Source organism: Salvia miltiorrhiza, chromosome 4 (assembly GCF_028751815.1).
Source record: "Salvia miltiorrhiza cultivar Shanhuang (shh) chromosome 4, IMPLAD_Smil_shh, whole genome shotgun sequence".
NCBI lineage: Eukaryota > Viridiplantae > Streptophyta > Magnoliopsida > Lamiales > Lamiaceae > Salvia > Salvia miltiorrhiza.
The window spans coordinates 38347635-38491813 of record NC_080390.1 but is presented as its reverse complement, the minus strand read 5'-3'; the positions used below and the strand labels follow the sequence as shown (position 1 = coordinate 38491813).

Here is a 144179-nt window from a genome sequence, read left to right as displayed (position 1 = left end):
TTTTTAGATTTTTATTTAATTTTACAAGGGGAAATATGAGAGATAGTGAAATATTTACAGTACAAGAAGTACACATGGATGAGAAATATGAGAGATAGTGAATCTGCCAAAATTTGGATTATAGTGGGGGTAATAACACTCACTTTATGCATGATTTGACTACACATAAAATAATAGACTTGCACATAAAATAATAAGAAATTATATACCAATTATTTTGAAATTCATATATTCGGAAATGAAATAATATTCTATAGCCAAAAAGTAAAGTATCCGCCATTAAATTATTTTCTTTATCAGTAGCCGCTAATAAAACATATATGGCGGCTACTGGGTCTTTTGTACGATTTTCTGGCGGATACTGGGTCTGTGAGGCAGAAAATATTATTTTATGTCAAAATATGTATAATTGTTAATTTTTCAGCTTGTTATGAATGTTTAAATATAACATACGCATTACTCTTTTGTATTTGTTGCTTTTTTTTTTGTTAATTTTATAGTAAAAAATTAAAAGTACATACTGAGAAGGTGACTCTGCAAAAATTTTGGTTGTAGTGGGACATTAATGCTAATTTTATGCATGTGTGAGGTGACATGCAATAATAGATTGAAGCCGTATTGAATGAACACTACACTTCACGTGAACTTTTTGTAAGGAATCAAGTTTAGTCCTTATAAGGCTGCATTTGTGAATGACCAAAACACAAATTGAAATACTCACCTTGAATTTCAGAAATTCCGGCATACCCTAAAGATTTGAGTGGTTTTGTGCGAGAGCAGGCAATTTGTGTTGAATTTCAGCCCGAAAAGGTGATTCTCCTGTATTGTTTGTATAAATTATAGTTTGCATGTTTAATCGTATGTTGTTTTTAACGTTGAGAGCATGTTTTACGTTATTTTAATGAATTTCTTTATTATCTGAACTTTAAAAGCATTTTAGGGAAATATTAAACCTGTTTCTAATATAATTGAATGTTTTGAACAAAAAAAATAAAGTATCCGCCAACAATAGCCGCCGACCCCACAAGGTCAGCGGCTACTGGTGACGGATAACGATATTCTGGCGGATACTTCATTTTTCGAGCTTATTGTGATGTTTTAAACTTTTTAAGCGTATTTTAATACTATACTTTATGTGGTTTTATAGATGGAATTCGTGAGATACATATATGTGAGATACAACGGAGTCGTCGATGGTATACACTATGTTGGCGGGACTACGGAGGTCCTTCCCCTCTTAAATGAAACAGTTGCGAGCCTGATATACAGCATCAACAATGTGCTGACAACGCATTCGTTGAGCCCGAACTATCAATTGTATTATTTGGCGACCAATCGATTTGGAAGGGAGACGAAATGCGTAATAAGTGACGACGATGATGTGCAAGGCTTGTTGGAAACTGCAGAATATCCCATGGTGTACGTTGAGCACAACAACGACCCGGTCGAAGAAGCGTACATCCCTACTTTTGATTTTGGCCAGGCTTCGGGATACGGAGATGATGAAGCACAATCTAGTCAGTATGAGACGTCGTATCATGCTCGCGAGAGCGCGCCTCCAACACAGTACTTTTCATGGGATGGGCAACCGTTGGACGAATCCGCATGGAATCTGAATGAAATGTGCGGGAGATTCAACCAGGTGCGGACGGATGAAGCCGTACAACCTGAAGACGAAGCCGAAGAACCTGATGACGATTCTGATGAAGAAGACGAAGAATACGATCCAACGAATGAGTCGGGCACAGATTCTGCCGCCTCTGAGGATTTATTAGACGATGATCTGATAGAGTTCACGGCGACCGAGCGAGCAGGTTGGATCCGACAAAGTAGAACCCGTCACGGAAATTCGACGGACTCGACCGGTGATCTATCTAATTGGATAGTTCCGTTGATTCCAGTGGACGCCATGACTTCGCTCGTTGCTCGCGAGAGTGAGCTGTCCAGAGTTGCTGATTTGGGGAAGAACTCTTTTTACAACAGTAAAGAAGAATTGGTCCTTGCTGTTGGCTTCTGGAATATGAAGCAAGGGGCTGAGGCAAAAGTTGTACGCTCAGATCAGGGACGCCTCTATTACAAGTGCAAGCACTCTGATAAGTGCAAGTTCGATGTGCGTGCATCTTGTCACGGCGGAGGGATGTGGGGAGTGCATAAGTTTAAAGAGCACTCTTGCGAAGGGGAGTTGGGCATTTTGAAACGAATAAAGGCACATTCGAATGTGGTTGCAGCTTATGTGGAAAAAAGAATACGCGATGACGGAGAGGTCATTAAGCCGAAATCTATTATGTCGGAGTTGTTACGTGAATTTGGCGTCAGAATCAAATATGATGTCGCGCTGCGTGCAAGAAATCTCAGCTTAGAGAAGATATACGGTCGAATTGATGATTCGTTCCTTCTTCTGCCCAAATATTTGTATGCCCTAAGTCAAGCGAATCCAGGCACCGTGATGGATTTGGAAGTAGACGAAAACAACCGGTTCAAACATCTGTTTCTTGCTCTTGCGGCTTCCATCACACCTTTCTTCTTTTCGCTTCGGCCAGTGATTGTGGTCGACGGCACACACTTGAAGGGGAAGAACAATGGCATTTTGTTCGTCGCCGTGACAAAAGACGCAAACGAGCAAGTTTTTCCGTTGGCATTTGGTGTCGGGCCGATCGAGAATGATGAGTCATGGAAGTGGTTCCTCTCAAATGTGATGGGGCCTCTGAGGATGTAGGCTGCGCCGGATCGGAGTCGGGCTCGGGCTGGGGCTCGCGTCTCTTGTCAGAGTGAGATCGTGGAGCAGGTCTGGGCACGTGAACATCAGTGCTATGCGAGCATCGGCAACGCATAGCATCGAACTTGTCCTCGAACCAATTCTTAATCCTCCTGAACAGGCTGTCCTCCACGGTCCTCGCTACCCGTTCCTCACTCTCGCGCATCATGTGCTGCATGCGCTGCCAATCCTCCTCGCTCCACTGTGATGGTGCAGGAGCATCCTCGTGCCTAGGCCTCGGGGCTCTGTGACTGTGAGACCTTCGACCAGAATCAACGGGGTGATCGCCCCCAATGCTCTGATCGTGATGGCTGCTGCTCGAAGAGGTGTCCACTATTTGTCCCCTCGGGCGCTTGCCAGTATCCTGTCTCATACTGCGACGCCGAGGTTGATGCTCAGGAGCATCCTCGTTGTGGTCCCCACCAGTGTAGCGCTGCCGAGGCTGCCTATGACCAAAGACTGCCGGCTCTGGTACTCGAACCCCTATCCCGGCATTGACGCCTGCCACCGATAGCCAGTAAGATGTCTTGGCCTCGTACTCATCGGGGATCATCTCCCATATCCCGTTCTCCTAGAAACAAAAAAAATGTAGTTAAACATTAATATTCATAAAATCAAATAATATTAACAAATAAACAACTAAATTATTACCGGAGACTCAAAAAAACTCTGTAACCCATCGAACTTGGTCTTCACGAACGTCCACCTCCGAAATCTAGGGTAAACCCCCGCATTACATAAGGCTATGGCTGGGCCCAATTCGGGAATTTTCTCAAGACCCCAAATGAATAGGGCCCAAGAAGGACCGTAGAAGTGATACTTTTTACAATCCTTTTTGATTGTGCTGTGCTTCAACCTGTAGTTCAAGCTCCTATACGCGCACGATCCCCAAGGAAATCTGGAAAAGGCCGGCAAATCATCCACCAGCTTCCAAGTCCAGGACTGCACGGGTCGTCGCACGTCCACTCCTAATACAAATGCGTGTAGCACCAACAAGTGGGCCACACGGAGGTACAACCCGCCGTCGGGGTCTTTTACTGGATTGTCGGTGTCGAAATATATATCCGCCAGGTCCCGCACTGCCACCGGCTTAGAGCGGCAAAATTTTCTAAATGTCCGAGCCTCGCTCAGATCGTGCTCAGCCTCGGGGTCAAAAGGATCATCCCCAAAGGACAATCCTGTCACGAGAGCGAAATCTCTCGGAGTAAACTCAACCTTCCTCCCGTTGATGTAGAAGGAGATCTCATCATCCTCATTATCTCTCGTGGTCTGAAGATGACGAGAGACAATATGGTGCAATGCAGCATTGCACTTCTGGCCCGGCTGCCAATCCAACATATCCCCAAAGCACCCCTGCCTGAACGTATTCTCCAGTGCAAAACCGCCAATTTCTCTTAGTCTCTGGACTACTGTCGATAGGTAACTAATATTGTTGTACGAACTGATCTCAACTGTTGGACGATTGATTTGCTCGGGCCTCGAATAACGGACCTATTCAATACAAAAAATAACTCAATTTACAAAACATATTGAATTAACAAACATCAACTAATAATAACGCATAATTAACTATTAAATTACTAGAAACATAAATAAAATAATATAAAACCACAATAAACAAGTATCCGCCAGTAATTAATTTTTTAAGAAGTAGCCGCTGGGTGTTTTCAAACCCGGCGGCTACTTCTTAAAAAAATTAATTACTGGCGGATATTAGGTAATTATGGTTCTATATGTTTTTATTAGTATGTTATCAATTTTTAAATTCTGAATAACCCAAAAAACGTTATTATTTTATGCGTAATACAGTAAAATTACCCTAATGATCTAAATAGACGATTATATATATCTAAATATGCTTCAACTAAATAAAAATTCTAACAACACTGAAACTATACTCAAACTTGTAACAACACTCAACTACACTATATAAATACTATATATCTAAATCAAAATTCAATACTATACAAATACAAAACAAATAAATTCAACAAGTGTATCTAACACATACAAAACATATATAACTAACATATATATCTAACATTTTCTTACAAGTACAAAACAAAATTCAATACTATAAACATAATGAATAACTCAATTTACAAAACATAATGAATTAACAAACATCAACTAATAATAATGAATAATTAACTATTAAATTACTACAAACATAAATAAAAAAATATAGAACCACTATTAAGTAATATCCGCCAGTAAATAATATTTTTAAGAAGTAGCCGCTGGGTTTGAAAAAACCCGGCGGCTACTTCTTAAAAAACTTAATTACTGGCGGATATTACTTAATTATGGTTCTATAGTTTTTAATTAATATGTTATAAATTTTTAAATTCTGAATAACCTAAAAAACGTTATTATTTTATGCATAATACAGTAAACCGTGAATTTTAAAAACGTGATTATTTTAAAAATGTAGTATACTTACTTGGTTTGAAGAAGAAGCCATGGCGTGAATGGATTTGAAGAAAGACCGAATGAACTCGTTTGAAAAAATGAAACAGCGGCTGCTTCTCACTCTCCGAAGAAAAAATTCAGTATCCGCTAGAATGTGGTGATGGTGCGGCTGCTTCTCAAAAATTCTACCCTAATTTAACATAAAAAGTTACCCTAATGGGCCCTACCCAAGATTTCGACCTTATCAAATCTTCAATGTGGTCAAAGAAACCCACAAAAGCCGTGCCCAAAGTATTCCAATACCCGTGAATTACACTTTTCTACAAAGCCTATAGATTCCCATACTAGAGTTGCCGGTTGAATTGTCCAATCACAATTGAATTAGCTTTAGCTCTTCAAAATTGAAAAAAATACAACAACCATTAATATGAACTCTAATAAATAAAATTTATATATATTGTGATATCAAAACTAGTTGTAAATGACATGGTACTATTATCCGCCAGTAAAACGTATCCACTAGAAGTAGCCGCTTAGGGTTTCTTTCACGCGGCTAATTCTAGCGGATACGAATTACTGGCGGATACATATGTGGTAGGCTCTCTAATATTTTACCGTTTCATAATATATGATTATATATTTTTTTATCCAACATTTTCTATTATTTTATGTGTTAGGCTATATTAATTCATGTTAAATAAAATAAAATAAAAAATTCGAGACTTATTGCACCACTATGATCCAAATTTGTCTAAATACAAGCCTATTATGTATTTCTACTTCATAGAATATATTTTAAAAAAAGAATACAAAATTAAGGTAAGTTTGTGTATAATAAAACAGTAATACGAGGATGCAAAAAATTGTACTTTAAGTATATTTGGAAACAAAAAAAAATTCTGAACCTAATGTATACATTATCCGCCAGTAAACAATAGCCGCTAGCAATAGCCGCCAGGATAAAAAAACCCGGTGGCTATTGCGAGCGGCTATTGTTTACTGGCGGATAATGTATACATTAGGTTTAGAATTTTTTTTTGTTTCCAAATATACTTAAAGTACAATTTTTTGCATCCTCGTATTACTGTTTTATTATACACAAACTTACCTTCATTATTTTCAAACTTAGGGCGTTATACGTCAATCATCTTACAATAATTGCACATTTATCTGGTTTTGTGCATTTTTAACTACCTATCTTACACATTTTCTTACACAATTGTACTTGTGTAAGAAAAGTGTAAGAACTTTTACAAAAAACCAAGCAACCCATCACCATCAAATGTACTTTTCGGCTTTGACTTTCAAAGTGGGTAGTTTTGCAAGACATTTTATTGATGTGGGTAGATTTAATTCCACCCCTATGTTTAATATGGTTACAATCAACATGTTATAATTAAAAGGTTACTATCCCCAAAGGGGACATCTAAATAATGTAGACTTCAGTTTTAAATAGCAAGGTATTGATCTCACACTCCATCACTCTCCCTCCCTGGACTTAAAAAAAAGGTTACAATTTACGACTCGTACAAAAATTTGCGTCAGTGATTTCATATTCTTTATTAAGATTACGAAAATCAAAACTGTCTTCACTTTTGTTTGTATGAATCAAATAAATACATTTGCATCCAGAAATCAGATATTAGAAACATTTTCTTTTGTGTGTAAAACAAATAGTACGTTCTTCATCCACGAAATATTGTCCTAATTTATCATTTTAATTCATCCACAAAAAGTTATCATAATTTATTTTTAGTAAATTTGTAGGTCCCTTTCTTCACTCACTAACATATGAGCCTTATTCTCCACTCACAAACTTAATTTTTTTTTTTCTACTTTTATGCATTTGTGAGCCCCTTTCCCCACTATTTAAATAAAGATAGCGCTTTTGAAATAACCATTTTGATGAAGGAAACACAATATTTGACCACTAATTGAAAAAACACAAAATTTGACCATTTATTACGTGTTAAAGTGTTTTGTCTTTAACTAGTGCGGACCGGATTCGGGTTTGCGTGCAGGTTAGGCACATATGGCACTAATAGTGCCACATGTGTCAACCGAAAAAAGAAATAAAAAAATCTAAATATATGACTCTAATGGCAGTAATATGTCCATAAGTATCATTCGTGCAACACTACATAAGAGAATATATGACATTCATGAGACTAATATGACCATAAGTACCATCGTGCAGCACCCTAAATAGATAATCTAATTCCTAAATGAGGAATCTAAACTCTAAATGAATAATCTAAACCCTACGAGAAGTGTTCAAAATAGTCATATTACTGTAGCCATCTAAATAATATCAACACACATGTATATGACACTAATGGCACTAATATGACATTAAGTACCATTCATGTAGCACTGAGTATATGATACTAATGGCACTAATAGTGCCATGTGTGATTAACCCGCGCGCAAACCTACCCACCCTAAATAAGGACAAAACAATCCTAAAACGTAAAAAATGGTCAGATTTTGTGTTTTTTCAATTAGCGGTCAAATATTGTGTTTCCTTCTTTAAAATGGTCATGTAAGTATATTGTTTCTTAAATAAACAACACAAATTTTTTTAAAACTCGTGTCTCCCTTCCTCAGGACAACATTTCGTGGACAGAGAGAGTAATATAAACCAAACAAAACATAATGCAACATACTAGGGCATATCCTCAGAGAAGAGAGTTCAAAGAGCAGGGGAGGGATATCGAAGGGAATTTAAGACAGGGCTCACCCCTAAACCCTAAAGTAGTTGGCTTCCTTATCCAAGTCCAAGTGGATAGGAGAGTAGTTTTGATCACCCAACTAAAACAATCAAAAGGAACTCATTTATCTAAATTAGATATACAAATAAAGTAAACACTGGAGAAAATGTAATCCTACAAAATAACCGAGGCCTAAGAGTTCCAAAATGCAAAATGTTAGCTGTGCAGTCTTTTCTGTTAGTTATTAGAGTTAGTTCTTCCACTTATACTTGTGCATTCTTTAGGTACATCAAACTTTTTACTCTCTGATCCACAAAACCAAGGGCAAAAAAAGTAAAAATAAAAAATAAAACTGGACTAGAAACAAATGGCAGCTGGAAAAAACTCCCAACAAATCAAAGGGTGATTATGATACCGAAAAGCATAAGTAGTACGTTACTCATGACGGCTAGTTACAAAACAACTTCTAAGTAACTGACAAATGAGAAAATCATAAGATCATGAGGTATCAACGGCTGCATTGGTTACATTACCACAAAAATCGGCAAAGTGTTTTGCGGGCAAGGAGGGTGAGCTATTGAGTTCGACTCCTGCTATTTTCTGCGGCCCTTACTTGCGAGAAGTACGGATGAGCCTGGAATAAGATTAGTAGAGCACAAGGTTAGAGTTTGAAAAAGAATGTACCAAAGAAAGGACATAAGATAAGATAATCAAGTAGTAGTATTAGTTAGCAAAGCAGTAAAGACTACCATGGCTTCTCTTGCTGTGAGTCTATCCTGATGATCATATCGCAGGAGTTTGTCAAGGAAATCGATGGCCTGTCGGAGTAAGACAAAAATTCTAAATTTGGAAAAAGAACAAACTGATTTATGAATTTTACTTGTATAAATAATACTATTGCTTATCATTTTAAAGGGTTGAAGAAAGGGATGAAAGAACAAAGCATGACCTCTGGTGACACAAGATGCTGATTATCTGCATTGACAAACTTCGACCATGGTTTCCTGCTATGCCTGAGAAATGGAAAGTAGTTAAATTCTATTCTCTATGCAACATGCAAAGTTACATTAGTCACCTATTTCTAAAGCATCTAGTTAAGTTGCATCCATAGACCAGTTTTCACCTAACAAAATATTTTATTATAGACAAGGTTAAATTTGGATTCATTTTGTAATTCTCAGTACATAGCATACCTTCCAACAAGAGCTTCTAGTTGAGGATCAAGCTCCAACCGGTATTTGTGTAGATATGCATTTAACTCATCGGTCCCAAGAACCTGGAGGAGAAAAACTCAAATCAGATTTGTATAGGACAACCTTTTAGGAGAAAGTCAGCAGCATCACTATATTATATTGCGACTCTCCAATATCAGTACAACCTATGCGTATTAAATATCTGAGAATTGATTCATGTACAAAGTCTCAGTGTGCAAGCCAAACTATTTACCTTAGCAATTTTCACAAGTTGATCCTGGTTGTCATGTCCATAGAAAAAAGGTTCTTTACGAAAAATCTGCATTAGAAACATGAAACAAGATAAGGACAAAAAAGGGACTAACATCTAGGGGACTGATAAATCAACCCAGTTAATTATCTCACCATCCCAGCAAACATGCAACCCAGGCTCCACATATCCAAGGAGTAGTCATAGTCTTGCAAGTCAACGAGAAGTTCTGGACCCTTGAAGTATCTGAAGCAATAGAAGACATTTCACATAATCACATTAACCAGCTAACAGTTTCTGAGTTTCATTCCGGAAACACACACAAACTCAGAAATCTACTATTCTCAAGAGAAATTGAAGTGAAGAACTTCATTCTTCCAGTCATCTGTACTCTCATATCTAATAGAGAAACAGGTAATACCTAATTCGACATTGGACCCAGCAAAGTCCAATAAAATAGATTACAAATGCTTAGACTGTACACATGCATGCACGGCTCTATGCTAACAACATCCAAAATATTGATTTAAGCCGGTATAAAATACAGAGATTAAGTCATTTGTAATGGATTCTTAAGAATATTACAGATCAAAGTAAAGGCCAGAATGTTAAAGATAGGATACGACTGAAAGTGAACCAGAATGTTATATCATTCATTATCAGCCGTAGTTATCTTTTATTTCTTTAATATATTTAGTTATTTAGAGTTGAGTTAATTTTTTTTTTTTTTGGTAATTACAAAATCAAATTTAAAGACCATGCTACGATGGACTCGAACCTCTACTGCTAGGCCAACACACACACACACACACACACAAGCATTAAGTAATTTAGGGCTGAAATAAAGTAATCAATCGGGCTTTTGTGTGGGCCTCAAGTTTCTTTCCGTCTTTAAATAGTTATGAGTTAGGGTTAGCATCATTGTGTTGACTATTATTCTAGTACAACATCTGCTGTAGGCCTCGCAAGAGGAGTTTAGGACAGCATCTCGCTGTAGGGCCTCACAGGAGGAGGCTTCTGTCAATTTTCCTTGTTCATTATATATTTCAATTAATTTCTATTCTGCTCATCGATCTTTATTTATATCAACTCCCTCACTCTATCAGAATTAAAATAAGCATGTGATGGTATCCAATAAATAGAAATATAAAAAAATTGCCTATATGATATACAAAATATGAAATTACATAACTTAGAAAAGTATGCAAATTATCAATTTATCATTAAACAAACATATGTAGAACTAAACAGTTATACATATGTTCCGTCATTCCTATTTTTTATTTTATTTTTTCTTCTCACATCCCAAGTCTAAGAGGATCAACCTTTAGGGCAAAAGATTAAGGAAAGATACTTTACTCATACCCACATTTATCCTAATGACACAGGTATATGTATCCTAATGAGATGGGTATGTCTCTGAAAATGAAATGTCCAAGCATCAGAGATAAAGTCATATTACTAAAGAAAATCAAAAGGAATCATGAAAACAGAAACTCCACAAACCTAGTTAGGAAACATGACTGACAAAGAAGAAAATATATGAAGTTAAAAATTCACCAGCATACCCCTGAGCAAATAGCTGCAATTTACCTTGAAGCAACACGGACATTATACTCCTTGCCAGGGTGGTAAAATTCTGCAAGACCCCAATCAATCAAGCGAAGCTTTCGCAACTCATGGTCTATCATTACATTATGAGGCTTAACATCTCTGTGCATTATTCCCTGTGAATGACAGTAATCGAGTGCCTACAAAAGCACCAATGACAATAGGTTTGAAATACTATTAAACAAGAAAATAATAACACCTTACATGTAAAATCACATTGAACTTCATGAAAAAATATATAACAGACCTGTCACCCAAAACACATCTTAATGATCACATTTCTCCCAATACAAATCATGAAAAGGGAAAAAAAAGTTGGGCACAAACTGTTACAGGCAGAGTTAGTTTATTAATATCAGGCATTTAGTTTATTTATTCTTGCTTTGGTCTATTTAATTAGTATTGGATCGTTTATGTCAGTTAGTATTGGGTTATGGGAACTTGCATGGCTTACATGGCTAGTGAATAAAAGAGATCCTTGCCGTGAAGAAGGACCTAATAGGATTTCTGGAACATACTGGCACATCAGAGCGCTTGAACAAACTGCGCATCGGCGCTTGGGCAGGAGAAGATTTCTCCTGATTTGTTCCTCTTTCTGTATTTTTATTCAATCGGTTATTGGTTTGGTTCTTGTTGGTTCCCTTGAACTCTAACACAAACTGTATCATTGTTCTGTTTTATCATTACCAACTCTCTCCGTTCTTACCATCACAATGTTAAAATTCTTCAGAAGGAAAGTAAACATGGACATAAATCAGAAGGAACTCAACAAAGTAAAAAAAAAAAAAAAAAAATTAGAAGGAACCGAACACAGTACATTTGTGAATTTTCCCCTGAATTAGATCTGTAAGACTTTTCAAGAATAGTACTGCAATCTTTTATGGTATTAAAATCATCAGACATGCCTCCACAGAAAAATTGGCAGAGGAACACAAGTACATATCTAAGAAACAAAAAGTCCCTGAACTTAGTCAAACACATCAGGGATTTTGAAAGAACCTAAAATCCTAAATGAATTATATATGCTACTCCATATCTTATCCGGGCATTACAAGGTCAGGTGGAAGCACATCACAAAGTTATCAATTCCCAAAAGGACACACATCATAGGCATGATAATTTACTTGATCAATGCAGAAGAGATTTGACAGATTATAAGAGACCAGTGCTTAGTTCCTCCAATCAGGACTACAGAACAGTTTATTATTTATAAATTAAAAAAAGTTCAATTGACATGCTAATTCTGGCTTTAAAATTAAGGACTGATACAAAATACAGTAGCCTGAAGTAGACAATCTTAGAACTATAGTAACGGTTTTGCATTTTGAAACATTAGATTGCACTAGACCTGTTCCAGGCAGGTTCAAATTTCTCAGATATCCTCAAATATCACATACTACAACATAAATTCCACATATAAAAATTTCTCCTGCTCCAACAATCCATTTGACAAATTAAGTCAATAAGAAGCTAGCACATGCACAAGCACCCTGCATATCTGATAAATAAAACCAACCTACGACAGGGTTTCTAAGGTACATCCTTAATAATATAAGCTTTCTTAGCATCAGAAGTTTAGGATAACTATATTTTCATGAAAAATATTTAGCCACTTATTGAAAGGACAAAAGTACATGAAATATAAGAATTTGGAGGAAGTTGAATTTGCATGAATATGACATGGAATGGCATATCCTCTCACCTTGAGAAGCTCATATATGTAGTAGCGTATGTCATAATCTGTTAATGTAGGGTACAGAACTTTGAAATCTGTACTATTAACAAATTCGAATATCAAGCTAGGAGTTTTAGAGTGCTGATCTCTAACGATGTCAAGGAGTTTGACAACATTGGGTCCCCCACATAGGTTCTGCAGAATTTTGATCTCTCTCTTTATCTGTACACAAGAATACAAGAAAAGATTAGAGACAGACACAACATTAAATCATGGGCCATGAATATGTACGTGGTCCTATTACATCAATGTTTTTTACATTTTTCGTTCAATAAGGACACTTCGACAAATAACCTAGAACATCTGAAGCAACAATGAAGAACAAATGGTGATGAGATTGTAGAAGATAAAAGTTAAATAAGAAATATCGCTAACGTCCTGCAGTTTCCACCAGCTATAAATGGATACTTTCAACTATGTCAGAGATCCAAACTTTTCCCTTTCAGTTCAAACTTCAAACAAACACTTAATGAGTATGTAAACCAAAACCTTGAAACTGCACATAAGTCTATCCAAGTGCAACAAATACACAAAGTATTTTACATGTTCATTCAGTCTAAAGTTCATTTGGATTGAAGGATTAGAAATCCACCATAAAAAGTCCCATATCAGGATAGGTCAAATCTCCACAAGAACTTCAGCTCACTGAGAATCTTTGAACATTTTTTCTGGTCACCAGTAAGAGGATAAAAACAAACCTTTTTCTTCTTAACAGGCTTCAGAATCTTGATTATGCACCTTTCATTGCTATTCACATTTATGCCTTCAAAAACTTCACTGTATTTTCCCCTACCGACTTTGCGAACAACCTCATAATCATCCTGGTCTCTGGAAACACATAGGAAACAAGTTTAAACATAAGATTAATATGTGATAAACGTCCCAGTGTTCAATAAGATATTGCTTTCCATAATAAAGAATAAATAGAAACTAATTTAGAGCGACGCGGCACTGGCCATAAATTCTTCATGCATAGATAAGAACAGACTATTGGTTTTTTCTAGCCCAAATGGATTAAGCATTCGTTCTGACATTGGCATATCGTAAACAAAGTATCTATGCGGTATTATAACACCTTCTTATGATAAAAAGAATTGGGAAATTACAAGATGAAGAGTAAGAGATGAATGCCCATACAATCTCCATATTGCAGTACACCATTTTCGTTTTCAAGAATGACCTTGAAACTCTGATATTCAAGGTTTCATACAATACATATATTACGTTTACAGCTGAATTGTATTTTGGTTATCCTATAGTCGGGAGATTTTAAGCATACGGGCTCTTACTCGATAGGTGCCAGGAAATCAGAGTTCTGTCACGTGTTCAACTTAGAATTTATTAGGCAAAGAATTCACCCCGGATCAAACACACATACATTCAATTTGAATGAAAATAAAGAAACTGAAGAAAAATATGATCTTGAAATGCATTTGCCAGCCATACTAGTTTGCTCAAAATCTTCCCATAACCAAAACTCTAGCTCAGAATCCTTATAATTGAAAATTTATCACAAATCATTCCCATTGAGCAAACATTACGGTGGTGTAACTAAGAAATCAGCTGCAAATAGTTTCCGTTAGCTACTTACCCCCACTGGACAGCGAGATTCTCGTAATCCCAGTATTCTCTGGGACGCAGCACGTTAATGTCCGCGTACACCCGCGCTTTCGACATCACGGCGGCGTAGATCTCCGACGAGACGGCGTCGTCGGCCTTACTTATAGGAGCAAAGGAAGAAGCCGAAGCGGACGGCTGATTATGGAGCTGCGCGACGAGAGCGCAAACTAGCGAGATTGGGAGCAATAGTGCGGATAGGTGCGCCAGCGGCGGTAATCAATTGGGATTGCTCGTTTTTCTATGAGTGATGATCGGGAACGATGATTACTAGCTGCTAATGAAATTACACAAGTTAAATTCGATTAGATTCGATCTGAGGGGAAGGAAGAAATTGCAGTATGGTTTGTGTTTGGAGGTGTGGAATGGGGGAAGAAATATTGAAATTATGAGTTCGATTCGATTCGTCCAAAAAAAAAATCAAATTAAAGGATAAGAAACGACAGATTAATTCTGATTTGGGGATGATCCAATTCAGTTTTGGTCGGACAGTTTTTTTTTTTTTTTTTTTTTTATCATTTGACACGACAATAGTCGAGTTCTTTTTTTATATTTTTTAAGTGTAGACAATTATTTGAGTTTTTTTTTGTGAAGAATTACTTGTAAACGTAGTTCACTAAAGTAATACTATATCGGCACATATTTTTAATGAGATTGAATTAAAATTTTATCAAAATAAAATAAAGATATGAACCCTAAAAGCAGAATGAGACGTACATTAAGGTCAATGCCCGTTAAAATACTCTCTCCGAACACAAAAATATAATAATAATAATAATAATAATAATAATAATCTATTTTTACCATTTTGAGATATTTACAAAAAATAAGCTCATTTTTTTTTTGGGGAAATTTACTATTATATGGTGGGCGATGAGGAGTAAAATATGTAGAAGCCAGATCCACCTAGCACCGAGAATTCCAGCCTGACACCGAAAGAGCAGAAAATACTCCGGACACTATCCCTTGTGGAGAGCCCGCATAATGAAAGCCTCCGAGCCAGAATAGAAGAGCTTCACTAAGGAAAAGGCCAGAGCTGGAATAATGAGATGAACTCAGCACGGATCGGGCGGCAGAGCTGGAGTGGGACCGGGAAAAGCTATCTTGCTTCGCCAGACTGGCACTTCTATTGGGTAAAATCCAGAGCTGGAAAACCTCTAAGCTGGGCCACGAGCGAGGGCGTACGAACTACTGACAACTTTTGCGAGATAATCTTCCTAGCTAACCCGGAGTTCGTACAGGATATAGAATGGCTGATTTACCCTCCTTGTAAATCTCTATAAATAGGAGCTCACTTGTCATTGTAAGGTTACAAAAAAAAGGTCTCTTTCTCCACTCACAAATATAACTAAATATTACTCCCTCCGTCCACGAAATGAATACCCATTTGTGGACGGCACGGGTTTTAAGAAATGTATGGAGTGTAGTGTGAATAGTTTAAGGGTCCCACTTTTTTAGTGTATTAATTAAAGAGATGTGTGGGGTACACTTGCCAAAAAGGGAAATAGGTACTCATTTCGTGGACGGAGGGAGTATTATTAACGCTAATTTTTAAGTGGGATCCCACTCACTATTAGAAAGAAAACTCTCGTCGTGGTAGGCCCCATTCCGTGAGGATTGCTGGACGGAGAATGTGATGTGGGCAGCCACTACTTGGAGCTAAACTGGGGGAATCTCCGCTTGAAGGATTGGTAAATGGTGACCGACATCGTCAACGCGCGCCACAGCCACACCAAGAAGACGCATCGCACCGACGTCTAGTGTAAGAACCAGATTGATACTCTGATGAGAAGTACAAGACAGAGAGGGTGAAGATCCATCGTGGCCGTTTTTCTAGAGGTTGTAGCTTTTAATAGGATCTAATAAAGGAAGAGGGAACGACGACGTCGCTAGAAAATGAGGAGATAACTTGAATTTTGGGGATCTTTTGTGATTAGAGAGAGAGAATGTAGGGGGAATTTTGTAAAGATGAGAGTTCGAGCTATGGAGATAAGGCGGCGGCGGTGGCCGCTGACAAAGGTTGCCAAATCTGATAAGGAAGCGGCGTGAGAAAGATGAGGGAGGCGAGACAAGAGAGAGAGATTCAGAGTCTTTAAACGATAGAAGGATGTTCAGGAATAAATAAGGCAAAAAGATTTTTTATATATATGACAGGTTGAATGGATTCGAATCCAAGTCAGGTCCGGGCATAGAGGATCCAAGTCTACCATGCACTCAGAGCTTATATGGAGCGTATAGAAGTTTTTGTGAAAAACAATTGGTGGAAAAATAGAGATAAAAAGGGAAAAAATGGAGGGATAAACTTCCATTATATATACTCCCACTGTCCCATTATTTAATATACACTTTTTTTTGTCTCATATAATAAGACACATTTTTATTTTAGGTTAAAATTAACATTAAATTAGTGAATTAGTTAAGGGTCATATACAAACCTAAACCCTAACTCATTTCTTTCCTACCTACCAATTGTCTATCTTCAGCCATGACTTCTCCAGCCATCTCTAAATCATAACATCCATGACTTCTCCGGCCATCTCCAGATCTCCACCACTTTATCCAAACCACCATCTCTGCCACTCTTATTTCTGATGGTGTTGGACTGGTCGAGGGGTGAGTGGGGCTGGTGGAGGAGGAGGCGATGCGACGGTGGCAGAGAAGATCTATGTCTGACTTTCTTCACTGCCCGAATCTCATTTCCTGCTGTCGTCGGTCGAGAGAGAGAGCACGCAGACGGATATTAAAGAGGGCAGAGATGCTGATCTTCCTCGGATGAAGAGGGACGGTCCTCGCCGGTTGTTTGCCAGCGGAAAATCAAGAAGAGAATGGGCGATTTTCTAGGTTATCTTTTGGGTACGATTTTGGGAGATGAATAATAATAGGTTTGTGAGAGAGAGAGAGAGAGAGAGAGATGGGAAGGACGTTGGTGGTGGTGGCTGGCGACAATTCAGTCGAGGAAGGGAGGCAACGGCGTAGCATAGGGAAGAGAAAAAAAGGAAGACGGTGAGACTTGAGAGAGAGAGATAAGTGTATGTATTACAGATGAGAAAAATGGTTAAGATCCAAAATGAAGTCAACTTTGTATTAAATAGGATTTAAATATATTTAAAATTTACACTAAACTCTCTAATTTAACTCTCGTAAATATATGTGCCCAAAAGTTTTGTGTCTTCATTATTAGGACGGGGGAGTATTATACAGATACACTCAACTATTTTTATTAAAATTTGTATCTTTCACTACTAGAACTTTTTTTCTTTGTAGACGAAGGGAGTAAGATAGAACAAGAAAGACAAATACTTGCGTGAGACTGGTCACATATGCGTTAAACGTCACATTATTACTTGTTAATAACTAGTGATTAAATATGTCATTAATCACACATATATAATCATTAACTAAGTGTGGCTAATAATATTTATTAATTTACCACTTAAGCACATAAAGTATTAAGAGTTCAATAGAAAATAATTATTAAAAAATAAGTGTGACAATTTTTTTACCCACACATAATTAAATGTCATTAATTATTTAAAATTGTCTAATGAATTTACATATACATATTTAATTATGTGTGGGTATACTACCATACATAATTATGTGTCACATATTATGTGTGGCTAAAACTTCAAATTCTTATAGTAACCTTTTAGCGGTGAACTTGAACAACGAACCTGAAGGCAAAGACAAAGGCGCAGTGAAGCCACAACCACAGACACATTGAAAGAAGGTGAAGGCCTTTAAGGAGAGGACGTCGGCGGCTAGTGTAGGCGACAAGAGGAGTCGCCACACTTACACTCTCGATGAGACTGATCTCATCGCCCGTGTGTGGATTGAGGAGACCAACGATACCATACGTGGTGTCAAACAAAAAGGCGAAGCTCTATTGGGGGCCAGTCATGGATCGAGTAAATGCCAAGGTGGGCGAGAAATTTACCATCCGTCAAATTAAATCGCACTGAGCCGGTGTTAGTTCCGAGGTAAATCTTTGGGAGGCTACGTGGGTCGAAGCCAACGCCAAGTGGCCATCGGGTCACTCCAACGACATTGATCGGGAAAAAGGTGCAAATGCTATAGACATTGCGTAGCAAGGGCATTCCCCATTCAAGTGGTGGAACGCGGGAGGATTCTTCGAATGAATTGGAAGTTCAAGTCGTTGTACCTTAAAGGAGATTTCATTCCTCCAAAATGACAAAGACATTAGAGAGCAACGATTTCACTACTTCGACCTTGGGCGAATAAATTTCATCTTCCCAGCCAATAGGTAACAAGGTGGCGAAGGTGAAGGCGTTGGAAGGCTCAATCCCTCCTCTCGAGTATATGGAGTTCATGGACAAGACGCGTAAGGATCCCAAAAAAATTAAAGATTTAATATATTAAAGTTGAATTAAAATCACCAACTTATAGAAATGGAAGAAAATAAATAAATGAAGAATAATTTAAAAATTGATAATAGAAGACGAAACGGAACATCGAAATTAGAATATATGTACAGCTGGCTAGCTGTAAAAAACAGGGTGACAATATTATTGAGAATCTGCATACAAGTTGCCACAATTTCCAACAAGGACAAACATTAGCAAGAATTAGATATGCGATGTATGAGAAAAAGTTGTGGGCGGCGGCGGCGGCGGTGGCGGCGCGAATCTCAATCATGAAGAATATCATGGTGTATATGGCGCAGCAGCACGGGGGTGGTGAGGTCCGGCGCGCTGAGCTGAGGCAGGTGGCCCTCGGTGGGGATGACCTCGACGATGGACTTCCCTCCGAGATTCTGGTGGAGATACTCGGCGACGGCGACGGGTACGGCGAGGTCCTTGGAGCTCTGGATGATGTGGCAGGGCACCGTCACGCGCTCCAGGAAGTGCCTCAGGTCGAACGTGAATATCGTCCTGAACATGCTCAGCGCTATGTCCGGCCGCATGTTGAACAGCGTCCGGCTGAACTCCTGCACCGCCACCGACTCCATGTCGCCGCCCACCACCAGCGGCGCGAACCCCGACGCCCACGACTTGTAGTTCGTCTCCATCGCGCCGCACAGCTGGTCGATGTCCTCCTGCTCGAAACCTCCCAAGTAATCCGCTGTGTTCAAGAACCTAATCCCGGCCCACTCAAATATATATGTTAAATTCAATCATCCCCTCTCCAATCAAATTTATTTCAATATCCGATCAAATAAGTCTTCGATCTCTCCAAACATAGACATAGTCCACTTTTTAAAAATTTGAATGGGAGAAAAGAAATAGTCGATTAATGATATTACCTTGGGGAGGCGGAGAGCATGATGAGCTTGTGGAAGCGATCAGGGCGGAAAATGGAGGCAATGGCGCCGGCCATGGAGGAGAGGGAGTGGCCGACGTAGATGCATTTGTGGACGTTGAACTCGTCGAGGATGGCGAGGAGGTCGTAGGCGAAGCCCTCGAGAGTGGAGTAGCGGTCGAAGTCGAAGTAGTCGGGGTTGGTGGTGCCGGCGCCCATCTGGTCGTAGACGATGACCTTGTAGCAGTCAACCAGGTGGGGAAGCAGGTGCTTCCACACGGACTGGTCTGTGCCGAAGCCGTGCCCGAGGACCACGATGGTGTCGCCGCCGCCGAGGACGCGGACGTTGTGGGCTTCCGCGACGGAGGCGCCCATTGGAAAGTGGAGTGGTGGAAAAGTTGAGTTGGGAATTTGTGGACTACAAGTTTTGACTCTAGCTCTCGCTAGTGGGAAGGCGGTGCCTATCCATTCACATTAAAGTCATAAATAAATGGTCTCGTGAGAATTTTGTTTGTGTTTGTGCGTGCCACTGCCACAACACTTGAATATTCACTATCTTAATACTTTACAAAAAGATCCGGAATTACGGAAGATAAATTCATAATGGCTCACGCTTGTATCGGATGGAATTGTGCGTCCCCCAATTTAACGTGTATCTCACTCTCAATTTTTTTATTTTATAATAAATTTTAATTATAAATCCTAAGAATCCTTATTAATTATCTTTTTATTATATTAAAATATAATAAATTAAAATTAAAAAAATAATTGAAAATTATAACAAATTAAGAATAAGAGACGTTAAATTGTAGGACATAAGATTTCATACGGACTTGTTTTACTATATTCTAACAAATAAAATTGGACAATTATAAAATAATTTGGTTTGGATTTGGATAATAAAATTAGAGGTACGTCAAATGATACTAGTACATACTCCATCCGTCCCAATAAAAATGGCGACTTTTATATTTTGATTTGTCCCACTAAAAATGGCCACTTTCTTAAAATGGAAATGTTTATTATTTAATTAAGTTCAATTAGTTAATTTAATTAAAATTTCTAACTAAACTTAAACCCTCTTTAAATAAACACACACACACGCTCAACCCCTCCCCCTTCTTTCTTCTTCTCTGGCGGACGACGGCAGCGCCGGCCGCCGCCTCGCCCTCTGACTTCCCTCTCACTCGCCTCTGCTCTCTCCCTCCCTTTCTCTCGTTGCGCACACACAAACACGAACGTCGTTGCCTTCCCTATCTCCCTTTTCTCCGGCCCCCGATTTACCCCCGACCTCTGGACTCTCATAGACACAGGCATAGAGCAACGTAAAATAGCAATGGAGCGACCTCTGGACTCTTGACTCTCTGAGGGTGGTCGGCGGTGGTTTGAGGGCTAGGGCTTTCAGGCGGCAATTTGGGGCTTATGTCTTTCAGGCGGCGATTTGGGGAAGGTAAAGTCTGGCGGCGATTTAGGAGCTAGGGTTTTCAAGCGGCGATTTGGGGGAAGGTGAAGTCTGGCGGCGATTTGAGAAAGGTGAAGTCTGGTTTGGGTGAGGAAGGTTGGCTTGCGAGAGAAAGTGAGAGATCGAGGAAGGTGAAGTCTGGTTTGGGTGAGGGGCGATGGCGACTGCTGGCGCCGGCGTCGCTAGCGCCGTCACCCAAATGCAGCGAAAAGTTAGGTTGAAGAATAAGAAGTTAGGTTGAAGGAAGTATTAATTAACTCATTAATTTTTATGTACCACAATTAATTAAAACATAACAATCCATTTCTTAATCTCCGTTCTCAAAAGAAAGTGGCCGCTTTTAACGGGACAGCGGGAGTAGTACTTATTTTTTAAAGTAAAAAATAAGGGTAAATATCATAAAAACCCCTAAAGTATACATGCTTTATCAAAAATACCCTGAAACTTTCAAAATATTCTCTAAACCCTCAAACTATCAGGTTTTTGTCAAATATATCCCGCATCTATTTTTCAGTCACAAAAAACGTGATGTGGCTCGTCGGATGCCACAATGTAATTTACATTCTATTTTTTTAAATGCAATGGCAAAAACGACGTCGTTTCGTACCATATCATTTAAAAAAATTCATTCTGAAATTTAAAATTCACTCCTATCGTGTTTGAAATTCACGCTAATAACCTAGAATTAGGGATATGTACGATAGAATAAGGTACGAAACGAAGTCGTTTTTTCCATGTCATTTTAAAAAAATAGAATATAAGTTACATTGTGGCATCCGGCGAGCCACATCACATTTCTGGTAACCAAAAAATAGATGCGGGATATATTTGATAAAAACCTGATAGTGTGATGAAGGTTTAGAGAACATTTCGAAAGTTTCAGGGCAGTTTTGATAAAGTGGGTATAGTTCAGAGGTTTTCATGATATTTACCCAAAAAATAAAGGATTATTTACCAATATACCCAAATGTTTTCAAGAATTTGGAAATTACACTCGAACTTTTTTTCTTTTTTAGGATACATAATCTTTTTTTATTTTTTGAATTTCGGTGCGGCCATCGAAAAATGACAAGCTGGACATGTCGGACACTCCGGACGACCAAGTGAAGTGGTTAATTTCTTGTAAATTCAAAACCTTTTTAGGAATTTGAGAATTGCACATTGGCTTTTTTTTAAATGGATACATAACCTTTCAAAAAAAATTCTTCTAATTTTGGTTCGGTCGTCAGTTTTTCCCGATTCTACTTTGATGTGGCCATTAGAGATGATATGCTGGATACACCAGATGACCAAATAAAATGTTGTTGCCCACTTAAAAGAAAATAACGTCGTTTTGTGTGAAATTAACGCGGTGAATCGCCATAGTATTCGAAAGAAACAAGATAATTATACCTTTTTTTTCATTTTTTGAAAAATCAAATTCACAAGTCTATATGTGAAGACTTATACGTATGGTAATAATGGAATTAATGATTTTTTTTTTCGGTATTATCTTGTTCTTTCTAGTATTGTAGCGATCTACCAAGTTAATTTCACATAAAATAATAATGTTTTCTTTTAAATTGGACGATGTTATTTTATTTGACCGTCAGGTCTATCCAAAGAATAATCCCCGATGGTCACGTCAAATTAAAATTGCGAAAAATCGACGATCGAACTAAAGTTAGAAGAAAAATAAAGTTATATATTTCGAGGGAAAAACATTAAGTACAATTTTCAAATTCCTGAAAATATTTTGAATTTGCAAGTAATTAACTTGTTTATTTAGTTGTCTGGCGTGTTATTTTCAAGATTCGATCAAAATTAAAATAAAAAAAGGTTATATATCTGGAAGAAGAAGAAGAAAAAGAGTTGGTAGAATTCCAAATTATTTAAAACATTTTAGATTATTAGGGGGAGGCTAAAATAAAAACAGTTGTTAAACTATAAAATAAGAACTAATATGGACCTTTAGATCTAAAAAATCGGATGGCCAGATTTAATCCCTTTTTTCATCTGTAAACTACACGTCAATTTAGTTTAGGGTCATTAAGTAATTTTATATTTCAAGATTCAATTACTCCATGATTTAAGGGATCACAATATTTAATACTAATATTATTTCCATTATTAAATCCAACACATTAACATTCATTTAAACAAATTAAATCCAATATATTAACATTCATTTACGTGCATGTCATAATAAAATAATTTTATTGATTCATTAACATTTATATTATTAATTACGAATTCGTAAATTGCAACTTTCAATTCACATATCATTATATCATTATTGTTAATTAGTTCACCACATATTTATTATTCATCCATTATTTTAACGTGGGTTTTTCCATGTTTGAATCTAAATTGTGATGATACTGTGTATGAATTACACATTAATATGCATTAATTGTTCATTAAACATGATTTAATGTGTATGAATCATTAAGTCCAAAATAAATAAATAAATAAAAAGTCAGTTCTTCAGCTTACGTACGAATTTTGCATTAACAATGAATGAATTATTAGATTATGAATTAATTAAAATGCAACTTTGTACGAATTTTGCATTATCTAATAATGTTAATTCATACTCATCCATTACTACATGAAGTTAGTATAAACATGTGAATTATTTATAACTAATGCTAATTCATACAGTATAATCACATAATTCATATATTAAAAAAAAAAAAAAAAGCTAACAAGCATAAGCTATTTAAATCAACCACGGCGCACCGAAAATTCACATACATTTATAGTACCACAAATAGTTTTACATAACGCAATCAATATATGTTAACAAATTAAATTCAACCACGCGTAACCAAAATTAAAAAAATTATGTAACATATAAGATGACACACAGGGACGAAGCCAGGAATTAAGTTCGGGGGGGGGCTAAACTTGTACGGGGGTTCGGGGGCGGTAGCCCCTGAGAATTTTTTTTGGGCATTATGTATATTTAAGGTATTTTTTTTATTAAAAAACGAGCATAATACTAATAATAAAGAACAATATTTTCATAGATTATATAGTTTCAATATATCACAAAACTTTTTTTGGATATTCCGTATATTTAAGACATTTTTTATTAAAAGGAAGAATAATAATAATAATAACAAACAACATCTTCATAGATTATATATTTTCTATATATTACGAATTAGTTTCAATACATTATAATTTTTTTTAGCATTTCATACATATTAGGCATTTTTTTATTAAAGGACAAGTATAATAGTAATAATAACAAACAATATTTCATAGATTATATAGTTTTAAATAACAAAATTATCCTTAAATTAAGTGTATATGAGAGAATTTAATAACCAAATACTCTTTTATAAAACAAAATTACTTTATAATAGGTATAAACATATATCTATATATATTTATTAAAAAAAAAAAAAACCTCAAAATTTGGGAGGGGGCTCTAGCCCCCCCTAGCTCCCCCTGGCTCCGTCCTTGATGACACATGTTACATCCGGTGAGTTATATTTTAATGCATACTGTTATACATAATAATTCATACCTATTCATAATTTGCTTGGATATATTTATTTAAAAATCTTAATAATAGGAGCAGATAATAATTCACATATTCATTCTTCTGTGACAGACACTCGAGTGTCAATCAAATTTGATCTTAATTCTGTGACAGACACTCGAGTTTCGGGGAAGGGGTGGATTAGGTTTTCGGCGAGCTTGGTGAAGAAGGTGGTGTGGGTCCCACCATCAATAAAATAAAAAAAAATTAAAAAATGAAAATAGTTAACGGGGTTAACCGTCCGTTATGTCGGAGGGGTTAATTGGCGGAAATTAGGTACTGCAGGGGCTTAGTTGACACACCCCTGCCCATAGGGTGCTAAACTTTCCAAAGGCCTCAGGGGCGGATTTGATACTTAACACTAGATTAATTTGGTTAATTAATTCAAATTTGGGGTATATATATTTTTTAAATTTCAATTTTTAGTGATAAATATTACTCCAATTAGATTTTATTATATAATAATATTTTAAATTTTTATTAAACTTTTTGAAATAAAACTATTTGGCCAATTTATCAAACTTTATGCTCGAACATCTTTTGGTTGAACACTGCACATTGATAAACCCTTTAACAAGCAATCCCTTGCTTCTACTCCCATCAATGGAAGCAAATAAAGATATTCTTACATGCGCAAGTACGAAAGGAATTCAAACCTTTAAAACCTACACTAAGTTTCTACTTGATAAATGCAAGTCATGTGTGACTAACCTTTATTCACAAAAGCCCAGCAAAACAAAAAACCACCCATCTCCTCTTCTCCCTTCCCATGGCTCCCGACCAAAACAATGCCGCCTCACCCAACGACCGCGAGAAGCAGAAGAATCTGGACCAGGAGGTGAGAGAGATGATCTCCACCCTAACCACCCGCTTAGGCAGCATCCAACGCTCCCAGAAATCGGGGAGCTCGAGCTCCCACAATCAAGACGACGAGGAGCAAGGGGTGAGGATGATCACATTGGCGGGGAGTAACCTCGGCGCCACCATGCGCGGCGACGTCGAAGGCAAAGGCGCCGGCCCACAAGGCCTGTCCCTGCCGGAGCAGGAAGACTCCGCCTCTTACGTCGTCAACAGCAACTTCCAAGCCATCAACAACTCCATCATGCTCGGCGGCAGCTACAAGACCAACGATCCGGGCGTTCATTTGGACATCACCGACCACAACGACGCCGGCGAAAAGAAGCTCAGGAGGAGCAGGAGAGGGAGCCACGGCGGCCACCACCACGCCAAACGTTCCGACAACCTTAGCGACACGGACAGTGAGAAGAACTGAGAACGATCGATACATACATAAATATACGCAGCGGCTTCCAAATAAATGTTTCTGGTTTTCTATTCCTTTTCAAATGTCATCAGTCGTTTCTCAATTTGATAATAACTATTTGCAGTGAGTTCCTTGCTCGTATACTATTGATTATCGTTCTCGATTGCTTTACTTTAAAAACCATATATATTGGAGCAAAAAATTGATTTTGATGAGGGTGTTTAGCTAAGTTTATAAGTTTTTTGTAAGTTATTAAAGAAATAGTCGTGTAATACGAAATTCTATAAATTTTATGAAAATCATGTAACAGTGTAATAGTTCAAATAATCATGTGAAATAATCGTGTGAAATAAGTTGTTAAAGGAGAAATGGGAATGAGATTCAGTGTACCACATTTTATGTCTCACTTTGTGTCCCACTTTTAATTTTGTTTATTTTTTTATATTTCTTCTTCAATTTCAACTTTGTATACTTTAGTTTAATTTTGTGATTATTAACTAGGGTTTATTCCATCAATCCAAGGTATATAATTATTTTTTATCATTTAATTTCACTTTTATTAGCTAATAATAGATTGATAAATTCAAAGTCATGGTATATACTTTAAAAAAATAATATTTTGAAATAAAAATCAAATATAATTTATAGTATTATAATAAATTTTATCTTTATAAAAATATTTTTAAAATAATAGATATAAGCATGAGACACAGTGACACACATAAAATTACGGGATACTGGATCTCATCCCAGGAGGTAATAGTGTATATTACAATATTATAGTGTGAAATTTATAATTTAAACAAATCGTGTAATAATTCAAATAATCGTGTAACAGTGTAACAATTTAATTGCGATATAACTTTCCCAAAATACACTCTACATGACTATTTGATTATTTTGATAGTATTTTATAAATTTAAAGGAATTCGTATGATTAGCGGATTTTACTAAATGAACATAAGAGAAGTACGAACATATGTCTCCAAGGGAATACCAAGCGGTGCGAACTCTTATCTGTGAATAGTGAGATTTAGGGTTCAAACCTCACTGCTCACTCCCCCAAAAAAAGAAGTACGAGCATATAAATTTTAAGCAAGTTTTGTAGATTGCATAATCTCCAAATTTATATATGGAATCTAATTCTTAATATCATGTTACATATATAGTTTATTATTAATGTTGTAATACTCAAGAATAAAATATTTACTTTTTAATATTTTGACTTTTGTTCAAATGAATAATTAATTATTGTAATAACATAATTTAAAATTTTAGATATTTTATAACTTTAAACAAATTTGAGTACTTAACGGGCCGGGTTTTACTATACGATATTGGAACGAGAAAGAGTAGTAAAATCAAATATTAAGCGGGCTTAGAACTTGTATATTTATATAAAAAAAAAACGAAATGAATTTAGTATATTGTATAATTTCAAATTTATACTTTAATTTAATTTATATGCTTTTATTATTTATATTATTTATTAATGTTGTCTCATTTGTAATGTTGTATATTTTATTTAGACATGACTATTTATTGCAACAATTTATGTTACAAATGTATATATGTTTTGTGATGAGAATGAATAGTAAAAATAATTTTTTAATCGTGTTTGATGTGATGAGAATGTGTGATGAGTATGCATAGGGGTGTAATCGAACCGAGTCGAACCGAATAGTGGTGTGCTCAAGTTTGGTTTGTTAAGTATCGAATCGAATCCCGAACTTTACTTACCGAATACTTTGAGGCTCACGAGTGGCTCACGAGCCTAATCGAGCCTATACGAACTTTCTAAATTTATATTTATATTCAAAATATTGATTATTTTATTTTAAAAATAAATTATTTTATTTAAAATAATAAATATATTAATTATTTTCTTATAACAAACAAAATTAATTAGAGATTTAATACAATTATTATTAATTTTAGTGGATAAATATAAGTTATGTCTACTAATAATTTATATTTTTCAAGCTGAATCACTTGACGAACATGTTCACGAGCTAACGAGTCGAATACTACTAAGCTCAAGTTTGGTTTATTTATTTTACGAGCTTCTCTAAACGAACTTGAACGAGCTTTTTTCGAGCTGAGCTCCGAATAGTTCGCGAGCGGCTTGGTTTGTTTACAGCCCTAAGTATGCATATATATAGAGAGAGAGAAAGAGAGAGGGAAATGTTCAATTGAGAAATCAAATGTTTTGTTTAGGAGCCCAAAAGTCATGGACAAAGGTACCGATCACTTCTCTCATCAAGAGCCTGATTCAACATTTCGGATCACCGGAAAGCGCTGCCAAACATCTCTCCTCACTTCTACAGATGGCTGAAACCACAGAGAACCCATCTTCTTCTCAACTGTTGGCGGGTGTTGCTTCAAAGGAAACCAAAACACCAGTTCATTCTCCAAAAGAGTCTCCAAAAAAAAGCACAGCTGAGTCCTCTATCGGACCCGATGTTGCCCCTGATTCTTTGCAAATGGTTGAGGCTCCCATCAACCCTGAGCCGATTGCTACAGTCACCTCTCACGAGATTCTTTGCCACTCAACGATGGCAACTCTGCATGAAACTCCACTCCAGAAAGATGTAGAAGAGAAAGTGCTCCAAAAGGGTAAAAGTCTTCACAAAAATCCTACTGAGAGTGCTCGAGACAAATCCTCGGTGCCCACTCCTCCTGCCGCTGATCAACAACAAACCTTTCTTCCCACTCCAAGCCAAGAGTCTATTCCTACTTCCAAAGAGGAATCTGTGCATGCAACTCTTGATACATCTATGGAAAGAGTTGGAGAAATTGCCAAAGAGGCCCTCCTTGAAATTGACAAATCCTCAGAAGCGGCCGAAGAAGAATCTGTAGATGTTGGTGATAAACTAACATCTATGGATGTTGATGAGCCTGACAGGGATCCTAATGTTGATCAGGATGTTGATTCAGAGGAAGGCACTGACGTGATTGATGTTGAGTCCTTTGTTCCAGAGAAGAAAAGTAAGAAATGCAAAGCCGGGATTGCTTTACTCAATGTTCGGCAATCCTCAAGGTCTAAGTCCACACGGGTGATTCCAGCAACTCTCAACCTTCCTAGCCGATAAGAGAGTGATGTTGATCCAACATCAAAGCCACATGTTCTCAAACCGAAGATTGACCACTCTCCTGCCTCGAAAAGTGGCAAGGTGTTATCGGCCTCTCACACTACTTCACCCCAAAGGAGTTCATCTGGAAGCTTCTCAGAATCTGAGGTTGAGGTTAGTAAGTCCTACTCTACTCGATTCTACACTCGTGATGCCAAGAGCTTCCATAAAGCTTTGACTGCTAAGAAGTTTCACAATGAGAGGCGTGCGGATGAGGATTTCTTTTATAAGTATAGGCTTGATATCTCGCTACAAGATAGGGGTATGTGGGGTACGGTTATGAATGTTTTTTGCTATGATGCTGAAATTGTGAGAGAGTTTTATGTGAATCTAATGCCGGAGACCTTTGATCCAAAATCAGTCAAGTATGGGAAGGTGTTTGTTAGGAGTTAGTCTTTGATTTCTCTCCCTCTGCTACTAACCAAGCATGCTACACTGAAGATACTAACACTGCTGATGTTGAGATTGATGATGATGAGATGACCAGACTGTTGACTGGGGGAAAGCTTAATACCTGGACTTTTAAATTTGCTGCTTCCACTTTATTTTGGAAATTTTTTGTGCTGCATAAGATCGCTGTTAACAACTGGCTTCCAAGCAAAAACACTACAGCACTCACCAAGTGATGAGGACTGAAATATGCACCAGCGCTGTGCTAAACATAATGGGAATATTTCTAGTTATGACTATTATTATTATTATTGTTATTGTGGTTATTTCTGATATTTGATACAGGATTGCCCTGACTTTCGGCTTGGATCAGCTCGGCTCCGCTTTCCAGCTCTGATGGCTCAATTTCAAGATGTAGATTAGAATAACGGGGCTTGGGCTTAATTCATTGGGCTAATGGGCTTTAAGGGTCTAATGGGCCTAAGGGCCTTAAGTTTATGTTCATACTTATAAATAGGGCCTTGGGGCATAGATTAGAGCATCATCTCATTATTCAGTCATCTGTTGTAAAATGTAATTCTCTCGGAGTATAGTGAAAAAATCCCCAACACCCCGTGGACGTAGGTCTTCTCGACCGAACCACGTAAATCCGGTGTCGTTTACTGCTTTTTAGTTTAGGTGTTGGTTCCTCGTTTCACCACCAAGGAACAAGCAGAATTTATCTACAAAGTTGGGAAGCCTTTGGGTTTTAACTTTGGTGAGCAAGTGTTTGCTAACATCTCTCGTGCAGCGTTTAAGTCTACAGGTGGAAGTATGCTCCCTTTTCCCAGCCTCATCTTCAATCTCTTGGTTAAGCAAGGTCTTGAGAAGAGAGCATCAACGTCTCTTGTTGAAGAAAAGAACTTGCTTGAGTTCTCCAAAACTCCCATCACACCTGATCGTGTCAAAGATCTCCCGTATGAACCTCCTCGTGCTGGCCCTCATTCTCACTCTCCTCAGCCTGATGATGATGAAACAGACTCCATTGAGGCTGAGATCGACAAGTATGGTGAGGGCAAAGATGTTGAAGAGACAACCATTCCTGATGTTACCAACATCCGCTCTGTCAAAGCCCTCTTCACTACAGAGACATCAACATCTCGGAAAGGCAAGGAGCTAGAGATTCGGAGGTCGAAATCGATCTTGACATTACAGAGCTTGTGAAGGTAAGGGAGGATCTCTTCAAGCTCAAAGACCAAATTCAGTCTATGGTGGATCGAATGATCAAGTTGGGGCAAGTTATGCTCGCGAGGGTCGAGTGTTGTGAAAAAGTTTTCTCCAAACTTCTACCTTTTCCTTCTTCAACAATAAAGGGGGAATAGATTCTGCTGATGTTGGTTGGGATGTTGACTGCGCTTGTTGGCAGTTTGTGGTGCATAAGCACCTGTTTTTGGTAACATATTTTATGTTATCTTGATTTTTGATAATCTGTTGGTTCAACATTTATCTTGTTTTTGATATGCTTTGGTATATTGTGTTTTGGGTGTTGAGTCTCTCAATAAAGGTCTTAGCCTTCGCCCGACCTTCTTTTGATCAATGTTGATCGAGAGGTTAAATGCTCTGAATGTTGTTTTTTGTCAGTGTTGATTGAGAGGTTAAATGCTCTGAATGTTACTTGTTTTTAATCAATGTTGATCGAGAGTTTAGATGCTCTGAATGTTACTTGTTTTTTTATCAATGTTGATCGAGAGGTTAAATGCGCTGAATGTTGTTGCTTGCTATCAATGATTAGTAAACTATAATTGATAGACAGTAGTGTGTAATATCCTGTCAAAATTTTTTTCACTAACTTTTGTTTTCACAGGTTTCAGTGTTGTTCGATTTAGGGGGAGTTCAACTCTCTTGTGTTTGTTCCAAATGAATGACGATCCAATATTCTATTTGGACTATTTTGAGTGTTTATCTCTTGTTTGATTATGGGGGAGTTCCTAACTCTTTCTTGATCTGATCCTGTAACATAGTATTCTTTTCTGTACATAGTATTTCTTTGTTTTTGTTTTTGTTGCAGGAAGGAAAAGATTAAGGGGGAGATTGCTAAAGTCAATGTTGACTCCGGCAATATTGGATTGAATGTTGATAACATTCGTGTTTTCAATGTTGGGTTGAATGTTGATAACATTCATGGTGTCAACATTTCTGGGCTTCAACCAACATTCCGAAGTCTGTCTTGACTCCATACTTTAACTCTCCATTAGTAATTGTATATATTTAATATTTACCTTCCTTTTATGTTTTATTATTCTTTCGGTGTGAAATAAAGGTTTTATGCTTGTTGACCACGTTTTCAATAAGTGGAAAGACGGTTATTCATGGTCCAAAGTGGGGTGTTAGTTCCTACTTTTAAGGACCCATGATCTTTCAACCAACATTCCAGACTAGTCGACTAGCAGTGTTTGAAGACGGATTGCAGCAGTTATAGGAACGTTCTGGAAGTGGAGAGTGGAGGAAACTAATCACGACATGAAGGCCTATAAAAGCAGCAAGAAGCTTCATTCATTCTTACGTTTTGGAAGTGCAAAATCAGCGACCTAACATTCACTCAAAATCAACTCGTCATTTTCCTGCTGCAAACGTGACACCGGTTCTTTAAGGATTGCTTTGACGAATGAGACTTAGGCAGTCAATCTGTAAAGTCTATTTTTGTATCGACGGGAGGTCGAGAGCAAGAATTGAAGTACAAGGCCATTGGAGCGTAGCAGGTTGTTTGTTTAATTGGTCCGACTAACATTTATTATTCGGTTGATTTTATTTCCATGTTGTATCAACATTCTAGTACAGAAAGTAGATAGGTTGATTTAGGGTTGGGAAGATAGGGTTCGGGTAATCAGGTACCCGATTATCCGACCCGAAAAAATTGGGTATAGGGTACCCGATACCTGAAAAATTAGGGGGGGTTCGGGATCGGGTTTGGGTATTTAGGATATAAAAAATCGGGTATCGGGTATACCCGATCAAGTAACGGGTATACCCGAAATACCCGAATTTTTAATTGAATATATTTTATATTATTTAATTAAATTGAATTAAATAAAAATATGAAATTGATTGAATTGAATTCAACATTCAACCGAATCAACCCTGACTCCCACTCCCAGCCCTAATCGTGAGTACTCCCGCCCGCCCACCCCACTCCAAAATAGGGAATACATTTTCGATTTTTTTTTAGAAAATCGGGTATTAGGGTACCCGAATACCCTATTAAGCCAAATTGGGTAATTCGGGTACCCTAATACTCAATTTACCCGAATTCAGAGTTAGAGTTTTGAAACTTCCAATTTTGACCGGGAACTTTAGGGCACCCGAATTCCCGACGCGGGTACCCGAGTTGAGTATTAGGGTACCCAATTAAGAAATCGGGTTCGGAGTCGGGTAATGATTTTCCGTCTTATTAATGATCGGGTACCCGATTTTTTTGAGTAGGGTACCCGATTCCCAGCCCTAGGTTGATTTATCTTAGGCAGCTAATATGTAAAGATAGATCTCCAAGAGATCCAAATCTGTACTTTACTTTGTTGATTCATCATAGTGTTTTTTGCCTTGAGGCACTCACGGGTTATTTATATAATCTGTGAAAAGGTATTAATGTGTGTTATTCATTTTCATTGCATGTTGGCTTCAATATTATTAACATTCTGTTGATAACATTCTTCCCAACATTACTCTTTTACACAGTTATACTTTTATTGGTAATTTTGGACACTAAACTCTTTCACTTTAATTTGATATGTATTATGTAAAATTTGATTTTAAATGAAAAAAATTATAAATATGTCTAAAGTTTATTTAGAAATTCTTTCGCCTCTTTCATCTTCTTCGTATTATATAGTATTTTTTTGGTTTTCATTTTTCCTTTCTATTTTTCTTTTGACTTATTTCAATTTTTGGTTTTTTTATTATTTTTTTTTTCGTAATTTCAGTTTTTATGATGAGTAAAATTTTGAAGTAGCCAAAATGAAGCATAAAACACAATTTATGGCCACACAATGAAAAAACACAAATTTTGGCCATTTTTATTGATTTGGACGTTTTTACCCTTAATGAGGCGGACCGGGTAGGATCAGGCACGCGGGTCGCGTGCCGGGTCGGGTTAGGCACTTATGGCACTATTAGTTCCATAAGTGCCAAGATTTTACTTTAGTTTTATTTTGGATTTCCGATGACACTTATGGCACTAATAGTCATCTTGGCACTTATGGCACTAATAGTGCCATAAGTGCCAACGGAAATTCAAAATAAAACTAAGTAAAATGATCATTTGGGCACTTATGGCACTAATAGTGCCATACGTGCAACACAAATACAGAAACAACATCATTTAAACCCTAAATGGAATATCTAAACCCTAAATGGATAATCTAAACCCTAAATGGAACATCTAAACCTCAAATGGATAATCTAAACCCTAAATGGAATATCTAAACCCTAGGGGGAAGTGTGCACTTATGGCACTTATGGCACTAATAGTGTCATAAGTGCCATAGTGCCATAAGTGCCATACGTGCAGCACAGATCAGATCAGATCTGTCGATGGCTGAAATCGAAGGAGGCGAAGATCAGATCTGCCGATGGAGGAGGCGGCGCAACGATCAGATCAGATCCACCGCCGCCTTATCAGTTCAGATCTGCCTTCGCCGCCGCCTCATCCTCCGTCACCTGACCGACCTCCTCCACGCCGCCGATTTCAGAGGACAGGATCTCTTCCACCACCGCCGCCTCATCCTCTACTCCGACGAAGTCTGCCCAAGCCGCGAGAGCTCCGACGAATTCTTCAAGCTCGGCGCCGCTGGAGAGAGAGAGGGAGATGAGAAAGAGATAGGAGAGAGCGGCAACGGAGATGAGAGAGAGAGAGAAGGGTAGAATAGTCATGACATACAAAAAATGACCAAAATTTATATTTTTTCAAATGATGGACAAAAATTGATGTTGTATGTTGAATATGGCCATTTGACCCTATTATCTCTTTTATGATTGTGCATTCTTCTTTATTTTTAAGTTTTATAGTTTCATCATACACTTTTAGTTTGAATTATTAATATTAATTATTAAAGTGTGTAGTATTACACTAAATTATTAAAAGAATTGTAAAATTTTATGTGTTAATAAAAAAGTTATTTTCCCAGATACACTTCGCAGAGGTAAGTTAAAATAAATTGTAGTAATAAATTTTGATGTTTCGCTAATGTGGTGAATTGATTAATTAGAAGGAGCTTTTGTAGCTCCACCATTACTAAGATTTAATAGAAATTAAAATATAATTACATTGATTTATCTAGAAAAGAGAAGGAGAAGGTGAGAGTCATATGTGGAAACGGCTATATTTGGATTAAAAAGGAGACAGCTTAGATGTGGAATGATTTGGGTGGGGGATGGGGAGACTGTGTTTGTGTTTATGTGTGTGTGTGCAGCACAGCAAAGCCTTAATCATCGCCGCTCACTGTGGTCCCACCATTCGTACTTTTCCAGCTGTAACGTATATCATATATGCTACTCTAATATCATTGCCCATTTAGCAAAATCAATCATAAACAGGGCCAGAATAGAAGATGTGTGTACAGATGATTCCTTTATTTGAAGTTTACCTTTCTTGGGAAACATAATATTATCTCACTGCTTCATTTACTAACAATTTCTATATAAATTTTAATATCTGTAATGGGGGTCATTGTCATGTTACACTCGCGAGAAAAGAATAATGGTTTGATTCACTTTTTTTTTTCTTTTTCTTTTCTGTCTTTTTAATCTTTCGAATGCTGTTATGGGCATATTTATAGCTAATTATAAATTAATTAAATACGAAAAAAATAGTTTATTTAATTGTATTGGGTATATTGTAGTTATTTTTTATAAAGAAAGTAAAAAATAAAAATAAAAAAATACTCCAGTAATTATAATTTGGACACGACAATAAAATAATTATTTTTATTATTATTTTAGAAAGTAAGTTATTTTTTAAATTATGTGATTAATTTATTACCAGTGGTGGCGTGGATTTTTTTTGTTAATAAAAAATAATTAAATAAAAAAATTAAAAACTTACACCACCGTAAATTCGAACCTAAAATGTTTTAGATATAGGCCTACACAGCCGCGCAGACAGTGGTGTAGATTTATTGTTTTCGTTTTTGTTAGTTGATAGGGAAGTTTAATGAAGTCGTTGCCGGTTACGGAGATTTGTAAAATTGGAATGTTTATACTGAAACGTGTTAGACTATGTTGAAATAGGTCATCTCTCATACCGTCATACGAGTTAGTTTTAGTATGTTTACTTTACGGGTTATTGCCGGAAAATATTTATAATTTGTTAATTTTTTGGTTTATAACATGACCTTAAAATTTGATCAGAAAATACATTAATTATCAATTTAATTGCAATTATAACATGACATTATAATTTGACCAGAAAATACACCAAGTTTCAATCTAATATTTCTAATTGTTTATCTGAATAATTCATTTATTATTTACTCCTAATTCATTATATATGTATAATGATATTTATTTCACTATGTATTTGTGATTATTTAGATCATTATTCATCGTCATAGATGTATTGATATTTATTGTAATTTCATATTAAATTGTTATGTATAAATTATTGTTAATTGATTGATTTATTTTTTATAAAAACTAAGCTAGATGATTAATTATTTGATGGAATATTTTATTTGGGAGAGGTTCAAGAAAGAACCATAAATAAAAGAAGTCCGGAGAACCATTTTAAGCCATTCGATCATCAAGATCTACGGTGGATGCATCATCTTGTTGGATGAATGTAGATCCTGGGTTCGAATCCTGAAGGGAGCATTTTTTATAAATTTTTTTAGTGCATTAATTTTAACAGCGAATGCATTAATTTTTACAGTGGATGCATTAGATTTGATGGTTCTCCCGTTCTCACAAATAATGTAGTTCTCTCTAGAACCACACCCTATATATATATATATATATATATATATATATATATATATCAGGATATTACACACACACACACACACATATATCTACGCTTTCGACACACAAAATGCATATATATAAATTTAAGTTTAATATTCTATTGATATATTACATATATAATAAGTATTTATCTATTTAAATTATGAAATTATTAAATATTAGGACCAATAAATAATTTAGGTACATATGTAATAGGAACTATGTTAAAAAGTAAATAATATTATATATTATTTACATATATGAAATAAATATGAAACATAATTTTTTTGAACTATCAAATATAGATGTATATTCATAAAATATATATATGTATATATAGAGTATATTGTGAGATGAAAAGAAAATTTAAAATATACAATGTTAAATTTTAATATTAGTATTAAATTATAAGGTCATGTTATAATTGCGATTAAATTGAAAATTGGTGTAATTTCTGGTCAAATTTTAAGGTCATATTATAAATCAGAAAATTGGCAAACTATGAGTATTTTCCGGCAATAACTCCTTTACTTTAAGTAATACTAAAATTAAGTATATAAATGATAAAATGATTAAGAACAATTAAAATTAATTAATCCAAATAAATGGTAGACAATCTTAAATTATTTTTATCTATCAATGCTATCACTTAAAATAAACACTTCCTAAAAGAGAAGGAATATTTCCATTTTTTAGGAAATTATTACTCAATATTTTTGGATAAAATTCTGTGTCACAATTTTCTGCATGTAACCGTGTCTTATTATTATATTATATTTTAATATATTTTTTATTAAATATTTATTATAATATTATGAATCATACTTAATTTTTATTTTAAAAAATCAAAATTTAAGTAATTATATATCCTTATAATAAATTATTAACTAATAGAAGTGAAATCAAATAATAATAAAAATATATATTTTAATTGGATGAAATTAATCCTAATTAGTAATTAAAAATTAAAGTAAAGTTTACAAAATTGAAATTGAAAAATGAAATAATATGAAAAAAATTAAAATTAAGACACCAAATATAATGAAATAATATGAAAAGAAATTAAAATTAAGAACCAAATATTGATACACAAAATGTCTAGTATGATGTGTGATTTTCATCTATCTACAGGGTTTTTAGGATCCCATTCTGCTTTGCTTTTTGACGTAGCGAAAGCTTAGAATTGCTGGCGAATTGAGAGGCCACTCAATTTCTGAATTTTCATTCCCCAAATTAGCTGCTCAAAGTGACGACAAAAACCAAATATATACACAAAAATCTAAACCCTAAAGCCCATGCAAGGGCCCAAAGTCAGCAAAGACCCAAGCCCAACAACATTATGTCCAACACATACTGACTAAACAAAATAGAAATGCCTAAGACTTAGGCTGAAATAAACGATCAAATTTATCCATAAAAGCAACAGCTTCAGCCATGACTTCATCATCACTAACGACATCATTCTCCCCCACCAAAAAGCGAGTCGACCTCGACGAGGAACCACCATCAGAATCAGCCGAGTTATCACCGTGAAAAGGCACGAGGTGTTTGACATTAAACACATCGGAAGTGCGGAGATGAGGGGGAAGCTTCAAGCGATAAGCATTTGGGTTCAACTTCTCAACAATTTCCACGGGGCCAATTTTACGGGCCGCCAACTTGTTATATTCATGTGCGGGATAACGATCTTTGGTGAGCACTGCCCAAACAAAATCACCCACCTCAAAGTCAACATGGCGGCGACGACGATCAGCAGCACTCTTGTATTTAGCATTAGCAGCAACTAACTGTGCATGGGTAGCTTCATGTGTACGACGCAGATTCTGAATAAGATCCACAGCGCGACCTTCGGCTCGGACATGAGAAGGGAGAGAGAGTAAATCCGTGGGACCTCGAGGAAGAACAGCATAGACAACTTGAAAAGGAGAGAAGCCTGTACTACGATTGACAGCAGAGTTATGAGCGAATTCAGCCTGAGGAAGCTGAGAATCCCACGAGCGCACATGTTCACCAACAAGGCAACGCAATAGATTGCCTAAGGAGCGGTTGACAACCTCCGTCTGTCCATCAATTTGGGGATGATAAGCGCTACTGAAATCTAAACGAGTGTGAGCCATGCGCCAAAGACTACGCCAAAAGAAACTCAGGAAACGAGTGTCGCGATCGGAAACAATAGACGATGGGAATCCATGTAAACGATAAATCTCGCGAAAAAATAATTGAGCGACATGAAGTGCATCAGAGGATTTGCGACACGGAATAAAATGTGCCATTTTGGAAAAGCGGTCCACCACCACAAATATCGAGTCGTGGCCACGTTGAGTTCGTGGGAGGCCTAACACGAAGTCCATGCTAATGGCTAGCCAAGGCGCAGACGGAACAGGTAAAGGCCTATAAAGGCCGGCGTTAGAAGCTGTCCCTTTAGAGACTTGACAAACTCGACAACGCTCGACAAAACGAGTGACATCACGGCGAAGAGAAGGCCAAAAATAAGAGCGTTGCACGAGCTCAATAGAGCGATCACGGCCAACATGACCTGCATTGTGTAAATCTGCCACTAGTTTGAAGCGAAGGCTGCCATCGGGAATACACAACCGAGTCCCTTTGAACAAGAATCCCTCAACAATAATGAAATCTGTTGCATCTCCAGCATGGACACGAAGAAGTATAGGTCCAAAGAAGCTATCGGTGGGATATAATTCTGGCAACAGTTCAACACCAGGAACCATAACACGCAAATCTGTGAGGACGAGAGAATGGCGACTGAGTGCATCCGCTACTCAATTAGACGCTCCGGATCGATGCTTGAGCACAAAGGTAAATTGTTGTAGAAATGCAACCCATGATGCATGGCGAGCAGATAAATTATCTTGGGTGGCGAGATGACGCAACGCCTCGTGATCAGAAAAGAGGACAAATTCGCGTTGGAACAAATAATGCCTCCAATGTCGGACAGCCCGAACCACAGCATAAAATTCCACATCGTATGTGCTGTAGCGAGAGCGAGCTCCAGATAACTTTTCACTAAAGAAAGCCACAGGACGTGCGGCTTGGCTAAGGACAGCCCCAATTCCCGCTTTGGAAGCATCGCAAGATAGCTCAAATGGCTGATCAAAATCTGGCAGAAGGAGAACCGGGGCTTCGGTCAAGCGGTGCTTGATAACGTTAAAGGCAGCTTCCGCCCCCGACGTCCAAACAAAAGGTTTTTGGCCTATGCAATCGGTAATTGGAGCCATAATAGAGCTAAAGTGAGCAATGAAACGCCGATAAAAAGAGGCTAAGCCATGAAAACTTCGAGCCTCTGTGATAGTTGCAGGGGACGGCCAATCGCGAATGGCAGCGACCTTAGAATCATCGACCCGAATTCCTTGAGAAGAAATCACATAACCAAGAAATAGCACAACGTCGACGCAGAAAATACACTTTTGAGGTGAAGCATAAAACTTCTCAGAGCGCAAAATAAGCAACACTGCTCGGAGGTGATCGTAGTGAGCCTCCCACGAGCGGCTATAGATAAGAATGTCATCGAAATAAACGACGACACACACACCAATAAGGGAACGGAGTGCCTGGTTCATTATCCGCATAAAGGTGCTCGGCGCGTTAGATAAGCCGAACGGCATGACGAGCCACTCAAAAAGGCCTTCCCGAGTTTTAAACGCTGTTTTCCATTCGTCACCAGGCCGGATACGTATCTGGTGGTAGCCACTACGGAGATCCAACTTGCTAAAAATGGCTGCACCACTAAGTTGGTCAAGCAAATCATCTAGGCGTGGAATCGGAAAATGATAACGAACCGTAATTTTGTTTATCGCGCGACTATTGACACACATGCGCCATGTAGAATCTTTTTTTGGAATGAGCAATGCCGGGACAGCGCAAGGGCTTAAACTTTCGCGAACACTACCTCACTGAAGAAGTTCCTCTACTTGGCGGCGGAGCTCGGCATGTTCCGTAGGACTCATGCGATAATGAGGCCGATTCGGTAGAGAAGCTCCTGGGATCAAGTCAATGTGATGTTGGATGTCACGGAGTGGGGGCAAACCAGAAGGCAACTCGTCCGGAAAAACATCAGAAAATTCCTGCAAGAGACTAGCAAGCTCAGGAGAGGACGATGTGGCTTGATTGGGACGTTCAATCCCCACGAGAAAGAGAGCATAAGGTGCTGTAGAGAGCTCGCGCCATAAGTCCGCGCGAGAAATGAGGAACACTGAAGAGACTGGTGACGAAGAACTCGGCAACGAAGAATGAAGCACTATCTTGACACCATCAAATATAAAAGTATACGTGTTAAGACGGCCATCATGGAACACCGATCGATCAAATTGCCATGGTCGGCCTAACAACAAGTGACACGCATCCATGGGAACAATGTCACACCATACGGAGTCTTTGTAACGAGAACCCACAGAGAATGGAATTAAAGCACGACGATCCACGGTAACAGAATTCCCACGTTGAATCCAAGCAAGAGTATAAGGAGAAGGATGTGGTTCAGTAGGCAAATTAAGCTTAGCCACGGCAGTTTCTGCCACCACATTTTCACAAGAGCCAGAGTCAATGATAAAACGACAAACTTTACCATTGATTGTGCAAGTAGAAGCAAATATGTGTGAGCGTTGCGGGTCCAGATCGTCGGCTCGAGGAGCGAGGTAAGAACGACGAAGCATGAGTAGGGGGCCACTATCACCAGTGACGTGTTCTTCGACCAATGGTACCACAGGCTCCACATCAAAATGCGGTGGGCCATCATAATCATCAGGCACGTCTTCCGTAAGGAGTGCGTGTTGGCTGCGGTTACGAGGACAGGCAGCGCGGCGATGTCCGGTTTCACCACAAGTAAAGCAACGATCAGAAGTGGGACCGACAACAGCCGGCGGACGTGGTGTCGTGGATGTGGTGGAGCTCGCCGAGGGAGCAGGGGCACGCTGCTGCGAGGAAGTAGAGACATTAGCAGGACGTCGACTTGCTTGAGTTTCTAAGAGAACAGCGCGCTGGTGTGCGTCTGCGACAGAAACGGGAGCAAAGAGATTCAAAGTATCCTGATATGATAACTTCAACCCACTAATATATCGAGACACCAACTGAGCAGGAGAATCACGAATATCCAAACGAGACAATAGCTGATATAATTCTTTGGTATAAGCATCGACTGAACGAGAATTCTGACGAAGAGTGTGTAGGCGTTGATATAGCGTATTCTCATAATTAAAAGGAAGAAATTCACGCTCAAGATGTTTGCGGAATTTTGACCAAGACGTGATACGAGGTTTACCCTGCCGTTGACGGGTGACCTTCAACTGATGCCACCAGGACGACGCGCGCCCACGAAATCGGGTTGCCACAAGTGCCACACGACGATGATCGGGGACAGCCTTGAACACCAATAACTCATCCACGGCGTTGATCCAGTCCAAAAATTCTGATGGGTCGAGGCTACCTGTGAACTCCGGGAGATCGAGCTTAAATCCCGATTCCCACCGCCTACTGTCGTCCCCATGAAAAGCGTGCTCAGGAGCGAAAGGATTGACGTCGGAGAGGGTAGCAGACATAGTGTCCGAATCGAGGTCAGGTTCCTCAACTGGTGGGTGAGGTCGTTGCCGATGGTGGCCACCGGCGCGACGAGGACGCTCTGGTGCGGCATGGTGCTGCGGGCCAGGCCACGCGTTGGAAACAGCAACCCGTAGGTCTTCGAAACCCGCCGTAAGGGCTTCAACCTGTCGATTCAACAGGGCGATGTCGGCGTCACGACGAGCATCTGCCTGGTTCTGTGGTTGACGACGGGGTGGCATCGCGAAGAATCGTACTGGTCTCTAGATACCAACTGACGTAGCGAAAGCTTAGAATTGCTGGCGAATTGAGAGGCCACTCAATTTCTGAATTTTCATTCCCCAAATTAGCTGCTCAAAGTGACGACAAAAACCAAATATATACACAAAAATCTAAACCCTAAAGCCCATGCAAGGGCCCAAAGTCAGCAAAGACCCAAGCCCAACAACATTATGTCCAACACATACTGACTAAACAAAATAGAAATGCCTAAGGCTTAGGCTGAAATAAACGATCAAATTTATCCATAAAAGCAACAGCTTCAGCCATGACTTCATCATCACTAACGACATCACTTTTCATTTACGCTTCTAAAATATTGAGATGAAATTAATATCTGTTTAATATAAAAATAAATATTTCGAATTCTCGAAAGAATCAATACATAAAATTATCCATTTTCATATAATAAACATAAGATGCAACACTCAATTCTAGTAAAAAAAAGATTAGCCATATATATAGAATTGTGGAACTTATAATATTTCTAATCAAAATACCATTATAATGTGTAACACTGTAAATTACATTGTTCATATTTTTTTTATTTTATACAATTTTATAAAATCACGAAAAATGTGTAACAGTGTATTTTGAACTGTTACACACCTTTTCACAATCACATAATTGTATCATTATTACACTTTTTTGCGAAGTGATAAATAACGGAGTAAAATATTACACAATTTTTCGTGAAATTGTGAAAATCATCTCACAATGTATTTTACAGTGTTACACACTTTTTTGCGAAAATGTATAATAATAGTAAAAATATATAATAATGTGTTCCAAATAGAGATCAGTAGAGAAAGAGAGAGACTCTCTATGGGAAAAGACTCAACGCCGGGGGACAACGTATGCAAAAGGGGAAGGGGAGCACAACCGTGCTGGCAAAGAGAGAGAGGCGATGTGGCGGTGACTGCGAGGCTTGGCGGTGGTAGCGGGAATGGAGAGGAAGGGAATGACGGTTGGGTGGTGGAAGAGGGCGGCAATTAGGGTTTGTTTTTAATTTTTTATTTTATTTTTGTCATAATTATTAATTATATATTAGTACATTTACGTACAATAGAAAACTTGAAAGTTAGTATTTCAAGTTTTCTTTTTGATAAATTAACATAATTAAATAAAGAAATTTAAAAGTCGTGTCACATGAGACTCGAACTCAAAACCTTCTTCTTATTAAATGAGAAGGGATAGATAGGCCTATTAACTCTAAACATAAAAAGTATTCCCTCCGTCCCACGAATCTTGAGTCACTTTTCTTTTTCGGCCGTCCCACGAATCTTGAATCATTTCCTTATATGACAAAAAAAAATCCCCTTTATTTATCATTTCACTTTTTCACCTACCACACTTAACACATTAAATACTATTTTCTTAATTCCCGTACCGAAAATAATTGACTCAAGATTCGTGGGACGGAGGGAATAACATTTAAGATATTTTAAAAAAAATTAAAAACTAATTAATTTTTGTGTATGATTACATCATTACCTTTATTTTATTCTTTTGCCAAATTTTTCACTTTCTTCTTGTTCTCCTTCTCCCACTCTCTCGTAATTATCTCATTATTCTCCAATTCCCTTTCTCTTTGAATATCAATGGCGACGCTGTATTTCTTCATCCTCTTCGGCTGGCGAAAGTCGGACAACGACATCAAAGCTACAATCTATTATTTTTTTCAAAAATCCAAAATTGATTGATCGTTCAATCTTACAAAGCAAAATAAAATCGACACTGCAAAAAAATGAGAATTTTCAAGAAGCAAAATTAGAAGAAAGTGGATGAAAATTGATGTAAGAGAATTAGACTGTGTCCAAGCGGATTAAGGTTTGACGTAGATAATGTAAAAATGTGTAGCCTTTATCGGCCAAGTGATTGATCGACCACTGTAGTGCCAATTTGCTGCTCTTTGAAAAATCAGTAGCGACGATGATTGTCTATCTAAATGTGTTGACGAATCCTCTTCTCTGTGAGGAAATATCATAGTTGAGATTTCAAACTTGAATATTTATATGCAATTATTTCTTATATATATACAAGCATTTGCATCCCGCCCAATGCACGGAAAAATATTTTTTATTTTTATATTTTATATAAAATTAGTACTAATTTAATTATTATACTTATAAATATATATAATAAAAAAATAATTTTAATTGAATATATTAGAATTGAATATTGAAAAAATAAAAAATAATTCACTATTATAAAATTTGATATTATGGAAAACAAAAACAAAAAAATAAGTTAAAATTCTTTAAAATAAAATACTAATTAAAAAGAATCAAAAATATATTTATTCAAAAAAGATGAGAGATGATAGAGAAATTTATAAAACTTTAATATTTTATTAAATTGAGGGTTTTATATAAAAAGGAAAAGAAAAAAACCCGTGAAAGCACAAGAACGCAGACTAGGGGCCCAAGACTCGAAAATGAGCTCGTCGAACAAAAGAGAAAACGTAGGACAACCTAAGGCTTCAGCGCGCTAAATCTCATTCGCAAAAACACCTAACAATAAGGATAATCCAAGTTATTGTAGAAATCGCCCGTCTCCATTTCATCCGACCAATGTCCTTTGGCGATATTATTCATAACACGCAAACTAGCACTTTTGCTATGATCGACAACAAAATCCATCGGCTTATAACCTATTTCCTCCGCATTTCGAAGGCGAATTTTTATGCTATCTTCCAGAGGCTGTGGGAGCGCGGACGCTCTATACCCTTTGGAGGACGGCCTCGTCGCTTAGGCGGTGCTTGATCAACAAGCAATTGCATTCCTTGGCTAACCTGCTCCTCTAACCGACTGATACGACTAGCAATATCTTCTATTGCCTTCTTTCTCCAAATCAGCAGCAACATTAACAATCTCAGCCGGCTTCCCAGCCGAAACGCTGCGCGCATCTGCACTGGTTTTTTGTGTCTGTCTAGTAGCATGAGTGTCCTCCAACAATGCCTGATTCTCCTCAACCGCAACATTATGTGGAGAAGTAAGCTCCGAGTATGCAATAATGTTTTCAATGTCCTCGTCTTTTCCATCATCAAGCACTTCATACCGGTTTGAGACACCCACGGAATGCAGGTCATTATCCTTGATCGGCACAATATGATCCTTAGCAGCTTGACCATTAGTATCATGTTCTTTAGGCTGCCTAGCAGGCTTCGTGGGTTTAGAAGGCTCTTTCAGTTTGGGGGCAACAGCAGTCGAAGCTTTGTTTTCTGCATCAGCATCTTTGGATTTCAGCATCTTCCGACATTTATCCATATAGTGGCCTGCAATTTTACAACGAGAGCAATACAACGGCAAAGATTCGTAACCAAATTCAATGTAGAAAGATTTGTTACCATCATCAATATACATTGATTCAAGAAGAGGCCACGCCATATCCACTTCGACCAGGACCCGAGCAAAGTTACCCAATTCTCCATGCGCAGAGACGTGATCAATACGTAACGGCTGTCTCAGCGCAAAACCAATCCCTGCTATAACCTCCTGAGTCCACATCTCCACAGACAAATAATACATGCGCACCCAAATGTCAGCTAACGAAGAAGCTTTTTTATACGGGTTGAAATAGCGACTCCATTCCCGCAATCTAATATGACTTGTTGATAGCTCTAGAACAACTTTCTCCTTGGCTTTTCTTTTATCGTCTAGCTTGGAGAATTTAACCATGAAAGCTCTTAGCCATAGGGACAAATTGACAATCAAAGCATTGCCATAATTGCTGATAAAACGTTAATATTTAAACACATTTAATTTTTACATTTTAAATAAAATATTTTCATAAAATATATCATATTAAAGCTCTTCTCGTGATCTTTAATTTGATATGCATATGAAATATTTTATAATTAATAGAAGTTCACAATTTTGGAAAGAAATGTAACAACAAATAAGAAGTTAAAGAAAATGAAAATGAGAAGAAAAATATATAGTTTAAACATAAACCTTCAATTTTATTATAACTACAAAATTGCCGCTCAATTTTGAAATTAATTTCAAATTGGAAACTCCCTTTTTAATATAGTATGTATATATATATATGTGTGTGTGTGTGTGTGTACTACTAATTAGTAAATTAAGTTTGTAATGGTAATGTTTTTGAATTCAAAATTAGTGTAAAAATCACGATAAATTCACAACTCAAATATATATTAATTGTGAATTTGAGTTTTAAATTAAAATTTATAGTTCAAGTTTTAAAAGTTAGAATTCATAATTACAAAAGATTTTGATTGTCAATTTGAGGTATAAAATTAGAATTCACAACTCAAAATAATCTTGATATAAATTCGAATTTTAAATTAAAATTCACAGCTTGAATATAAATTGATTGTGAATTCAAATTTGAACGCAAGAATTTATGATCAAATCATAAATAAATTAGTACTCCATTCGTCCCACTGTATCTGAGACTCTTTCTTTTTTTGGTAAAGATTTACCCTTTAAACATATTTTCACCTTTTCACCTACAAACAAAATACATTTTTCTTAATTTTTGTGTCCAAAAAAAGGTTTCACATACAATGGGACGGAGGGAGTATGAATTATTAGAGTAAAGTAATGAGCAAAATTATTTTGAATATTTTTTTATGAGAATAGATAATTTTTATTTTTACTATTTTAATTTAATTGTTTTACATCCACTATTCCCAACATATAGTAATATAATAATTACAATAAGAATAATGATGATTTGATTAAAAAAAAAACAGCAATATTTAACAAGCAGAGAAACGCGCAAAAGAGCCGTTGGTGACGTGGCGGGTCCGAACTTAATCACATGCAAATTGGGCCCACTCCAGTCTGTTTAATCGCCACATTTTTGTTCGCTCTTGCATGACCCCACCCAAATGTCGACTCTCTCTCCCAATTCCCCTCTCTTTCCCTTCGCATATCTCTCCTTTATTTATATCACTCACTCTCTCACTCATCTCCACTGCACACTCTCATCTCCGCATCTCTCTCTCTCTCTCATCAAACACCATTCCGAATTTTTTCTCTCTCTAAAACCACCCATGGATAGAGGAACAGCAATACTACTGGCATTCATCTGCCTTGTGGCCAGCGTCGGCGGCGAGGCTCCCTCCGCCTCCCCAGCCAAGGCCCCCACCGCCACCAAGGTCTCCACCCCACCCGCCGCGTCGCCAGTAGCCACCCCTCCTTCTAAGCCTACCACCCCTGCCCCCGTCGCAACTCCTCCGGCTGCGGCACCAGTCTCAACTCCGCCTGCTGCAGCTCCGGTCTCAACTCCTCCAGCTTCACCTCCCGTCGTGACAGCTCCACCGGCGCCAGTGCCAGTGAGCTCACCCCCAGCGCCAGTGCCAGTGAGCTCACCCCCAGCTCCAGTGCCAGTGAGCTCACCCCCAGTGCCGACACCGACAGCCTCCCCCCCTGTTGTGTCGTCGCCGCCGTCTCCCGCACCCGAGGCAGCCACTCCGCCCACTGAGGCACCTGTCGAGGCGCCGTCACCGAGTAAGAAGAAAAGCAAGAAGCACGCCGCCCCTGCGCCGGCTCCTGAGATGCTCGGCCCACCAGCTCCGCCGGCCGGAGCTCCGGGACCTAGCGCCGACGCCTTCGCCCCTGGCCCTGGATCTGTGGGTGATTTGGTACGTTACATTCTCATCCTTGCTGCTTGATAGACAATGCGCTTCCAGATCTGGAAATTATGTGCTCTTTTCTTCCGCATTTAAGCTTTGAACTATAGATTTGATGCTCTAAGCAACTACTAAGGACAAGATATAAATGGTAGTTAAGTATAAATTACATTAATTTTCCAGATCCCTATCTGGCTGGAACCAAGTATTGGTGTTTCGTGCTTAAAATGTTGCCTTGTCGGTGCGTAACAACTGCTTCGTGGTCCCAATTCGAACTAGATTTGAAACGCTAGATTTCTTATGCTTTTTTCCTCTTTCTCTGGGACCAAGATTTTAGATTTTTTAGGCATAGTGCACACGTATGTAAGTGAACTCTGCGACTAGGACATTGTGAGGTAGTTGAGATTAAACTTGGCATTATATTACTCAATCCAATAAAATACAAAATATATATCTATAATGTAGCCTAAGATCACAAACAGATTAAAGAAGAAAGTCCCAACTACTCTGTGTACTGCTGCTCGGATCTGAGTTTCCATGTAAACCCTCCTAAATTATTTGGTTCATAACCCCAAAACATGATTACATTATAATAAGGACGTTTAGTTTAGAGGATTAGCCTTCATAGATAAAAAATAGTAAAATTAATCTTTTATTAGTTTGATGGATTGAAACTTTGGGATATACCAAAGTCCTTGATTATTTCTATCATTCAAGTTAGTTTTACTTAATTCTTATCCCATGAAAAGAGTGAAATTGGAGAAATTCTACCGTTGAGGATAAAAATACTCAAATCATATTTATAATTATTCATGCAAAGTAAACGCCCTAAAAGTAATATCTAATTTTGTTTATTTTGATTTATATGTGAGTCATCCTTCGATAATTAAAAGTAATATCCAATTTTGTTTATTTTGATTTATATGTGAGTCATCCTTCGATAATTACTTGTGACAAACAAAAGTACCATGGTTTTTTTTTTTTTCCCTTTTTCCTGAAACTATTATGCTTGATCATGATTGATGAGTGATGGTAAATAATTTGGAAAAGTAGATATCGACTACTAGTTTAATCTTTAGATTTTGTCGGTGCAATATATAGTAAAAGGTTTAGATCCATAGTAGATCTTCACTAACAATTAATGTGGTTGGTATATACATAAAGTTGGGTGGGACGCTTGTCCCATTTTTGTTTTTTTCCCAAATCTCGGATCTAAGATGGTTTAAAAAAAAAACTGCTTCCGATCTTAGGTCCATGATTAAAATAGAACGATAGTACAATCTAGTTGTGTATATTTAAACATATTTATTAACAATTGATGGTTTTTTGCAGAGTGGGGCAGAGAAATTAATGGCGAGTTTGGCAATGGGAGTGGCTGTGTTTGGGTGGATGTTGTTCTAGAGACTTCATTCTTTCTTGTTAATTTGTGTTTTGATTTTTATGGGCAGGCCCCCCACGTGCACATTATGAGCACCATAATTTAGCATATATTTATGTCAGACATCACGGGGTTTGCCAAATATTTGGCTCTCTTGGATACTTTGTTTGGGTAGAGAGACGAGTGAGGCAGAGACTAAGAGAGGTTTTGTTAATTGTATTCTTCATTGCTTTAGTTCTGTCTTGTGCTACTTTAATTCGAATCATTAATTTTATTGATTATTTATGATTAATACAATATCCTTGCCCTTTCGTCTCCATAATTACAAATTTAAGATCTCTCGTTTGATAAGCACAAATTTATATGGTTGAATATATTATTTCACTCGGTGTCTAACTGTTCTTAGAATATTTTGTATTCTTGATTGTTTCTGTTATTTCAAGTTGATTTGTTACATAGATGGTCAATCAAAATGTTTCTTCATAGGAGTATTCGTCTCAATTTCTAAAGAAGTAATTTCAACAAGTAAAAGAAATTTAACAAGAGAAATATTGCTTTACCTCAATAAATTGGACAAAATGTCGGACAACGCAATACCCCTTTTAGGTGATCGAATGGTGCAACTTAGAGGGTGTTTGGCTAAGCTTTATACCTCCTCGGTCCTGCTGTTAATGGCAAGTTTTTTTTTGGTACAGGTATTAAGGAGAATTGTATTAGAAGAAGAGTTGTAGGGATCACATATTTAATGTTATTGTTAATTAATTTTAAATATTGTTAACACAACAACTCTTTTCTTCATCAACATCGGCGAGGCCGCAGTCGGCGCTAGCACCCGCTGCCTTCCCTTCGCCTCATCAGATCTCAACCCAAGCCACGCTGGCATTCTACTAGGTGTGGCCGACACAGAGAAGCCCACACCAACCCTCCCATTTACAGAACTCCGGCGACACAAACCCCAACCAAACCCTTCCTCCGTCGAAAACCCAAATCCCACCTTTCCTCCGTCGACTGCACCGCCACCTAGATCCCTCCGCTTCTACAAACTCAACATAAACAATAGGAAACCCAAATCCCTCCATGCAAGCCGATGGTCGGAGTCTCCACCGCTGAGAACAGTAAGCTCTCCAACTCCCTCCCCTGCAACTTCCATGGCTAACAATTCCATTTCCAGCTCAATCTCCCTCCCTGCAACTCCCTCTCAAAACTAACTAGATCAGCATTTCCATAGCTACCCTCACCTCACCAAATCTGGAGATTAGAGGAAGAATTAAAGGAAGGGGTTTAGGGATCTAAGGTTTGGGGGAACGAGGCGGTGGCAACTTAATACTGTGGAAGCGGAGTCGCCGTGCCGTCGCCGTGGAGGAGGAGAGGCGGCGAGGGTGTAGCATGAGAGAGAGAGAGAGAGAGTAATCGGAAGAGAGAGAGAGAGAGAGTTAAAGTGAGAGTGTTTTGTTTTTAATTAAAGTAGGTTTTATTAGGTATTTAATTAGTGTTTTAATTAAGATTAACTATCCCTTATTATTACCTAAAATAGAAACGAGCCATTATCGGTGGGACAATCCAAAATGGAATACGTGCCATGAATAGCGGGGCGAAGAGAGTACTAAGTTATAAGCTCTTTAAAACAATTTATAAGTTGTTTAGAAGTTTATAAGCTCCTTCAAAGTGTTTGACAAAATAAGCTCCTAAAGAGTTTATAAGCTATAAAAAATAAGTTCTAAGAGTTTATAAGCTCCCAAAAAATTAGTTCCTCAACCCCAACTTATTTTCTCATTATCTTATAAGCTATTCTTATATTACAAAAATAATTTACTATATTTTTTTGGGTTAATTACGCAAAAAATCATGAACTTTGGGCCAATTTCCAAACTTGTCATGAACTTTTTTTTTTTTTATCAAAAATTCCTTGAATTTAACCGGTTGAACAATTTTTCCACGCTTTCTAAAAATCCCCAAATTCAAAGCTGGCATGGCATTTTTAAGTGACCTGAAATGTGATATGACATCGCCAGACGAGAACCAAAACGACGTCGTTTAGTTGGGGGTAAAACGACGTCGTTTTGAGCCAAACCCCCTCCTTCTCTCTCTCTCTCTCTCTCTCTCTCTCACAGTTGGTCGTAGCACGGCGGCGGAGCCTCCAAGATTCCCAGATGTGGTCGCCAGAACACTTAGCTCCCATGGCTCTCCACTTTACATCCCAACCCTTCCTTCTTCCCATTCGAGATCGAGGATCTATAGGAAGAAAAGTTGGTGGCACCGGTGACCGAGGGAGGGAGAGAGTGTAGCGGTAATTTAATTTGCTGTCATGGGCAACGTGGAGCGAGAAGGGGATTGCGCCATTGGAGTAGGAAATTAACTCTAAGAAAAAGGATTTGGAGCGACTGGAGATAAGGTTTGTTTGGCCATCTGGAAAAGCTGGCTGCTGACATCAATCGTAACCATAGGTTTGGAGCCGATTGAAGATAGGGTTTGTTTGGACTTTCGGCGGCGGCGCCGGCGATTCGAGGGGCTTCCCAACCTTTTGAATCAGAGTGTGAATGTGTGTGATTTGTGAGTGCTCAAGGGGACGGTGGAGAGAGAGGTGTGGTGGGGGGAGGGGGGGCGGTAGAGGGTGCAGAGGGTGGTGGAAGATGGCCATTTTTTTTATTTTTTTATTTTTTTATTTATTATTTTCCATGTGTCAATTTTCAGCCCACATAGCTGTCATATCAGTTCGTAATTGCGAAAAAATTGCCATGTCAGCTCGGAGCTTCATCGGAGCAAAAAGCGTGGAAAAATTGGTCAACCGGTTAAATTCAAGAAATTTTTGATTAAAAAAAATAAGTTTATGGCAAGTTTGGAAATTGGCCCAAAGTTCATGATTTTTGGCGTAGTTAACCCTATTTTTTTCATCATATATCATTCTAATTTCATTTTTTTTATTTTCTCTTTCTAACAAATATTTTCTCTCACTAACTAAAAATTCTCTCTTTAGCTTATAAGCTCAATTATCCAAATGCTTTGACAACTGAAAACTTCTTAAGAAACTATAAGCTTTTTAAAATAAGCTTTGCCAAACACCCTCTTAATCATAAAACATTTTAAGTTTCTCAGGCATAATTTGATTTTGTGATTTTAATAATCAACGTCCATCAACATATAATAGAAGTCACGAGTTTAGGTTTGCCTAAGATGTAATTCATTTTTCTTTTCTTTTCAGGAAAGATGTAATTCATTATAGAACATAGAGAAGTTTTAACTTTAGAGAGACAAAAGACGGGATAAGAGCTAGTTCTTCAGCAAAAGTTAAAATAATGAAGCCCTAGCCTTAGTTGTGCCCATCAACACTGGTCGATCAATCTGAAAATATTTAGGTAATGCACATATGTATACATTGGCTAAAACATATTACAATTCATTAAGACAATTTATCCAATTATCATAATTTTACTTAAAAGGATTTAGAGTGGAAATATACTTCTAAGTATGTGAAAGCCTTTATTCTTAAAGTGGTGCCATTGTCATGTCTATTATGTTACTCGCTTTGATATCGGACCTCTAGCCATCGTTTGATCGCTTAACATTCTCACTTTATTGACCATGGAACATAAATCGAACAAGCCAATGCTTTTAAAACTCGTGCTTCGGAACACATCCAAACGCCGCATCTAGGGGTGAGCAGCGAGTTGGACCCGGACCGACCCGTTGGGTTTGATGGACCGAATTTTTTTAAAACTTAGACCGACCCAGGACCGAATTTCCGGAGAGGACCAGCCCAGGACTAGACCGAACCCAAACATCGGGTCCGATTAGGTTCGGGTCCGACCCGCCAAAATGTATATTTTTTTACCCTATTTTTAGATTTAAATTTATATGTATTACAGCCACTACTAAATACTCCCTATACAAAATCCTATACAAATAAATTTGCAATCTTTCTGGGGACGAGTGCTTCGAAATTGAATTGAGTTCAATTCAGAATTCAGATAACGCACCCTACAACAACAATAAACATGGGAATTCCTTATCTTTTATTATTATTATTATTATTATTATTTTTTTTTGTAATTCTGCGTTGTAAAATATTTTCAACTTACATGGGAATTTTTTCGCAATCTTTCTGGGGGCAAACAAATACAGATTTAAGTCGCGCGTTTTTCTAAGGGCGGCGAGGGCCTCGCGTCGCACGTCTTTCTGGAGGGGCAGAGGGAAGCTCTGCCGAAGGCGAGGCTGTTGCGGCCTGCGGGGGCGGTGAGACATGCTGCGGGGCGTCAACGCGACATAGCTTGAGGGAAGGTTCGGCTAGCCCGCTGCGGGGAAGCGCAACTTGCTAGGCGGTGAGGGCCTGCTGCGTGTCTGGACACGGGCGGAGCAGCGGTCCAGTAAGGTTTGGGGCGGCGGGTTTGAGTGGGTAAGGGGTGGCAGCCAGGGCCAGTCCTGAGATTTCGAGGGCCCTAGGCGAAACGAAAAAAAGAGGCCCCTAGAAAATAAAACTTGAAACATCTTGTTGCGTTAAGAATAAATTTTTCTAATATTTTATTTTCAATGCATAAAATTTCTAACTTGTTTACATTTCTTAAGTTGTAGTATACTTAGGAACAAGAAAATAACAAAACATGAAAGAGAGTAAAGTATGAGATGAGATAGCAAAACATAAAAGACGAAGTTATATTCTATTATTAGAATTAATTTAGGATTAGTATATAATAATTTTTAAAGAATAATATATATATATATATATATATATATATATATATATATATATATGGTGTGGTTATAATGAGAACCACACTTATCGTGAGAACATAAGAACCATTAAAATCAATGCATCTGCTATATAAATTAATGCATTCGCTATTAAATTTAATGCATCCGAAAATAATAAAAATTTTGCTCCCTTCAGGATTCGAACCCAGGATCTGCATTCATCCACCAAGATGATGCATCCACCGTAGATCTTGATGATCGAATGGCTTAAAATGGTTCTCCGTTCTAATTTTATTTAGTGGTTCTTATTTGAACCTCTCCATATATATATATATATATACTATAATTAATAAATTTATTTTTAAAGTTTGGGGCCCCTCAACTTTGGGGCCCTAGGCCTTTGCCCCACTCACATATAGAAGGGCTGACCCTCGTGGCGGCGACGGCGGCTAGGGTTAGGAGGTATAGACTAAAGATTCAAACTTCAATTCAGAGTTCAAATTTCAATACCGTAGGGAATAGGGATTAAGGAATAGAATTTACTAATATAATTATATTTTATAAATATATGGGTCGGTCCAGGTTTGGCGGGTTCGAACGGGTTCAGCCTGAGAAGCCAAAAGATGCCATTGAACATCTAGACATTCGAGGTACCAATACAACATCTCTGCCACTGATGTCTTTCAGAAAAAAAAAGGAAAAGACAGAGTTAGAATTGTTGGTTGAGGAACAGCAAGAGGAGATCTTCAAGCTTAAGAAGTAGCTAGAGAAGAGCACCAAATTCGCGGCCAAGCAAGTGAAGAAACTCAATGAAGTAGATGCTTACATGAAGGATGTGCATAACGATCATATTTACTATTGATCACTTGCAGATCAGCAATCGAAGAAACTAAGGGAACTCGTCAACACCATCAAAGATCAATTCTTGGAGCACATTCAAAAGGTCATCCCAATTACTCTTCACTTTCCACAGCTTTAAGTTGATTTCCTCAAAGTGCAAGTCAAAGTGGACACTTTGGAAACATTGCGAGAGCAGGCCAATGACAAAGCCGCTCAGAAATTTCGTTGAGCTCTCAACTCTAATCAATGAGCTTAAATGGAAAATGGCTCTCAATGATCGAGACATCAAGAAGATGATTAACGAGAAAAGGTGGACAAGCTGGCCAATGAGATGTTAGAAGTCAGGAACATGGCTGACTTCTCCAGTGTGTCCAGATTTTACCGAGAGTTCACCTCGCTGCAGGAATCTGCTTCCCTCCTTTTAGATGATGCCAAAAAGGGGAAAAGGCTACCAAGAAGAGAAAGCCCCCAAGGCTCTGCCACTGATGTAAGAGTTGGCCAAATATTAGGAGTATTAGGAGATTTCAATAAGGCCACTCAAGCCATCTTTGAGTCAAGAAAGTTTGGAAAGTTTGTGGCTCCATCTTCTGATGCACCAGTTTACAAAGCTACTTCAAAATACCTTCAAAGGTCTAGAGAATAAGACAAAGCTCAGGAGCCTTCTGCCAAGCGAAGATTGGATATGAACAAAACCAAAAATGCTCCTCCTCCCGATGCTCCTCCTCGCAAGGCCATAAATCTTCTTCCTTCTTAGAAAACTGATGATCATTCTCCTGCTTTTAAAGAGTTTGCTCCCTACATCGATGCCAAGATTCTGAAGTCTCATATCTATGGATTAAAACTGATTAACCCAGACACGTGGGTACCAAAAGAGATAAGCGACTGGTGGGTGAAGATAAAGGAGAACTTCACAAAGTGGGTCTTGATTTGTGTCAACATTGATAGGAAGGACTCCCATAATATCAGAGAAGCATGGAGATACTTCATAAACAACTGGAAAGACCAAGGCAAATTCTCGCGACTCCTCGTAGCACAAAGGGAAAAGAACATGCAGTGGACCAAACCTCCTGTACTAAACTTCATCACCCCACCCAAAAGAGGAGGACCGGTTCATACAGAAGAGATTCATCGTGAATTCAAGGCCATTAGTGATATCTGGGGTTATTCTGAAGAGATGGCTCCGATATGGGTTGCTGAGCTGAGAGCGTCAATTTTCAAGCTTTACGGTCTAAAGCCTTGACTGTAATCTCTCCCTTTGGCACGTATGTACTTTTGAAACTGATGTCTTATCAGTTTCAAAGTAATGAAATGATGCTTCTCTTCAACTTGAAGACAATTACTTTTTATCCAGGCTCTGAATTTATTTATGTTCTTCGTTATTTGTTGGTCTCTTTTGCTCTGTGTTTTGTTTGTGTTTTCTGCCGGTATGAGTTTTTCTGATTGCAGGTTTTAGGATTATCTTGTTAAGGGGGAACCTATGTTCCTTCAGTTTAGAAAACTACAGTCGGAAATTTGCTCTGATACCTTTGTGCCTAAGGCCTCACTGTAAGGTTTTGGCATCATCAAAAAGGGAGAAATTGTTGGAAAATAAGAAGAAATATCCTACTCTTAGTTTTGATGATTCCAAAACCCTTAGATTTTATTTGTACTAGACTATAATTTATTTCTGAGCTCAACTGTTGGAGTTCATTTTTTTTAGTATAGACTGAAGACCAAAGTACTGAAGTTGCAAGAACTGAAAACGAAAGTACTGAGTCCAAAGCACTAAAGTTTGAAGGACTAAAGACCAACAACTAAAGATCGAAGAACTAAAGTCGTGAAGACTGAAGAATGAAGGACTGAATTTCAACTGAATTAAATGCTGAACTCAATGTGGAATCTATACAGATGTATAAGTACGTGTCAGGAAATATCTTCAGTACAGCTGATTAGTCGAAGAGCATTCAATACAACTGAAAAGAATGTTCTAATTAGAGACCACAGACTGATAGTGCAAGATGCAGACTGAAGATGGAGTTATGTATAACACACTCAGTGTTAACAAATGACAACTTCAATGCTTCCAGTACACGCATCATTTAATGCTAAGGACAGTGCATTAAATGCATGGATTTGGTGGATCGTCCTTCAACTTGCAGAGTTTTCCTTTCCGTGTTACCTTGCACTGTAACACCATCTCCTAGCTTATAAAAGCCATGCCTCTTTCGGCGTAAAGGAGATAGAGGACGAAGACTTGAGCTAAATTTGAATTGACAAGCCCGCCGCCCCTCTTTCCCTCTCGGACCACTCCAGCTCCAGCTCGCCGACCACCTTCTCGTACCTCTCGGAGCACTCCAGTTCGGCCGCCACCTTCAGACCTTCTCCAGTTCGTCGGTGCGACTCTGTGTGCCGCCCATCACCATCTCCGGTCGCCGCCAGACTCCACTGCCGCCGTCGTTCAGCCATGTCAATGTCTACCACAGGATTCTCTGAATCAAAGGTTAGAAATTTAAAAAATGTTCATTTTGCATTTGATTCTAAAATTGAAATTTTGTCTTAGGTTAGTTTTTGATTTTGTCAAAAGCTGATTATGATTATTAGATAAGTTGATTTTGTCAATGTTGGTGACTAGTGAGTCACATTTTGTCAATGTTGATTATTAGATAAGTTGATTTGATTATGATTATTAGATAGCTTTTTTTAAAAAAACTTTTGTTAGATTCGGTAGAATGCTTTTTAAAAAATTTTGTTAGATTCGGCAGAATCCTTTTTAATTTGGCAGTCCAATTAAAAACTATTGAATATTAGATTCGTGACTACTGGCAGTCCAATTTGGCAATCCAATGATAGATTATGTTAGTATTGAAGTTGTTAGATTCGAAACATGATTTGGTTTTTGTTTTTGTAGGAGAGTAAAAATAGATTGGCAGAAGAAGGCTTTGTTGAACAACTTGTGAATGTGATTGTACTTGAAGATGATTCCACCAATGCTAAAGTCGTTGGAACCACGAAAGTGAAAGTAGAAGATGGTAAAACGGCCAAGAAACTTACTTCTAAAGCTTGGGATCATTTCAAGACAATAATGGTGAATGGTGTTCAAAAGGCAAAATGCAACTACTGCACAACTATATTGTCTTACAATGGTGCATCAGGAACTTCTCATCTACTTAAGCATGCAAATCTCGTATGTCCAAAGCGGCACTTACGGCTTGGATTAGGTCAAACAAAGTTGAAGACTGAAGTTGATGGGACTACTGTATTGGAATTGAAGGATAGGGAAAAGCCTGTCAAGTTTGATCAAGAGACGTCAAGAAATGACTTGGTTAGTATGGTGGTCATACATGAGTACCCTTTATCGATATTGGATCATGTGGGCTTTAGAAAATTTGTGAACGGGCTTAATTCATCTTTCAAAATGATATCGAGGAATACACTTAAGAGCGATATTATGAAGATATATGATGATGCCAAGAGTTCCTTGAAAGCTCTGTTCGATTCCACAGATGGGAGAGTTGCACTAACCACCGACATGTGGACTGCTTCCAATCAGAATAAGGGATACATGGCTATCACCTTACACTTTATTGATCAACAATGGAGCTTACGTAATTGAACTTTGAGGTAATGAGCTTTACTTTTAATTACTAGTGTTGATTTACTTACTATTTGTTGCTATGTGTTTATTTAAGTTTTAAATTTTTATTAATAATTATAAATTGTGTGTTAATTTAGGTTTTATTTTGTACCTTCTCCACATACCGCACCCATTCTTGCAAAGATATTAATGGATTGCATATGTTATTATTCTTTGGAGAATAAAATCTCAGCGGTGGTTCTTAATAATGCAAGCACAACTGATGCAATGATGAATGTTTTGATGGAGAATTTAGAATCTAATAGTTTAATATTGAGTGGATTGTTTTTGCATTTGAGGTGCAGTGCTCATATCTTAAATTTGGTTGTGAAAGATGGCTTGGGTGTGATTGGTAGTGCAGTTGAGAAAATCCAAGAGTGTGTTATATTTTGGATGTCTACTCCTAAAAGAATTGAAAATTTTGAGGATGCTTGTTGGCTTTTGAATATATGTAGGCCTAAAAGGTTGGTTCTTGATTGTAAAACTAGGTGGAATTTTACTTTTTGATGCTTCAAGCTGCTTTACCTTTTAAGGATGTGTTTACAAAATTGAAACGCTTGAATAGGAAGCTGAAATTTGTTGTTCCTACTGAGCATGAATGGATGTTGGCAAGTCTTGTTTGTAAGAAGTTGGAGATTTTCTACAAGGCTACTAAAGTCTTTTTTGGTAGAAATCATCCAACTTCTAATCTGTTTCTTCGTAAAGTTTGTGAAATTAAGATTGCTTTGAGGCGGTGGATGCAAAGTGATGTTGATGTTATTAGAACAATGGCTAAGAATATGGTTGAGAAGTTTGACAAATATTGGGATCAAATTGGTGGGGTTTTGGCTGTTGCTTCTGTTTTAGATCCTAGAAATAAGATGGATTGTGTGGAGTTCTATTTCAAAAGGTTGTATGGAGATGGGCTTGATGGTGCTGAAAATGAACTCAAAAAAGTAAGGGAGAATCTTGATAGACTTGTGATTGAATATCAAATGAGGATTGAAAATGAAAAAAATAATGAACTTTGGAAAGGAAAAGAAGTAGGTGGTGATGAGTGTGACGATGAGGAGGATACTTATGCTCAAGCCAAAAGAACAAAGAAAAGAAAGGTGCATGTGAGGGGTGAAGTTGAACATTACTTAGATGATGATCCTATACCCGAGAATGATGCCTTTGACGTTCTTGATTGGTGGAAAAGAGATCAAATGTATCCTACTTTGAAGAAAATTGCCAAGGATATTCTTTCTATTCTCGTATCTTCAATGGCCTCGGAAAGTGCTTTTAGCACGGGTGGGCGTGTTGTTAGTACTCATCATTCTCGACTTCACTCTCGAACCGTGGAGGCATTGATGTGTTTACAAAATTGGATGATTGATGATGTCAAAGGTTATATTTTATTTATTTTTATCTTACTTTACATTTCATTTGCCCATAATATTTTTCTTTTTTTTAGCTTAGGTGAATTGGATGACACACGTGCTTGTTCCACAGTTAATGAAGATTATGATGAAGATGGAGAAGAACAAATTGATATTATTGATATGATAATTAATTTACATATGTTTTAAACTTCTATTATTGAAATGAGTTTGTTTTGCTCTAAATATTTTTTTTCTTCATTTTTTTAGGATGTCGATGATGTTGAAAGTAGCTGTGCCATGGATGATGGGGACTTTTATTCTTAGAAAATGTAATTTGGGTTTTTGAAGACTTGTTCTCGTAGACTCATGCATTAAGATTTGTTTATTTTGAATTTTTGATAACTTGATTTTCTATGTTGAGACTTTGTATTGCATGAATGTATTTTGTGCAATATTTTTCATGATGAAAATTAGATGTTGTTAATTTTGTGATTTTTTCTAATTTAATTTAAAAACAGTAGATCCATGGATCTGGACCCGTGGATCTGGCAGATTTGGATCTGGATCCAAAATTTTTAGATCCGCGAATCTGGATATGATAGATGAAAATGGATCTGGATCTGGTATTGATGAGATCCGGTCCAGATCCGGGCCGTTGCCATCCCTAATCATTCTAACTAACAAATCTTCAGATAGTTAGTAAAATTTCTAACACTTCTCTGATTATTTAAAACTAAATAGATTGAAGCCCTAAGTGAACTATCAGTGTGTTGACAAGTTCCTCGCACTGAAGTTAGCCTACTGAAACAATATCAGTATCAGTCTACACCCGTTGTTAACTGATTTTACTTTCATTGATCCGCTCAGTCAACTCACATCAGTTTCAGTTTCGATACTCACTTCAGTTTAGAAAAGAAGTTTCAAATTTTATTTAAAAATGGCCTACTGGTGTATTACCCCCCCATACACCAGTTCAGTAACACTAAGGGCCCCAACAATTGGTATCAGAGCAGGTTGTTCGGAAGAACAGTCTGTTTTGACCCGGTTCTATTGAACTAGATCATTTTTCAAATCTCTCTATCATTTCTACGTGTTACGTGAGCTATTCTTTTTCTCCCCTATCATTATGGAAACTAACTCTAGCAGGGCTGCGTCTCTACCAAAGTTCTCCATAGAGAACTACAAGATATGGAAGTTCTGAGTCAAAAACTATCTCACAGCTCAGCAATGCAGAATGTGGGAAGTTATTACAGATGGTCCAATCATCATCAAAGTGATAATTCAGCCATTGAAGTAGGGAAAGATCCTTACAACGAATCAAAGATCAAAGAGAAACACGAGTAATCACTACTACAAAAGTTTACATACATAACAGTGAATAGATAACGGTTTTTTTTCAAAAACCGTTATGTATGAGCGCACTTTTAGGAATAGATAACGGTTTTGCGAAAATCCGTTATCTATGTACTGTTGTCTAAATGCATAGATAACGGTTTGAACAAATGCGTTATGTTTTTGCGTTATCTATAAGTTGCATACATATCGGTATTACAAAACCGTTGTGCCACCGTTATCTATGACCATCTTTTATAACAGTAATTTACAACGGTTTTTGAACCGTTATGTATAAGAGTCATTTACAACGGTTTTTGAACCGTTATGTATGAGCGTCTCTAAAAACTGTTATGTATAATTTTTTTTATTAATTTTTTTAAAATAATTTTCTACATTCTTATATTATATTAAAAAATAACAAATAAATTATTTATCCTAAAATTTGAATTTATTCCTAGATATAGACTTTGAAAAATAAAAAATTCATAACATTTTTTTTATTTTATCAACACTTATATAAAATGTAAATTAAAAATCTAAATTAGAAATCTAAATACCAAAAATTGAATATTAAAAGTGAAAAAAAGAAAAAAAGAAAAAAATTTAGGAAATTTAGAAATTAACCCCCCCCCCCCAAACTAGAAGCCCTAGTTTTGTTCGTCCTCTCCTCCCTGTCTCTCTCGACTCTCTCTCTCCCCTCTCGACTCCGCCGCCGGCGCCGCTGCCCCGAGCCAGCCCGTCGCCGCCCACCCTTGTCGCGCTGCGTCGCGCCGCTGCCGCCCACCCTCGCTGCGTCTCATCTCCTCCCCAAATCTCTCTCTCTCTTCGCGATCTCTCCCTCTTTGAGAGATAGTCGCCGCCGCTGCCGAGGCAAGTTCCGGCCATAGAAGCACGCCGGTAATTACTCTTCGCGCCGCTACGGTACGTCTCGGTATTCTCTCTCTCTGTCTCTCACTCGCCCTATCTCTCCGTCTCATTCATGGCGGCTACCGCGGATCCAGCAGCGTTGGCAGTCATTGCCGCAAACCCGCGCCTCTGCGGCGGTCGAGCCACTGCTGTCCTGTTATTTATTTATTTCTGATAATTTTGGAATTTTAGCTGCAATTTGTCTATTTCGTTCGAACCACATACTTGAAGAGGTTTTCTCTTTTTTGGGGGTTTTTGTTATTCTCATCTTTTTTGATTTGCTGTCATTTAGAAAGGCTTTTGATCCTGAATAGATAAGGTGTGTTTATTTTGCTGTTGGAATTGAAATAATTGGGAAATATTTAAGCTTAAATAGAGAGGGTGTATTTGCTTTGATTAATTGAATCACATGGTTCACTCTCAGCTGCTGCGGACTAGGGTTTTTGCTTCTACCGAGAATGCTTTTTTGAAGCAGCCTAAGGTGTTTCTTTGGTGAGTTTGTGTTTGCGTAATGTTAGATTTGTTGTAGAGGAAAGAATCCTGTTGACATCTATTTTTGCTACATTATATTGGAATTGATTCCTAAATTCTTTACAAATTACAACTTGTGTGGCTTTTTTGTGTACTCCCCTGTTGTTTTATGACTTCCTCTCCACCTTCTGGTTTCAGAATGTGAGTAGCTGAATGTCGTGCTGTTAAACTAGTCTTCCTAATTCTCGAGTCTCTGTCTGGAGACTGGAGCCATATTGGTGTGTGAATGCAGGTTGTATTTCTTGAATATGTGCAGGTGTCTGTTTGTTTAATACCCATGCTGTCGGAGTGCGTCGACCTGCCCCATGATCTTGCTCTACAGATATGGTATGTATAATTTAAGAGTAAAGAGATGTCGAAAGTCAACAGCTTGTTTCTGGAGAAAGGGTTGTGGGAATTTTGTATTATGTGATGCAAACTTGCTAGGTGCGTCTCTTCTGTCTCTTCTCTCCTCTCTCCTCTCCTCTCTCCTCTCTCTCTCTCTCTCTCTCTCTCCGTGTATGTGAAAATGGACAGATTGTAGAATTATAGTAGTTGTAACTGGACAACAGATTGGTGTTTTTCCATCTTCAGTCGATTTTGAGGCTTCTAATTTGTTATTTTGTTTTATCTTGCAACTGCAAAATTTGGGATTTCTTGATTTCTTAGATCATAATTAAACTGGAGCTAACATTCGAAGACAATCCTCAAGTGGATTTTGGAGTGAAAACCCTTTATGTATAAAGTTTTTTACCAGATTGTATTATTTACAAGGATGAGATTTAAGCAGTAACATATAGTTTCTTAAATCACTTACAGAAATGAGAGAGACATAGTGGTAGTAAGAACTATTTTGTCTATTAGAATCATCTAACGTTGTTTTATGTGTGTAAATGCGTTTTACAGGTGAGACGTACAATTTATTTGCATTTCCATCGGAGTGTAACTTCTCAGGTCTTAGATTCAACCTTGACCTGGTTAATTCCATAAAGGAAGGTTCTTATCAAATGCCCGGAACTTCTCCAACTCAGAGGTATTTAAACATTTTAAGAATAGACATTGACTTTTTACTTGAGGCAGGCTCTTGTTTTGATGTTTATGAAGCAAAAACCTGGAAATGGTGTATGCTAGCAATATTGACTACCAACTTTACTATTATTGAGATCTTTGTATTTCTGCTGCTGAACACTTGAGTGATCGAGATCTATGAAATGGAGAAACATGTCATCTGTTTTATTTTATTTGGATACATTCTATTAATCATCACCTAGTATCAATTCTATATGTTATTTATGCATGCTGTTTGGAATGTAACGATTTCATAGCTGGAGATTCATTGCTTGATATCTGTGAACAGTGGTCACTGGATGGTCCTGATTGATGCAGCAAAAGGAAGTTCAACATGCCCCCCTGATTTGTCAAAATACAAGGCAGACTTTGTTGTGGTCTCATTTTATAAGGTATTTATACAAGGCGGATTCATTGATTGATAGCTTTGCATGTTTTCATGAGGATTCATTGATTGATAGCTTTGCATGTTTTCATGAGGGCTGTTGATGGCTTTGCATGTTTTCATGAGGGCTGTTGCTTATCTCATTATTATTTTGTTCCCCCAGCTATTTGGCTACCCAACTGGAATTGGAGCTCTTATTGCTCGAAACGGTAGACTTGTGTTTCTTCTCTGATATTAGTACATGAAATTCTTATTGAAGTGCACCAATCTAACAGCAACCCCCACTACTACAAAAGTTTACATACATAACAGTACATAGATAACGGTTTTTTTCAAAAACCGTTATGTATGAGCGCACTTTTAGGAATAGATAACGGTTTTTCGAAAATCCGTTATCTATGTATTGTTGTCTAAATGCATAGATAACGGTTTGAACAAATGCGTTATGTTTTTGCGTTATCTATTAGTTGCATACATAACGGTATTACAAAATCGTTACGCCACCGTTATCTATGACCATCTTTTATAACAGTTATTTATAACGCTAAAGAACCGTTATGTATAAGAGTCATTTACAACGGTTTTTGAACCGTTATGTATGAGCGTCTCTAAAAACTGTTATGTATAATTTTTTTATTAATTTTTTAAAAATAATATTAATATTATATTATATTATATTATATTAAAAAATAACAAATTAAGTGTTTATCCTAAAATCTGAATTTATTTCTAGTTATAGACTTTGAAAAATAATAAAATCTAAATACATTATTAGAAACCTAAATACCAAAAATTAAATAATAAAAGTGAAACAAAAGAAAAAAAAAAGAAAAAAAAGAAAGAAAAAGATTTGACTTCATTTCTTCAACACCTAAAATCCCTATTCATTGCTCCCGCTCAATTTTCACGCTAACACCTCAAAATTTCCCCCAAATCGACCTGGCCTCTTTCTCTCTTCACCATCGCCGTGCCCTGCCACCGCCGTCGTGACTCGCCGCCACGACCAGCGCCGCCCGGCACTCACTGCGCCCCCCATCTCGTCGTCCTCTGTTTGTTTACCCGTAGCAGCAGCTGCGGAGATATCTCTCCTTCTCGAACCCGCGTCGCCTGCCACCGACCGTGTCGACTCGCCGTTGTCACGCCGGCCGTCTTCTCGCCGCCCCTTTTAACCCTAGGCGCCGCGATAAACCCCATTTTAGCTCGCAAATCCCTATTTGCTCTTCGCGCGCGTCAGCTCGTAAACCCTATTTTTTCCAATTCCTCATTTAATTTATGATTGTTTCTCTTTGTTGTCAACAATTCATGGAGCTTCACGCTGTGAATTCAGATTTCAATTAGAATGCAGAATTTATTGGACTCGAGAAGCCATTCATCGAGCATGCCACTTTGTGGATGAGTATCTACTATTGAATACCTTTCTCGCTGGTTATAGCCTCACAATTGTAGATGTTGCAGTCTGGACTGCTCTTGCTGGTAAAATTTATGCAATTCTATTATTGAGCTTCTTTATATCGATGATCCTTGATGTGGTCTCGACTTTTTTTTTTCCAAAGGACTTCTTTTCGTGAAAGAGATTACTCATGTTTTCAATGTGTATTATAGCTTGCCTTTGATTGCTATGTCTTTTCTATATAAATCATGGCACACAAGTGTTCTACTTCTCAGAGAATATATGTTCTTTTATTTCTATTACAGGAGCTGGTCTGAGATGGGAAAGTTTAAGGAAATGTTCTTTTATATTCTCCCAAATTGTATATTATCCAATTCGAAGCTAAGTTTCCTATCCCATCTCTTTTCTATTGATGATAGTGTAAGAAAGATATCAGAACTTAACATCTATCATTGAGCTTGCCATGGCTATCTTGTTCATCTATTTATGACAATAGTGGGCTAAGGTTTTTCCCATATTCTGTGTGTATGCTATTTGTTCATCTATTTGAAAGAATTGAAGACAAGGTTTACCTTGAAGTCTGGTAGAGTAATGAATGAAGGCCCTCTTACTTTTCGGCTGTTGAAGTATTACATGAACTGAAACTTGAAGTTTCTGGTAGCAGGTAGATCAATTTACTTCCCTGGTGAATAAGGAATGAATAAGGGTGTGTGTTGGCTGAAATGTTAAAGAGTGTAGGGTGGTTGGCTGAAGACTTGAGTACCTACGAAATGGTACAATGTTGGGTGGCTGATTTGAGCCCTTTGTGTACTATGGTATGGCTGGAGTATGGGGTAGCTCAGCTGGTGTCTGGTGAGGCAGAGCTACCGTGAAGAATATATGCAGCGAGGCAGACAAAATAATTCAGATTGGTAATTTGAAGCACCTCTTTCAAATGCTAATTAGTGTTTCTGATTTTGCTGCAGGTTATTTCGGAGAAGAACAGGAAAGAGATCTCCAAGTACAGGCTATTTTGGAGAAGAACAGGTTATGTCACGTGCTTTTTTTTTTTTTGTTGAATGTGGTCAAGCGATAATCAACTATGAATCTACAAACTCATTTTGTCACAGAGGATATCAACTCAATTTTCGTCTTCTTCTTTTTCCCAGTATTTAATTATACTATAATTTAGGGTGATTTTGTTTAGTTCAATATGAGCGTGGAAGGGAGCTAGGATAAAACCCTTCAATCTCATCTATTGACTATTTGGTTAACTTTGGTTTGCTGGTGACTGGTGGCGGGTCTTTCATTTACTGGATTTCTGTTTTTGTTTTGGAAATTTTAGAAGTGTGTTGAATTGCTATGAACTGTGCACTATTCATGGTGGTGTTTGCTGATTACAGGTGCCCCAAGTGCGTAGAACTAAAGCTTCGCCGTGAAGGTGCTGCTTTCTGGTTCGTTCTTTGATTGCGCTTTTGGAGTGTAATTTTACTAGCTTCTAGTTTTATTTCCATTGAAGCTGGATTAAATTTGTCCTAGACTTAGAAATTGTAGGTAAGACAATTGGGGATCTTCGAAGCTAGGTGCGTTGTAGACTGACTCCCTGGCCTTAGTATTGTATTAGCCTCTACAGAGCATCTATCTGACTTTGTTCTGCATGAAACACTTCTGCTGATTAGGCTTCATTCCTTTTGGAATTGGTTGCAAGTAATGCCTATTCTTGATCCTTTCCAGTTCCCAAGAGTGTTTCAAGGCATCCTGGAGTTCCCATAAATCTGTTCACTTGAATGCAAAATCTTCTTTAATTGCATCTGAAAGTTATAGTGAACAGAACTTGGGTCTGCCGGGTGACGGCTGGCTCTACTGCTTGATAGAAGGACAAGCACAGACACCAAAACTTCCACATTTTGACTGGTTTTAATTTATGTTTGTCCCAACTACAAAATTTATGTTTAATTTTTTTATCATTTTAATTACCTCTAACCCCAAAAATAAAACAATGCTTGTCCCAACTACAAAATTTATGTTTAATTTTTTTATCTGGTTTATTTCTCTGTCCTTTTCAGGCCATTAAGACCATATCCAATATCACAGAAACGTATAGTACCTACTCATATTGATCAACCTGACAATTAGTTTGAATGTTAAGATACTTTAGCAATATACAAGGTGTGGTTACTTTTTGTTTGGCTGTGTAATTCTCTATGTTTAATCATATATGATTTTGTGGTTGATATTTCCTGATACTCATGATAAATAGTTATTTGGATCATATATTCTCGTCTTGTTTCATTTTCCAGTTTGAATTGCTATGACGTTAGTTTCATGGTTTGCAGAGTCAATTTCATGCCTGGAGGAATCTGTAAATATCTTTCTGGATATTGGAAGGTTTAATATGTCTGCAAGGTATTATAAGGTAAAAGATTAAATGTTTGCAGATATCTGATTTTCCAATTCTTTCTTTTGAATTTCACGTTAGCCACCGGGTTGGTTCTGTTCCATATGCTGAATTTTTCAGCCTTACGTAACAAAAGTAGTTCTCTGTATAAGGACATTGGTATGTTATTAGTCACCGTTTAGGCATAATCTTGATTCTTGAGTATTATTACAGTACTGAGAAGTAATTGAAAGATGGTAATTTGAGATATCTTAATATGCAGGAAATTCTTGAGTATTATTATCAGCATTAGTCACCATTTACACTTATGTGGAGATGGATAATTTTGAAAAATAGATGCCTTTACTTGAACTGAGCTTTGGAAGGAAAATTCTTGAGCAAATAAATTAGTGTGCATCAGTGTTGGACTTGTAGTTTGATGTATTCCAGCTGAGCCTTTGTGTGCACGCATATGAGTTTTTATCAAGGGAGGAAGATCAAGATGGAGATGTTACTTTCAAAAAGGGAGGAAGATCAAGATGGAGATGAGCGCGAAGGAAGCCTTTGAGAGGTCGATGAGGACTTTGTCGGAGTGGATAAGCCAGGAAGTGAATCGAAATATGTAATGATCTTAGATATTTGATACTTGGTTCATTCGGATGAGAATGTACGAATATTTTGGATAATATATAATATTGTTATTGTTGATTTTATCATTTTGTTGTTTTAAAGTTATTTATTTATTTCTTTATATAAATAACATAAAAATTGAGAAAAAATATTAAATATTAAAGATAATGGTTAAAATCGTTATAAAAGGTACAAAAAACCGTTATCTATGTCTTACAAAGATAACGGTTTAAACTGTTATAAAAAGTATAAAAAACTGTTAACTATAATATGGAAAAAAAATATTATATAATACATAACGGATAAATTCTAATACATAACAGTGGAAAACCGTTATCTATATCTTACAAAGATAACGGTTTAAACCGTTATTAAAAGTATAAAAAACTGTTAACTATGTTATGAGAAAAAAGAAATATTATATAATACATAACGGATTAATTCTAATACATAACAGTCGAAAACCGTTATCTTTTTCTTACAAAGATAACGGTTTAAACCGTTATAAAAAGTATAAAAAACTGTTAACTATAATATGAAAAAATATATATTATGGAATAGATAACGGATAAATTATAATACATAACAGTCGAAAACCGTTATGTATAATCAATATAGATAACGGTTTTATAACCGTTATGTATGTGTGGTTGTACTGTTATCTTTTCCCTTCATAGATAACGGTTTTATAACCGTTATGTATGTGTGGTTGTACTGTTATCTTTTCCCTTCATAGATAACGGTTTTTAAACCGTTGTGTATGACACCTATAATAGATAACACCACTATACACAATGCTTTTTTTGCTCATAGATAACGGATAAAATCCGTTATCTATGAGCGTTTTTCTAGTAGTGCCCCCCCCCCCCCAAAAAAAATGTTTCAGAGTCAATGAAGTTATTGAAGAAGACCTATTTCAGCGGAGGTACATATTTTTTCATTTTTCTCCAAGTTATTACCACATCTGGTAGATGCCAGTCTTAACTTTTCATTGCTTCAGGCACAGTGGCTGCATCTGTCGCAGATATAGACTTCTACCAAATAAGAGATGGTGTTGAGGAATACTTTGAGGATGGCACCGTATGTTTTCTGAGCATCGCATCTCTTCATCATGGATTCAAAGTTCTTAACACATTAACCATACCTGCTATTTCCAGGTGCCATGGACCTTCTTCTTATCACCAACACCAGTAGAGGGTCTTGAAAGGAGGCAAGAATTTGTGAATCATTTGCATACTTGATATTAAAGTTCAAGCTCCCAGGCCAATCATTAGCTATAAGGTAGTTGGTATTTTCAATTTTGAATCGGAATATGCAATGATGATGTATACTTGATATTTGGTTCATTTGTATAATAATGTATGAATTTTTTGGATGATATATAATATTGTTATCGTTGATTTTATCATTTTGTCGTTTTATAAAAATTGCAAAATTTAAAAATATACTACAATTATATAAAGTGCAAAAAACTGTTATAAAATGTGCAAAAAATCGTTATGTATTCTAATTAAAGATAACGGTTAAAATCGTTATAAAAACTGCAAAAATCGTTATAAAAAGTGCAAAAAATCGTTATAAAAAATGCAAAAAACCGTTATGTATTCTATCAAAGATAACGGTTAAAACCGTTATAAAAAGTGCAAAAAACTGTTAACTATGATAAAAAAAAAAAAAATTTAATACATAACGGAAAATTCTTAATACATAACGGTGAAAAACCGTTATCTATTCTATTAAAGATAACGGTTAAAACCGTTATAAAAAGTGCAAAAAACTGTTAACTATGATTAAAAAAAATAAAAAAAATTCTAATACATAACGGAAAAATCCTCATACATAACGGTATAAACCGTTATGTATAATCATTATAGATAACGGTTTCATACCGTTATGTATGAGCGTCTCGTACCGTTATCTATTCTCACATACATAACGGTTTTTTAACCGTTGTCTATGATACGTATCATAGATAACACCACTATACACAACGGTTTTTTTGCTCATAGATAACGGATAAAATCCGTTATCTATGAGCGTTTTTCTAGTAGTGAATCCACTGAGGAAAGAAAGCAGGACGAACTGGACAACCTCACAAAGAACATCATTTCAAGCACATTTCCAGGAAAGCACGTGATGAAATAATAAAGTGCACAACTGCCAAAGAGATGTGGAACGCCCTAGAAAGAATGTGTGCAGGATCTGAAGAAATCAAGGAGAACTAGCTAGCTATCTATAGCTTGTCAAAAGTTCGACAACTTCCATATGCTGAAGAATGAATCCATCGAAGAGATGGAGTTCAGGTTCCATAAAATACTGAACGATGTCCAAGCCTTTTCCAGAAACAAATACACACAGGGAGAGATCAACCTGAAGATTGTTCGAAGCCTAACCTTAACTCATTGGCAAATGTATGCCATTGCTCAGAAGACTAAGCCAAACTTCAACACATTGAGCACTAAGCAGTTGTTCTCCGATCTTAAAGCCAATGAATTTGATATTCAATGGAGCAAGGACAACAAGAAGGCTAGAACATCAGATAAGAATGATCCATCAGCCTCCAAAGGAGCAGCACTGAAGGCTGCATCTAAAGATTCCAAGAAACAGTCGAAGGAGTCGACTGATGTCAAAAACAAAGTCTTTTTCAGTCAATATGCTCTAATGACTGAAAGGTTCAACAAAATGGAATCAACAATATGCTCTAAAAACAAAATCCTTGTACATCCTAGTCCAAGGATTTTGCAAAGATGTAAAATCCCGACAAAGTCTTCCATTGTGTCAAACATGAGGATATTCGAAGGCAATGGCCGAGGATTTGAAGATGTTCTCTCCAATGAAAAAATTCAAGCCCTCGTCTATAAATACCCCGAGGCATTCAACAAAGTGACTACCGAAAATGCTGCCAATTTTATTCTCCAAGGTCAAGCCTTCAAGCTTTCATCCACAAGATTACAACATACTTCTAAATAAGGGAGCCTATAGTGTAAACAAACTCTAATATGGAATTGCAAGCTCAGTCTTTCCAGATTATGAGTATATACATTCCCTTAGTTCTAGGCAACCAAATTATGTATCATAAGCATAGAATCGAGCACACTCTATACCCACTATTATTGTCGTAATAGTGTGCTCGTTAGTTGGAAAACCACCTTCTATACCCAATCACACCTCCCACTTAAGATCAGTGTTAGAATAGAAGAAGGACGTTCAGAGAGAAGGTGCAAGTTAATGCATACATAAATATGAGAATTAGAGAGTAAGCATAAGGTTGTAAGACTAACTGAAATCTGATAGGTATCCAACAATTGCAATCTGCGTATGTTGCAACGAGTCACTTCCGTAGTACAAAGTGAAGTACCGACTGATAGGATGATTTACGGCTTTGTACAATATGAAGCTAGTTAATTCCCCTGAAACAAAGGGTAAAGTGGATGTATGAGATTTCTCGGAACCACTATAAACTGATTGCGTACTTAATTACCTGCCGCATTTATATTCAGTATTCCCTTTGTTTGATTTTCTGCTTAACTTAACTTCATACTGACCAATCATTCATTGCAATCAACACCAACATAAAAAACTAATTTCAGTTTTTTATTTTAAACTAAATACCGACTAAGCTGAAAAGTTGATTAAAAAGATTTTGAAAAGCGAATAACTTAATTACTGTACCAATCAGTTATATGTCCAATTGATCAGCCTAAAAATGGTCAGTAGAATCGCTAGTTGTACTCACAGTTACAACGGGCTTATCATGATATCAGTTAGTTTAACATTGGTTAAACCGATCTGCATCAAACCAACTAGCTCATTATCAGCTGACCCTATTTAAAACACAACACTCTGAAAAAATAAATGAAAGTTTGTAACTGGTATATCTCCCTTCATATATCATATATCAGTACGCACTCGCTCGGGATCAACATATTGTAATACCTATGTGTCTTAATTAATTTTACGTTTGTCAATAAAATTTGAGCATTTATTTGTGTGATATTTCTTATTTCATTTGTCAATGAATGATACGTTGTAGTCTTGAGGGTTTTAATTAGATTACTTAATACTACTACATTAGGATGTATATTTTTCTTATATAAGTTCTTTAAATTTTAAAGTTTTAGTATTAAATTACATGTCAATTAATTACGAATGTAATAGAAAATGCCATACAAATTACTAATAGAGGATTTGAATTGAAATTAAAGTAAGAGGCTGTCCCTTGTTAAATTATACATAGGATCGCAAGCTAACTAGTGAAATTTGAAAAGGTCATGGAGGTTTATTTAAATGAAAGATGATCTTACTCTGATCTTAATAAATGAATATATACGTTCCTCATGTGTTAAATAATAAGTAGTGCACCGCAACTCGGTTTATTGATCTTGCTCTGATCTTAATAAATGAATATGTACGTTCCTCATGTGTTGAATAATAAGTAGTGCACAGTTACACTTAATTAATATGCCACGATTTCCCACGAACTATTATAATAATGGATACATTTGCACTGTTCTCTCAAAATATATATATTATATATACACTCTTTATATATATAGGAATGAGCTAAAATAAAAATAATCCTTAAAATATAAAATAGGAACAATTTTCAGTCTTTAGATCATCAAGATTTACGGTTGATTCATCACATTGTTAGATGAATTCATGATCCCGAGTTCAAATCTCATAAGTAGTTTAAAATTTATTTTTCACAATTCATATATTTTTACAGAGAATTCATACGTATTTTACATAGAATTCTTACATTTTAGCTAGTTCGTATTTTATATATTAAGAAGTGTTTATATATGGGTACATTTGCACTCAGATTCAATAAAACGATTGATGTAGTAGGTCTGTAATTCAATCTATTTATCTGGTTGGTAATGCATTTTCAATGTTAATTAGATTTATAAAGTTATATAACCATAGAACTATATAACTTTATAAAATAGGGAGTAGTAGATTATTCGTACCCAAACACCCATAAATTATCAAATTTACATGCAGCAGTGTATAAATAGTTTACTTAAATTGTTGATTAAGCTTATATAACTTTATAAAATAGGGACTAGTAGATTATTCGTACCCAAACACCCGTAAATTATCAAATTTACATGCAGCAGTGTATATATATTTTACTTAAATTGCTGATTAGTTTAAGGGAGCGTTTGTTTTGATGGAAAAGAAGAGAAAAAATATATTTTTTGATTCATTTTTCACCATTTTCACATATTTACTATATTGGAAAATTTTCTTCGGAAAGTATGAAATATTTTCTCGGGCAACTCCTTTTCACTCATTTTTTCTTCAATGTTGGATAATATTATCCTATGGCTCATCTCTAGTAAACATATGATAAAATAAGGAGAAAAATATGATGTTTTCTCATCTCTTCGTATCCATTATTTTCCAATGAAATTTTTATAATCAAAGTAAACACACCCTAAAATGAGTATACATCATTTTTTTTAGAATTAGAAGAGATATCAATTATCCAATTAAATAAACAACTTCTGCATGCAGGCAGGACCTCTACATCACACAAAAGTGGAAAAATAACCGCACGCAGACGTAACTACTACCCACACAAAAATGAGAAAATTATACCCACACAAAAGTGGAAAAACTATACCGAATCACCACCCACACAAAAATAGGAAAACTACATCGCACGCAGACGGCATTGAACCCAAAACCTTTCACAAAAAAGACTATTTGGGTACCTCAACTTTGCCACTTGAGCTAAGCCTTATTAACGAGCATACATCATTTTTAAATTTAAAGGGATCTTTGTTACTTTTTACTCCTATCTTTATTTGGAAAGGTTGGAGGAGTCGAGCTCCAAACCATGGGATGAGATTTAATATCCCATAATTTTATGTATGTCATTATATCACATTCTTATATTTATTATTTTAATAATATTTTTTATAAAAATTAAATTAATTATAATATTATAAATTATATTTAATTTAATTTTTAAAAAATAAAATTTAAAAAGTTATATACCATAACTTTAAATTTATCAACCTATTATTAACTAATAAAAGTAATAAGAATAAACCCTAGTTAATAATCATAAAACTAAACTAAAGTATATAGAGTTAAAATTAAAGAAAAAAATATGTATATAATTTTTTTTTGAAAAAGGCACATCAAATATGGTACGCTGAATCTCAATCACCAAATTATGAACTTCAATCCCAGTCATGTGCGCTTCTACAAATAATACTCCCTCCGTCCACAAATTAAAGGCCTACTTGCACTTAAATTTTTGTCCATCAATTAAAGCCTTATTGTGCTTTATGTACCTTTTTACTCTTCTTCTTTTCCTATATATCATTTGCCACTAATGGACCCACCTTACAACAACTTTATCATTTTTATATTTTATATTTATTACACTTTATCACTAGTGGACCCACCACACAACACCTTTAACACTTTAGTCAACTACTTTATCACTTTAGTCAACTATCCTTATATTTCATCCACAACACCTTTTTCAGCTTTCTTAGTCTCCGTGCCCACCCTCAAATGGGGCTTTAATTCGTGGACGGAGGGAGTATGTTATTTGGAAAGAGCACAGTGTGGCACGATTGAAGTAACTAGCTAAAATAGTGCGTAATTTATAAAATAAATAGTTTTAATAATAATTTATAAGATATACTCCCTCCGTCCACAAAGTATTGCCCCATTTACTGTTCGGCACAGGTTTTAAGAAAGCTGATAAAGTGGTTGTGAGTGAAATATAAGGGTAGTTGACTAAAGTGATAAAGGTAGTTGACTAAAGTGTTAAAGGTGTTGTGTGGTGGGTCCACTAGTAATAAAGTGTAATAAAGTAGAATATAAAAATGAAATAAGTTGTTGTATGGTGGGTCCATTAGTGGCAATTGATGGTAAATAAATGAAAGAAAAAAGGGTGTAGTGGTACAAAAAGCAGAGTAGGGCATTACTTTGTGGACAAAGAAAAATGGGTAAGTAAGACAATATTTCGTGGACGGAGGGAGTAAGAATTAGAATAAATATATAAAATAATAAAAATTCATGCTAATTCGAGCTAAACGTGAGTGGTGATGCTTACGTAAAATATATGATATAACATTTCTATTATGATAGTAATGAGTAATTTATTTTTCTTATGTATATTTGGCATACCATTTATATTTGAATATGAAATTTATCATAGGAATTAAAATTAGGTATAAATAAAATTTCATCCTTTAAATCATTTTTTTATTTTCCTTCATTTCCTACAAAATACTCCCCCCGTCCACGAAAGAATTTCCTATCTTTCCTTTTTGGGACGTCCACAAAAGAACTTCCTACCTCTTTTTGGACTATACCCCACCACTTATAATTAATCCTCTTACTTTTCACTTTTCACAACTCTCAATATTAATTATAACACATTTTCACCACTCTCAATACACTCAACTACCTTTTATCTCCTCTCAATACACTCAATAATATTTTTTTCTTAAAATCCTGTCACTCCCTTCTAGGAAGTTCTTTCATGGACGGAGAGTAGAATTTAACCCTTACACATTCCCCATTTTCACTACAAAGGAGGATAATATTATCCCTGCATTTCCCATAATAAATTTATAACAAAGAAGGCACCCTAAAGAAATAGTCAGCATTAAACTAACTCACCTACCATTCCGACTAAGATATGCAAGTGTGTATATATAGACACACTATGATGAAGCTGGAGTTGTGGAATTTTTTCAATGGCTGAAGAAACACAAGAGCTTCACTTCCTCCTCTTTCCGTTAATGTCACACAGCCATATCATTCCCTTCATTGACTTCGCCATGCTCCTGGCGCAGCGCGGCATCATCGTCTCCATCATCACCACACCTCTCAATTTCACCAGATACCAACCGGCAATCCGCGACGCCGTGGAGGCCGGCCTCAAACTCCGAATGATTCCGTTGGAGTTTCGCGCGGAAGAAGCCGGGCTGCCTCAAGGCTGCGAGAACTTGGATTCAGTAGGTTCCATGGATGGAATTCTGAAATTCTTGTGTGCATGCGAGATGCTGGCAGCTCCACTGCAGAAACTGATGCCCGACTTGCATCCAAAGCCCAGCTGCATAGTTGCCTCCGTGGTTTTCCCTTGGACCGACAGATTCAACATTCCGATGTACATCTTCAACCCCAATTCATGCTTCTCTCTCTTCTGCTGCCTCCTTATATCTCCAGGATTGCCGGCACCGCCGGACTCAGAGCCCTTCGTGGTGCCGGATATACCGCACAAGATCGAGTTCAGTGCAGCGCAGTTTTCGATGATTATGAATTTAAAAAAGCCCGGTCGCAGCTCTGCGCGTGGAACTGTGGCGAATTGCTTCGAGGAGATGGAGGGCGGATACGTCGACCGTTATGCAAAGGTAGCAGGAAGCACAGTTTGGTGCATCGGACCAGTTTCCCTCTGTAACAAGAAAAGTAAGGATGAATACAACTACATTTCGTGGCTCGATTCCAAAAAGGAAGGATCGGTGATGTACGTGTGTTTTGGCAGCCTGAGCCGAATCTCAGCTGAGCAGATCAAAGAGATTGGATTAGGGTTGGAGGCGTCGGGGTTCCCTTTCGTTTGGATCGTACGAGATGATTCACAAGTGGAAGTGGAGGAATGGTTGGGTGATATTGAAGAGAGAGTTGGAGATAGAGGCCTTATAATCCGCGGTTGGGCGCCGCAAGTCCTCCTCTTGTCCCATCCCTCGGTCGGGGGATTCTTGACGCACTGTGGATGGAACTCGACTCTCGAGGGAGTGAGCGCAGGCGTGCCCATGATCACCTGGCCCATGTTCTTCGAGCAGTTTGTTAACGAGAAACTCGTGGTGAACGTGCTCAAGGTCGGAGTCGAGATCGGAGCTGAGCCGCCTCGAGAGGACCAGACGAGAGAACTGGTGAAGTGGGATCGAGTGAAGGAAGCCATTGAGAAGCTGATGGATGGAGACGAGCAAGGAAGAGAGAGAAGAACAAGATCCAAGAAGTTGGCGGAAATGGCGGCTCAAGCATTGGAACCACATGGCTCTTCTTACAAGAATATCTCATTGTTCATTCAAGATGTCATCTCTACAAAAGTATCGCCGAAACCACACTGACGAAATGACCGACGGGATTAATATGAGGGATGCTTCATCTTGATTTAGGTGAGTATAAATTCTATCATGAATTTCCATTGTTTAATTTGACTTAACTGCTATAAAAGCGGTTCCGATAGAATCCCATATATTGTGTGTGAATTATTGGTTTGTGTGTGAATTCAATTATTCAAATGCATTGTAATTTTTTCTAATGAATACACCTACACTCCCCTAAAAGAATCTCATATATTTGCAATCAGATTGAGAAACGATTGATGTGGGCCATGTGGCTAAGTTTATAATTTCATTTCTCTAACGGTTGGTTTGCAATACATTTTTATTTAGCCAGGTGAGACATACGCTAATTCATAAATTTATACTCATTTTGTAAATTTAACCTCACTTTTAAATATAATAAATATTACAATTCTTTTCATTTTTTTACTTTAGACGTTTCCAGTTTGTTTTTTGTTTTTGTTTTTGGAGATTAATTGGAAGGATAACATGAACGTTAATTTAAACTAAAATTGAACAAGAACATGATATGGACATCATATTGGACTTAAACAACGTTGATCAATGTATAATTAAATTCAAAAGTGAAATACGTGCGAATATATATGATCGAACTCCAAAGTCCAAAACCTATGAAATTACATATTGAAAAAAGATTAGTCCAAGCTGACATTTAAGTATGTCAATTGGGCCGACCCATCAAATTTCGAGTCAATCCTATCGGGTTGAGGGTTATTCGGTTACGAGCCATTGAGATTGAAATTTTTTGGAGTTAAAATTTTTCGACCTTAACTCTAAACTTTCGGTTTCTGGCTACTATGTCAGGTCAGTCAGGTTGAAAAATTTATTAAAACAAATTAAACTAATATATTTCTCTTTATAATTATGTATTTGTAACAAACGAATACATGAATGAGTGAGTGTCGTTTCAACATCAACTGATATAATAACTAATACACCCTCTGTCCTCATAAAATATATCTAATTTGTCATTTTTGTCCGTCCTCATAAAATGTATCCAGTCTATTTTTGGTAAGTTTTCCACTCACAATAAAGTGGAACCCTTACCCCACTCACAACACAGTCAACTACTTTATTAAAACCCGTGTCATTTGGAAATAGATACTTTTTATAAGGACGAAGGGAGTATTTAACTATTGGAGAGTTAGGAATACATACATTTTTCCTAAATAATTACGTTTTACTCCATCCGTCCACGAAAAGTATGACACTTTTGCCATTTTGGATGTCCACCAAAAGTATAGCACTTTCCTTTTTTGAACATGGACCCACAACTTTTCCTTATTTTTTATCCTTTCAAACACCTTATATTTACAAAAAAACCAACCTCAATTCAATCTCAACCACTCATTTCAAAAATTGGTGGGACTCCTTCTCCACTACATAAAAATCACCACCAATTTTTTTAATATATGTGCCCACCAAAAGCTATGCTTTTGGTGACTTTTATATCTAAATATTTTATGTTAAGCATGAACGCAAAAACATTTTAATTAAGTGTGGTCTACCAAAATTAATTAATTAATTAAGACTTTCTTCAACCTATCTTTCTTCTTCTTCTTCTCACTGCATCCGTTCCATTATATTCTCCATTTTCTGTGTGAATACAAGAAATTGTTCTCACTGCATCTGTTCCATTCTATTTTCTTCGGTGACGGCCAGTGAAGGCTGCGACACCTAAATTAGATCTTGCCCCGATTTGTCAGTGACAGGGCCGCCTCCAACCGGAGGCCTAGCCCCAAAACAAGACACCCAAATCGCACGGTGAAGGCTGACACCCAAACCAAACGATCATCTATTTCTCATCTCCCCTTCTCTCTCTCTCTCTCGCCCCAACAGAACACACACACACCGACACACTCCAACAGCGACAAGCGCCACCGCGGTGAGGAGAATAGGTGGAACAGTAGCAGCGACTGTGAAAGGCTGCATGCCATCGCCGCTGATTCCAACCCTCAAATTCCCCCTATTCATCATCATCATCATCATCTATCTCTCTCTCTCTCTCTCTCTCTCTCTCTCTCTCTCTCTCCCTCCCTCTTACCCCAAACAGAACAGACACACACCAACAGCGACGAGCGCCACTGTCGCCTAAACCCTAGCCCCAAAATTATCCTTCACCCTCTTTGATTTCTGTTTACAATGACAACTACTCGCCAATGTTGTAACACCCTAATCTAATTAAGGAGTTAAATATAAAATTTAAATAAATATTTAATGCGGAAGTCTTTTAAAATAATTTAAACTCACTTTTAAAATAAATATTTTTGAAAATAATTTTAAGAAAAAGAAATCTTTAAATAAAATTGGTTTTTAAAGCACTTTTAAAACGATTTATAAGATATCAAAAATTTTCAATAATGTATTCAAATATAAATCTTGATTTTGAAATCATAAATTTAACAACTTTATTTTCAAAGCACGACATGAAGATGTCGGAAAAATAATTAACTAATTAATAAAACTTTTACTAAGGAAAAACTCTAAGTATAAAATAATATCTTTTTAGCAGCGGAAAATATAACAAACTAAAATCTTTATATAATTAAAAATTATGTATGTATCCATGTATATATTTTCGTAAAGATATAAATTCTTAAATAAATATTTGAAATGAATTTAAATATGAATTAAACAAGTCATGACATTAAAATAATATAATAACATTTATTTAAACAAATCACACACAAATCTCAAATAGTATAGAATTTCAGAGTTTACATAATCAAGAGATATCACATGAAATAACATAATATGTTTTAGGAAACATTTATCTTTAAATAGATTCGACGCGCCCATTCGACTCTCCACGCGCCTCCGATATCAATCACCTGAAACTGTTGAATATGGGATGAGCATACAGGGTACACTCAGTGTGGGAACATGCAATAATTGTCCATGTTAATAAAATGGTAACACATATTGTCATAACGTAACATAACTTCCATACGCACTGTGGCAACTCCAAGGACTTTAATGTCCCGGACCCTATATATGGATCCCTGGCGACAATATAATGGTTGCAACCCTGTAACATGAAATCGCATTGTGGCATACCAAGGACGGTGAAGTCCTGGACCAATTATGCTGGCCCCTAGCGATAAATATTTTTACAACACATACGGTAAACACATAATATTAAAATGGACAAATATTAACCACGTGCATGTACTGAAATAAATCCCACACCTGAAACTTGAGCTTTGAAAGTTAACTGCGATAATTTAAAGTTCACGTCCTAATCGCGCCGCACCTAGTCAGATAAATTCAAAATATAAGGGCCTATTTGAATCTATAAAATAATTTAAACTTTATGAATTTATTCTATAAGATAATGTAGAAATCATTGGTTTAATAGTTTTAAATAATAAAATATTTTCTTGTAAAATAAATTCAACTTAATACATAATTTTGAAATCATATTAAGAATTATTACTACCATAATTTATTGGCTAATCATTTCAAATCCACAATAAAAATAAATCAAGCCCAAAACATTATTAACCCACTTTTAAAAGCCCATTCATAAATTAGCTTAGGCCCAAGCCCAAGCCCACTCTCCTCTCTTGCCCTAACTTAAAGATCTCACACACACACCACTACTTCACAATACAAGCTCCATGCGCAGCTCCCTTCTTCCCCTTTCTCCCTCTCTCCTTCTCTCCCTCGGTCTCACCCTTCCGCCGCCACCAGACGGCAACGCCGCCGCCGGAGCTGGCGGCTCTCGCCCTCACTCTCCCTCTCTGCGTCGTCTCTCTCTCCAACGACCTCACCCCCGTGTCTACAGCCCCCTCCCTCTCTCCTTCGGCCGGTAGCAACGGCCGCCATCGTCGCTCCCACGTCGACAGCAGCGCCGCCTAGTCACCGCCTCCCTCATCTCCTTCACCTCCTGGCCGACAGCAGCAGCGGGGCTGCCATCGCCGCCTCCTGCTCCCTCTGTCTCGACCAGCAAGGCACGGCAGCGGTCGAGACCACAGCGCCGCCGCCCCTGTCCTCGCTGCTTCGCGCCCTCAGTCCGGCGGCCATCAACATAGGGGTTGTCGATGTCGCGCTTCACCGGCTGTCCAGCATCCGCTCACCAACAATTCCCATCCCTTCTATTTCTATCTTCTTTTTCATGTATTTAGCAGTATATATAAAATTACAGAAAAATAGATGTATGCATGATTGGATTTTTGAAAACAAAGTTTTTGAAATGAAATAACTTTACAAAAGTTATTAAAATTACCGATTGATGATGTGCAGTGAGAAATGGCAGATTTGAGTTATTTTGTGAAAAGAGCAAATGGAGAAATCTGTTGATGGTTTATGATTTGAAGCTGATGGAATGAGAATGATACAATGAGGTTTAAATAGATTGAATTACTCGTTCGTCAAAGATTTGAATGTGAAAGAAATCAAAAATTTGCTGCTTGTGGAAGAAAATCAAATCTTACGGAAAGGAAATTTAATTCAAGTTTGGCATGCTGTGATGTTTGTCAAATACTGCAAATACTGATACTGTGATGTTTGTCAAATACTGCGAATACTGATATGTAAAATATGGAATATTGATTGGAGTCTGCACAAGCAATTCTCATTCTTTTAGTTGATAAGTTATAAATATTTTAACTTAATAATTATTTTAGGTGCATCATAAAATTTGGACAATAATAAAAGGCCTAGTATTAAATAAGAATTATATAAATACTTTAAATATAAGGCCCAACAATTTAATAATTTTATGTAAATATTTGTCTATGACTCAAATTAACTAGAAATACTTAAAACATAAATCTATATAGTATACATTTTTAGAAGATCTATAATTTAAAATCATACATCTAACTAGGAGCGCGATTAGATAATTCATGACATAGACTAAAATTTTAAATAACCTCACAATTTAAATATGAAATGCTTCAAAATAATTTAAATATGAAAAACAAAAAAATTTAAATGAATTATTTGGTTTCGGGCTGTCACAACCCTACCCACTTAAATAAAATTTCGTCCTCGAAATTTAACTTACTTGGTTCTAACTGGGGATATCGAGCTAGAATTTCTTCTTCACGTTCCCAAGTAGCTTCATCAGGTCCGTGCCTAGTCCATTGAATTTTGACTAAGGGTATTTCTTTACCTCGCAAGACCTTTACTTTTCGATCTAATATAACACTTGGCTCTTCTTCGTATGTAAGGTCCTTGTTGATTTGGAGATTTTCATAATGGACGATGTGACTAGGATCGTGCAGATACTTTCGCAACATGGAGACGTGAAACACATTGTGCACTGCTGACAATTCAGGTGTTAAAGCTAGACGATAGGCAACATCACCTATGCGTTCTAAGATTTCAAACGGTCCAATAAATCGAGGTCTCAATTTTCCTTTCTTCCCGAATCGTAGAACTCCTTTCATTGGTGCTACTTTGATGAATACTTTTTCGCCAACCTCGAAATATAACTCCTTTCTTCTGCGATCTGCATAAGATTTCTGTCGATCCTGCGCCATTTTAATCCTCTCCTTTATCTTTTCAATGACCTCAACCGTCTTCTCAATGATTTCCGGACCTAACACTTTTCGTTCACCAACTTCGTCCCAATATAATGGCGATCTACACTTTCTCCCATATAATGCCTCATACGGAGCCATTCTAAGAGTTGTTTGAAAACTGTTGTTGTATGCAAATTCGATTAATGGTAGATGAGTTTCCCAAGTGCCTCCAATATCCATGATACTAGTCCGCAACATGTCTTCCAAAATTTGTATAGTCCTTTCGGATTGTCCGTCTGTTTGAGGATGATAAGCTGTGGAAAAGTTAAGTTTAGTTCCCATAGCTGCGTGTAAGCTTTTCCAGAATCTGGATGTAAATCTTGGATCTCGATCAGAGACAATAGATACTGGCACTCCATGTAGTCTAACCACCTCTTGAACATACAGTCTCGCCAATTGGTCCATCGAGTATGTCATTTTTACTGGGATGAAGTGTGCGGACTTAGTGAGTCGATCTACAATTACCCAAACTGCATCGTGTCCACGTATTGTTCTTGGAAGTCTCACCACGAAGTCCATCGTAATGTGTTCCCATTTCCATTCGGGTATCTCCAATGGATTTAGCAATCCCGACGGTCGTTGATGTTCAGCTTTCACTTGTTGACATGTCATACATCTTCCAACATACTCAGCTATTGACCTCTTCATTCCTCTCCACCAAAATATATTTCGAAGATCTTTGTACATCTTGGTGCTTCCTGGATGTGCTGTGTAAGTCGTGCAGTGTGCCTCATCCAAAATTTCTCTTAGCAATTCTTTATCCTTAGGGACGCAAATTCTCCCTGCATATGTAAGTGTTCCATCACTTGCCAATGAGAAACTTGTATTATTGTCTTTTAACCCCTTACTTTTCATTTTCTGGAGGAAGCTGTTGGTCTCCTGCGCTTTTCTAATACGATCACGCAATGTAGGTTTAACAACTAGTGCTGCAAGCGTAGCCTCTGGGGTATTTGGACTAACCACCTCGAGATTCATCCTTTCAAATTCTTTTATCAAGGTTTCTTGTTGAGTTATCATTGAGGCTGATTGTCCTTCTCCTTTTCTGCTAAGTGCATCGGCCACCACATTAGCCTTTCCAGGGTGATACTGTATGGTACAATCATAATCCTTCACGAGTTCTAGCCACCTTCTTTGCCTCATATTCAACTCCTTTTGCGTGAAGAAATATTTCAAACTCTTATGATCTGTGAAGATCTCACATTTTCCCCCATACAAGTAATGTCTCCAAATCTTTAGCGCGTGCACTACAGCTGCTAGCTCCAAATCATGCGTAGGGTAGTTATGTTCGTGCGTCTTCAACTACCTTGACGCGTAAGCGATAACCTTTCCTTTCTGCATTAAAACACATCCCAGACCTTGCTTCGAGGCGTCGGTATAGATGACGAAATTTCCTGATTCATCGGGTATGGTTAACACTGGTGCTGTTGTTAACCTTCTTTTCAATTCCTGAAAACTCTGCTCGCATTGATCAGTCCACTTGAACACGACTCCTTTTCTGGTTAATTGTGTCATTGAGCCTGCTATCTTTGAAAATCCCTCGATGAATCTTCTATAATAACCAGCGAGTCCTAAGAAACTTCTCACTTCACTGGCGTTGGTAGGTGCCTTCCAGTTATTTACAGCTTCCACTTTCGCTGGGTCCACCTTAATTCCTTTAGCACTCACCACATGACCGAGAAAGACAACTTGATCTAGCCAAAATTCACACTTCTTAAATTTGGCGTAAAGTTTCTCATTTCGTAAGGTTTCCAAAGTGATTCTGAGATGTTCTTCGTGTTGCGCTTTGTCCTTAGAATATATCAGTATGTCATCAATGAATACTATGACAAACTTATCCAAATAAGGGTGGAAAACGCGGTTCATCAAATCCATAAATACCGCAGGGGCGTTTGTTAAACCAAAAGGCATGACTACGAATTCGTAATGGCCATATCTCGTTCGAAAAGCCGTCTTTGGTATATCACCTTCCTTTATTTTGAGTTGGTGATAACCCGACCTCAAATCGATTTTTGAAAACACTCCTGCTCCTTTCAACTGATCGAATAAATCCTCTATCCTTGGCAGAGGATACTTGTTCTTGATGGTGAGTTGATTGAGTTCTCGATAGTCGATACACATCCGCATTGTTCCGTCTTTCTTCTTGACAAACAAGACTGGCGCTCCCCAGGGTGATACACTTGGTCGAATAAACCCTAGGTCCAAAAGTTCTTGCAATTGTGTCTTCAATTCTTCCAATTCCTTTGGTGCCATTCTATTCGGTGCTTTCGAAACAGGTGCTACTCCAGGTAACAAATCGATCGTAAACTCTACTTGCCTATCAGGTGGTATTCCAGGTAGATTTTCGGGGAAAACATCGGGGAATTCGCATACTACTGGAACATTTTCAAGGGTGAGTTCATCATTTTCCTTGCCTACTATGCTCACCAAATAAGCGTTGCAGCCTCCTTTATTCAATATCTTCATCGCCTTCATAGCAGATATCACCATGGGCATTTTCCTTAACTTTGATCCTTGAATAGCAACTTCTTTCTCCCCTGGTATTTTGAACACGACTTCTCTTTCGCGGCACTTAATTGTTGCATGGTTTCGACTTAACCAATCCATCCCCAGAATCACATCGAAATCGTGCATTTCGATAAGGTATAAGTCAGCTTCAAGCTTTCTATTCCTAAAATTCAAGGAAATTTTTCTAGCAATCCTATTAGTCTTAATGGATTCTCCAGAGGGAATACTTATGTTCAAGTCTAAGTTCTCTACCTCCCAAATGATCTTATTCTTTTGACAAAACTTAAGGGAAATAAATGAGTGTGAAGCTCCAGAATCAAATAGAACAACAGCAGGTGTTCCTGATATAATGAGCGTACCCGTCATTGTGTTGTCATCCTCAACTTCTTCTTGTTGTTTTAAGGAAAAGAAACGAGCATTTCCTTTTCTTTCTGGCTCTTTGCCACTTCCTTTGTTTAGCCCAACGTTCATTCTCCCTTCTAGCACATTCCGCTTGTTCTTAGGACAAGTACTCGATGTATGTCCCGGTTCATGGCAAAAGAAGCAAACTCCTTTTCCCCACAGACACTCTCCATTGTGGAACTTTCCACACTTCTGACATTGTGGTTTGGTTACTTGTGTGTTTGCACTGGTGTTACCGCCAAATTTCGACCTCTTATCTTGGAAGTTTCCTCCACTTTGGTTAGGATTTTCCCATTTCCTCTTCATTGGTTGATTTGTCGATTTTGATGTAGGATGGTTTGTTCCAAGAGCCGTGCCCACTTCTTCTGCTCGCTTAACCAGGTCGCTGAAATCGTCAATCACATGTGCAGCCATAATTCCTTTGATGTCAATTCTTAACCCTTTTCTGAACCTAGCGATCATCTTATCTTCTGTATCAACTAGGTGTGGAGCAAAACGGGCCAACTCATTGAATTTCCTTTCATACTCCTCTATAGTCATATTCCCTTGTTTCAACTCAAAGAACTCGGTCTCCTTCTTTTCTCTGAATGAGAGAGGAAAGTATTTATTCATTACCACCTCCTTGAAAATTTTCCAATTTAGAACATTGCGATCTTCCTTCCCCAACAGACGATAGAAATGTTTCCACCATTGTCGAGCGTCCTCTTTGAGTTGAAAAACAGCGCATGAAACTTTCTGCTCATCACTACAGTTGATGTGAGTGAAGATACGTTCAAGCTCTTCCAACCACTCTTCGGCTGCTAGCGGTCCATCACGTCCATTGAATCGTGGTGGATTATAGTTTCGAAATCGCTCTACAGCTTGATCTATCGTGTTAGAGGTTCGGTTTAGGTCGGTTTGGGTAGCCTGAGTTTGGGCCTGCTGTTGGACAAAACCCTGTAAAGCGCTCAAGAATTGACCCATGAAGTCTCCTCCATTTGTTGGATGAGTTCGTCCTGCTTCTGCTTCGTGATTAGTATTTGAACTCTCGGCGTTGTGGGACTGTGCGCGTGTATTCCTCATTGTTCTATATTCAAAGGCACTATCAGTTTCTATTCTACACTCGCTTGAGAGAATGATACTAAAAGAAAATTCTAGGTTATTCGTAATTCGAGGACTATGTTCAAAAAAAATAAATTTTCGTGAATCATACTTTAACATCATGAACTGAAATAATTTCTGAAATAAATTCATTGCTGCAATTAATCTTCAACATAATAACTTGTATACTGAACTTTCTCATAATAACTTGCATAATGAACTTGAACTTTCTGATAACAACTTCAATTATTGCAGCAAATTTAACATAAATTCGGAATATAAACAGTTTATACTCATCCCCTTAAAAACTTTTAAAATAACTTTTACCTTAAAGTCGGAGCACGTAGAGGTCGAATGGATTTTCTCACACATGACATTTAAGAATTTTATGTAAAATATTTTGCAGAGTCTACAGGAAAGTAGACCTGCTCTGATACCATGCTGTAACACCCTAATCTAATTAAGGAGTTAAATATAAAATTTAAATAAATATTTAATGCGGAAGTCTTTTAAAATAATTTAAACTCACTTTTAAAATAAATATTTTTGAAAATAATTTTAAGAAAAAGAAATCTTTAAATAAAATTGGTTTTTAAAGCACTTTTAAAACGATTTATAAGATATCAAAAATTTTCAATAATGTATTCAAATATAAATCTTGATTTTGAAATCATAAATTTAACAACTTTATTTTCAAAGCACGACATGAAGATGTCGGAAAAATAATTAACTAATTAATAAAACTTTTACTAAGGAAAAACTCTAAGTATAAAATAATATCTTTTTAGCAGCGGAAAATATAACAAACTAAAATCTTTATATAATTAAAAATTATGTATGTATCCATGTATATATTTTCGTAAAGATATAAATTCTTAAATAAATATTTGAAATGAATTTAAATATGAATTAAACAAGTCATGACATTAAAATAATATAATAACATTTATTTAAACAAATCACACACAAATCTCAAATAGTATAGAATTTCAGAGTTTACATAATCAAGAGATATCACATGAAATAACATAATATGTTTTAGGAAACATTTATCTTTAAATAGATTCGACGCGCCCATTCGACTCTCCACGCGCCTCCGATATCAATCACCTGAAACTGTTGAATATGGGATGAGCATACAGGGTACACTCAGTGTGGGAACATGCAATAATTGTCCATGTTAATAAAATGGTAACACATATTGTCATAACGTAACATAACTTCCATACGCACTGTGGCAACTCCAAGGACTTTAATGTCCCGGACCCTATATATGGATCCCTGGCGACAATATAATGGTTGCAACCCTGTAACATGAAATCGCATTGTGGCATACCAAGGACGGTGAAGTCCTGGACCAATTATGCTGGCCCCTAGCGATAAATATTTTTACAACACATACGGTAAACACATAATATTAAAATGGACAAATATTAACCACGTGCATGTACTGAAATAAATCCCACACCTGAAACTTGAGCTTTGAAAGTTAACTGCGATAATTTAAAGTTCACGTCCTAATCGCGCCGCACCTAGTCAGATAAATTCAAAATATAAGGGCCTATTTGAATCTATAAAATAATTTAAACTTTATGAATTTATTCTATAAGATAATGTAGAAATCATTGGTTTAATAGTTTTAAATAATAAAATATTTTCTTGTAAAATAAATTCAACTTAATACATAATTTTGAAATCATATTAAGAATTATTACTACCATAATTTATTGGCTAATCATTTCAAATCCACAATAAAAATAAATCAAGCCCAAAACATTATTAACCCACTTTTAAAAGCCCATTCATAAATTAGCTTAGGCCCAAGCCCAAGCCCACTCTCCTCTCTTGCCCTAACTTAAAGATCTCACACACACACCACTACTTCACAATACAAGCTCCATGCGCAGCTCCCTTCTTCCCCTTTCTCCCTCTCTCCTTCTCTCCCTCGGTCTCACCCTTCCGCCGCCACCAGACGGCAACGCCGCCGCCGGAGCTGGCGGCTCTCGCCCTCACTCTCCCTCTCTGCGTCGTCTCTCTCTCCAACGACCTCACCCCCGTGTCTACAGCCCCCTCCCTCTCTCCTTCGGCCGGTAGCAACGGCCGCCATCGTCGCTCCCACGTCGACAGCAGCGCCGCCTAGTCACCGCCTCCCTCATCTCCTTCACCTCCTGGCCGACAGCAGCAGCGGGGCTGCCATCGCCGCCTCCTGCTCCCTCTGTCTCGACCAGCAAGGCACGGCAGCGGTCGAGACCACAGCGCCGCCGCCCCTGTCCTCGCTGCTTCGCGCCCTCAGTCCGGCGGCCATCAACATAGGGGTTGTCGATGTCGCGCTTCACCGGCTGTCCAGCATCCGCTCACCAACAATTCCCATCCCTTCTATTTCTATCTTCTTTTTCATGTATTTAGCAGTATATATAAAATTACAGAAAAATAGATGTATGCATGATTGGATTTTTGAAAACAAAGTTTTTGAAATGAAATAACTTTACAAAAGTTATTAAAATTACCGATTGATGATGTGCAGTGAGAAATGGCAGATTTGAGTTATTTTGTGAAAAGAGCAAATGGAGAAATCTGTTGATGGTTTATGATTTGAAGCTGATGGAATGAGAATGATACAATGAGGTTTAAATAGATTGAATTACTCGTTCGTCAAAGATTTGAATGTGAAAGAAATCAAAAATTTGCTGCTTGTGGAAGAAAATCAAATCTTACGGAAAGGAAATTTAATTCAAGTTTGGCATGCTGTGATGTTTGTCAAATACTGCAAATACTGATACTGTGATGTTTGTCAAATACTGCGAATACTGATATGTAAAATATGGAATATTGATTGGAGTCTGCACAAGCAATTCTCATTCTTTTAGTTGATAAGTTATAAATATTTTAACTTAATAATTATTTTAGGTGCATCATAAAATTTGGACAATAATAAAAGGCCTAGTATTAAATAAGAATTATATAAATACTTTAAATATAAGGCCCAACAATTTAATAATTTTATGTAAATATTTGTCTATGGCTCAAATTAACTAGAAATACTTAAAACATAAATCTATATAGTATACATTTTTAGAAGATCTATAATTTAAAATCATACATCTAACTAGGAGCGCGATTAGATAATTCATGACATAGACTAAAATTTTAAATAACCTCACAATTTAAATATGAAATGCTTCAAAATAATTTAAATATGAAAAACAAAAAAATTTAAATGAATTATTTGGTTTCGGGCTGTCACAAATGTCGTGCTGTAACTAACGACTCTTTCGATTTCTGGCCACCACTGATCCCATCCTTCATGCTTTTCCCTAAATCTGGAAACAACAACGACATCATGAGGGACGAGCGCCGCCGCAGTGAGGGAAAAGGGTCGCCCTAGAGTGCGGCAGGTAGAGAGAAAGATGAAATGGAGTGCGGCTAAGGTTAGTTCATCAATATGGCAAATAGGTTAAATTAAGGGATGATTAAGACTTAACCTAATGAGCTTAATTTAGTCCAAATAATGCCTTATTTTAGAAATGAGCCACTTTTAGTGGGACAAACTAAAATAGAAAGGTGGCCAATTTTAATGGGACGGATGGAGTATAAGATAAATCTTATATACGAGGAACAGAAGTCTTATTTGATATGAACTCAAGTCTCATTTCGAACAGTCATATTTACTACTCTCTCTATGCCACTAAGTATGGCTCCAAACATTTTGTGTGATAGAGTGATTTCATTTTTTTGGAATGAATCATTGTTAATGGAAGAGAAGAAAAAGAAAAGTGAATAATTATTAATGGGATAGATAGAGTATTAAGTGTCATCTCAAACAAGTAATATCATATTTGCTATTATGAGAAGTCATATTTACTATTAGAAAAAGTCATATTTGTTATTGGAAAAAGTCATATTTCTATAAGAAAAGTGAAAAATAAAGTCTTATTTGATATTAAGAAAAGTATAATTCGATTTACATTGAAATAAAGTCTCATTTACGAATAAAAATATTTTATACAAAGTCTTATTTATGAATAAAATGTCTTAAAATCTTATTTTCTCTAAATAAAAGTCTTATTTGAAATTTATGAAATGTCTTATTTGCGCTAGCTAAGCCATATTTAATCACAAGGTTTTGCACAAAAATAAAAAAATATATAAATATAAATAAAAACACTTCAATTAGGAATCAAACCTAAAATCTCTTCCTTCATAAACCTCAAATTATCCATTAAATCGCAAAGTCTTCAATGATCATTATTACTCCCCCATTCCCATTGATCTTGTCCTGTTTTCCCTTTTGAGTTGTTTCATTAATCTTGTCATGTTTCTATATTTGGTAATGATTTTACACTACAAACAATATGGCCTCACATTTTTACACATTTTTACTACACTAATTATACTCTTCTTAACAACTGTGTCCAAAAGAAATGAGACAAGTCTAATGGGACGGAGGGAGTATAAATTTTATATATAAATTGAAAAGGTAAATTGTGACAATATATAAATAAAACATAGAAAAAATATAAACAAAACGTTGAAAAAAAACACAGAAAAATATGCTAAAATACGCAAAAAATTAAATAAAATACAGAAAAAATAAAAGAAAACATTGAAAAAATAAATGGAGAAATAAATAAAATATAAATACTGGAAAAAGCAGAAAAAAAAAGATGTAAAAAAGATTTATAAATAACACCTTATTCATTGAAGCACAAAGGCCTTATTATTTATTATTATAAATCTTTTATAAAGAAATATGAAAAACAAAAAAATAACACATAAAAAGTCGCATGCTAAAGGAATCGAATGCTTATCAAGGGGACGAGAGGTGGAACTTTACCCCACACATCGCCAAGTGCTTGTTTTGAGTTTTTTTTTAATGAAATTATGTTTGATATGTGCATTCCCACGCAATTGGTCTCATATATGAGATCATAAGAAAAAAAAAATATTTTCAGAATGAAAAGTGTACAATTAAAATGATTTCCACGAAACATATACTCCCTCCGTCCCACTGTAAGTGAGACATTTTTTTAGGCATGCACGGGAATTAAGAAATGTATATTTTGTGTGTAAGTGAAAAGTGAAAAAAATGTTTAAAGGAAAAAAAAATTACCAAAAAGAAAAAAATCTCACTTAAAGTGAAACGCTTAAAATAGAAAGAGTCTCAGATAAACATAAGACTTACACCTAAACATATTTGTATGTATGTGCACATATATACGTATGGCCTTCTTTACAACGAAGACTTCACTAAACGTTGTCTTCCAAAGAATCAACAATTTAGTATTTCCAAGACTGACAGCCCATCAATAGTCTGTATTAATACCACCGCCTCCGCGTACAGCCTACATTAATTTACGTGTTTTATTTATTTTATTTTATTTTTATTGATTGTCTGAAGTGTCGTTGCCACTATATATAACACTGCGTAGGAGCTAAGCCATCAGTCTTCGTCTTCCCTCTCTAGAGTCTATCAACCTATACAACATTTACTTTGTTTCTTAGCTTACGCAAAATGAAGATTCTCATCTTCACTTTGTTTCTTTTGAGCTCTTCTTTTCTTGTGGACGCTGTTGCACCCCCGCTCGCACCAGTCCCCGGTAGGCCACAATGCTCATTCTCTCAATGTGTGTATATATGTATTTTTATAGTTTTTGAGTTTGGGGAAAGAAAATGGTGAGAGACCTCTTTATTACTTCATGTATTCACCATTTGAATGTTCATGTAATTATGTATATACCCTGTATGCAGCGTGCTAAGATTACTTTAAAATAACTAAATAAGAGTTACTACTATATCAAAAAGTTAATTTTGTTACTGTAAACACAAAATATAGTTTAAATATAATAAAAATATATATATATAAAAAAATCAATTTTCCTACTTAAAGTACTATTTTACTCATATTTAGAGGAGTTAGTCTTAGTTCATATCTAACAAGTTTCATATATAGTTATGAATTTTGGAAAAATTATGGTTTAATTCACAACTAAACAACTTCGTGGTTGTGAACTAATATAAAGAATGACAGATTGCTTTATATATATATATAGGGGGCCGCTCCAATGAGACCCCCTAATTTTAGTGAGATTTAGGGCACGATCTGGTGAGTTTATTTTATAAATCCTATGCTGATATTGTATGTGGAGGGTGATTTTTTTTCGCAGGGTTCGAATCCTGGAGGGAGCAGAATATTTTAAATTTTGTTATTCATCAGTATATATGTCTTATTCATTATAAATTTTTTAAATTTTATTTTTCATCAGTATATACATCTTGTTCATTAGATATACGTTTTGTTCATTAGTATTATATGCCTTGTTCATTGTACTCATGTTACACGAAAAATAGAGGGTCTCACTGGAGCACGCCCCTATATATATATATATATATATATATATATATATATATATATATATAGGGTTGGGTTCCGGTAGTATCCAAGCTTATAATAGATCTGTAGATCCAAATCTAGACCACACATTTATGACATGTGGCGCATCAAGATGGTGACACGTGGCAAGAAGCTTCCAATCATTTCAAGGCAAAATCTGGAGAGGGGTAAAATTAGAATCTAATTTTTGAAAAAAAAAAATAGATTTTCTCAAAATAGGTATATTTTAAATGCATAAAGTTTCATGCGAGAATACATGAACTTTCATATAAAAATGCATAAAGTTTCATATAAAAATGCATAAGATTTCACCCCACCCCAATGCGAAAATACCAGATTTATTAAAATGAAATGCATTTTTTGTATAATTTAATGCATTTTTATGTAAAATCTTTATGCACTTTTGTTTGATTTTATATGCATGTGAAACATGACTATTTTGGGGGTGGTAATGGGGAGGGTTGGGGGGTGGTGTGGGGTGGGGTGGTGAAAATACCAAAACTGTAAAAATTAAATGCATTTTTCTGTTCAAAGTTATGCATGTGAAACTATATGCATCTAAAATATATCTATTTTAAGAAAATCTAAAAAATATATTTTTTTTTTAATTATTAAATCCGAAAATTACATTCCAATTTTACTCATCTCCAGATTTTGCCTTGAAATGCTTGGAAACTCCTTGCCACGTGTCACCATCTTGATGCGCCACATGTCATAAATGTGTGGTCTAGATTTGGATCTACGGATCTATTATAAGCATTGGATACTACATGATCTCATTTCTATATATATATATTTGTAATTATCTTTTATTTTAACATTAACAAAATTAAGTATTTTATAAGTTTTCTTTTTTAAAATAATGTCGAATCATGTGTTGATATTTAGGATAACAGTTGTAGTCACTTAAGGAGCCGTGGATCTCAAGTTCATATTTGATGTTTCTTTTTCAATGTTTTTTTATTGTTTAGCATAGTTGTTTTTTTATTTTAATTTCATATTATATTTTAATTTAATTTTGTGATTGTTATATCATTTAGTTTTAAAATGTATAATTATTTTATCATTTAGTTTCACTTTTATTAGATAATATAGGTTGATAAATTCAAAATTAGGTTATACTTTAATTTTGAAAATTTTAATTTATTCAGATAAAAAATTAAGTACGATTCATGATTAATAAATTTCATTTTGATAAAAAAATATAATAATAATAAGCTGACACACACAAAATTGTGGGACATTGAATCTCATCCCGGTTCCTAAGTCTGGCCCAAAAATTATGAGACAAAGATTTTAGTGATAGATTGGGGGCGCGCACGGATTCGGGTCGGGCGGTGACATTGCTAAAAGATGGTTTTATTTGTTGACTTATATTTCAGTAATTAAATAACCCCTCCATATATATATAATACATGATTGGTGTTTGTTTGAATTAGACGCAGGTTCTTGCGACGCGATGTGTAACGCAAGGTGCGCGAAAGCAGGAATTTATAAGCGTTGCTTCAGGTATTGCGGTATGTGCTGCAACAAGTGCAAATGCGTTCCTTCTGGAACCTACGGGAACAAATCAGAGTGCCCATGCTACAGAGATATGCTTAACGCCAAGGGTCAATCCAAGTGCCCTTAATAAAATATCATCTTCCTTTGTATTGCATGTTGTTATTTTTATATGAAATATGACTTCACAAGCATAGCATATGCCTGGATTTTATCTGATGCATATATATAACCAAATAAGAAGAAGAAAAACACATGCCACGAAAAATAAAAAAGGAACAAATTGACTGAGTTTGGAATATCTTCTGAAATTTTTGATATTATAAATTATCTTTTACCAACAAACTCTTACTTCTTTTTTTTTTTTATGAAATTACATAATAAATAATACAAACCACACACACCCCACCTAGTGGTTATTGTGGCCGAAAGTATTCGAACCTGTAACCTCTTGGACAACAGGCAACCACCCCAACCACTAAGTCATCCCAAGGGGACACAAACTCTTACTTTTTAATATTAAAGGAATGGGGGGAGGAGTATGAGAAATTTGGTGAAGAAATATGAGATTGACTTTGTATGTTTACAGCAAACTGAAACTATGTGCAGGAAAGATTGGTTTTGTTTTCAAAGAAGCTATAGGCAATGCTGGAGCCTGGAGGTTTACTTAATATTTGGAACAAAGAAATTTTCAGTCTAGAAAACTCATGGGTGTGTTTTGGCTGTAGAAGTAGAAGGAAGATGGGGACACGAACAAATTTAATTCTCAATCTTCAGTGTTTACTCTTCATGTGGGCTTGCTCATAAGAGAATTCTTTGTGATTCACTTAAAGAATAATGCGGAAAATAGAGCGACAATGCATACTTTTGAAATCATTGATAATGTGGAGTTGGATGAATTTATCCGACATTTTGAGCTCATTAATTTGGCACTAAATCAAAAGAGATTTATCTGGTACAGGAGCAATTAATGGAAGCAGCGCTAGCAGAATTGATAAGTTTTTGTTTTCTAAAAATTAGATGAAGATAGGGTCAAATCTAAGACAATTAGCTTTGGATACAAGTATTTCAGATCACTGTCTATTCTCGTTATGGATGAACAGGATGAGTGGGAAAATGTGGAGATTGAAGATTGGAAAGGTTTCATCCTAAAAGAATAGCTTAAATCTTTGAAATAGAATATTGAGTCCAAGACTGAGACAGTGGGCTTGGATGATGTGAAGGAAGGTGATCAAATGTTTAACACCACAATGGATAAGCTTGGTAAAAGAAAAAAAAAACATGGCTTGAACAACAGAGGCTGCTTAAGCTGAGAGAATATCTTCAAGCCCAAAAGGCTATCAAAATAGATTAAGCCTGTATTTGGTTTGGAGCTTGGAAAAAGATTCAATTAATTGAATCTATTTATTACTTGTTGTTTGGTTTGGGTAGTGAATTTACTATTACCCTTACTTCAAAGTAACTCAATCACTCAATTTGTTACCCTTCAAAATAGAGGAGAAACAAAAGGAAGTAAATCCCTTACTAATGATTCATTTCTATTGTTGAACCAAACACTCAATAAAAGTAACGGTTATTGTTATCATTCATCTCTCCTTTATTTGATTTCATTTCTTTTTCATTCATCTACTTGAACCAAACAGGCACTAACGAGATGCAAGTACCAGCTTCTTTCATTGTGTGTTGAAAGAAATAGGAAAAAAATAGGTAGTATATATGAGCTTGAACATGCATTAATGGAACTTGGAAAGAAGATGTACTTGAGGGGAAATACAACATTAAAGAGTTCTTTGCAAATCAGTTCTCTTCCACAAGTTGGTGTAGATCGATTTTGTCAATCTCACCAAAGAAAAGATCGGAGGAGGATGAGAATAACTTTTTAACAACAAAGTTCATTGATGAAATAAAAAACGTAATTTGGGATTTGAAGAGTCCAAAAGCCCAATACCTGATGGGTTCAATTACAACTTTATTCAAAAAAATTGGGAAATATAAAAGGGGTTATGGCCAAAAAATACATGAACTTTGAAAAAAGTTGTAATTTTCACCTTAACTTTCAATTAAGCCCCAAAATACATTAATTTATATTTTTGTTGTAATTTTCACATAAGTTTGACTTTCAACAAAATTATAGCTTAATTGACAATCGAAACTAAGTCAAATATATTAATTTTTTCCTTCTTAGACCTTCAAGCTTCTAAATACTCATCATTATTAGAAGTTAGATCAACATCAGGTGAATTTTCGACTGTCAATTAAGCTCTAATTTCGTTGAAAGTCAAACTTAGGTGAAAATTGCAACAAAAATATAAATTCATGTATTTTGAGGCTTAATTGAAAGTTCAGGTGAAAATTTTAACTTTTTTCAAAGCTCATGTATTTTTTGGCCATATCTAAATCTAAATATATTTGGAAGAAATAAGACATCTTTATCAGCACGTTAATTTTATTCAGTCTTCCATTACATAACTAGTGCGTAACTCGTTGAATTTCGATGAAAAATTATTTTAAATTATATGATATTATTTTTGTATAAATAATTATTTATATAAATTATTTTTAAATTTATTTAATTTGAGTTAATATAGTTAAAATTATATTAATCTAAGTCATATTCCTCAATTAAATGTTAACCTTTCGTTAGAATAATAAATATTCTTTTTATATAAATTTTTATTTAATAATGTGCTGGAAAATGTTGATATTTAAGATTTTATTTCATTTGGGCATAATCTCGTCTGAATCCGATAGGATCATATCATTGTCTAAAGTCCGAAAGACGCATATAATGTTTGAACACCAAACTTTTGAGCATCATCTCGTCTAGACCTTAAAATACAAAAAATAAATTTTTGTGTTTCAATTTTTTTAACATCACTATCTGGAGCTTTAAAAATCAAGGTTGACTTCTGAGATTGTATGATTTGGAGCTTCTAACATCATAACTAACTTGTAAACATCATTTTGTATGGAACTTGAAAAAATCTTGACAAACTTTTATGTATTATTAGCTTCAAATATTATAATTGGGTTCCAAGAATCATCTAGGTTGGAGTTTGAAAGAACAAATTTAACTTGTGAGTATCATTTTATTTGAACTTTGAATGACCACAACTAAGTTACAAGAATTATCTCGTGTGTAGCTTTAAAGATCATGATCATCTTGAGCTTTTAAAATCATAACTAACTTCTAAACATTATCTTGTACGCAGATTGAAAAATCTTGACAAATTTTTGTGCATTATTTCATGTGCAGCGTGAACATTATCTTATTTGAAGTTTGAAAGGTCATAACTAAATTTTGAAAATCATCTCATGTGTAGCTTAAGAAAGTTGATGCAAGATTCAAATTATATTAATTTATTTAGTAATTTAATTGTTAAACTTTCGTAAAAAAATCTATGTTGAATCCAAATTTTATTTTTAAAAATTTATACAAAATATATTATTTTATAACCAAATTAAATTGAAGAAATAATTTACTTAATCACACCAGTTTATTTTTTAAAATTAAATTAATTAGATTATGTATTTAATTAAATAAATTTGATCAAATTGAATTGACAAAGCAATTCAAATTGTATTAGTCTCAATCATTCTGTCAATTAAATGTAGATTTTTAATTTGGAGAGCAAGAGCTTCTTTTTGTGTAAGTTTTATTTTGGTGAATATATATATATATATATATATATATATATATATATATATATATATATATATAATCAATGTGAAATGAGGTGGTTTATATGAATTCTTCACTCAATTGAGATTATTATAAATTTGATACATGATTAAAGATTTCTAAAATATTTTAACATCATATCGTCTATTGTTCTTTATCTAAATTCTTCATTTATGCACTACTAATTTCATAATTTATCTATTATTATTATTATTATTATTATTATTATTATTATTATTATTATTATTATTATTATTATTATTATTATTATTATTATTATATTATTATTATTATTATGGACGAAACTGAAACAAATAAAGTTTTTAGATATGTATGTTTTTCTTCCCTATACAAATAGAATGTACAGATACATTTTATAAAAATAAAAATAAAATTTTATTTATTTTGATAGACGTAAAATAAGATTTTGTTTTAAAGTAATCAGTTTGTAGAATTTGTGTCTTATTATGCAAACATGTAAATCAATGACCGGACGCGTTTATAATTTACATACACGTACATGTCTTAATTCATGATGAAATTGAGGTTTAATATAAAAGAAAAAGAAAAAATAGCATCCCTTGAAAGCACAAATAGCAGACTAACTCAATTTAAAATTATTTTTATTGAAAATTAAGAAGATATATATATATATATATATATAGGGATGGGCTATAGTAAAAACACATCTTTTTGTAAAAACTAAAAACGGCTAAAATGTATGAATTCTATGTAGAACACGTATGAATTAGCTGTGTAACTAAATGAATTGCGAAATTCATACGTGTTTTACATAGAATTCATACATTTTGCAATTCATACAGTTACAGAGCCAATTCATACGTGTTCTACATAGAATTCAGCCGTTTTTAGTTTTTACAAAAAGATGTGTTTTTATTATAGCCCAACTCTCTCTCTCTCTCTCTCTCTCTCTCTCTCTCTATATATATATATATATATATATATATATATATAGGGAAAGACTAAAATAAGAACGTTTCTTAAAATATAAATTAGGAACCATTTTAAATTTTCATGGTTCTGAGTTCGAATCCCAAAGGTAGCAAAAAAATATTTTTCGCAATTCGTACCTTTATACAGTTTATTCATGCGTGTTATACATAAAATTCATGCATTTTTACTGGTTCGTAATTCTTAAAATAAGGGTGGTTTATTGAATAACCGCTCCCTATATATATATATATATATATATATATAAATTCATACAGTATAATATATTGCAACATATACATATAATATATACGCTTTTGAGAAATATAAAATTAATAACAAATATACATCTATTCACTAACATTCAATTAAAATCTTTTATCGTATATAAATTATAATTTTTTTTCTTGTCAGACGTGTAAATCTAATTTTTATCGAGATAAAATAAATAATAAAATTTATTAATTTAGATTATATGTAAAGTTAATAATATTATTATATATATACATTTATAATTAATAATATTTATTAAGATTAATGAATCTTTATATGGAATGTAATAGTTAATTAATAAATGATGAAGATTATATATTACTCCCTCCGTCCGCCAAGATTATGTCACTTTCATGTACAAATTGTACATGAAAGTGACATAATATTATCTTGGCGGATGGAGGGAGTATAAATTTTGAAATGGTGAGATTCTAAATATGCCACATAGGTTAAGGCTTAATCCTATTATAAAGAAGATTATATAGTTCCCTTACAATTTTTAATTACATTTCTCTAAACTCAATGTTTATTTATTTTTGTATAATTCTAGTGAGAAGTATATTTTTTTTGTGAGAACGTGAAAATTATTATAAAAATTAGTACATCTGTTGTTAAAACTAATGCAATGCTCCCTCTAATAAAATGATATATCAATCGTAAATTTTGATAATCGAAATACTTAAAATGATTATTCATTCTTATTTTATTAAGTGATTTTTGATTGTACATTTACATTTTTATATGTATAAAAATATGTGCATCATTGCCATGGGCGGATTTACTTAGGGGCTGCACTGGGCTCCAGCCCAGTGCAACCCCAATCTTTTTTTCTATATATATGTAATATATTTAGTTTAATATGTACATAGTTCAATTCATAGCCCAGTCTAGTCTAAAAAAAGATAATTTTTTTAACATAATAATAAAAATTAATTTATTTTATTAAAACTAGAATAATTTTTAAAAAATGTATAGATGTAGCTCTTTATGTGCTTCAAATGTACCTATTATTTAATCAATAAAAAGAGTACAACTATATATTTTATTAAGTGATTGATTTCTAATTCTAAGTCCATTAAAATTCTACTTAGACATAAAAAAAATTGTACAGACTGTCCAAAAAAAATTGGCTCGGGGGCTACCGCCCCCAAACCCCCGTACAATACCTTCAAGAAGTTCAGCCCCCCCTATCGAGAAATTCTAGATCCGCCCCTGATCATTGCAGATTGAGAATTAATTAGTATAAATCTCAGTGGGCTGCCACGCCACTTGGCAAGTTTTACTAGCTAGCTACTTGCTTTCTTTGCGCAGATTGAGCCAACTAAGTGCTAATCACATGATCAGCCCAAATTAAATTGAATTATGCTTGGTAATGATGATAAGTAGTGCGCTCCTCCTATGATTACGTTTACTTGTTCCCCTCCACGTTTTCAACCGTTGGATATTTAATGGAGTATCTATTTTAAAACATAATATAGCTTATTAATTCCGCATCTATAATCATAACCACGATAATAAGAAAGTATTTTATTTGAAGAAAAGTTAGCTCGATATAGGTGTTCCTCGTAGTTTGTTCTTGACCGACTTCAAACTCTTTTTATATGGTCTTCACCTAATTACAAATCCAATTAAAAAGTAAAAATAGCTCTAAATTATGTTTAGGAGGCTAAAATTCGTTTGAGCGCACCTAAAAATAGTGTAAAAGGCTATTATCCCACGAATATATAGATTAGTCTACCTTACTTTTTATTTGTTGCTTTATATTGTTTCGGTTGGAATCAAATATATTATCAAAACAATTGATAAATTCTTTATATAGTCAGCGACTCAGCAACTCATTTTATGAAAACTTTCCCCTAATTAAGATTCTAAGGTTCATAATTAGTGTCTCAGTTTATGTCATTTACTTTTAGGTTAACAATTGCTTGTACTCATCTTAAAAAGTCAAAAAATAAAAAATACTCACAATAAAAAAAATTATAAAAATTACTCATTTTAAGATTAAAAGGACAATGTTAACTTTATGATTTAAGCAAGGGAAACATAGCTCTTAATTCAATTGCAAATTTTGTTCAAATCGTAAATTTTGCTCAACATGCTTAACCAATGCGCAAGTCGAGCACATTAATGGTAAATACACGAATGCTCAACTAATGCGAGTTGAGTATGTCAATCATTTGTGTATTTTGGTAAATACATTGATGCTCAGCATGCTCGATCTTTGCGAGTCAGGCAACATTAGTAGTAAATACATCAATACTCGACCATTGCAAATTGAGCAATGTTGAAATGCATTAATGCTCAACATACTCGATCATTGCAAGTCGAGCAGTCGAGCATCAGTACAAAATGTACTAATGCTCGGCATAAAGATAATAAAATCATAAATAAATATAATTTATATATTTTATAAAAAGTGAGTATCTTCAAGTTTTGTCTTTCGAAATGAGGATATATCATTTTGCCCTCTTAATTTTTGACAAATTTAGAATGACAGATAATTTTTATTTAACTTGGGCAAATATAATTTCATGGTGTAAGATTTAATTTTCATAATGTTGGAATACACATATACGAAATGATATACGGCGAGATGCATAGTTGACTAAAGAATAGACTCCTCCATTATCTTCCACCTCATTAATATGTTGAAGCAATTTCATAAACACTTTCTAACTAAAATGTGAAAAACCTATGTACCCTTCATTATACTAGATTCATTCTTTCTCTCAAAAATTTCATTTGATCATTTGAAGCTAGCTATACCTCCATATCCCAATGTTAGAAAAATTCCAATTCCAGTTCAACAAATCCAATAAATTTTCTCCTACGAACACACTCCATTCACTTCGACTCTTCTTTTTCAAATGCTCGCATCTCTTCATAATATTCCTTCTCTTCCAAATCTATTTCCTACGTTTCATTCTCCACTCTCCAACACCACCTGCATCTGTTCAACCTCTCGAGCCCACGATATGCGAGCATGGCCTCGTATACGTATACGACCTCCCGCCCACGTTCAACAACGAGCTGCTCAACAACTGCCGCGATTTAGACCCATGGCACTCGCGCTGCAACGCCATCTCCAACGGCGGGCTAGGGCCCAGAGCCACCACCATCGCCGCTGTGCCGGAAAGCCTCTCTCCGTCGTGGTATTGGACCGACATGTTCGCGGGCGAGGTCATCTACCATGCAAGAATCCTGAAGCACGAGTGCAGGACCACGGAGCCGGAATCCGCTACGGCGTTCTACATCCCGTTCTACGCTGGGGTCGCAGTGGCCAAGTACTTGTTCACAAACTACACCGCCAAAGACCGCGACCGCCACTGCCAGGAGCTGCTGACGTGGCTCCAGGGTCAGCCGCCGTGGAGGAGATCCAACGGTTCTGATCACTTCATCCTCCTCGGGAGGATGACGTGGGACTTCCGACGGTCGAGAGACGAAGAGTGGGGGTCCAGCTTCATCTACATGCCGTTGATGAAACGAATCTTGCGGCTCGCCGTGGAGAGGGATCCGTGGGACCAGCACGAGGTCAGTGTGCCCTACCCCACCGGATTCCACCCCAAGTCAAAGTTCGAGGTTGACCAATGGCTAGATTTTGTGAGGACTCGTAATAGGACAAGCTTGTTCACATTTGTAGGGGGCAAGCGCGAGATGAAGGGCGATTTTAGGGCGATATTGTTGAGCCATTGCTACAACGAGTCGAGCTCGTGCCGTGTGGTCGACTGCTCAGGGACCCGGTGCTACGACGGCACGTCGGAGATCCAAGAGGCGTTCTTGGACTCGGACTTCTGCTTGCAGCCTAGGGGCGACGCGTACACTAGAAGATCGACCTTTGATTGCATGCTGGCCGGTTCGATCCCGGTTTTCTTTTGGAAAAGAAGTATCGATCGTCAATATGAGTGGTTCTTGGGTGATGAACCGGATAGGTTTTCGGTGTTTATAGATAGCAGGGATGTGAGGAATGGTGTGTCGATTAGAAAAGTGTTGGAAGGGTATAGTAGGGAAGAAGTGAGAAGGATGAGAGAGAAGGTTATTAGTTTGATACCGAGTTTTATTTATGGTGATGGAATGGGGAGTAGTAAAGATGCGTTTGATATTGCTATTGATGGAGTGCTTAAGAGATTCAAGGATCAAAACAGGTTCAACACAAGACAGAAGCCCTTTTTGTGATACATGAATATGATAGGTATGAATCAAGAATGAAGAAGCTGAGTTTATCCAATGCACATGCGCATCTCGAATTAAATTTCTTCAGTCATTAAAAAGAGGAAGAATGTATGGCGTGAGAAAGAAGGTCAATTCATGATACTTAATTAATTAGAAATTGTCAAAGGTGCATGATCAGCTGGCTAGCGATTCAAACATCACAAGTTGAATGGCGATTGTGTTGAAATAGCAGTCGAAAGAGAGGTATCTAGTTCAAGTAAGATTAACGCCCATTTCTCTTTTCTTTCCGAATTCACCTGACTTTTTTATTGTGACAAAATTCTAGCTCTTGTATTTGCAATAAAGAGATTTGATTTCATTCTTTATGTGTTGCACACATCACGCTGGCCTAGGTTTTTATAATAGTATTATTTTTTTGTTCCGAAAAAAATGAATATATTACCAACGAAGTATATAGTGATAGAATGGATATTTTTAAGTTCAAAGGTGGTATGTGAATTATTGCACTGAAATGTGGGTTCTTCTCACCAGCATTTTTATAGGTCTACGTTTGACACACTTTAATTTTTTAAATATATTTACCCTTCCTGTGTTGTTTTGCGGGCTATAGTACATAAAGAAATATGAAAATGTTCAGTACGCATCAAAAATAGTGAACCGTAAACACCAAGAAGGACTTTATTTTATAAAAATACTTTCGTATAATACATGTGGCGTTAAAAGGCATAGCTTATGTGCGGTCGGTGACATTAAACTTTATGTGGTTTCATAGGTTATTTGTTTGATAAAAACTAGTATTTTCATTTGTGCAATTTATAATAAATATTTTTATATTTCTCATATATATAGAATAGATATTATTTTAATTATCATATGAAAAAATTAAATACAATAAAAATTATAATTTTAGTTGAACGTATTTGAGTTAAATGTAGAAATATATATATATATATATATATATATAGGGAAGGGCTAAAATAAAAGCATTTCTTAAGATATAAAATAAGAATCATTTTCAGCCCTTAGATCATCAAGATCTACGGTTGATTCGTAATCCTGTTAGATGGATTTATGGTCCTGAGTTCGAATCCCAGAGGTAGCAAAAATTTATTTTTCAGAATTCATACCTTTATACAGCGAATTCATACGTGTTCTACATAAAATTCATACATTAAAAATTGCTCTTATTTCTTATTTTAAAATGTGCTCTCACGGTAGCCCACCCCTATATATATATATATATATAAAAATGATATTATGAAAAACAAAAAAAAATTAAGAAAAGAAAATAAGTTACAAGAAAAAAGATAATAAAAATGGACTTATTCAAAAAAGAGGGAAGAGGAGAGTAGAGGAATTTTTTATGTTTTAATCTTTAAATAAATATAATATTAATATTTTAAATTCAATATTTACATAAAATATACTCCCTTAGTCTCACTCTAATATATAGGCTCATTTCCTTTTGGCACGGAGATTAAGAAACTTCTTTTTATGAGGAAAGTGGTATGATTCAAATCAATTAAATACATTTTTTTTTTACTCAAAATAGAAAACAAGCCTGTTCTATTAGGATGTCCCAAAAAGAAAAACGAGCCTATTTGAGTGGGATGGAAGGAGTATTAAATTAAAAGTAGGCCTGCAATAAAGGCTAATTAATACTCTCTCTGTCCACAAAAAAAAAAAAAATATTTTTTGTCATTTTGAAATGTCCACAAAAATTAGTTCATTTTTATTTTTGAAAGCTATCTACTCTCTCTGTCCCACTCCAATAGGCTCGTTTTCCTTTTTGGAACATCTCACTCCAATAGGCTCAGTCTTAATTTAGAAATATTTAGGGGTTTATTAATTAAACTTTCACACTTAATTAAGAGGGATATACCCTCAAAATAAACCCTAATCTAAGTCACTTTATTTCACATTGCACATTCCTCTCCTTCTAATCTAAGCTCGGAGCTCTTCATCTCTACCCCGGAGAGCACCATCTTCGCCATCCAAGAGGCGGACGATGCTACTACTGCCTTGAGCGGGGAGACGACGCGGTGGTTTTGGCGGCCGGCTGAATCCCGTAAGGGCCTGTGGTGTGGAACGCAGCAGTGCTTGGAGAAGACAACGGCGTTGTGGTGGTGCGATCTGCCAAGCGGAGAGGTTGTGAGGAGTGGCGACCAGCGATAGAGTCGCGCGTTCTGGAGGTAAGGGTGGCTCTGCGAACGGAGGCGATAGAGCGGCGCGTTCTACGGCTGCTCTTGTCCACCTCCACCGTGTGTACCGCCTTCACCGCCTCTACCCTCCACCGCGTCTTCGGTCTCCACCACCTCCATCCGCCTCGTACACCAGGATCCCCAGATCTGGTGAGGGAGACGATGTCCGGGCTGAAACCGCTGATTTTGGGTGGGGTTGCAGATCTGGAATTTTCTTTCTCAGAGTTTGATTTCTAAGTTCTTGATTTGTTGATTTGTTGTTGTCCAATGGGTAGAAGGATGAGAAATGGGTAGAATTATCAATTGATTTTCGTGAAATGAGTAATTATCAATTGATTTTCGTTCTTGATTTTTTGTTCTTTGACTTTTTGTTGCCGAAAGTTTCGTTCTTGAAGCTTGTTGAATTGTTGAATTCTTGAAGCTTGAAGAAGAATGAATTGTTGAAGCTTGAAGAAGAATGAATTTCAACAGTTTAGATTTAATCTTGAAGAAGAATGAATTGTTGAGCATTTAGATTTAATCTTGAATGTTTAAATGAGCAAAGTAATTAAATGAGATTAAGAAAAAATAAAGGAACACTTAATTGCTTAATTTTTGGTGGACCACACCATTTACCTATCAAAAAATAAGTTTCTTAATTTTCGTGTCGAAAACAACTGAGCCTATTAGCTTAGGACGGAGGGAGTATTACATAATAGACCCTAATCTATACTTATAATATATAAATAATTATTATTATAGATACTATCTTTTAAGTGATATATTTTTTTGACTCACAATATAATAATTATTTTTATTAAAATTCATATCGACTCTTATTTGAAATATTTTTTTGCGTACGCGGAACAAGGAATATGAATCCTTGTCAAGGCAATTTGGGTTTACGAGCCAAGGTTAATTATAAAAGGGCTAAAGTTGGGCTGATTTCCATAACGAAAGCCGATAATTTCGTTTGTAGAGTTCAACTTCAAAAGATTAGTCTTAAAAGGGGCCGTGGTCAAATAAAGCAGCAGAACTGGGAAAACGGCTATAATTTTTTAGAATACTCAAAGTATGTTTGGAAGACTTGTTAACATATATTGAGATAAGATAAAATTTAAGATAGTGAATTCCAAAATATATAAATAAAAATAGCAAAACTAAAAATTAATTATTAAAATAAAAGAATTAAAATTTACTTATACTTACTATTTTACTCTTCAAATAATATTTTTAAAATATTATTCATTAATTTTTTTAATTGTGAATTCGAGGTTTTTAAAATCTAATTTACAATCAAGACTATTCCTAATTGTGAATTCTCACAACCAAGATTATTTTTAGTTGTGGATTGTATCTTTAAAACTCAAATTCACAATCAATTTATTTTTGAATTGTAGATTTTAATTTTAAAACTTGAATTCACAACCAAACTTATTCCTAGTTGTGAATTCTAGTTTTAAAACTTTAATTCACAATCAATCTATTTTCAAGTTTTTTTTAATGAAGATTTTCAAGTTGTTATTATAGTTTTAAAACTTGAATTCACAACCAATCTATTTTCAAGTTATGAATTCTAATTTTTTACTCGAATTTACAACCAAGCTCTATTCCTAGTTGTGAATTGTAGCTTTAAAACTTAAATTTACCACAAATCTATATTCGTGTTGTGAATTCTAGTTTTAAAATTCGAATTCACAACTAAGACAACTAGTTGTAAATTTGAGTTTTGTCTTGGTTGTGAGTTTGACTTTTAAAACTCGAATTCACAATCAAACATATTCCTAGTTATGAATTATAAAAATTTGAATTCATAACAAATCTATATTCGAGTTGTGAATTCTAGTTTTAAAACTCGAATTCACAATCAAAACAAATAGTTGTGAATTTGAGTTTTAAAACTCGAATTCAAAACAAATCATGAATTTTATCAAATTGGGTTTGAATTCAAGAACATTAATAATACAAACTCACCTTGTAACAATTTTTGAAATTCTCGTGATTTCTACTAATCATCTCTCTCACCTTCTCAAACACTATAAATTCAATCACCATCTCTCTCGTCTCAATTTCATCAAATCGAGATTTGGAAGGCTTGATATTATGGTACCTAATTATTCATCATGAATTCATTTCTCGTCTTCTCTCATACTAGTCAACGAGTAACTCCAAAGTCCTGCTTATCAATTCCACCAGGAGTTTTCGCCTCTTTTTCCCCTCGAAAAATCATGCTTCCGCAATGCATTCCTCGATGTTTCGTTATGTAATAATCACTGGTTAATTTTCTCTCTTCTCTACAGCAAAATCCCAAATTATAATTCTGCAATATTTAATCAAGGTTAATTGCCCATAAAATACTGAACTTTCATCCAATTCTGGTTTTGCACACAAATTTTGAACTGTGGCGTGATAATTACTAAACTTTTGATTTTATCTGATTTTGCTACTAATCCAAATTCCGGCCAAATACCAAGCTAATATATAATATGTTGTGCCAGTTTTGACGTGGCGTATTTATTCTTGCGTGACAATTAGTTGACAAAATAATATTTTTTATTTAATTTATTATCAATAAAAAAAGAACACAAAGCAAATAACTCAAATTGTTAATAATTTAATATATCAAATCAAATAATAGTATTTTTTTTTAATTGAATTAATTCAATAATAGTAAGGGGATTCTTCGAATTTAGGTGTATCAGCCAAAGAACATTTTAATTATCAATAATTTAATATATAAAAAAAATTATTTAGCTAAGTAATAAAGTTTATTAAATTTTCATTAACTAAAGATTAATTTTTTTTATATATAAACTATACATATTTATACTATTTGAATGACTTCTATTTTATATATTGGAGTAATCAGTTGTGTAATAGTGAACTAGAAAAAAAATGATTTAAACTTGAGAATTAAAAAAAATATTATTATTTGATTTGATATATTAAGTTATTGACAATTTGGATTATTTGCATTGTGTTCTTTTTTATTATTAATAAGAAATTAACAATAGATATGTCGCGTCAAATATTGACACGTCATATTACCCTGATATTTGACTAGAATTTGGATTAGTAGCAAAATCAGATAAAATCTAAAGTTTAATAATTTTCACGCTACAGTTCAAAGTTTGTGCAAAACCAGAATTGGACGAAAGTTCAGTATTTTATGGGCAATTAACCCTTTAATCAAATCCTTCTCATCGATCCTCCGCAGGAACGACGCCCGCAACATCGCGTCCATGCTCTTTCTTGAGTACCTAATTTGTTGTCGAAAGGCGCCGACAGCGGGCGTTACTCTGAACATCTACGTTGACGAGGACAACGTCGATTCCAGTACCTACAACAATGTCGAAGAAATTAACGATCTGAACATCGGGACTAGGATTTGCTCTTCTAGGTGAACCAAGGTCGATCGTTGGAATGAGAGAAGAGCTTCGACGGTGATCTGTCGTTGTTGTGCAATCCAGCCCCAACCATACGTCGCGCGAGAGAGAGGGGGGGAAAAGAAGGCCTGTCACCAGAAAAAGAGAAGAGATAAACACGTTGTCTAGAGAGACAGAGAGAGGGGTAGGGGTAAATTTGACTTTTTCACAAATAGTGATTGTAATGGGTAAAATCCGTATGAACCAAAACTATATGGCCTAACGGGCCAGCCTAGCTTGTCTCGGCAGACAGAGCAAAACAAACACGCCCTGGCAGAGCAGAGCTCGACGCCAGAGCTGGCCTCGACGCCAGAGCTGACCTCAAGCGCCAGAGCAGAGCCCAACGCCAGAGCATTGCTCGACGCCAGAGCTGGCCTCGACGCAAGAGCGGAGCTCGACGCCAGAGCTGGCCTCGACGCCAGAGCTGACCTCAAGCACCAGAGCAGAGCTCAACGCCAGAGCATAGCTCGACGCCAGAGCTGGCCTTGACGCCAGAGCAGATCTGGAAACTAGAGCAGAGCAGCTCGGCGGCACGTACGTTAGTGCGGCCCAATGGGCCAGCCCGGTAAAACGATCTACACCATATTCATGACACAAGGTCCAAAGTGGGCCCATATGCGGTAGATACATAAACCCACCAGGGAAAACCCTAAACTCAACAACTACTTGGCGACTAGGTCCGACGAGAGTCGCGGAAGATCGTTTCCTAAAATATCGGAACCGCTAGGGTTTCAAAGAACATTCCAAAAAGCTCTAACCCTAGTCGCCTCCCTGCAGGCCCATAACCTATATATATTACTTCACTAACACAATCGACGGAGGCCGTCACGGAAATTGTTACTCATACTTACGACCTTTCACTCTGTTGATCTCCCGCTCTTCCCGCTCTTCCGTTCCGCCTCCACGCTCTCAACACTCGAGGGTTCCGATCGTCCGACTAGTCCCGCTAGCTCCGACGCCCGTCGCCCCTTGATTCATATTGCTCATTAGCTCCGCCTCCGACTACTGGATCATCCCGATCATCCGGAGAACTCTCTTATTACTATCTTTTCTCTATCTCTTCTCCATCGTTTAATTATTGTCATTACGTTACTTATGTTATTACTTATATCAATTCACTGACTTGAGCGTCGGAGGCCCTTCCATCGACACCCCCACCGGTGCTCTTCGGAGGGCTCTAACGTTGCTTGTGGTTTCAGGTTGCTAGTGCCCGTTGATCCTGATTAATTGTCGGATTCACCCCCTACAGTGATTAATTTTTAATTATTTTTTTATCTTAGTGGATATTTTTTGTTTTTGTTATATAAGAATGGATATTTTGATATATTGACTCAATTTAAAATATGTATTCCCTCCGTCCAATTAAAAGTGGTTTGTATTCTATTTTGGATTGTTCCATTGTAAGTGGTTTGTTTTCATAAATGACAAAATTTTACCTACAAAAAATATAGATCCTACCACTTTTAATTATTTTACATGTTCTCCTTATTTTACATACAATAAAGTAAGCCGTCAATTTTTAATTGGACGAAAGGAGTATTATAGATAAAGGGTGATTGATATCGTATATTTGTGTTTGATAATTTACATATGAAATGATGATATCATAAATTAGTTGTTTGATTCCCACTATATTTAAGATGAGTTAAACTATTTTAACCTCAAAATTTTATATTCATCATCATTTTTCATCACTATCAACTATTTCAAATAACATAACTCTATTCAATTATAAAATTTATTTTATAATTTTTACTTATAGATTATAGCATAAAATAATATTCCGTCAAAAGACTCAAAACTGAAGGGATTACAAATCAATTACATAGAGCGGAAACACGTTAACCCCTTTTTACCTTAATCCATATCGTGTCGGTCCCCACTTTATCAAAGGAGATATCACTAAACAATGGTCAATAAATAAGGCAGTCATCCGCTCAATTTTTATTTTTTAGTTTTATTTTAAATAAACCCATTATTGGCATTGGCATTAAGACTATAATATTTCTTTTTTCTTTTAAAAAAATTATTATTACCTTTCACACTCTAACTCTTTAGATGACTCGAATTCTCGAATTATTAATTAGAAGAAAAATATCTTACCAACAGATTGCATTTCATTATCATAAGACTATAGTATTTATTTATTTTAATGACTAAATATAGAATATCTTATACAAATACTTAAAAAATAAAAATAAATAAATAAAAAAACAAAATGAACTTTGATTTTATGTAATTTATAAAATTAATAACTTCAATAATAAATTTTGAATTATTAGAATCATACTCCCTCCGTCCACAATTTAAAGCCCTACTTCCCCTTAAATTTTTGTCCACAATTTAAAGCCCTATTCTGCTTTTTGTACCTTTTTACCCTCCCTCTTTATTTAAAATTACTATCATTTGCCACTAATGGACCCACCTTACAACACCTTTATTATTTTTATATTCTATATTTATTACACTTTATCACTAGTGGACCCACCACACAACACCTTTAACACTTTAGTCAACTACTTTATCACTTTAGTCAACTACCCTTTTATTTCATCCACATCACCATTTTCAGCTTTCTTAATCTCCGTGCCCACATCAAAGTGGGGCTTTAAATTGTGGACGGAGGGAGTAATATATATAAGATATTAACATGCATGAACTAAAATTTGAAAATCAAATATCATAGATATAGTATTAAATTAATTGGGTCGATCCATTTCATTTTCAAATCAGCTTTATCGGACCCAGATTATTTATCATTCCGGTGAATATGGCTATTTTTTTTTTTTCAAAAGTATTAATTTAAAATCCTAATTGTTTTTCATTTCTATTTATTCGGGTGAATGCCATAAATTTTAAATTGTATTTATATCCCTATATATTGTTGGCATTTATGGAATGTAGGTATCTATTTGGAGCTTAATAATATGCATGAGTAAATGTAATCCGTTTCACAATCCCATGCTATCCGTCAATCAACCCAAGCAGATTTTGCTGAAAAAGTCATTATATCAAAAATCAAAATCATAGACCCGGACCATTTTCCTGCCATATTTCTAATTGCACAATACTCAAAATTGAATTTCCTAAAATGTTCACATTTCAATTACCCACCACCTCCTCATTTCAACTAGAGAATTCTTCTCCAAAACCAAATCTTCAACCTTCAATTATGCTCCACGCATACTCGCCGGGGCGGAAGAAATCACATAAACCCCTCAATTTGTTGTACGCCCACATTTCATCGCACCCTTATTTATGGATCTCACTCGCCTTCCTCTTGATCCCTCTTTTCATCATCTCCGCCGCCCGCATTTCCCCGCCGTGTTTGCCCAACCGCACCGCCGCCGCCGTTTCCGGCTCCGAAGAATGCCCCTTGGGCAGAGTTTACGCCTACGATCTCCCCTCCACATTCAACCGCGACTTGTTAGTGCACAACTGCACCGACCTCGACCCCTGGAACTGGCAATGCGGCATCGCCACCAACCACGGCCTGGGCGGCCCCGCCGCCGAGCTCCGCCGCGTCTTGCCGGAGAATATCTCGAAATCCTGGTTCCGGACGAACCAGTTCGCCCTGGAGTTGATCTTCCATCAGCGGATTCTGCGGCACAAATGCAGGACCGCGGAGCCGGAATCTGCTGCGGCGTTCTACATCCCGTTTTACGCTGGACTCGCGGTGGGGAAGTACCTGTGGATCAACGACACCGCCAAACGCGACCGGCATTGCGAGATGCTCCTGCGATGGGTCCAGAGGCAGGGGCACTGGCACAAATCCAACGGCTCTGATCATTTCACGGCGGTGGGCCGAATCACATGGGATTTCCGACGCCTGACCGACCCGGGCCAAATTTGGGGCTCCACATTTCTCAACATGCCCGAGATGCAGCGGGTCACCCGCTTCATCATAGAGAAGGCGCTGGACGACGACCGAGACGTCGGTGTACCTTACCCCACCGGATTCCACCCCGAAAGCCGAGAGATTCTCGAGAATTGGCAAAACTTCGTGCTTGAACACAGTCGCTCGAGCCTCTTCACATTCATCGGGGCGGCGCGTGGATGGGTCAGCCACGATTTCCGGGGGCTCCTGCTGAGTTACTGCTCGAACGTGTCGTCCTCGTGTCGCGTGGTGGACTGCGCGGCCGCGCATTGCTCGGCTGACTCGTCGGCGATATTGGAGTCGTTTCTGGCGTCGGAGTTCTGCCTGCAACCCAAGGGGGATAGCTACACGAGGCGGTCGGTTTTCGACTGCATGATAGCCGGTTCGGTGCCGGTCTTTTTCTGGAACCAGACGGCCTACGACCAATACGAGTGGTTCTTGCCGGGCGAACCGGAGAGTTACTCGGTTTATATCGACCATGAGGAAGTGAGGAATGAGAGTAGGATCATAGAGCGTGTTTTGATGAGGTATAGTAAGGAGGAGATTAGGAGGAAGAGAGAGAAAGTGGTTGAGACAATTCCTAGGATAATATATGGGATTCAGAGTGGAGGATCAACAGATTTTAAGGATGCTTTTGATATTGCTTTGGATGGGGTTTTAGAGAGGATTAAGAAGGAGAGAGAATTAATGTCTCGTGCATTATGATATGCATTTCTAGTAGTGTAGTACTTTTGATTAATTAGGTATCATGCGGAATTTGCTAGTTTGCGTATATATAATTCTTATATTAGAGTTTCATGTATGATAAGTTTCTGGCTCTAATTATATCAGGAATATACAAATATCTCTGCTCTCTTTTCTTTTTTTGTGAATTTTAGAAATTGTTGTCCAATTAATTAATGTAAATATTCCTGGACCCGCAATACTGCGTATGTAAAACTTCAAAGTGCAGGCCTTTTGTTTAGGAGTTTTCCAACTTTTGTTAAATTCCAATTTTAGGAATTAATGGAGTTCCTAAAACTCAGAATGATAAACAATCATTGAAAATATTCATCAGATTTTGGTACAAGATAACATCACAATCCCATAAATGCAATGTTTGTATGTGGGTGGCGTTAAGCGGAACGTGGTTGATATATGCAACCAAACATAACCATGTGCTGCCAGTATCCCATTTTTTAAGGAATACTTATTAAAAATTTAGCAGAAATGACATGTATTGGTACGTAAATAAATTATTTTGAGTGTAAATTTATACTCCTTTCATTCTGCATAAATATATTTAGTTGACCACAATATGAATATTAATAAAAAAATTATTTATATTATTAATAATGAAGAAAGAGTCCTATATTGAGAGTATTATTAAATAGATTGTGAATAAATAATGTAAGTTACAAAAATAAAATTGTAAATATTATGTGTGGAGTAGTGTGCATAAATTTGGGGAATGTATCAAAAAGAAAATACTTATATGCATAAATATGTGGGACGGAGGGAATATTTTATTTTATTTTATAGTAATATTATTATTTTAATATATATTTTGAATCAATTATTGGATGATTTTTTAAAATTATAATATGAAACTCATAAATTTTAAAAAAAATCATTTAAATTTAATATAAAAACTTAATTTTAATTAATTAAGCATCACCTGATTTCGTTCTCATTAAAAAAATACGGTTAAAAAAGAAAATTGATATGAAATTCATGTTTATTTCTAGATTTCATTTTTACATAGTTCATTTTAATTCTAATAATGTAGCAAAATTAAACTTATAATAAAAAATTACTAAATAAATCTTTTTATTGTAATTCTGAATTATTCCAAATGGTCATGGTGCCTTCTGCTGCTGAAATAGAAATTTTATTAAAAAGAACCAAAAGAAAAACTTACCATGAGAGCATAAGCGCAATTGAGGGCCGGGCCTCGTTAAAACTTCATTAAGGAAAACATTAGCGAGGAAAAAGAGAACCCGTCTAAAAGAAAGACGAAACAAAAAGAGAAAGAAAAGGTACAAGCGGAGAGCGGGGAAAGAGCCCCTCAGAGGCTCCGGCCGAACCATCGCCCCTAGGAGGCTCGGCTCACACAAACCAAAGACAAGGGAAGCCAACAACGAACAACGGAAAAGCGAAAAAACTCAAAGAGGAAACACCAACAAACAGCCCAACGTGAGAAACACGGGTGGAGCCGGGACCAGCACAGCGAGGAACGGGCCAGTGCAAAAGTCCAGGGTCTAGCAGCCACCTGCAACAACAAAGAGCAAGCCAGGAGAAAGACACAGAAAAGCACAAGCACCACCAAGGCTCTTAATTATTTCACTTTCATGGTGCCTTCACTTTCATGTAAAATGGTTGAAAATACTCCTTTCGTCCCACTTCACTTGTTTATTTTGATGGATTGAAACTTTGAGATATCCCAAGGCTCTTACTTATTTCTATCATTTACGCTAATTTTGTTTGATTCATATCTTATTGAAAAAGTGGGATTGAAGAAATCTTACTATTAAGGATATTAAAAATACTCACTCAAACACCCTTAAGAGAATATGAGATAAAAAAAGTGAAAATAATTAATGTGATAAAACATTTCCTTATTTTATTTTCACATAATAATTTGAAATGAGAAAGAATGCATTCTGAATAAAAGACATGCATTGGAAGATGAAATTGATATGGCAGCTCTGGTGAGTCAGAGGGGTTTTTATGACAATAACTTAGGTTGATTTGGAAATTAGGACAATAATTTTTGGACTTGTAAAAATATGACACTAATTAATAAGTGTTGCACCCGCAGGACATTTATGGGCCAATTATTGAATTTTGGGACTTTTTTACACGGACCAAGCACATGACAACCCGCACGGAGGGGTTGATTATGTGGCAAGCACGTCATTTCTACGGCTCCAGATAGGATGTCATGTGCTTGGTCCATGCGAGAAAGTCTAAAAATTCTACAATTGGCTGAGAAATGTCCTGCGGGTGCAACATTTATTAATTAGTGTCCTATTTTTACAAGTCCAAAAGTTATTGTCCTAATTTCCAAATCAACCTAAGTTACTGTCCTAAAAGACCCTCTGACTCCAGCTCTGGTTCTTTATTCTCTAAGGAAAATAGTGGAGATGGTGCTGGAAAAATGTTTCGAGTCTTCGACAGATACGACGAGCTCGGGCTGAGGATCATGGTGCCTCAATAGCTCGTCGTGGAAATTGGTGTGGACATAGCTAGTTTACATGATAATGGGAGGCAAATCCCTTCAGAAATTTCATAATTTGGTGTGCTCCCATTGCAAACACATCAAGCTCACTTATTTCATCATAATTGTTGCCTCTCTTCACTTCGTGCTGTCCCAGCTCCCACACTTCAATTCCATCTTCGGCGTATCCCTCGTTGCAGTACTTACATCCTTGAGGTCAGAATTCCTCAATTTCCCATTTTTGCATGTCGGCAGCCTCGAACTCGATTCAATGCTTCTTTTTTGAACCCAAGCTCTGCTCGACAACACTATGTTCGAGTTCGAGCTCGTTTTCTTAAAGGCTCGATCGATTTCGTCTCGTCTCCGTTAGGTCTCAAGAAAAGCTACTAACTCCCAATAGCTACTAAGAATAGCTCCATATGATCTACTTATCTCCATTAGGTCTCAAGGTTAAAATCATATCATACATTCCTGAATCTGCTGAACATTGATCTCCGTTAGGTCTCAAACCGAATAGCTACACATGCAAATTATTGGCCAGATAATCCACAAGAATTCAAGCACTAGGAATTATGAATTATAAACTGGAAGGCAAAAAGATATTAACAAATTAATTACATAAATCTAATTGACTATTTACAAACCCTAAAATCAGATAAAGAACTTAACCAAACATCTAAAAACAAATCAAAGAGCATAATAAATAAGAAAGCAATAATAAAAACTAAATTATATAAAACCCGGAATAAATCTTGAATGACAGCTGAAATCTTGCAAGAAAAATAAAGCTAATCTATGAAAGCAATGAAAGCTTAAAGCTATGAAACTAAGAAATAAAATCGGAACCCCTAAATAGGTCAATAACGAGCCCTATTTATAGTCTTAGGGAAAAATCCTGTACAAAACTCAAAAATAACTGATAAAAACACAAAAGATCAGAAAACACGGACGAAATGACGACCCGAACGGCGGGCGCCGTTTCTGTCTCCGTTTTCCTACATTAAAAAACGCCAAAAATGGTGGGTGTCGTTTTTCAGCTTCCAAGCACAAAATCTGGACAGTAGGATAGGCGAGCAACTCGGCGCTCGCTGTTTTTCTTCATAAAAAAGCCTAAAATCGGCGACCTATCCCTATGGTCACCGTTTTTGGACTACTGCGCAATGCTTTTGTTTTGGCCATATCTTTCTCGTCCGAACTCCGATTTCTAATCCGTTTACGTTCACAAAATTCTCTCGAGATGAACTACAACTTCTATTTCAGACCATTTTCCAAATTTGATCTCAAGATTCCTGTAAATTCCATCAAAGTTCGAGCAAGTATCATATTTCACAAGATAAAGCAATATAAGCACAAAATAATCATCCAACACTCAATTTCCTATAAAATTGACATTATATGAACACTAAAAACCATGAAAATATGAGTGTTATCACAGAGAGACAAACAAATTGATAGAAATTCATTAGAGATGGCGTCTTCTTCAAAAATTAGAGGTGAGAAATCATGGCGTCTTCTTCAAAAATGGTAGAGGGAGTATTCTTCGTAAATTAAGAGGGCGTCTCCTTCAAAAATTGGTGAGAAATCATGGCGTCTTTGTAATCGGACCTTTTTTCACAAAAATATCATGGAACCTTCATCCAAATTCATGGTGAAAGATAAATACCAAAGAAATTCAACCAAGGGTAGGGGTCGACGAGTATGGAGAGGTCGGCGAGAGCAGGAGCCGGCGAGGCGAGGGTGAGATCGGGGGTGGTGGTGAAATATTGCAGGGAATTAGGGGTGGTGGTGGTCAACATCGGTGCTTGGCAGGTAGTGGTGGTGAAATATTAAAGGGAATTGGGGGTGGTCGTGAACGAGATCGGCTAGGGCAGGCAGTAGTGGTGTTTGGCATGCGGTGGTTGTCTTTAAAGAAATTAAATAAGATATACTGTAGCATTGAGCATCAGTAACCGAGGGTGACCCCGCATCTGTTTCCCTTGAGGAACAATATTTTTAGCTCAAGCCCATGCCCAAATACACGCCTCCCTCGTTATTGTACTACCTATCAAAGGGAGATTCTATTCATAGCCCCCGATATAAAATAGTAATAGTAAATAATTATGAATTTACTATTTTATCCTATAATTCATAGCCCCTAATAATTAAATCGGAAGCATAAAAAAAATTCATCAATTGGAAAAGAAATAGTCACGGTGAAAACGATGGTTGTTTCTGAAACAGTGACTAACGTCACCTTAAATTCCAGAACAATCCCGAAGCTTGTGCCTCCGCCTCCTCGGATGGCCAAAACAAATCTTCTCCCATGCTTCTCTTGTCCAGGATTTGACCGTCAGCATTGATCAGTATGGTGTCAACGATGTGATCGGAGGCGATGGAATGCTTCTCTTGTCCAGGATTTGCCTCCGCCGCTGAAGTGGCCGCCCACGTCCACCGTCGGGCAAACACCAGCTGGAAAAGACAAGTCTAGGTAGCTGTATCTCTCAAACTTCCAATCTGATATGGAATTTGACCATTTAATTTGTTTGAGGATAAGTCCAAGATTGTGAGAGCTTTAAGGCTGAAGAACTTAGGAGGGAGTGTGGAATTCAGCTTGTTAGAGGCAAGGGAAGCTTTTAGAAGGAATTGAAGTCCACCCAAACAACTAGGTACAACACCTGTGGGCATGTTACCACCAAGGTACAAGTACCCCAAATTTCCAAGCAAGCAAAGACGAGGGATGTATCGTTGCAGGTGGTTTTCATGTAGATGCAGCATCTGGAGTTGCTCTAGTTTCCTGATTGTCGCCAGGATGAATCTGGTGAGTCAATTCATGGATAAATCCAAAGTCTGCAGAGTGTTCAAGTTTCCAATTTCAAAAGGAATCACACCTTTGATCTGCAGGCCGAGCATCCGGAAGTAGTAGATTGGTGCCTGGATTTCGGACACGTGGATTTCCAACAAGGTGAAAGCTGGCCACAAACTTTGTGATAGTAAAAGAGATGCATATGTTGCATTTTGAGGAGTGTAGATTATATCAGTAGTTGAGATTTTAATTGATTTTTTGAAGTGGGGTTATAGATTAGTTTGCAGAGATTTAATTGGTGAAAATTTGTGATGCTTACAATTTAATTATTGGAGGCTATGATTTACATAATAAAATAGTAAATTTATATATTTTTTTTACATAAGGAACTATAAAGAGTAAAATAGGGACTATGAATAGAATGTCCCTCTCAAATAGAGAAAAAAATCAAACTAAGGCCTAAATGTAATAAAGAATCTGATGCGCCCGAATAGGGCCACATAGCAGCCAACAACAATACTTTTTATTCTCTCTCATTTTCATTCATTCTGTGGGGGGGAATTCCAGAATGAGACATAAATAATAAAGTCCTGTGTGGTTTACTTTTGTTCTTAGTAAATACTTGGTCAAAGTTACCATGCTTATCTCGTTGACAGTCAACTCTAAGTCAGCCACAACTTTTTTCTACACCAAATTAACCATTCAAATTGCACCCAATATAACCCGTCCTCATAGTACATTAAGCTTGCATTAAAATTCAGCAGCAGATATTTGCTGCCCCAAAAAAAAATTCCACGAGCAACTGTGGTTCACTCTCTCCATGGCAAATTTTCGATCCCAGAATACATTTACATGTTTAATTTGCATTTCGTGTCTCTTCACTCTCTCTACTCTTGACATTACTTCAGCCTCGTATGTTCTCCCTAATCACAACTTCATCAACTGTGGTTCAGACGCAGCTCTCACCCTCTACGGCCGGCAGCGTTTCACCGGCGACGACCATCCCGACAACTACGTACTCCACTCCGCCGGCGGTAATAAAGTCGAAGATACCCTCAATTCATCAGCACCTCAACTCTATCGAACCGCAAGAGTTTTCCGAAAGCCGTCTTGGTATGAGTTTAACGAAAATGGCACTTACGTTGTACGCCTGCATTTCTTTCCGTTCCCCTCAATGGGAAATCTCTCACGCGCCCGTTTCACGGTTTCAACTCAACACTTCACCCTTTTATCCGATCTCGATTTCGGAAATTCTAATAACCTTCCTCTCATTGAAGAGTTCTTGATCAATGTTGCTGCTGCGAGCAAGTTGAGGATTGTTTTTGCGCCGGATGAGAGAGAGAGATCCTTCGCCTTCGTCAATGCAATTGAAGCCTTCCTTGCGCCGCCCGATTTCGTTCGAGACTCTCCCCCACATGTAACTCGACGAGGAAGTGACGGAACCTATAACGGCGTCTTATATTTTCCGTTGCGCGTTGTTCATCGGATCAACGTCGGAGGGGAAAATGTTACGCCGGAGAACGACACGATGATGAGGTATTGGATTCCTGATGATGCTTACCTGCTCCTTAACAGTACTGCCATTGATAAAGCTTATGATTCTGAGATCAAGTATGGTGAAAGAGCTACAAAATTTGATGCTCCTGATTCTGTTTACAATACTGCCAAAGTTTATGGTGGAAGGCCTTCAAACAATTTCAGCATTTCGTGGCGGTTTGGAGTTGGAAAGGGTGCTCAGCATCTCGTTCGGTTGCATTTCTGTGACATTGTTAGTAAAACGACGAATGAGAACTTTAGTTTCTATCTATATATCTATGGTGGTTTCGGAACAAAGGTGTATCCTTGGAGTTTTATTTCTGAGCCGGCAGCTCCTTTTTACATGGATATCGTGGTTGATTCGGATGATTCTGGTTTCATGAATATAAGCGTCGGTCCACACCCACAATCAATGGTTAAGTCAGCATTCTTGAATGGTGTTGAGATCATGGAGATGATTAGAGTTTTAGTAGATAGCAATTCAATAGAAAAAAAATTGCATTTGCATTCGCATATGATTATTGGTTGGAGCGTTGGAGTTGTGGTTTTGGTAACATTAGTGTTGATTGTGCTCATCTTTTGCTTGAGAAGAAACAAGTGGGAGGCCAGTGAGGCTTCCAAGTGGAGATTAGTACCCATTCGCGGAGGAAGTTCGCACAGCAGCAAAACTAGTGTCACTGGCTCCATCCACGCTGATCTGAACCTCGGACTCAAGGTACCACTGTCGTTAATCCACTTTGCGACAAGGAAGTTCAGCCAGAAGCTGATGATCGGAGAGGGTGGATTTGGCAAAGTCTACGAGGGAAAGCTGAGGAACGGCGCCAAAGTTGCTGTAAAGAGAAGTGAGGCAGGGCATGGGCAGGGCCTTGAAGAATTCCACACAGAGATAAGAGTGTTATCCAAGATTCGGCACCAACATCTGGTTTCTCTGATGGGATACTGTGATGAAAGAGACGAGATGATACTGGTCTACGAGTTCATGGAGAAGGGAACTCTAAGAGACCATCTCTACACCTTGGAAGGAGAGTCGAAGACACCAGTGGCTTCACCCTCTCCGTTTTCATGGGATCAGAGGCTTAGGATCTGCATTGGTGCGGCGAGGGGTCTGGACTATCTTCACACTGGCTGCACCGAGACAATCGTTCATAGAGACATCAAGTCCACAAACATCTTGTTGGACGAGAACAACGTGGCGAAAGTTGCTGATTTCGGGCTCTCTGTTACGGGCTCTGTTGATGAGACTCATTTCACCACTCAAGTGAAAGGAAGCTTTGGGTATTTGGACCCTGAGTATTACACATGTTTGCAGCTAACTCCGAAATCCGACGTCTACTCGTTTGGAGTGGTGCTTCTTGAAGTGCTGTGTGCAAGGCCCGTAGTGGACCGTTGCCTTCCTAAAGAGCAAGTGAACTTGGCTGATTGGGGAATGTCATTGCAGAAAAAGGGGCAGCTAGAGAGCATTGTTGATCCTTTTCTTGTGGGCAAGATCAATCCCGACTCTTTGAGGATATTTGGTGAGACAGTGGAGAAATGCTTGCAGGACTCGGGTGATGATCGCCCCTTCATGTCCGAGGTCTTGTGGCGTTTGGAGCATTGCTTGCAGTTTCAAGTATCGGGGGGTGGTGGTCGCCTCGGGCAGCCACACCAGGACAGCACAACGGGCTTCTCGTTGGGCTTGCCCGCGCATGTTGTCCGAAGGTTACCTTCTAATAGCATGTCAGTTTCTGAAGATGAAGTGGCCTTGAGATACTACAATTTCTCAGATGAAAGTGAGGTTGATGTTAGTAGTCATGTGGTGTTTTCCCAGTTGGGATTTGGTGGTGCCAGATGATTTTGATCTCATCTTCATTTTATGCAGCTTAAGTTGTTTGTTTTTTTTGTTTTGTTTCCTCTTGATTCTATGTATTGCTGTAGGAGTAATTGATTTCAGTTTTGTTGTTAAATAAACATGGTATTATTCAATACGTCTCTTCAAATTGATTGTTCTTGTAGTTTAAGAATCAAAAGCATATTACACATGATTGCCAAAACATTCCACTCGTACTTGTTGGCTGCCATATTAAGTCCTGCAAATCTCTTCCGCCATGCTATGTAGCTTTGATTACAAAGAAGGTCTGATTTGAGTTTGATTAGAATTCAGTTGGACGAGAATGCAATAGATGATGATCAACTTGCCAAACTTCCTCTACTTAATTTGTGTTGATGTTTATTCTGCTCCACTTCCGGACTTTGTAAATGTTGTTACTCCCATGGGAGACTCTTCTAAATTCTACTCCCTCCGTCCCACTCCAAATGTTCCGTTGTCCCACTTCAAATGTCTCATTTTTCCTTTTTTGGCAATACAATCTCTCTCTCTATACTTAATATTTAAATAATTTTCATCAACTCACTTTATTTACTTTATACACATTTCTTAATCTCCTGCCCAAAAGAAATGAGACATTTGGAGTGGGACGGAGAAAGTAATTAATGGAAGTTGTCTTTGATCTCAAAAGCATATTAAAGGATTAAAAAAAACTGATCACACGGAAATAAATGGTCAATAATTGTGTGAGCCACTTGTGCCAGTCAACTTCAAGTCAACCTCATGGACTTTTCCTTGCTCATTTTAGTTCCATTTCTCAATTCCTTTTGTCATTAAGTTTTCTGGCTGCAATAATTGTCGTCCGCCAATCATCCATGGAGTTCCTCCGATCCCAAAAGAAGATACTTTGCATTAGTTTTCTCCTCCATTTCTCTTCTCTCTTCTTCCCCTCAGCCTCTTACACTTTACCCGACTATTACTTCATCAACTGCGGCTCCACTTCCACCCTCCGCACCTACCGCCGCAACTTCACCGGCGACCAGAATTCCGGCAACAACGTGCTGTTCTCGAGAGATGGCAGCAGCTCCGCCTCAGACCAAACCCTCCCAGCTGACCAACTCTACCAAACCGCAAGAATCTTCACAAAATCATCCTTTTACGAGCTCGATTTGGACCAAGACGCCACTTATGTGCTACGCTTGCATTTCTTTCCCTTCCCCTCCCTGGGGAATCTCGCCAACGCTCGTTTCCACGTCTCCGCTTCCAAGTTTTCGCTTTTATCGAATTTCAACGTGCAAAACGGCGGCGCTTTCCCACTCGTTGAAGAGTTCTTGATGAGGATAGCTGCAGGGAAGTTGAAGATCCAATTCAAACCTGATGGGGAAGAGCGTTCCTTCGCCTTCGTCAACGCAATCGAAGTCTTCCTTGCGCCACCTGAGCTCGTTCAAGATGCCGCGCTTCCTCGTGTGACTCGACAAGGAAGTGGCGAAAACTATAACGGCGTCTTGGATTTCCCATTGCGCGTTGTTCATAGGATCAATGTCGGAGGGGGGAACGTTACGCGGGAGACGGATACGTTGTTGAGGTATTGGGTTCCCGATGATGTGTATTTGCTCTTTCCAAATACTGCCAAGAACAAAATTTATAGTGATGAGATTAAGTATCCCAGTGGAGGAGCTACAAGATTTAATGCTCCTGATTCTGTTTATAACACTGCTAAAGAAATGAATATCAACGGTAGAAGCACTTCAAACAACTTCAACATTTCTTGGCGGTTTGAGGTTCGGAAGGGCGTTCCGCATCTCGTTCGTCTGCATTTCTGCGACATTGTAAGTCAAACCACCAATGAGTTCTTTAGATTCAATCTGTACATCTATGGTCGTTTCAGCTCTGAGGTGTACCCTTGGGGTTTCATTTCCCAATTGGCAGCTCCCTTTTACATAGATTTCGTGGTGGATTCGGATGATTCCGGTTTCATGAATGTAAGCGTTGGGCCGAACTCGCAGTCACAGTTTAAGACAGCAATCTTGAATGGTGTAGAGATAATGGAGGTGCTTGGAGACAAGGCCCCGGATTCTGGAGATGGCGATGCATCGAGGAAACGCGTGTTTATCGTTGTTGGTTCGTGTCTTGGTGGATTGGTTTTGGTTGCGTTAGTATTTGCTTGTGTGTTTCTTCGTTTAAAGAAGAGGAAGCTCAAGACGGTTGAGGCTTTGGATTGGCGGTTGGTGCGTTTCCAGGGTGGGAGCTCGGATAGTAGGACTACTGTGAGAACATCGGTGACTGGATCGCCCTTTGCTGATCTCAACCTCGGATTGAGGATACCGCTGTCTGGAATCCTCTTCGCCACGAAGCAGTTTGATCCGAAGCTGATGATCGGACAGGGAGGTTTCGGGAAAGTGTACAAGGGAACGCTGAGGAACGGCACCAAAGTTGCTATAAAGAGAAGTGAGGCAGGGCATGGGCAGGGCCTTGCAGAATTCCACACAGAGATAAAAGTTTTATCCAAGATTCGACACCAGCATCTGGTTTCTTTGATTGGATACTGTGATGAGAGGGATGAGATGATACTGGTGTATGAGTTCATGGAGAATGGTACTCTGAGGGAGCATCTGTATGGAGGAGATGAGACGGCGTGTCAGTTCTCGTGGGACGAGAGGCTGCAGATATGCAGTGATGCAGCGAAAGGGATTCACTACCTCCACACTGGCTCGAGTGGGACGATCATCCACAGAGACATCAAGTCCACAAACATCTTGCTGGATGACAAGTATGTGGCGAAAGTTGCTGATTTCGGGCTGTCTCGCTCGGGCCATCGTGATCAGACTCATGTTAGTACCGAGGTGAAGGGCAGCTTCGGGTACTTGGACCCTGAGTATTTCAGATGCCTGCAGCTGACACAGAAGTCGGATGTGTACTCGTTCGGGGTGGTGCTTCTTGAGGTGCTGTGCGCGAGGCTAGCAGTTGACCCGGGGCTTCCGAGGGAGCAAGTGAACTTGGCCGATTGGGGGCTGCTATGGCAGAGGAAGGGGCAGCTGGAGAATATTGTAGATCCTTGTCTTGTGGGGAAGATCAACCCCAACTCGTTGAGGAAGTTTGGTGAGACTGTGGAGAAGTGCTTGCAGGAATGTGGAGCTGATAGGCCTAATATGGTTGATGTGTTGTGGGACTTGGAATACTGTCGGAAGCTCCAGCACTCGACCGTGCCCCAGCAGCCCTACGAGGACACCACCACGGAGGTGTCATGGGGCTTGCCCATGCCTGCTCTTCAACGGCTGCCTTCTCAGAGCTTATCTGTTGATGAAGACGACTCCATTCATGGCTCCTTCACTGTTGCGGGGTCGAGTCAGCTTAACGCGAGTGAGGTGTTTTCGCAGCTGAGCATGGATGAGGCGAGATGATCATCCTAATGCAGAATGCTCTCTTGCCTTTTGTTTTCATTGTGTTTATTAGCAGCTCATGCTTTTCAAATTGGAACATCCAAATCTTGAATTTGTTAATACTTTCCAACTTCTCTACTCAATAATTTTGCACTGATTTTGGTCTTTCGAGTCTTGTTCTCAATGCAGAGAATCTTAATGTGTTTGGTGCGGACATGACTGTTTGAAGTTACCTTATTCGTTTGCATGAAGTAGATTAATGTAAGAACCTAAACTAAACGTCCAATACACTTCCGATATTCAAGCTATATTGGCGAAGCCAAATTCAAGAATTGATGTCTTAAAAGATTTCTCCTTTATTCCAGACTTCCAGTTATGAACTTATGATGAAGCATTTCCTTAGATTCTCTAGACATGGGAAATACGAAAAAGTTGGCATGGCTTCTTTCTTGCTGCTTGTCTTCTTGACCTTTGGCTGGGCTTGCATGGATATGATCATCTAAATGTTTCGGTGATATATAAACCACATAAGAGATTCCGGCAAGAAAGGACAGAAATCAAATCATAAACAAAGCTTTATTATGGGATTAATGTTAACAACTATTCTTGTAAATATGTCAATTAATTAGCTATGCCAACTTAATAGAAGAGTCCATAATTAGAACTAAGGGGGTGTATTCATTCAGGAATTTAATAGATTTCTGCATACTTTTAAAATCTGGATGTATTCGTTCAAGACTTTTAAAAGTCTATGAAAATCTGAGTGTATTCGTTCAAGACTTTTAAAAGTCTATAAAAATCCAGAGGTATTCGTTTCAAACTTTTAAAAGTCTATACAAATCTAGAGGTATTTAACAATCTAAGGATTTTAAAATTGAAATGACTTTCATTGATTTCGTTCAAAAAATACACATGAACAAATCCGACCTCAAACCATGAGAATTCGAAAATCTTCAGATTATCCAGCGCCGGCTGGGTTCCAGCGGACGCGGCTCAAGAATATAAAGTAATATTGGAGAAGGTGAAAATAAAGAAAATATTATTTTCGTATGCTAATTAAAATGACCAAATATTTCATTTCATATGCTAATTAAAATTCTGGACAAGCGCTACGCATGCATGTACCCATACTTATATCTCTGTTAGTCGCACCCAGCGGTCGCTGGCAATAATTTCGAGTATCCAGCGATCGCTGGCTCCTAGCGGGAGTCCTAGCACTCACGGGCTTGCAACGACCGCTTATTTTTTGATTTCAACTCTGGAAAAATCACGAGCAATTCTTGTTAAAATCCGTCCAAAATCTTTATAGATTCCTGTAGAATTATGAAGACTCTGTGTAAAATCGATAGATTTCTAAAATTCATAAATTTTAGAAATCTACAGAAATTCTGAACGAATACACCCCTCTAAGACACAATTTTGATGAATTTTAGATACAAAAGCATACTTATCTTGGGTTTGGATTTGATAGATTCCCTTATTTAGGTTGGGTAGTATATAGGTCCAAAGGGTTTACCTATTAGTATTAAATATGTTGTTGGGCTTCCTTTATTTAAAGGATTGGATTTCCTTAGTTAATTGATTTGGGCAACTAGTAATACTTTATTTCTTTATGGTCTGGGCTTGCCCAATTAAATATTGGGCTCTATTAACAATTTTATTTTGGACCTAAGTTGAAGATTAATTTAAAATTGAATTTATTAATTGACTAATTGAACTTAATTACTTAAGATGAAGATTAATTCAAATTTGGATTAATTAATTAACCAATTAGATTTAATTGTCTAATTAAGTTGTGGGCTAATTTAGATTTGGATCTATTAATTATTAAGTAGCTAGAAATAGAATGTTCAAAGTCAGATTTATTAATTCGAATAATCAATCCAATACAATAGTTGCTTTAATTTAATTTTATAAATTAGTCGTATATTTAGGATTATATACATTATTTAGGAATAATAATTACTTGATAAATAGAAATTTCATGGCTAAATCACACGCTTCTCATTAATTGAGAATTTTCCTTTATTCTGAACGTCTTATCTTTTATTCTCGCTACAAAGGTTAAGTGTGAAAAGTGAAGGCTAGTAGAAGAATCACTACACGCTAGCAAAGTTTTGCAATTAAGTAAGCTTTCTTACTTAATACTACTTATTATAATTTATATATGTTGAGAATGATTTTAATATATCTTATTATATAATGTACAAATTATCACAGGCAAACATATCAAGCCATATCATATCCAATATCTCACATTTTGTGTGTGGTATAGTGTCTCATTATGAAATATTATTTTAATACTAGTATTTTTTTTAATAATTCTTATTATAATATTATAAATTGTACTTAATTACTATTTAAAAATGAAATTAAATATATATATATATATATATCACCCTAACTTTGAATTTATCAACCCTAATAATAAATTATTAACTTCTAAAAGTAAAACTAAGTGATATAAAATAATTATATATTCCTAACTGGATGAGATAAACCATAGTCAATTATTACAAAATTAAATTAAAATATACAAAATTTAAATTTAAAAATAAAAAGATAAAAAGAAGTGAAACACAAAATGAGACATCGAGTATGATACCCTTAATTTGAAGAGATTTCGTACAGTCAAGCAAATGAGACCTATATATGACTTCCATCGCCCCTTACACGTTTTCCTTTCTTTCCATTTTGGTCAGTATTGAAAACATCTTCTTGACCTGTGTTTGGAAATAAATTCACTAACAATTACCCCTACAATCTTCACTTTTTGTGGGATCTATTTTTCACTCATGAAATACACAATTAAATTTTATTAAAACTCGTGTCACCGTACCCCTCCTTATTTGAGAGATGGAGGGAGTATATTATTATTCACCATTGTACGGTCACAATATAAACAACATCAAATTTATACATAATAAGGGGAAATAGTGAACCATTATATATTCTCTTTAAAAAATGGGAAAAAATCTACATCTATACTAATATAAAAAGTGTCTTGTGCACAAAATATAGATTGCCTATTATATCCTTATTACATATTTAGTTTTAAGGGTAATTATGTAAATGACATATTATATATTTGGAAGGATATATATTATTTCATTAGATATTGAACTATTGTAAAAATATACTACTAATTAGTTACATGACCTTATCTATAATCTAGTATTTGATATATATCTGGAATTTTTTTTAGAATCATGAAACAAATAAATATCCTATCGAGTCTAACTACGTACTTAACTAGAGTTAATTTAGAGATATTAATATATCGATAAATTAATACTCCCTCTGTCTCGCTAAGTTTGAGTAGGGGTTGTCCCACGAAACTTGAGCACTTTCCTTATATGGGAAAAGTTTCTCCCTTTATTCACCTTTTTACTTTTTCACCTACCACACTTAACACACAAAATACCAACTCCTTAAACCTGTGACGAAAAGAAATTGCTCAAGCTTCGCGGGATGGAGGGAGTATTTTTTTTAATTTATAGAGTGTTTCTTAATTTCAGAGTTTATAATTTTAAATCAAGTTATAATGTGTAAAAATAAATGAGAGACGATATTTAAATTAAATAAATACATGTATCTATTAATTCATTGTGGTTTATATTACTGAAGATTGTAATGATGATTCAACAATAGGTTCATATTTTAACAAGTTACAATAATATTTATAATTGTTGGAGTATATTTTAATAATTATTAATTTATAACATTAACAAGACCTATATACTTATAAAGGACTTTTCTAAAAAATTATGATTAGTTCAAATGCTAAGGGTATTATTTTGTTAAAATTACTTATTTTTTAAACGGATCTTAGTCGAGACGAAAGGAATTTATTAATTAGTTTATAGAGTTTATTAATTTATTTGCGTATCATTTCAAAGATGTTTTACTATAATCATAGAGTTAAATAGATTAAATTGTTAACTAAAAATTTAAATATAATAAATATATTTTTATTATTATTAAATAAAATAGTATAATCATATGTACGACTACAAGCTACACTTAATCGGCTAATACAATATCATAAAAGTCCGTTGTGAAAATATAGTCAGATGTGTAGCAGCCAGCTATTGCAATTGGCACACGTGGAGGATTGACCAGCAACCAAAAACTATTCATTTACGCCTATTGCACAAGGAGGAGATACATAGTACTCAATTTTAAAATTTAAATACCAAAAAGTTGAATTCAAACATGTGGTCGTGGTCCCTAAAATAGCAGCCAAAATATATAACATGAAGTGATGAGAGCATGCAGCCTCAGAAAATAAAAACTCAACTACCCAACTTAGACTCTTTAACTTGTTCAATGTTCAAGACTCGTGAAAGTTGAAACCCCCCATGCAGCTTCCCAAATAATTTCACGTCATTTCTATCCATATGATCGCTAGTATAAATACTTGAGCCCACGATCAACTTTACCATATCGATCGTCACGAAAACAAAGATCATCATTAATTTGATTATACAATATTCCTGCAATATCCACTCCCTCTCTTAAAAATTTCAAAGCATGGGAATCAAAGCAATAAACATATTGATCCTCTTTCTTTTGGGTAGCTCGATGGTGTTAGGGAGCGATGCGCGTCATCTGAGTGACGTAGTGAAGGAAGGGCCGAGTCCGGGAGAAGGGCACACGTATACCCTCGGAGGAGTGAAGGAGTCGGGGCCGAGCCCCGGCGAAGGACACAAGTATACAGATGCTAAACCGCTCGGAGGAATTAAGGATTCGGGTCCCAGCCCTGGGGCTGGACATTAGAGAATATTTATGCATATCATCTCATTCTTTCCTTTTTAATCATATTCAATTCCAGTATATTTCTTTTTTTTTTTTTTTTGATCGGGAATTCCAGTATATTTCTTTTTCTTTGATTTGTTATTTTTCTCTAGTCTTCATATGATGCATTCTTTGTTCTTTCTTCCTTCATTAAAATTTGTATGCCATCACATTCTAAGGAATTTGAAAGTTACTATATCCAAATTAATTAGTGAATATCATATATAATTCATGTGGCGTGTGATTACTCTCTCCTTGACTCCTGAAACCTCTATACTTCTAGATTTTAATGTTGGAGAATCGGATTATTGATCCGACACGAGAGCAGAGAAGATATAATTAAAGGGTTAATCATAGTTTGTGTTACCAACTTAATTTCAGCTAACGTTTTTCAAATAATGTCTTGAACTTACTTCAAAACCCATCAACTTTGAAAAAAGTTTGATTAATGTTCCACCTTATTAAGTCTGACAACGGAATTATGAGTTACCTCACCGGATTCTTTGGTGGAATTAGGATTTTTTTTTTTATTTACAATTTTATGGAGTATATATTGAATAATGGAAATTCTGACGACTTATTATATTTCGTTACCGGATTATGTAATGTTAAACACAAAATCAAACTTTTTGTAAAGTTGAAGCTCTTTGAAGTGAAAATGTATGTTGGAAACTTTTTGTTGAAAAATATTGAAGAATGAGGACACAAGCTATATATATAATTAAGTTTCAAATACGTGCCGTTTTATTGTGCGTGTATGTGATGTTGTTAATATAAAAAAAAGGAAGAGATATGTTGTGACATATGTCCTCAAATCTTATATATGCTCCGGCCATCTTAATTTAATTGAAATTACTACATTGTGATGATAAATCTTTTAGAGGCTTTCTCAAAAAAGAAAAATATTTTGAATAATTCCATCAATATGATAATACATGTTTTTTTTAGCAAAAACAAATTAATTAAATCTAAAATAATCATAGATTAACTCTGATCCTATTTATAAGGTTGATTTTCATATAACAAATTAATTTACTAAAATAATTTAGCATTTCCAATATCTTTTTCGAAACAACAATGTACCGAAATTAGAAATACCTGAATAGAGAATAAGCCATCAAAAGGAAATAGAAACTCAAATATAATTAACCACACTCGCTATCTTTTCTTTTTCATTACATATGATTTTTCCATTATATATATATATATATATATATATATATAGATTAATGGTTCAAATGCAATAAAACTATATCACCACAAGCCATAGTGTGGAAACTATTTCGAACGTTGGTTTCGGAAGGTGCGCGCAAAACGATAGTGTAGAAACTATTTATTTATAAAACTAAATCACCACAAGCCATTATTTCAAGTACCCAACTAATTAATTCAATTTTTCGTATTTTTCCCTTTCTTCCAACCGTAAAAAGCTTTTTTATGAAGCAAGAAGATGGCGATGAAAATGAAAATCGCAGGTATGTTGATCTTTTTTCTGCTGTTGAGTTGGATTGCGTTAGCTGCAGCCGATACAGAGCGTTTGAAGAATAGAAAAGTTGTTGGTGTGAGGGGCGGGCCAAGCCCAGGCATCGGACATAAGAAGGCAAATGAGCGTAGGTTAAAATCTGGTCCCAGCCGTGGCGATATAGGCCACTAGCATACACATATCATATGTATTAGGATTAGGAATATAAGGGTGCGTTCTCTTTGGTTGTAAATTTATCATGGGAAAATGAAGGATAAACAAAATTTCACCCTTTAAATCCTTCATTTCTTTCCCCACATTTCCTACTTGATCCTTACTCATTCCTCATTTACACTACAAATGAGGGATAATATTATCCCTCCAAAAATGGTGTGATAATATTATCCCTCCTTTGTAGTGTAAATGAGGAATGGGTATGGGTCAAGTAGGAAATGAGGGAAAAGAAATGAATGATTTAAATGGTGAAATTTTGGTTATCCCTCATTTTTCCATGATAAATTTACAACCAAAGAGAACGCACCCTAAGTAGATTAATTGTTTTTGTTTCTTACGGATTGAATGTTTTCTTTTTCATTTTTCTTATGATACATTGTACATGTAAATTAGTTGGTAGGACGACATGTGAATCTAGAATATATAGTTCTGGCATGGTTGTTTAATTTTTTATTTATATTAGGATTCCTTTTCTTTTTGTATTCGGTCTAATTAGGAATATACATATTGTATTTATTTGCTATTAATCAAACTAGAAAATTTCTTAAGGTTGATAATAGAAATTCCAATTTATGAATGATTGTAAGGTTTATGTTAAATGACTTAGTATGAGCTAGCATGTACTAGGATTAATTATGATCATTTTAAATGGGAAGTTTAATTTAGAAATTTTCAAGTTCTTAGTCGATTATATAAATTTAAGATCACTCACTCAACTTTACTTAGCAATTGAATTTATGACTTTTATATATATTAAGCGTTTTATGCATGTTTGGAATTAATAGAGCACTTAGATATCACCCCCTAAAATTCCTATATATAAGAACCGAACCTATGCATGAATTAGGACTCGGTTTATTTTCTTAAGATATTGTCAGTAAACATGCCTAATTGTTTACGTGTGCTTATGTGAACTAAATTACGTGAGCAGAGTTACATTATAAGACAGCTTATGTTCATCGCAATTTACATTATGCATTAACCTTATAGCATCAATATTGGTTGAGCCTCGGCCCAATCATGCTTCGGGCTTATTTATGAGCCAATTATATATCATTAGTTTGGTTAATCATACTGACTCATGTGAATTAGTTTTGAATTTTTAAGTTTTAGTTTAATTTAAATTCATAATAATTGAAATACCATGAAATAAGAAATATAAACCAATTAAAAAAAATCGTACATAAGTAGAAAAGACTATTCCGACCCTAGTGGTCCAAATCGTGCCCAAATATGCTCGATCAAATCGCCTTAAAGCGCTGCGGCCATTCATCTATCTCTGAGAGCTGAATCTCTCGTCAAATAGTCTTCGAAACAAGGCGGGAGTGATTGGCGGGCATCGGTGGAGCTACTGCTAGACGCTCAGGTCATCTTCCAATTCACTACACCTTCTCTTTCATGCTCTACAATCATGTTGTGCATAATGATACATGACATCATGATCTCTGAGATGCTATATAAACCAAGGACGAGTCGGACCTCTCTAATGACTCCCACGGAGCCTAAAGCACTCCGAAGGCTCGTTCGACATTCTTTCAGGCCGCCTCCTGCATATCCTTCAACTTCGCCTTTTTCTCGTTCGACATCATTTGCGGGCTCTTCACAAATGTTGGCCAATCAGAGTAGATGTCGCCACACATGTAGCAACATATATGATAATAGTTGAGGTTTGCTTCAAATACCATCGGCGGTGGCGATCCATCCAAAACCTCAGGAAATAAAGGCGATTGGTTCAGCATATTGATATTGTTGTTCGAGCCAGCAACGCCCAAAAAAGCATTCCAAATCCACACATCAGTGGATGCAACTGCCTCAAGAAACAAGATAGGCTAGCTTTGATAACCTCGTGTAAACACTTCATGCCACGCTTTTGGGTAATTCTTTTATGCTCAATTCATGCAGTCCAGGCTAGCTCCCGAGCATCCCGGGAAAGTCGTGCCGCTTCTTATGCATTTGAAGCAACTGTGTGATGTTGGCTGGTGTAGAATGCCTTGATAATTGCTTTACAGAACCGCTTTAGGCATAGCCGGCCCGTGGAGTCCGCAACCTTGAAGTACTCATCCAATGTATCCGTTGAAACACTGGTAGCTAATTGTCTGATAGCCACCATACATTTCTACAACAGCGTGAACGAGTCCCGGCCCATACAATTTTTTTCCATTCGAAAATACAAATTCACCTGTTGGACGCCATGAACGATGCGCTCAAACAAATCCTTCTGTATCCCAAATAGTGTTTGAAAAAAGTTGGGTCGTACACCTTGAAATAATCTTGAAGTAGCCGTTGATGGGCGGCTTCACGATCGTGATACACAAAGTCCTCGTCGAGAAAGCTCTTTCGGGTGCTTGGTTGATGAAATATTTTTTTGACAACCGTTTGCTTATTGACAACCATTTTTATAATTCTCCTGGTCTCCACATCGGACAAAGAAGACGAAGAAGAAAAAGCGTAAAACGAAGTCATTTTGCTATGTGGGAAAAAATGAGAGAGAAAAGGAGAAATGAAGATGAATTGGAGATAAAATGAATTAGGGGAGTTGTGTTATTTATAGATGAAGTAAAGGCAAAAAATGGGATACTACCCGTTTACAATTGTTGTACTCCCTCCGTCCACCAAAGATATGTCACTTTACTTTTGGCACGAGTTTTAATAAAATGTGAGTGAAGTTGGTAGTGGAGTAAGAGTCCCACTTTAAATGTGAGTGGAATAGTGTGGACCCTACTACTAAAAATGGATGTGGCATATTTTTTATGGACGGACGAAAAAAGAAATTATGGCATATCTTTGGTGCACGGAGGGAGTACTATTCTTTAAAAAAAATCAAAATAGGCACGTGCAATGCACGCGCCACACATAATGCCGCGTTGAGCCTGGCTCGTTCAGATAAGTCGCACCTCGAGCTCCCTCTCCCACATCGATCGGCTCATCGTCAAGGTTGGCTCGAGCTAGGCGATGAACCTATCTGATGCTAATGCTCTTAGGAATTGTTAGGAATGAGTGAGAATGAATAACATTGAGTTCCCCGTGTGAAGACTCGCACGTAGGAGCCCAACAAACATTTATTAGCTTAAGTATTTAGATGCTGCCAGTTTTGATGCACCTTAGTTCTGGTTCGAGTCCTTCGTCGCGCAGTTTTTAAACTTTCTTTATTTACTCATGTAATTTATATAAAAAAAAATCGTTATTTTTAAAAAATGAAACTAAACTCGTAAACTTAAACGACATAGGTCCCATCATCTAGAAATTCTTACTTGAGTCATTCTAGTAAGTACACGAAGTAGACTGAATTGCACAATTATAATTAACAAGAAATGCAAAAAAAAAATAAATTAAAACTTATTTAATTCAAAGAACCTTTGATCTCAATGAACCTATACCCATATCTAACCAAGACTAATATAATATTTTGGTTAAATGATTAAGTCTAAGAATCCAAAGGGATATGATTATAAAACATGATTAAGATTTAGTAAGTGATGCAAAGAACCTTTGATCCCAGTGAACACTTATACTCGTATCTAACCATGACTAGTCTAATATTTTAATTAAATTATTAAGTATGAGAATCCAAAGGGATATGATTAGAAAATATGATTGAGATTTAGTAAGTGATGCAAAAATCCTATTTTACTAAATTGCATCGTTAGGCCATCAAATATCGACTTTTAATTTGAACTCATCGTGTCTCTCTTACGATGAAGGTCAATTAAGAAGCTAAGGAGACGGACGAGGTGATGGGAACTTCAGTCAAGAAGGCACCAACATGTAGGCTTTTATTAGATGCGCGCGCGCACACACACATAATATATATATATATATATATATATATATATATATATATATATATATATATATAGAGAGAGAGAGAGAGAGAGATGCTAAAATAAAAACATATTTTAAACTAAAAGATTATCAACCAATACGAGCCTTTATATAGAGAAAATCGAAAATCGGATGGTGAGATTTCTTCCTATTTTTGATCTTATTAATCAAGCGGACAAGTAAAGTGCTTACGCATACAACAGTATGAGCTCGTTTGATAGGCATGTTAGGATATACCAGGATAACTTAAGTCAGGATAGATTATATTAATATAAAGGGTGATCGATATCATTTTCGTGTGTTTGGTAGCCTAGATATGAAACCTAGATAGTATAATTCATGTTTGGTACCTTAGTTTAAATCTTGGATTAAGTTTAATTTACTATTCTTATTACAATTTGCAAAAGACAAGTATGCCCCAGCATTAACAAAAAGAAATAAAAAACCAAAAAACTCACCACCATGCCCACCCAAACCAAAACCATTTTTTTCTCTGTCATGCTTCGTTAATCATTTTTCTCTTTCTACATCAATCCAAAAACTACTCAATTCCTCGTATTTTTGAAATTATTCTTTTTTTTCTTCTTTATAATGGTTGCTCTTCATTTCGTCAACCATGTACATTTGCGTCATTATACCACCATGCCCCAAATTGTGCCGCCCACTCAAATGACCAACCTAAAATCATTCACAACTATGGGTTGTGCATCGGTTCAGAACCGAATCAAACCAACCAAATTCCACAAAACTAAAATCGAACCCATGCTTCAAATTTACGAACTGAACCTACTGATGAAAAATAAAAAATAGACCAAAACTAAACCAGCGAAATCGATCTGTTTCGATCAATTATCGAACGGAACCGCCCTTAAACAAGTAAGCATCATAATGCAACCTATTTCAACCTATATTAAGTATAATGCAATCCAGACACATAATAAGCATAAATGCACAATGTAATCCAGCATATCAAAAAGCTATTAACTTAATGCAACATAATAAATTTAAATATAGAATGTTGGTCCCAAGGCGAGTATGTATAGGTGTATGGGGGGAAGGAGAATACACCAGTTACCAAATTTAAAAACTTTTTCGCTATTTTACAACTTGAGTGTTCTAAGGCAGGTGGATTGATAATGAGTCAATCTGAAGGATGCAGTTCAGGGCACGAACGTGTGCTAATTGTTGTTTTGAGAAACACGTGCCCAATAGATTGACAGTAGTACTCTCTGATTTACTCGTTAGTAAGTCAGTTAGAATAGAAACTGGAGCATGTGTGAAATGTGATGGTTTGTACTCGCTTATAAAATCTTTTATATTTTCAGAGTTCAGTTTTGAGTATCAGTAACTTGAGTCATACTGATACAATCATGAAAATCAGTTTAATGCAGATGGTCAGTGTGCTGAAAGGTTTGTCAAGTAAAGCAACACTGAACCAAAATGTTGATTGTAAAAACACTATCAGTTTACTTATTTGAATGTTTTCAGTTTGTTGAGAGATATGAAAATCAGTTGGGACAAACACAACAAAACTGAATTACAAACATAAAGTGCATCACGCAAGCAATTTAACATGGTTCGGAGCAACTGTTCCTACATCCACGATCTTGATAAACAGGGAAATCCAATTCACCTTAGGATTCCTTGTTTTATAGCTACAAGTCAGCTTGACCGGTCAGTTCACCTTTAGACTTATCACATGGGTTACGCGACCATGATTGTTCTTAGCAATTTACGTGATTGTAGTCTCGTGTGGTATTTCCCGGTAGCATCCGTTACTTCGCCAACTTCCAGGATCACCTCAAGGCTTGCTTGTCGACTTCTTCTCACTTCTTCACTTATCTTTTATAATGAGTGAGGGGTAAAGAAGGGGGATTATCCAACTAAGTGAATACACTGTTACCATGAAGAATAGTTGAAATGATTCAATGTATTTAAATCTAGGTTTGAATGTTTACAATGAAGAACGCCTAGACTAGGAACTTTTAATGTATTCTCAAGTGTTCAACTTGAAATATTACAAAGAAGGTCTGGTTTCTATAAGGGCAATTTGCTGTTTTTGAAACTCCAAACCACAAAGGGTTTAGAGAACAGCCATGCTGGAGTTCCACCACTCACCCATGCGTATCTTGAGCTTTTGTCGAATATATTGATAAGAATTAAAATAGAGCCGTTTGAGAGAGCTCTTTTCAAAATCTGACGTTTTGTCCATTGAAATCTTCCCGTTATATCAAGAAATGGATGTGATGGATGGATATGCACATTCGTATGTTGATGTTGAAATGCGGCAGACATCCTTGTACCTTTTTCTGAAAAATTGGATTCACATTTAATGCGAACTCTGTAGCATTAAATGTCATATACACTTTAAAGGTTGACTCTACTTTAAGCTTGTTGACTACAGGGCTGACATGGCATAAGTGAGTCTGAGCACTTGCCAGCTTTGTATCTTTCAGTCGGTCAGCTTTAGTCGACCGATGCTTCCATCAATTTGCATTTCAGTACAACAAAGTCTTCGTGCTAGTAGCTTAGCACGAACTTGGTCATCTTTCATGTTTCTTGATCATTTAGACCATGATTGCTTCATCAATCTGCATGGTTCTCCTTCAGCTGGATCATGTGCTAGTTCTTCTTAGCAGTTTGATCTTCAGTTGGGATTATAGCAGCTTTAGACTTCTTCATAGAATTTCTCTAAGTCTTTTCTTCTTAGACTTAGGCGATTCAGCATATTGCCTTTCAGCTAGGAATTTCCTTATCCTTTAGTTGTGCTTTGGTCATCATCAGGTTCGCATAGTTGGGTTTTGACATTAATCAATACATAGAATTTTCCCAACATAGAATATAGTCCCACCAAAGTCAACAAAAAATATAGAATAACTATAAGCATATTTTCTTCTTAGCAGCACATAACCTTATTAATCTACAATAGTCAATAAAGAACAGTAGCAACCTACTAATTTATCTCGATTGTAATACTAACAGCAATGGGAGGAAGATGGACCAAAGGTGGAAAGCACCTATGGGGAGGGAGAGGGGGAAGGATCAGAGAGGGAATACGGTGCCAGCGTGCTACAGCAGAGTAACGGCATGTCGGACGAGGATGAGAGTGAATATTGGTCAAGGTGAGTATGGTAGGGCGTCGCAGTCGCCGCTATGAGCGTGTATCAGTATGGGTGAGAATTGGGGTTTTGTTTTATTGTTTGTGTTTAATTTTATATTTCATATAATATATTATTTATAACACATTTACATAATATATATATATATATATATATATATATATATATATATATATATATATATATATTGATCAGTTCCCGACCGACCCATGGTAGGAAAATCAAATCCGAACAAAAAATTAGTTGGTTCTTGGTTTAGCAAACTGAATCGAAACCCAATCTTTGTTTTTCTGAACCGAACTGGATTGAAAATGCCCCGTTCGATATGTTTTTTTGGTTTGATAGCTTTTTCGGTCCGATTCGATTTTTAAACACCCCTATCAATTGCAAAATCAATTCTTAGCAATTGCAACCTCCACAAATTCCCAAATCAATTCTTAGCAATTCTCTTAATCATCTTTAAATCAATTTTTAGAGCTCCACAAATCCTTTCTCTCTCCACTCTCTCTCATTTCTCTCTCAGTGTGAACATGTCGCCACTACTCAACACATAGGTGTTTGAATTCATTCTATCTCAATTATTGGGGATCAGTTTACTCTCAAAAAGGGTAAAATTGTCTATTTAAAAATAATGAGAGAATATTGTTCAACAAAAAAGATATATCAGAGGCTCGATACATGACTCATTTACTGAAGATTAATGATATTTTTTAACGGGCTCAAAATAAAACATGAGCCCGTTAGTTTAGCTATATAGGATACTAAACAATTAGATAAGGTTAGGTAGGTTAGCTATTTGAGCTTTATAAAGTCTACTAAGTAGGGCTTATATATGCTTCTAACATGTTGTGCTCTAATCATGCAGGGTGTAATCACTGGCTTTCGCAGGAGCAAACACATAATACACAACACATTTAACGCCAAAATATTTATCATCTATGACCTTGAGAGACTTAGGACATGTCTACAAGTATCTATCAAGCAAGACACACAACCATAACAAGAAAATAACATACCTCTCATGATCAAATATATTTGATATGAAGGAAAATATGTTGTTCTCACTGAAAAAGAAGAAAGATTTGTTCCCACTTACGACACCAGTTAAAGCAGTCAAGGAAAACGAACCACATTAATCCATTCATTTCCTAATGGCCCTTAATTCATTACATGATGATGATGATGACAAAGTGGCCACATTAATCCAGCTTCGTAAGATAGAACTTTTTCCAATCCTGAACATGCGAGCCTCTTGTAGTAAGGAACACAGAGAGTGTATTTCTGGAAACACACTTCGACGTTCAAGTCAAATGGGGAAGATCAGAGAATAGTGTAAAGAGAATGTTGAGACAAAGAGTTAGCTGAGTGAGAATGTTGTATTTTACTGCATTTGTGTATGTTAATCGATATTTATACGATCATGATGGTGATGGTACAAATGTCATATTATGTTGTTAAAGTTTTTGGAAATGTAGTTGTACCAACCGAGAGTTCGTATATCTACATCGCATACTTTATTTTCGAGATATGACCTAACATGCAGCCGCAAATCTATAGAAAAAATGAAAAGACGATAGTGACAACACATGACATGACTTGGATCAGGTTATGTCTACGGAACATGTCGGACCTAAGATTCCTCGGGTTCTAGCTGTTAGTGAAGAAGTTTGGATGACTTGCACCTTTTATTATCCTGGATCCTCAAGGTCCTGCCTTGAGGGCTTTCATATATGGCTTCAAGTCATTTATAACTCGAATATATTTTAGGGTTAAGGTACAAATCCACCCCTGAAGTGGACACCCCTTAGAGCGTATCACTCCTTATTCTCGACCTTAGCCCAAATACACCCCCAGAGTCCATAAAAAGCGTGCATTTAAACCCAACAAGTTAACGGTCGTTTTCTCGTCGTTAATTTATTTATTTTTTATTTTTGAGTGGGACCCACTATCCACCACCATCCCCTCCCCTTCACCATCTCTGCAAAACCCTCTGGCAATGCCGCCGCCGTACAGAATGGATGAACGTTTCCATTAGTACCGCTAAAAAAATAAAGCCAAAGACATACGAACCAATTTTCAGCAAAATCTGCGTGACCTCCAAAACTGACAGAACCCACTTGAAGATGGTCCAACTACAATTTCTCAGCCTCGCTCGTATGTTTCTCTCTCCTCCATTTTCTTGATTTTAGGTGTCAACTCTGACTTCTTGAGTTTTTTCGGTGCTCAATTCAAATGTGTGTTGCTTTCATTTTCTTGTAGAAGAGTTAGAGGCGGCAATGGTTGCAAAGTTGGAGACAATAATGGTAGTTTGTGATTGTTTTAAAACTCGAATTCACAACTGAATAGCTAGTGTTGGTTGTGAATTCGAGTTTTAAAGTTTGAATTCACAATTAGAAATATTGTTAGTCATGAATTCAAGATTTAAAACTCAAATTCACGACTGACATTATTTCTAGTTGTGAATTCAAACTTTAAAATTTGAATTAACAACTAGCAATAGAGTTGGTTGTGAATTCGAGCTTTAAAACTCGAATTCACAACTAACACTAACAATTCAGTTGTGAATTCATCAAACTAGTTGTGAATTCTAGTTTTAAAACTTGAATTCACAACCAACACTAATGAATTTTGGTTGTGAATTTAAGTTTTAAAACTAGAACTCACAACCAAAACAACTAGTTGTGAATTCGAGCTTTTAAACTCGAATTCACAACCAACACTAACGATTCAATTGTGAATTCATCGAAATGGTTGTAAATTCTAGTTTTAGTTGTGAATTCAAGAACATTAAATTGTGAATTCATAGATCTGATTGTGAATTCAAGAACATTAAGCTGTAAATTCATAAATCTGACTAAAAATTCAAGATCATTAATCGATTATCTAAAATTTGTTTCTCTTTCAATCGATCAAATATTTTTAATAAAATTCATAAATCATCACTAAAAAAAATTCAAAAGAAATGGAGAAGCAAGGACGAGACTCTCTGGAATTACAATGCTTCAAAAAACTGAAATCGGCTCAATTCAGATTGATTCAAATGCGTAGTTTTCTTACTGCTGCGTTGGAACATCACAAAACTTAATGTGGAATGCAACCGATAACACTCATTTGATAAATACCGGTTTGCATGGAAACATAAATCAAAATGATTTGTTGGAGAATAATTTGTTGGAAACATAAATTATACTTGTATCAGTTTCAGGATTACTTAATGACGTCCAGTAAAACTAAAACAATTATAACACAACATGACATCATCAAATTAATTTGATTCAACGATAGCCTTAAAATGTGCATTTGATCCAACAAATTAATTTGATTCATCAAATGGAGAAGCAAAACAAAAAAATCATGCATGTCGATTTTCTAGATCTGCAGCTCAAACCCGATGAGAACTGAAGAGAGAGAGAGAGAGTGGAGGACGAAAATGAAAGGATGGAGATAGGCTGATTTTTAAATTTTTAATATTAGGGGTAAATTTATAATTTTACACAAAAAATGGTCAATTTTTATAATTTTTTAAATTTTTATTTGATATGCTAGTTTTTATATTTACTATAGAAAACTTGTCAATTCCACATATTACCTCTATAAAAAAATATATACACAAAAAATATAGGATTAAGTATCAAAAAGTCCCTATCATAGTGGCTCTTATCACGTTCAGCTTTCTATAGTCGAAGTTGGGCCAACTAAACCCCCGAAGTCCTTAATTTCAAACAATCAGGCTCTCTGCTCTAACAGCGACTTAACACCGTTAACTATTTTAATATATATATTTTTTAAACGGAAATTCACCGGAAACACTGTTTTGGGGAAGCCCTTCACCACCACCACCACCACCCACGGCGGCGGAACAATGGTGCCACCTTCCAAAGCCTGCGCCCCTCCATTTTTTTTCTTTCTTCCTCTCTCCCGCACTACGTTTTCTCCCTCCTCCTCCTCCACCTCCGCCTCTCTCATCGACGCCGCAACCCGCCGCCGCATCCCCCTCTATCCCCTTCTCCACCTCGTCCAATCCCTAGCCTCCAGCCTCCGCCGCAAATTTACATTCCCCTTCTCTACCTCTCCCTGCTCTTCCTCGGCGCCATCATCCCCCCTTCCAATCCCCTCTCTTCCGACTCTGACATCTCCCACCAGATCCACCTCACCAGACAGCGCGATCGCCTTCGTCACATCCGCAACCGTCGCCAGGCTCCTGCCGCTGTCCCAGGGGACGGTGGTGCTCGACTCTCCTGAGATCGAATCCCTTCTGCTCCCATGCGGCGCTGAATTCGATCCGCCGGAGGTGTTCCAGGACGACACGACGGCGATTCTCTATTCCTCGGGCACTACGGGGAGGGTAAAAGGGGTGTTTCCGGTTAGTTTCTGGCGAAAATTAACGGTGTGGGAAAAAAAAATAGTTAACGGTGTTAAACGACCGTTAAGTCGGAGGGTCTGATTGTTCGAAATTAAAGACTTCAGGGGTTTAGTTGGCCCAACTTCGACTATAGGGAGCTAAACGTGATAAGGGCCACTATGATAGGGACTTATTTGATACTTAACCCAAAAATATATGCATACTGACCTTTTTTTTTAATTTTTTAATTTAATCTAGAGTTAAAATAATAATCTATTAATTTAATCTAGAGTTATATTTTATCTACCAAACAACTATATTAGCTATCTTTAAATTATACCTTATATACCAAACACATATAAAGATTAATAATTTCACCCAATCCATATTATTTTATGTTGGTGTTAACTGTCACTCTTTATCTCAATTTACATACCAAACG

At 36.5% G+C, this 144179-nt stretch overlaps 13 protein-coding genes and 2 long non-coding RNA genes across 19 annotated transcripts; 10 read left to right on the top strand and 5 right to left on the bottom strand.

Moving 5' to 3' along the window:
• Positions 1-8253: 8253 nt before the first annotated feature.
• On the bottom strand, positions 8254-14868 carry LOC131021528 (casein kinase II subunit alpha-2). The gene is made up of 10 exons (XM_057950755.1): positions 14259-14868; positions 13366-13495; positions 12635-12829; positions 10915-11072; positions 9477-9567; positions 9325-9390; positions 9072-9154; positions 8828-8891; positions 8628-8696; positions 8254-8512 (listed from the first exon to the last, which is right to left on the bottom strand). The coding sequence occupies exons 1-10, from the start codon at positions 14342-14344 to the stop codon at positions 8453-8455; spliced, it is 1002 nt and encodes a 333-aa protein (XP_057806738.1). The 5' UTR covers positions 14345-14868; the 3' UTR covers positions 8254-8452.
• Positions 14869-18746: 3878 nt separating this feature from the next.
• On the bottom strand, positions 18747-20110 carry LOC131021527 (probable esterase D14L). Its single transcript, XM_057950754.1, has 2 exons — positions 19548-20110; positions 18747-19380 (listed from the first exon to the last, which is right to left on the bottom strand). The coding sequence occupies exons 1-2, from the start codon at positions 19916-19918 to the stop codon at positions 18933-18935; spliced, it is 819 nt and encodes a 272-aa protein (XP_057806737.1). The 5' UTR covers positions 19919-20110; the 3' UTR covers positions 18747-18932.
• A 5077-nt stretch (positions 20111-25187) lies between these two features.
• LOC131021526 (uncharacterized) lies at positions 25188-26207 on the top strand. The gene has a single exon (XM_057950753.1). It carries the CDS (start codon positions 25307-25309, stop codon positions 25808-25810), a length of 504 nt encoding a protein of 167 aa, XP_057806736.1. The 5' UTR covers positions 25188-25306; the 3' UTR covers positions 25811-26207.
• A 20768-nt stretch (positions 26208-46975) lies between these two features.
• LOC131021525 (lysine-rich arabinogalactan protein 18-like) lies at positions 46976-49403 on the top strand. Its single transcript, XM_057950752.1, has 2 exons — positions 46976-47740; positions 49061-49403. Exons 1-2 carry the CDS (start codon positions 46985-46987, stop codon positions 49127-49129), a joined length of 825 nt encoding a protein of 274 aa, XP_057806735.1. The 5' UTR covers positions 46976-46984; the 3' UTR covers positions 49130-49403.
• An 11798-nt stretch (positions 49404-61201) lies between these two features.
• LOC131023407 (molybdenum cofactor sulfurase-like) lies at positions 61202-64024 on the top strand. The gene is made up of 5 exons (XM_057952948.1): positions 61202-61844; positions 62254-62786; positions 63246-63372; positions 63697-63799; positions 63956-64024. The coding sequence occupies exons 2-5, from the start codon at positions 62666-62668 to the stop codon at positions 64022-64024; spliced, it is 420 nt and encodes a 139-aa protein (XP_057808931.1). The 5' UTR covers positions 61202-61844; positions 62254-62665.
• Positions 64025-65220: 1196 nt separating this feature from the next.
• LOC131021524 (methionine aminopeptidase 1A-like) lies at positions 65221-68149 on the top strand. 5 transcript variants are annotated; one of them, XR_009100974.1, is made up of 4 exons: positions 65221-66208; positions 66565-66615; positions 67498-67577; positions 67822-68149. XR_009100974.1 is itself a non-coding variant. In XM_057950750.1 (3 exons), the coding sequence occupies exons 1-3, from the start codon at positions 66117-66119 to the stop codon at positions 67080-67082; spliced, it is 330 nt and encodes a 109-aa protein (XP_057806733.1). In that variant the 5' UTR covers positions 65224-66116; the 3' UTR covers positions 67083-67471. The 5 variants fall into 5 exon arrangements, 1 of the variants encoding a protein (XP_057806733.1); XM_057950750.1 differs by lacking the exons at positions 67498-67577; positions 67822-68149 and adding an exon at positions 66896-67471 and having other exon boundaries at positions 65224-66208; XR_009100973.1 differs by lacking the exon at positions 65221-66208 and having other exon boundaries at positions 66313-66615; positions 67974-68149.
• A 7735-nt stretch (positions 68150-75884) lies between these two features.
• Positions 75885-77494, top strand: LOC131021523 (UDP-glycosyltransferase 73E1-like). Its single transcript, XM_057950749.1, has one exon. It carries the CDS (start codon positions 75902-75904, stop codon positions 77273-77275), a length of 1374 nt encoding a protein of 457 aa, XP_057806732.1. The 5' UTR covers positions 75885-75901; the 3' UTR covers positions 77276-77494.
• A 2441-nt stretch (positions 77495-79935) lies between these two features.
• Positions 79936-81780, bottom strand: LOC131021521 (uncharacterized). Its single transcript, XR_009100971.1, has 2 exons — positions 81522-81780; positions 79936-80546 (listed from the first exon to the last, which is right to left on the bottom strand). It is a non-coding gene; the product is annotated as an uncharacterized LOC131021521 (long non-coding RNA).
• A 3303-nt stretch (positions 81781-85083) lies between these two features.
• On the bottom strand, positions 85084-86793 carry LOC131023406 (uncharacterized; the record flags this gene model as incomplete). The annotated part of the gene is made up of 2 exons (XM_057952947.1): positions 85968-86793; positions 85084-85670 (listed from the first exon to the last, which is right to left on the bottom strand). Coding segments are annotated over exons 1-2 (1413 nt in total), but the record flags the coding sequence as incomplete, so codon positions are not given.
• A 939-nt stretch (positions 86794-87732) lies between these two features.
• Positions 87733-89577, bottom strand: LOC131021520 (uncharacterized). Its single transcript, XR_009100970.1, has 2 exons — positions 89319-89577; positions 87733-88343 (listed from the first exon to the last, which is right to left on the bottom strand). It is a non-coding gene; the product is annotated as an uncharacterized LOC131021520 (long non-coding RNA).
• A 2663-nt stretch (positions 89578-92240) lies between these two features.
• On the top strand, positions 92241-94896 carry LOC131021519 (peamaclein-like). Its single transcript, XM_057950748.1, has 2 exons — positions 92241-92408; positions 94642-94896. The coding sequence occupies exons 1-2, from the start codon at positions 92324-92326 to the stop codon at positions 94830-94832; spliced, it is 276 nt and encodes a 91-aa protein (XP_057806731.1). The 5' UTR covers positions 92241-92323; the 3' UTR covers positions 94833-94896.
• A 7248-nt stretch (positions 94897-102144) lies between these two features.
• On the top strand, positions 102145-104139 carry LOC131021518 (xyloglucan galactosyltransferase XLT2-like). Its single transcript, XM_057950747.1, has one exon. It carries the CDS (start codon positions 102387-102389, stop codon positions 103779-103781), a length of 1395 nt encoding a protein of 464 aa, XP_057806730.1. The 5' UTR covers positions 102145-102386; the 3' UTR covers positions 103782-104139.
• An 8156-nt stretch (positions 104140-112295) lies between these two features.
• LOC131021517 (xyloglucan galactosyltransferase XLT2-like) lies at positions 112296-114132 on the top strand. Its single transcript, XM_057950746.1, has one exon. The coding sequence runs from the start codon at positions 112475-112477 to the stop codon at positions 113963-113965; it is 1491 nt and encodes a 496-aa protein (XP_057806729.1). The 5' UTR covers positions 112296-112474; the 3' UTR covers positions 113966-114132.
• A 5880-nt stretch (positions 114133-120012) lies between these two features.
• On the top strand, positions 120013-122739 carry LOC131021516 (probable receptor-like protein kinase At5g24010). Its single transcript, XM_057950745.1, has 2 exons — positions 120013-120354; positions 120519-122739. Exons 1-2 carry the CDS (start codon positions 120156-120158, stop codon positions 122606-122608), a joined length of 2289 nt encoding a protein of 762 aa, XP_057806728.1. The 5' UTR covers positions 120013-120155; the 3' UTR covers positions 122609-122739.
• Positions 122740-123326: 587 nt separating this feature from the next.
• LOC131021515 (probable receptor-like protein kinase At5g24010) lies at positions 123327-126126 on the top strand. The gene has a single exon (XM_057950744.1). It carries the CDS (start codon positions 123457-123459, stop codon positions 125980-125982), a length of 2526 nt encoding a protein of 841 aa, XP_057806727.1. The 5' UTR covers positions 123327-123456; the 3' UTR covers positions 125983-126126.
• Positions 126127-144179: the final 18053 nt, after the last annotated feature.

What these genes read in the sequence shown, in the direction of transcription:
- LOC131021528 (XM_057950755.1), bottom strand. Translation starts at nt 14,344, where the DNA reads ATGTCGAAAGCGCGGGTGTACGCGGACATTAACGTGCTGCGTCCCAGA. An exon ending in AATCTCGCTGTCCAGTGGGG is followed by an intron (nt 13,496 to 14,258) that starts GTAAGTAGCTAA and finishes ATGTGTTTCCAG; the next exon opens with AGACCAGGATGATTATGAGG. An exon ending in AATGTCCGTGTTGCTTCAAG is followed by an intron (nt 9,568 to 10,914) that starts GTAAATTGCAGC and finishes CTATTGCTTCAG; the next exon opens with ATACTTCAAGGGTCCAGAAC.
- LOC131021527 (XM_057950754.1), bottom strand. Translation starts at nt 19,918, where the DNA reads ATGGGCGCCTCCGTCGCGGAAGCCCACAACGTCCGCGTCCTCGGCGGC. An exon ending in ATGCTCTCCGCCTCCCCAAG is followed by an intron (nt 19,381 to 19,547) that starts GTAATATCATTA and finishes GGCCGGGATTAG; the next exon opens with GTTCTTGAACACAGCGGATT.
- LOC131021526 (XM_057950753.1), top strand. Translation starts at nt 25,307, where the DNA reads ATGGCTCCCGACCAAAACAATGCCGCCTCACCCAACGACCGCGAGAAG.
- LOC131021525 (XM_057950752.1), top strand. Translation starts at nt 46,985, where the DNA reads ATGTCGACTCTCTCTCCCAATTCCCCTCTCTTTCCCTTCGCATATCTC. An exon ending in CTGGATCTGTGGGTGATTTG is followed by an intron (nt 47,741 to 49,060) that starts GTACGTTACATT and finishes GGTTTTTTGCAG; the next exon opens with AGTGGGGCAGAGAAATTAAT.
- LOC131023407 (XM_057952948.1), top strand. Translation starts at nt 62,666, where the DNA reads ATGATCTTGCTCTACAGATATGGTATGTATAATTTAAGAGTAAAGAGA. An exon ending in ATGTGATGCAAACTTGCTAG is followed by an intron (nt 62,787 to 63,245) that starts GTGCGTCTCTTC and finishes TGCGTTTTACAG; the next exon opens with GTGAGACGTACAATTTATTT. An exon ending in GGAACTTCTCCAACTCAGAG is followed by an intron (nt 63,373 to 63,696) that starts GTATTTAAACAT and finishes ATCTGTGAACAG; the next exon opens with TGGTCACTGGATGGTCCTGA.
- LOC131021524 (XM_057950750.1), top strand. Translation starts at nt 66,117, where the DNA reads ATGCTAATTAGTGTTTCTGATTTTGCTGCAGGTTATTTCGGAGAAGAA. An exon ending in GCTATTTTGGAGAAGAACAG is followed by an intron (nt 66,209 to 66,564) that starts GTTATGTCACGT and finishes TGCTGATTACAG; the next exon opens with GTGCCCCAAGTGCGTAGAAC. An exon ending in CGTGAAGGTGCTGCTTTCTG is followed by an intron (nt 66,616 to 66,895) that starts GTTCGTTCTTTG and finishes GATCCTTTCCAG; the next exon opens with TTCCCAAGAGTGTTTCAAGG.
- LOC131021523 (XM_057950749.1), top strand. Translation starts at nt 75,902, where the DNA reads ATGGCTGAAGAAACACAAGAGCTTCACTTCCTCCTCTTTCCGTTAATG.
- LOC131021519 (XM_057950748.1), top strand. Translation starts at nt 92,324, where the DNA reads ATGAAGATTCTCATCTTCACTTTGTTTCTTTTGAGCTCTTCTTTTCTT. An exon ending in CCCGCTCGCACCAGTCCCCG is followed by an intron (nt 92,409 to 94,641) that starts GTAGGCCACAAT and finishes TGTTTGAATTAG; the next exon opens with ACGCAGGTTCTTGCGACGCG.
- LOC131021518 (XM_057950747.1), top strand. Translation starts at nt 102,387, where the DNA reads ATGTTAGAAAAATTCCAATTCCAGTTCAACAAATCCAATAAATTTTCT.
- LOC131021517 (XM_057950746.1), top strand. Translation starts at nt 112,475, where the DNA reads ATGTTCACATTTCAATTACCCACCACCTCCTCATTTCAACTAGAGAAT.
- LOC131021516 (XM_057950745.1), top strand. Translation starts at nt 120,156, where the DNA reads ATGTTCTCCCTAATCACAACTTCATCAACTGTGGTTCAGACGCAGCTC. An exon ending in GTTTTCCGAAAGCCGTCTTG is followed by an intron (nt 120,355 to 120,518) that starts GTATGAGTTTAA and finishes CTCTCATTGAAG; the next exon opens with AGTTCTTGATCAATGTTGCT.
- LOC131021515 (XM_057950744.1), top strand. Translation starts at nt 123,457, where the DNA reads ATGGAGTTCCTCCGATCCCAAAAGAAGATACTTTGCATTAGTTTTCTC.